Source organism: Saimiri boliviensis, chromosome X, assembly GCF_048565385.1.
Source record: "Saimiri boliviensis isolate mSaiBol1 chromosome X, mSaiBol1.pri, whole genome shotgun sequence".
Lineage (NCBI taxonomy): Eukaryota > Metazoa > Chordata > Mammalia > Primates > Cebidae > Saimiri > Saimiri boliviensis.
In genome coordinates this window covers 88,232,991-88,376,454 of record NC_133470.1, presented here as the reverse complement: position 1 = coordinate 88,376,454, position 143,464 = coordinate 88,232,991, and the positions used below count along the sequence as shown (strand labels likewise).

Genomic DNA, 143,464 nt, shown 5'->3' with positions numbered 1-143,464 from the left:
GGGCTTGCTCTGATCATCACCCAACAGACCATCATAGGAGAGGCCCAAGGAGGTGACAAGGACATAGGAGTGGCCAGTGGTGTCCACTTCCTTCATGTCAACACCAAAGACCAGCTGCATGGACTTGAAGATCCCGGGAAAGTAGTCCTTATAATTTTTGATGACACTCTCTAGCATTTCTGCCTTTGTGATTGTCTCCTTGACTCAATACTTGTGGAGCAGGAAATGAACCAACTCAGCCACCTTCCCATCAAGTGCTTCTCTGAACAAGGTCTTCAGGTCTGTTGGGTCTAGTGAGGTGCTTGGAGCCTCCTCTTCTTGGCTGCTGGAGCCCTCATTGGATTGGCTGCATAGAGTGTTGTCAATGGTAGTGGAGGAGATGGAGGTTCCCTGAGGACTCTGGGGAGAACCAAGTGACCCAGCAGTAGGCAGCCCCTCCAGAGTGCCCATTGTCAGAGGAGAGGAGAAGGAGGAAGCTTCCTGCCCCTTAGCTAAGGGAGCCTGCACACCCACAAGGCCCAAAACCTCATCTCCTTGGGCCTCAAGGCCTTCTTCAGGCTTGCAGTGCTGATTCCTCTGCTCAGGAGACATGATGACTCTGGTCAGAACAGCAGGTGGGAGTGTGGGCAGGAACTGGGTGATGGAGACCTACAGACCTGGGGAGAGAGGGAGCCAGTGAGGGAACCTCAGCTGAGTACCAAACCTTAGAGGCTCTAACAAAGGCTGACTTAATGGATCTTTTCATTGGTGCTCCCCTGGGGCCTCCTGGGGCACCTGTCCTCCTAGCTGGCCTGTTTGCCAAGAATTGGAGGAAGTGAGAATGTTACAGTGGGTAGTTAGGTATACACATGCACACACACACATACACACACATTAGGAGTGTTGGGTGACCATCAGGTAATGGTCAGGAGGTTAACTATTTCTGTAAAGTAATAGTTGTTCACAGCTGGTGCCAGGGAAAGGCAGGCTCCTAATAGAAAACACCTGAAATGGATCAGCAACTTCCTAATAAGATCTCAGGACTGGGGAAAAGTAACAAAAGATCTCTGAAGTAGTCTGATATGGTTTGGCTGTGTCCCCACCCAAATGTCATCTTGAATTTCCATGTGTTGTGGGAGGGACCCAGTGGGAGGTAATTGAATCATGGGGGCAGGTCTTTCTCATGCTGTTCTGGTTTTCTCAAGTTCCCCACTTGGCTCTCTTCTAAGCTGTAGTTTTCTTATTTCCTTTTCTTCCTTTCCTTACTGTTCTAAAGCTTTTTAGTAAACTTTCACTCCTGCTCTGAAATTTACCTCGGTCTCTCCTTCTGCCTTATGTGCCTCAGTCAAATTCTTGCTTCTGAGCCAAGAACTGAAATTGCTACAGACCCTTATGGATACACCACCAGTAACTTAAGGTAACTCGAGTACCTGCCACTGCTAACAAGAGGGCTCCTCAGAGTGCAGCTTGTCGGCAGAGGTCGAGGTTCCAGCACTAACAGTAGGGCAGGTGGGGTTAGCACATTGGAGTCCTCTCTGTTCTGGGGCCAGTGGAGCTCTTTGTATACATTCAAAGTAAACACCTCACCTTGACTGCTGGCAATACCTGGGCCTCCTCTGCTCTATGACCTCAGGACACTGCCTCAGACCAAGGCTCCAAACTCTCTGAGACCTGGGAAGCAGAAGTGAGGGGCCACCACACAGAGAATTCTGCATGGGATTCCCAAAGTTGACAGAAGGAGCAGGTTTCAGGGGTGCCTTCACTGAGTGTCCTCCTGGCATTCAGATTTGTTCCCGACAGGGCCCAGCCCTTTCCCTCCTGCTCAACTGTGAATGAGTCTTATACACCAAGGCCACTATCTTCCTGGGACCCCCAAGGAAAAAGTGGGGAACACGTCCCTTCCCCACAGGCCTGCCTGGGACCTCACAGGACTGAGAGCAGGGGCAGATTTTTTAGGTCAGGGATAACAGGTCTATTGAGTCCTCTCTCAGGGCTCTGGGCCTGCTCTCTTTGCTTGCCTGAGGCTCCACTCCTCAGATTATAGCCCTCTCATCGCTGACACCCTAAAGACACAGCAAAGATGTGCCACACACAGCCACCACTCTCAGGACCTCCCAGGGTCGAAGTCCTGTGAGTCCTCTCTCTTCTTCTTCCCCTTGATCCTGTTAGGGCTGGGCCTCACCCCTCTGTGGACCTGAATCTATATCCCTCAAATTCCCAAGGCCAGTTGAGGAGGTGCCTAAGTCTCAGACAGAAGCGTGGTAGGCCTCCTGTCCTGGGGTGCAGGATCCCCTCAGGCCTGCCTTGTCCCCCAGGAGGGCCTGGACCCTCCCTCTGCTCCCCTGAGGCCATGCTCATGATACCAAGCCCCTTCCCTATATCAGCCCTGGATGTGAACATCAGGATCCATGTGCCTGGTCACCATGCCTGGAACTTTCCAGAGCTGAGAGCAGAGATGGAGCCTTGCTCTGAGGGATCTCAGCCCTCCGTCAGGGTCCAGACCTTGATGCCTGGTCTTGCATTGGCCCTGCCCTCTCCTAACCACCCCTCCCCTGGTCACACCAAGCTCTGTCTCCAGAGTCTCCTGTGGCTTAAGTGCCAGTGGAGCTGGGAGCGGCGCATTTTGAGAAGTCCACCCCCGGGAGGTCCAGGGCTGGCAGCAGGGGTGGCACTGGCTTATTTTGGGTCCTCTATCTGGGCTGGGGGCCTCCTTAGTCCTCCCTCAGCATCTCATCTTGACTCCTCACAGAGCCAGGGCCCATTTCACTACACCAATCTCAAGCTGCCACTCAAAGTGAGGCCCTCACTAGTCTCTGACCCCCGAGGTCAGTGGTGTGACATTTGGCCCCCAATCCTAGGGCTTCCCTGGGTTGACAGCAGTGGCAGAACTGGATTCTGCCAAGTGTAGGAGTAGGAATGTGTTTGCAGCCCTCAAGCTTTCCTTAGGGTCCTGACATTGATTCCTTGCAGACCCTGGACCCCATCCACTGCCGATTGTGTCTGCTCCCTTCACACCAAGTCTCTGACTCCCAGTCCCCTGAGGTGGCAGTTGGGGGAGGTGTGTGGTCGGGGCAACCACTTGACAGGATCTTCCAGGGCTGACAGAAGGGGCTGAGCTGGATCCTCTGGCTCCTCTATGCAGGGAGAATGGACCCTCAGTCCTCACTCAAGAGGATCCTCCTCCTGACTTTTCACTCTTTGATGAGGCCATGGGCGGAAGACAATCTGTTTCTGCCACTTCTGAGCAAAGGGGCAGAGAATGGCTGCGGATCTCAGGCTAGATGTAGTGATTGTAGTGATCTCTGGGAGAAGACGCACACCTTCCCAGGGAAGCTCATCCACAGACAGAGGTTGAATTGCAAACATTTTGTCCTAAAATATTTATTTTTACATTGAATAGGCTGAGCAGCAGCTGGAAATCTAGAGAGTTCTGCCATTGGAGTTACCTAATATTTTTATCAACATCATAATTATCAACATCAGTGCAGTGATTTTTATTTTTAAACTTTCATTCAGCATCAGAAATCATACTTAACCTCATTATGCTCATTTCATTCTAATTCTCAGCACTCTATTTTTAATCAATTCTTTATGTTCAATTAAAGTGAATGTTTTTAAAAAGCCAATCTTCACCTATTAATGTGGTTTTAAGTGGTTATTAGCGCACACTGTGGTTATTACTGCTTAAATCAAACCAGGCTACTGGCTCCTGTGGTCTCAGGGGCTACCTGACATTTTCGCAGTGGAATAGGGGCAAAAGTTTAAACCTTTCCTCCTACACATCCTGTCGTCTTCCTTCTGTGCCAGCTGTGGACCTTCCCTAACTTTCCTGCCACTCTGGCCACTTTGATTAAAAGTACCAGTTAAACCTAGTCTTCATTCTCCCACAGGGCTTTGTCATGTTTTCCTGTTTAGGTTTGTTGTTTATACTGTTTGTTTGTTATTTTATTCTTCCTTCTATGGTTTTCCAGGGTTCATTTTGAGAGTGGAGAACAGAAGTCCAAGCCTGACATTCATCTTGGCAGCTAAATTTAAAGCATTATATTTGTAAATATTAAATAAAGGAGAATTGACATCTTTCATTAGTTTGTTCCCTGTTAGGGGACATGGAATATTGCTCTGTTTATATGGAAAGTTTTTGACCTGAATCTATAAGTACTTGTATAGTTGTTTCCATAAAGATCTTCTGTGGCTTGTCTGTCTTATTGGATAATTTCTGGATTTTGTTGCCATTGTAAATGGGGTATTTCTATTACTTGTTCTGAATAGTTATTTCTTTGGGTTGCAAGGATTTTGATTTTACTGTAGTAACCTTCTGTATACTATTTTTCTGAAGTCTGTTATTTGACTATTTCATGTGAACATTTATTTGAATTTTCTGGATAATCAATTGTCATACCGTATATTAACTCTTTCTGTTCATATTCATACTTATTTCTTCTGATATCCATATCTCTTACCTTATGTTGCAGTGTAATTTCCAAAGATAGAGGTTATAGTATATGTCCACGACAAGAATTCTTCTAACATTTCATATTTAAGTATGTTGTCCATTTATCTCAGGAAAAGAAAATTCCCTGCTAACCTTATTTTGCTAAAAGTTTTGACCATTAACTTGCATAGAATTTCCTCCAGAAGCTTTTCTGTGCCTACTAAAGTGATCAATTTTTTCATCTTAATTCAATAATGTAGGAAATTACAACTGAAAATAGTTTTATATTAAATCATATGTTTCTTCCTAGGACACAGTCTGTTAATTCACTTCTATGTTGAATATACTACTAATTTAATTAATATATTTGCATCTTATGAATGAGTGTGGCTTAAGTGTTTTCATGGTGCTGTCCTCCTCTGGTATTTGAATGATGAATGGTTAGCCTGGGAAAATGATTTGAATAATTGCCCAACTTTTTGTGTGCTTTGGAAGAGTTTACTTAAGGTGGCTTTGAGTTATTCCTGATAATAATGTAGAATTGGCCTCCTAAGCTGCCTTGTCTACATTCGAGGATGGCTTGAGCTTAGAATGGTTTCACTTTTTATTGTTTGATTAAAGATTTGAATTTCTTTTTGTATCAATTTGTTCATACACTTATTTTCCTAAAATATTATCCATTTCACTTAGGATTTCAAATTAAATACCATATTTATTTCAAAAATCTTTTCATTACAAAAATTTTCAAACACACCTAACAGTAGAGTAAATATAATTAATCTAATGTGCCAGACATTCAGTAGCAATAATCTTCAATTCATGGTCAATCTGGTTCTAACTATACCCCAGCCTACTCCGCCTAGCTGAAATAATGTGGAGCAAATCCAAGACACCATGTGATTTCATCTCCAAATACGTCAGAGTGCATTTCTAAACATAAGTCTTCTCTTTTTTAAAAAAAAAAATTTAATTAATTTATTTTACTTTAGGTGCATACTATATCTGGCATTTCTCCCCGTTATCCCTCCCCACTCTCCCTTCCCTCGCCACCTCCATTGTCTCTCCCCTACCCCCCAACTGTCCCCGTGTGTGATGCTCCTCTCCCTGAGTCTAAAACACAAAGCCAACATTATTATATTTCCTAAATATTTAAGCAACTCCTTAGTATAATGAAATAGTCACTTATTTGTTACATGTATCTGGTGGCCATATACTCCTGCTAAAGTGCAGTTTCTTTGAATCAGTTTGCAAATATGATCTATATATTTTGCTTATGTTCTTAATAGTCACCATAAGTAATTTATAGATTCCACCACCTTATCTTTTTTTGAAACTCACTTGTTGAAACTAAAGACCTGCCTTCTGTTCTGTCCAGTTTCCCATACGCTGGATTTTGCTGAGTACAATGGTTCTCTTCCTGAATTACCTATTTGGTTTTCCATGTTGTCTCCTTTTCCATGAAAACCTCTTAAAATTTTAAAAATAGTTATTTTAAATTATCTGCCTCATAATCCCAATGTCTGAGTCATATTAGAGTCCAATCTGTTGATTGCCTTGTCTCTTCTGACTATGTATTTTCTTACTCTTTTGTGTGTGCGCCTTGCAATCCTTTTGTTAAGAGTGGACATGTTGTATGAGGTCATAGGAACAGAGGCAATTAGATCTCTGCTGTGAGAATTTATGTTAATTTGGTTAGGAGTTGGGCTTTATTTCTTCTAGCTATAGATGCCAGCGGTGTCAAATTCTTCTAGTGTCCTTGTTTTTGTCTTCCCTTTCATTAATTGTGGCAAATATATAATGTTAACATAAGGGGATGGTAACAGGGAAAACTGGGTGTGGGGTGTATAAGAATTCTCTGTACTATCTCTGCAATAATTCCATAACCTAAACATTTTCTAAAATAAAATTAATCATTAATAAAGAATGACTCATTTGACCCCATTGGAAGGAACAAGAATAACCAGTCCTTACTTCAAGAATCAGCTCTGCAAGAGAGAGAATAAAACATGTGTCCTGCTTTTTATGTACTAACAGTATTTCAGGGTGATACAAAAGCTGTAGTTTATGAGAAAAGGTTCTTCCTTACTGGAGAATTCCAGCTGAGGAAAATGCAATATATGATGCAAAAAAGACAACAATCATTTGCAATCCCCAGCAATGCAACTGATGCAATCTGTGCTAATCAATGGATGAAGCTTTGGTGAAAGGTTGATGCACACTCTGCAATGGAGGAACAAGACTGTCTCCACCTGACCCCACTGATCAGAGCCAATATGATCAAGGGTTGAAAAGTTGGAAGTTGTATGCCTCCTTCTGGAGTACAGTAGGAAGCACGAAGAGCCTCCTATGTGTACCTTTTCTCCCCAACAACAACAACAACAACAACAAAAAGTCGAACCTGCTTCTGGCCTCCCACGGAGGTGAACTTTGAATGATAGGAAATCCAGTCCTGGATTATGATGTTTAGTCCCACGTTGAAGACACTGGGTCTACTCCGGAATGAGCACTAGGTGTCACCAGAGAGCCTTCTGCTTTGTTCTGCACGCTGTCTTTACACAAGCACCATTGTCCTGCACACTGCAGCAGTGTCACAGCCAACAGCCTTGCCCATTCCATGCCAATGGTGCCTTCCATACCCTTTATCCCAAGAGAAAGGTTTCTGGACACCTAGACCTGCGTTCTGTACCCAATCCCCAGGTGTCTTAGTCAACTTTCACGCTGCTCATAAAGACATACTGGAACCTGGGCAATTTACAAAAGAAAGAGGTTTAATTGGACATAGTTCCAGGTGGCTGGGGGAGCCTCACAGTCATGGTGAAAGGCAATGAGGAGCAAATCACGTCTTACATGGATGACAGCAGGCAAAGAGAGAATCAGGAAGACACAAAAGTGGAAACCATCAGATCTCATGAGACTTATTCACTACCATAAGAACAGTATGGAAAAAACTGCTCCCATGATTCAATTATCTCCCACCAGTCCCTCCCATAACACCTGGGCATTATGGGAGTACAATTCAAGATGAGATTTGGATGGAGACACAGAGGCAAATCATATCACCAGGTCAAGGCAGTAACCTGGAATAGAAAACTGGATCCAATAAGCCAGTTCATGGTACAGTGCAGCTGACCTGCCTCTGAAGCAGCTCATGGCTCAGAGAATCAGGTAATACCATTTACCTGGCTTACCAGACCAGTCTCTCTAGACCCTGCCTTCTACTCTCTGTTCCAAAGCCCTGAGCTACTGCATGTCTTTGTTCTGTTCTAGACACTTGCTCTTATAATACTGTTGGCACTCCTTCCCACACATTCCCGGTTCTCTCTCCAAAATCTTTTCTGTGAGGCCTTCTATGAATACCCCTGTAAAAACTGCAATCCCTTCTTCCACCTCATTGCCAACACTCCTTATTTAGCTCTCTAGATTCAATTTGTTTCCATAGTGCTTGTTTCCGTAAAACATATTTCATCTTTAACTTTGTTCCGCAGTTCATTGTGTGCCCGCCCCTCCCCTCCCACTAGAATATGAGCTCCATAGAAGCAGGGAATTTATTCAGTGCTGTATCCTCAGAGCTTAGAGCAGTGCCTGGCAACCAGTATATTCTCAGTACTCCATTGCGGGATGGGTGAAGAACTACACCTCCATGGTCCTGGTATTCTCAGCCTCTCTGTATTGAAGCCTCCTGGCATTTTCAATGCTCCCAATCACCCAACAATCAAAGTTTAAATGCATCACAACATCCTCTTATTGTTGAGTCATGGAACTGAGTTCTAGGGACTCCAGAGACATGCTGTTCCAGTGCTTGGTCTATGCTTCTGGCATCCTGGGGAAGTCAGCATGGTGGGACTACAAACACCAGTGGCTATCTGAACACTCTTTCTTGCCAGTGGGCAGCTGTGCCCCTTGTTCCAATTCCCTGCTCCTCTTTCTGGTCATTTGGGTCTGCAAGCAGCCAATGTCAGGTCTCACCTGTCCCCGGGTTTCAGCTGGGCCTCAAAGGGATTTATGTAACATCCAGTTCAAGTAGTGCATTCCCATTGATTCCTGGAGAAGCTCTAGAGGGAAGTTCCCTATTCACTAACGACTTTGCTGATACTTCCCTGGGGAAAGTAGGAACGGTGACCAACATGGTTTGCAAGGTTGCATTCATCTGGAAAATGCTCCATAATTATTTCTCCCCAATGCCAGAAGACAGGTGCCATCCCTGCCTTTGTACACACTGCTACTTGTTGCTCAAAGTTACCTGAAGAATCATTATCCATTTTCCAAGATGTAACCTAACGTTATTTCATTTACTCACTCATTCAATATTTATCCAGCTCCTCATAGGCTCCAGGCACTAACCTAAGTGCTGGAGATACTGTATTTACTAGAAAAAGGGCTTTCTAATTCCGTGGTGTTCTTCCTAATAACACATAATCATGCATCCCCTTCTAATCATGAGAAGACATTAGACCCACTCGAACTGAGGGACGTTCTACAAAAATCATACTGGTATTCCTAGAGTCCTCCAAGATAGATTTGATGTGAAGAGGGGGAAGAAGGAATAGCATGTTGGGGCCCTAGGCCCTTGCAGACATGTTCTGGAGGTGCACACTGGGGTTTGGGAGCACAGTAGGAGGGGCTATGGAGCGTACAAGATCCCTCTAGGGAGAGGTTAGGGGGGCAGTGCAGGAGTTTGGGGGTGTGCAAGAATGACATGACCCACATGGGAAGAGCACACTACTCACCCTCCTTCTGAGATCAAACAGTCTCTTCCCCTTCCTTTAGCCATGTGGCAGGGACTGGTCAGGTTGAGGAGAGGAGTGACAGAGATGGGGAACTGGCGCCAGATCCTTAGGGGGTGCCAGGCAAGAAGCTGGTGCCGAGGAAGCTATGTGAGGCAGATTCCACAGAAGGAGATTCGAGAGCTTTGGGCTCCATTCTCAGATTCTGAGAACGCATCCAGAGACTTAAGGAACACACATTTGCTTCCCTCTATGTGAGACGCCAGATTCTGTACCTTGAAGGCCCTGGGCAGGGGTGGAGGCCTTCAAAAGAAGCAACACCCCACAGAAAGCTAACTCCAGAAATTCCTGGGTTTCCGTTGCACCCTTTGGGCCTCTGATGATCAGGGCCAATACCCCTGCAAGCATGGCAACTCCTTTTTATATTTGCTGGTCCTATAGCATGAGAAGCTTAAAGTGCCCAAACGGGAGCCATAGCTTAAAGTTTAATGGAAAGAGTCTCACTAAATGGTTTTTTCCTGGTGGAAGTAATCTTACTTTGGGAACCAATATATCTAGCCAGCACTGTCCAATATGGTAACCAGCAGCCACCTGTGACCATTGAGTATACAAATTTGATTAGTGTGACTGAGGACCTGAACTTAAAATTTAATTTTAGATAACTTAAATTTATGTGCAAATAGCTAAATATGGCTAGAGACACCTTATTGGAAAGCAGAGGTCTAGAACTACAGAACCCAAACTATGTGGCAGAAAGCACAGATTCCCATATAGGTCACTGGGAGCGACAGTAAGTGAGGTCACTCCACATTTTGGTATCTCGATCATGTATTCTACCTATTGGTGGAAGAGAATGATAATAGATTTTAGAGTGTATACAGGACAGAAGAGAATAACACTCCATCCTCATAGGCTGTCATCTCCAAATTTGCACCTTATTTGCACTGTGAAAAGCCATTCCATTGTTCCAGAAGACCAGTGGCTTTTGGGTGGTGCAGGATGAGATAATCACTTTAGATCCCATGGTCATGTGCCCACTGAGCACCTCCTTTGCTATCTGTGGTCCTTTGGTCCCACCTGATCATATGAAATATCCTGGCTCGGTGTATCCAACATTCTTTAAGACCTCTGTGCCAGACAAAGAAATGTGAGCAGGCTGTGTTCGAATTCCAGTAAAGATGAATCTCTGTTCCTCCCAGAATGGAAGTTGCTGGATGCAATCAACAAGCTGCAAGTGACTGATAAGTCTCCTTAAGGAATGGTGCCATACTGGGAATTCAGCACTGACCCCTGTTGCTGGCGGTTTAAACATTTGGCAAAAATAGATGGTTATGGCTGGGTGGATGGGGACCCATGCTGTTGAACACACACATAGCATCCACTTCTTCCACCATGGCTGTTCCACACATAAGGCCATTGTGTAGCATTAATGTGGCCAGGGACTGAGGCTGGCTAATATCAACTAGTTAGGTCATTTTGTCTTAAGTAAGCCTTTAGTGTCTCTTTCATGGGTGCATGCTGACTTGAGCCCTAAGATGTGATACAAATATCTTCACATATAGTGTTTCTTCTCAAAGGTCCATCAGTAAACTTCTTCCCCAATCCTGCTTATTGCAATCTGTCACTATTTCTCATTCTAAGTCCCTGAGCAGCTGTCCAATACCTTTTTGACTGTCTCTAAGTCTATTCTTAGTTTTGGGTCACTTCTTTTTTTGGATATGAAGTGGATCATTAGATGCATGATTCGAAGCTCTGCCAACTGGGGATTTCTGCTCATCATTGTATATCTTGACCACACTTGACTGAGATAGTATTGCAACAGAAGTTCATTATCAGTTTGCACTCTAAATCCAGCCAAACCATCTGCTATGTAAGCTCAGCATTTCTACTCCTCCAGCAGCTGGCCGCAAGAGAATTTCCTGGTCCATTAATCTATAGAAATAGATGATGACCTGAAGGAGAGACACGGACACAACATTGGCAGATGGCACTGGGGTTTAGGTCACCTATTTGTAATGTATGGCCATGCTGGTATCAGATCCCGGTGATACTACTTCTGTCTTATCACGGATTACTTTTGGAATCATCTGACTTTGTGGGTCTGACTGAACCTAGCTCGTGATGATCAACGGTTACATGCCATGTGCCTGAGGTTGTAGCGATCTGGTCTAGTAAAGACAAAAAATATCTTCAGGCTCTTGCCATTGAGCTTGCAGTAGTCCAGAGTTGCAGTAGTCTCAATGACCTATCAGGTTTTTGTAGGAGCCAGACTGCCATCTTAAATTAAGGTATGATGGGGATCACAACCCCTGCATTTTTTAGGTATTAAGGATCTAATTAATATTTTCCATCCCTCGAGATGCAATATTGTTTTTTACTTACTATCACGGCCAAGGTGCAGGAAGTGCACTTGGCCTTCTCTACGCTGCTAGCTCTTCCATTAACAGCCATGGACCCAATCAGAGTTTGTGCCCATTATCAAGTAAGCCTACTTCAGTCTTACCTTTGGAAACTGGAGAAATGGGCACTCTGGGTCAGACCCAGGCAAGAATTCCATTTACTCCTGGCCCACATTTGCTTCCACACTAACCGAGGGCAGTCATGAAGCTTCAGGTCTTAGGTGTCAGTGTCAGTGCAGATTCTGTGTCCAGCAGTCCTTGAAATGTTTGAGTGTTTTCCAACTTCCCCGTATTCAGTTACTAAGGTGGATAGACATAGGTTCCTTTGGGAACTGGGTTTGGAAAACCATTATTGTATCAACTTGCAATAGTATTGTAGGGGGTTTCCTCACTAGGACTCTACCATTATAGTATCTTCAGTTAATAAATTCTGTGTCCGAGAATTGGCTCAGGTCTGGAAATTGGGGAATGGATTGAGATTTTACTGGAGCAGTTTACCCCAGCCTCCTGCTCATTCAGCCTTGATTTCCTGTGCCTAATTAAGTTAAGCAACATGCTTGTTGTCTGTTCATCTACCTTGGCCCTAAAAGCACTGTGTTCTGTTAACAGAGTCTACTCCTCTCTGCAGATCAGATTCCGTGGCTGCCACTCAACTTTCCTGCTTATTACAATCATTGTTGACTGTCTTGCTTTTGAATTTAAGTGCCACTTCCAGAGTCAAAGGGGCAGGTAGCCCAAAGCTTCCAGTCTGGAGTGGGACTGCAAGAAATAGAGACTCTGTAGACAGCATCTGCATATCACCAATTCCAGAATTCACTGGTGACAGGTGATGCTGTGGGCCCTGACCTCCCATGGCTTCCCAGGGTCTGGACTAGGTGAGAAAGTATAAATTTCACCACAGTACAATTCATGAACACACATGTGGCAGCTCCAGAAAAAAAAGAAAGAAAGAAAGAAAAAAAAACACCACCACCACCAACACCAACAACAACAACATGTAACTGAATCATGTGAACAACATGCAGGAGTGAGTACAGTCAGTGAAGTCTGAATTGCTCATGCTAACACAACTTAGAAGGAAAAGGTGCAATTGATTTTAAAATTGTGCATAGACATGATCCTGTATGTAGAAAATTCTAACAAACCCACCAAAAAGCATTAGAACTATTAAATGAGTTTAGCAAGTTCACAGGATATAAGATTAATATAAAATATAACATATATATGTTTATATACTAACAATGAATAATCTCAAAGTGAAATTAAGAAAATAATTGCATTAGGAATAAAATACTTAGGAAGAAACCTAACAAAATTAGCGCACAGCTTATACCCTGGAAACTAAACAACATTCCTGAGAAGAGTATAAGGAAATCTAAATGAGAGAGGTGCACTGTGTTCATGAGTCAGGAGAAGCAATATTGTTACGACGTCAGTTCTTTCCAAATTGGTCTGTGGATTCTACACGATACCTACAAAAATTCCAGCAGACTTTTTGTCAAACTTGAAAAGCTAGTTCTAAAATGTATATTAAACTGCAAAGACCCAGAATCGCCGCAAGCATTTTGGGAAAATGTTGAAAAACATGTACTTGCTGATTCAAGATATAGTAATCATGACTGTATGGTTTTGGTATAAGAGTAGACATACATATCAGTGTAACAGAATTAATAGTCCATAAATAAGCCCACATCTCTTTGTGATCAATTGACTTTTAACAAAGGTGCTAACACATTAATTCCATGCAGAAAGGGTAGTCTTTTCAACAAATAGTACTGGAAAAATTGAATATCCACCCGCAAAAATATGAATTTGCACCTCAGACCTTATAAAAAATTAACTCATAGGAGAAAATCTTCATTACCTTAACTTAGGAAAAGTTTTATTAACAAAACCAGAGCTCAGTTTTTGAAATAAATAAATTTTACTTCATCAACATTTAAAACTTTTTTTACTCAAAACGTCACGACTAAGAAAATGGGCCAGGTTTGGCGGCTCACATCTATAATCCCAGCAGTTGAGAGGCTAATCTGCCTCACATCACTTGAGTCCCGGCATTTGAGACCAACCTGAGCAACATGGCGCAACCTCCTTTGTACTAAAAATAGAAAGATTAACCTAGTGTTGTGACACACTTGTAGTCCCAGCTCCCTGTGGGGCAGAGGTGGGAGGACCAATTGAGCCTGGGAGGTTGAGGCTGCAGTGAACCATGTCTGCACCACTGCACTCCAGCCTGAGCATCAGAGTAAGACTCTATCTGAAAAAGAAAGAAAAAATAAAAATGAGAAGCCACAGGCTGTTAATAATATTTCAAAATCATATTTCTGGTAACTTGTTCCCAGAATGTACAAAACTCAAAAGAAAGAAAGAAAGAAAAAAAAAAAAGCAAGAAGTCACAGACTGTGAGTAATATTTGAAAATCATGTTTCTGGTAACTTGTTCCCAGAATGTGCAACAAAACTCTTAAAATTCAATAGTAAAAGCAACCAAATATCTTTAAAATTTACATATAAAACTACCATATAACAAGCAATTGCACTATCTAAGTTGTCCACACTGAGCCTCCAACAGTTCATCAATTACAATTCAAGTTTTCTACCCCATTACTGGCTCCAAAGGTGGTTTCTGTTTCTGGGTTTCTGCTCCAGTTAGCTGTGATTCTCTGTATCCACCTGTCTGTCTCTCCAATCTTGTGGAGCAGTGGTTTGCCCTGTGACCTTAGTTCTCTGATGAATCTGAGAAAAGTTATTGATTTCTAGTTTGCTCAGTTTATTTTCTTGTTGTGAGGACGATGGTGATGACTTCTAAGTTCCTTATATGCCAGACCAGAAACCAGGAATCTCCAATAAAATATTTTTTTTGGTTTAATTTTGAAAGGTTATATTAAGCCTCTGCCTGGTATAGACTCCCTGGTCCTCCACAAGCTCAGGCCAACTCAGGACCCCAGTGTAGCCAGCCTTGGAGGGCCTCCCCACCCAGAGGCATGAGGTACGTGCCTGGAGCCAGCAGCTTTACAAAAGAGCTCTGGGCAGCAGGTGGGTGGGGTAATATAAACTGTGGCTCAGCATCTACAGCTGGAAGCTAACAAATGGATTCATTCATCTGAGCTGTTATCACAGAATGGACTTGTGTACCTTGCAGCTGCCATAAAAAAACCATCATCCTTCCAATAGTAACTTGTCCACAAACCACATTTCCTTTTTGCCTCTGAAGCTGCATGAACTAGTAGACTAGATTTTTGTCTGGATTCTGTCTCTACTTAGTGAGCAAGCCTTTTCCTTTAGTTGAAATTCCTTTATTCATAATTACCAAAAACTGGAAGCAACCAAGAGGTCCTCAATAGGTGAACGAATTAACAAACAGTGGTACTTTGAGACAATGAAATATTATCAATAAAAATAAGTGAGGTCAGGTATGATGAGTCACACCTGGAATCCCAGCACTTTGGGATACAGAGTTGGAAGGATCATTTGTGGCCAGGATTTCAAGACCAGCCTGAGCAATGTACTGAGACCCTGTCTGCACAAAAAATTAAGAAAATAGGTGAGTGTAGTGTTGCGTGCTTGTAGTCACAGCTACTCAGGAAGCTGAGGCAAGAGGATTTTGTGAGCCCAGGAGTTCGAGGTTACTGTGAGCTATGATGGTACCACTGCACTCCAACCTGGGTGACAGAGCAAGCCACTGTCTGTAAATAACAACAATAAAACAAACAACCAAACAACAACAAAAAACCATGGATGAACCTAGTGAAAAAGCCAGTCTGAAAGGGCTAAATACTGTGTGATACCAACTGCATGACATTCTAGAAAAGGCAAACTGGAGAGACAATGACAAAGATCAGTGGTTACCAGAGTTTTGGAGGCAACAAGGGAGGGATAAATACGTGAAGCACAACTATTCATTGGGTGGTCAAACTGTAATGGTGGATACCCAATATTATGCATTTGTCAAAACCTAAAGAACCTTGCAACGCAAAGAGTGAACTTTCATGTAAACTATGGACTTTAGTTAAAAACAATGTATCAATACTGATATTAGCTCATTAATTGTGACAAATATAGCACACTAGCAGAGGATAATAATAGAGAAAACTTTGTACAGGGGACAAAGAGAGTATATGGGAACTCTACTATCTGCTCAATTTTCTGCCAATCCAAAATTTTTCTAATAATAAAGCCTATTAATAAAAAAAAAAAAAACTAGAACCAAATATACAACTACCATACAACTCAGCAATCACACTTCTGGGTATTTATTTCAACTGTATGAACTAACAACTTATATTCACACAAAATCCTGTACAAGAACGTTCACTACAGATTTATTAACAAGCAAGCACTGGAAACAGCCCAGATGTCCCTCAATAGACTAATGGTTTAAAAGACAACTGCTGGCCGAGCATGATTGCTCACACATGTAATCCTAGCACTTTGGGAGGCCGAGGCAGGTGGATGACCTGAGGTCAGGAGTTCGAGAACAGTCTGGTCAATATGACGAAACCTCATCTCTACTAAAATACAAAAATTAGCCAGATGTGGTGGCAGGTATGCCTCCAATCCCAGCTACTTTGGAGGCTGAGGCAGGAAAATCGGTTGAGCCTTGGGGGCAGGGGTGGTGGAGGTTTCAATGAGCCAAGATCAAGCCACTTCACTCCAGCCTGGGTGAAAGAGCAAAACCCCATCTCAAAAAGAAACAAAATCAAACAAAACAAAACAAAACGAAACAAAACTGTGGTTCATCCATATCCCTTGGAACACTACTCAGCAATGAGAAGAAATAGACTTTTCTTATACACCATAAGCTGGATGAATTGCCAGATAATTATGCCAAATTTTTAAAAAGCCAATACCAAAAGCTGACATAATTGTATGATTCCATTCAAATAGCATTCTTGAAATGATAAAATTATAAAAATAGAGAACATATGAGTGGTGTTTCTAGGGGTTGAGGAGGAGGTGGTGTAGGAGGAAAGTGGTTGTGGATATAAAAGGGCAACATGAGGGAGCCTTGTGGTGACTGTTCTGTGTCTTGACTATATCATGTTAACATCCTAGTTGTGATACTGTAGTATAGTTTTGCAAGATGTTATCATTAGAGGAAGGTAACTAACAGGTACACAGGATCTACCTGTATTATTTCTTACACCTGCATGTGAGTCTACAATTATCTAAAAATAAAAATAGAATTTAAATCATATTGTGCAATTGGTTTAGGGGAAGTGGATGAAGGAGGGGTAGGAACAGGGTCTTTATGAGAAGGGGTATAGGCTGGGGTGGGGGCTTGTGTCAGACCAGGATACAGTAGTAGTCTTGACAGGGAGAAGTCGAGGGGAAGACGAGGAGGACCTTGGGTGGGTCACTCGCCTTGATAGGGCTTTCAGACTTTGGTTGAGAGGGGCCTTCCTCTTCCTTGCCTCTTTGATGTTGGCAGATGTTTGTTCCACAACTGGTCTGGAGGCTCAGGGTTTCCTGGACATCTTCACCTTCTCCTTGTCTCTTAATGGTCTACTCCAGGCCACTTGGCCTCCCAATATAGACCCTTCCCAGGACAATGCCAAACCACATCTCTGAGCTTTGATTGGTCAGAAAGCCACTACCCAGCCAATGTTGGCTCTGGAAGGCTTAGATATACAAAACACCAACCTGACACCTCTGTGGAGATGGTGGGGGAGGGGTTGCAGTGAGGAGGCCAAGATGCCCTGGTTGGAGAAAGGTAGCATTTCATTAGCAACACTATAGAGCCATCCAAACTAACCTGCCACCCTCTTCATCTCCCCACATTAAATTCTGCTGGGTCACATAGCAGTGAGAGGATGTCCCATCCAAGCCTCCCACCATGGCCACCTCATTCAGTGGCTTACTCCATTCTCTCCTACCCTTCACAGTTATCTAATTTTTGCACATATTTCCAAAAATCCCTCTGAGGTAATACGGCCACACTTAGGTGTATGCAGGATGTGAATCATCCCACTTCCCTCCTAAAAATTTATCCTATGTAACTTGAAGACCACTCACTTCTTGGTTACTATCAGGGAAAATTTCCATCCCAGTTTCTTTTCCTAGTGTCCACAGAGGCCCCTTCAGTTTTCTGTTTTCCAATCTGAAATCGCTGCCTTTAGGCTGTCAGATTTTCACGCTGTTAATAGCCTTGTTCTACTGAGTATCTTATCAGTCTTGTTTCAACTGTGGGCATCGTGTTCATCTCAGTCTGTGTAGTACCAGACTTGGGTTTTAACAGGAGAGATGAGGGAGATATTCATTTGCCAGGAGTCGTGCTGGTGTTTGCATGCAGGAAACTACAACCTAAGATGTTTGAGTTCACAGAGGTGGGGTGGTCGTTCAACATTATACTTGTTGCTCAGTGCGACGGACAAAGAAAAAGACACGTGCACAGGTAAGTTCACTGCGGCACTCTTTACAATAGCAAAGACTTGCAGTCAACTCAAATGCCCATCAATGATAGACTGGATAAAGAAAATATGACACATACACACCTTGGAATACTATGCAGCCATAAAAAAGAATGAGTTAATGTCTTTTGCAGGGACATGGAGGCAGCTGAAAACCATCATTCTCAGCAAACTGACACAAGAACAGAAAACCAAACACCACATGTTCTCACTCATAAGTGGATGCTGAACAATGAGAACACATGGACACAGGGAGGGGAACATCACACACCGGGGCCTGTTGGGGGCTGGGGGAGCTAGGGGAGGGATAGCAGGGGGTGCGGAATTGGGCAGGGATAATATTGGGAGAAATACCTAATGTAGATGATTAGGGGATGGATGCAGCAAACCACCATGGCATGGGTATACCTATGTAACAGGTCTGCACTATCTGCACATGTGCCCCAGAACTTAAAGTCTAATGATAAAAAAAGAAGAAAAAAAAGAAAAGAAAAAGACCTCCAGATTGGAAAGGGAAAAGTAAAGCTGTCTTTAGTCTATGCAGAAACTTGCACAAATCTAAAATAAAAATGCTTCTAGAACTAATAATTGAATATAGCATGGTCACAAGATAAAATATCAATACACAAAAATTAATTCTATTTTATATACTAACAATGAAAAAAATGGAAATTGACATTAAAACAGTATTATTTAAAAGTAGCACTAGGCCAGGTGTAAAGGCTCACACCTGCAATCCCAGCACGTTGGGACCACAAGGCAGGTGGATCACTTGAAGTCAGAAGTTCGAGACCAGCCTGGCCAACATGGTGAAGCCCCATCTCTATGAAAAACATAAAAATTAGCAGTGTGTGGTAGTAGGCAACTGTAATCCCAGCTACATGGGAGGCTGAGACAGGAGGATCACTTGAACCCAGGAGACAGAGGTTGCAGTGAGCCAAGACCGCACCATTGCGCCCCAGCCTGGGCAATAAGAGCGAAACTCCATAAAATAAAATAAAATAAAAGTAGCACTAGAAAACATAAAATACTTAGAGGTAACTATGACAAAATATGTGGAAGATCTGTACACCAAAAATTACAAAAATATTGCAGTGATAAATTAATGAAGGATAAATGCCAAAATAAAGTTTATTTAGGTGTTTATCTCCTAAATAAGTGGAGATAGGTACCTTATTCATGAGTTGGAAGACTTAATATTGTTAAGATGTACATTCTTTGCATATTCATATATAGATTAAATAAAATCCATATCAAAAACCAGGAAGACTTTTTAAAAAATGGAAATTAATAGACTGGTGTTCACATTCATGTATAAGTACAAAGAGCATAGACTAGCCAAACTAACTTTTTAAAAGACAACGACACATGTATACCCATGTAACAAACCTGCATGTTCTGCACATGTATCCCAGCCCTTAAAATATAATAATAAAAAAGGACAATAAATGTTGCGGGGGTTACATTACTTAATTTCAAGGCTTATTATAAGGTCACAAGAATCAATCAGAAGAGTATAATATTGTCATAACAATAGAAATGCGTCACTGGAACTACAGAGTCTAGAAGTATACTCACACATATATGTATTTATAGAGAATTCATTATTAATTTGAATAGACACTTCTTAAAGGAAGAAGCAAACAAGCATGTAACAGGTGCTCAGCTTGTTTGATCATCACAGAAATGCAAATCAAAGCTACGATGAGATATCATCTCACCCCAGTTACAATGGCTTATATCTAAAAGACGGCAACAACAAATGCTTGCAAAGATGTAGAGAAGAGAGAACTCCCCATACACTGTTATTGTAAATGTAAATTAGTTTAACCACTGTGAAGAACAGTTTAAAAGTTCCTCCAAAAACTAAAAATAGAGCTACATGTGATCCAGGAATCCCACTGCTGAATATGTACCCAAAAGAAAGGAAATCAGTATATCGAAGATAAATCTGTATTCCCATGTTTGTTGTAGTGCTATTCAAAAAAGCCAAGATTCGGAAGCAACCTAATTGTCTGTCAACAGATGAATGGTTAAAGAAAATGTGGTACATATACACAACGGAGTGCTACTCAGCCATCAAAAAGAATGAGATCCTATCGTTTGCAGCAACGTGGATGGAACTGGAGATCATTTTGTTAAGTGAAATAAGCCAGACACTGAAAGGCAAACATTGCATGTTCTCACTTATATGTGGGATCTAAAAGTACAAAGAATTGAACTAGTGGACGTAAAGAGTAGAAAAATGATTCCCAGAGGCTGGGAAGGGTAGGGTCATGGCTGAGAGGGAGGTGGGAATGGTTGATGGGTCTTCAGGAAGGATACAAAAATAGTAGGAAAGCATTAATAAGCTCTACTGTTTTATAGCACAAGAGGGTGGCTGTAGTCAATAGTGTTCAGTTATTTTAAAATAACTAAAAGAACATCATGGGATTGCTTGTAACACAAAGAGTAAATACTTGAGGGGATGGATACCCCATTTCCCATAATGTGATTATTGTCAATTGCATGCCTATATCAAAATATCTCATGTACCCCATAAATATGTACATCTAGTATATACACACAAAAGTGCAAATTTTTTAAATGACACATAAAATGCTTTAAAAGTCTATCCCCAAAATTGATTTTGCTTGTCAAATATTAATTGGACCCATTTTAGCCTAAAAAAAAAAACCTTGATGAAAGAAAAAACATAGGAAGACTCACACTTTCTGACTTCAAAACTGAAGACAAAGTAACTGAAGTCAAAACAGTTTAGCAGTGGTACAAGGATAGAAGTACAGATCAATGAAATAGAATGGAGAGTCCAGAAATAAACTCATGTGTCTGAGGACAACCAATTTTAATAAGGGTGCCAAGAGAACTCAATGGGGGAAAGAATAATCTTTTCCACAAATGGTGCTGGAGCAGCTGGATAAGCACATACAAAAGAATGAAGTGTGACCTTACCTCACACTATATACAAAAATTAACTCAAAATGAATCAACGACCTAAACATAAGAACTATTACTATAAAATTTGTAGAAAACAACATAGGGGTGTATTTTCATGACCCTGGATTTGGCAGACAATTCCTATATATGACACCAAAAAGCATTAACAGGAAAAAAATTGGTAAATTGGACTTCACCAAAATTTTGAACTTTTGGGCTTCAAAGGACACCATCAAGACAGTGAAATGGCAACCCAACTGATGATTATGATTCCCAGATTTCCCAAAACTACTCCTGTACATTGTCCTGTACTCCCTCTTCCTCTGGCTTCTTTCCCTGGGGTTCCTGCTTCCCTGTCCTCACTGGGCTGAACTCTGAACTCAGAGCTCTGAGTGCCAGTCTGCTGGGTCTCCGTGGACTTGGTTTCCCAAGTGGTCTCACTCACAGACTCAGACAATTGATCTCCCCTGGATCCACCCAATGCCCCTCACGGGCTGAGCGTGTCTTGTCTGCTCTCCTTCCCTGACTCCTGTCAGTCTGACTGAATCTTTCCTCCTCAAAAGAAAAACATATGTTGACATTTCAAAAGTATAAATCATGCCCAGGGGAATAGTCTTACTTAGAACACTGCCCCATAAATCCAGCTTCATATGGGTAAGAAATTAACTTGGTATTCTAATTAACCTGATTAGAAAATGCAGAGACACTAATTAAAGTAACATTGAGAAAATATTTTTCACTCATACTTTTGATCAAAATTTTAAAATTAGTATATTAAAATGTACATGAGAGTATAAAATATTCATATACATTAATCTGTCAGACCATGTATTGCTACAGATTTTGGATTGAAATGTCTGCAGTATTTATAAAACTGTAAACTGTTTCCACCCTTTCCACTTTAACCCAATGTTCACATTGTTATGTATTTCTTAGTAAACAATATACACATTTGCACAATAATTCATGTTCAAAGATGTTGGTTTTAGTTTTATTGATCATAACAACTAGTAGAGAACAATTTTTGTATCTATCAGGTACAGAATGGTTTAATTAATTATGGTATATTAATGCTTTAAGATTCTAGAGAGTGGTTACAAAATCAAGAGAGATATATGTGTACCGTCATGGTCAGATTCTGTATCCATTTTATTAAGTGGTAAAGCCAAGTAGCATATCAATACATACATCATTATCAAAATGACCAATATACTAGTATTTTCATAGGACATCTATATATAAAAAGCCTAAACTCAGCTTTAAAATAATACATATAAGAATAATAATTATGGTGAATTCTGTGGTGGGGTTTAAATTGTGGAAGGACTTTGAAAAGGGAAAAATTATAATATATCTGTATATTTAGATTATTTGAAACAAAAATACATATACACACTGCTATTTTTGTAATAAAACTCTTTAAATAAGAAAAACAGGAAAAATAGTAGCTGTGTATTAGTAAAAATAACTGCTAGCTGATGCAACAGACCAACCCGAAAATGTGAATGGCTTGACACAACAAAAGTTTATTTTATGTGCCCATAAGTTCTGATGTGTTTTGGCAGGGGCTCTCCACTCTCACGTGATGGAGGGATCCAGGTTCCTTCCACCCTGTGATTCCATTATCTCAAAATGAAGCTGTCACCTTTACTATTAGATGGAGGAAGAAAACGTGAAAATGGCACACTGGTTCTCAAATGCCTGATGTGACAAACAATACTTCTGTTTATGTTTCAGTGATAACAAGTGGTTACATGACCCTTCCTAAATGTAACTGTGCTGTACTGTTCCCATGTGTCCAGGAAGGAGACAAAGACAAAATATGAGTAGTATGCTCTCCCGCATAAACTGTTATGTAGGAGGTGCTCAAGAAAAAAGCAACTATGATAATTTGATATTACACCACCCTTCTCATTGCTAGGAGGAGTTTCTGAGGCCACATTTGCCTTGAAGTTCTCTAATTTTTTTGAGTGCCTGCTACGTGATTGATGCTTTCAAATGTAGGCTCACAACTGTCCAAGAACCTTGAAAGTCTCAGCAGGAAGGCTCTTCAGGGAATCTTCCCTTTATAATACCCTTTAAACCCTTAGTAGGCTTAGAATTTTTCGTCCATTTGATTCCTGGTCAAAATCTTAACCTGTGGATTTCTGCTACATTCCACATGCCTAAACACCTGTCAGGTGGCTTTAGACACAATGAAAGCCCATATTTTCCTGTGAAGTACTAGACAAGACAAAGTATAATTTTGATTAATTATTCTGTTAAAATTTGACCTAGTACTCTCACAAAGGAACCATTTTACACCTCCTGGGAGACTCTGGGGTTATAGGAGTTCAACCTCAGTAGATGTGGACTCCACAGCGATTTCCATGGTCTTTCCTCATCTCCACCTTTGGCTTTTGACCACCAAGGTAAGCTCATTCACCCTTGTATGTGTTCAGTGACCAACTTCAAGTAAAACATTCCTTAAATTCCTATTACAAATAACAAGTGGTTTAAAAAGAGTCCCTCTCTAAGTTTATATCACAAGAATAGTAGATCATGTGCTCAATCACATTTCACTCGCCATCTATTTAGAAAAGTTTGAGTATGTTTAGACAAACAATTGGGATGACAGGATGTATAAATAGGAGGGCAGTTGATTTCACTCTACTTTTACAGCAAACATTAGGGAGGCCAGATTCAATTGAAAGAGAGGGAACATGAACATAGGGAAGGCCACTATAATACAGGGCAGTGTTAGAGCTGGGCAGAAATTCCTGCATCTGTGTAGTCAGCTCTCAGGAACCCCAGGGCTCAGGCAGGAGGACCCTAGGTTGATAAAGCCCACAGACTATTCCCAGATTGCGTTTCATTCTCATTGTCTCCTTCCTTTTGTAGGCCTGCCTTGAGTACCATGTCCACAGGGTCCTTCTTTTGGTCACTTGAGAGACATTATGCAGTACTGAGAAGACAAATAAATTAAGGGAAAGAGGTGTACTTCAGGCTGTGAAGAGTGAGAATAGCATGGGCTCTCGATGAACTCAGACCAAACTAGTGATTTATCAGCCATATGATCTTGGGCAAGTTACCAGGCTCCATGAGACTCAGTTTCTTCATCCGGAAAACGGGTTTGATGGACCATTATCTGTAGGACTGTTGTAATGCAGAAAATGTATTAAAATGCCTGGGATGATGCCTGGTATCTATTGGATATTTAATGATTGACAGCTATTTCCAGTATTACCTTGACCCCAGGTGCTACCACTTTCTCCTCTGGAATATTTTGTATTGTCTAGGACATCTCAGAGAATCTGCTATTCAATAGGAAACTGCATTTGCTTGGTGCATATGTACGTGTGATATAATTTCATAGAACAACAGATAAATATAGATGAGAAGGTGAGAATTAATGACTTTTTCCCTTTATTTCTCTGTTCCATAACACCAGTTCATTTTTATTGCTAAGTTCTTACATTCTCCAAGAAAATGCCTGTTCCAATGTGGTGGTATCTAATTCCAAATCACAGCAAGATGGATAATTTCCCAAAATATTTTACAAAATGGCAAACTCTTACACTTGAAATGGATAAGTAAACCTACATGTGTGATCAGTGTCATCCATACACTTAGAGGTTGAAACTAATTAAGTATTTTGTTACAGGAACAATATTTGAAAATTAACAAAAGGAAACAGAAATCTGCAAGTCACCCAATGGAAGAGAAACCTAAAGACAGTATACAATGTATTCCCCTACATCCACTGTGCCCTCCACTACTGAGAACATTGACTTCTTTCATCAAACACAGAGGGAAGAATGGGCCTGATTTCACACAGGGCAGGGAAGCTGCTGGATGTGGCCCTGAAGCATGCATTGGCTCAGTTCCCTGCCCACTGGCCCTGGTTGCATCTCTTGCTCAGACTCCCTCTCCCTCCACTCTCAAAGCCTCTTCATAAAGGGATGGGTAAGAAGTTGGATCCCTCCCATTGGCATTGGCTATATACTCAAGAACTTTCATCTTGCTGGTCTCAACGTGGGCCCTTGGACCCCACAGGAACTCATAGCATGTGGGATTGCTGCCGGGCACCTGCCGGTACACCAGGTACTTTTCCTCCACCCAATCTTGGGTGAGGAGCTTCTTGGGCTCCCCAAATAGGAAGTGCTCCCTCCCAGCATACACCCCCATAATGCTCAGCACTTCCCACATAACTTTTTCAGAGGCACAGTTACCCTCCATGAAGATTATGCCCAGGACTATTATCAGGAGGCCAGACTTGGGCATGCTGTGCTTATCACCCAGTATACCATCATAGGAGAGGCCGAGAGAGGTGATAAGGACGTAGGAGTGGCTAATGGGGTCCACTTCCTTCACGTCAATGCCAAAGAGCAGCTTCGTGCATTCAGAGGCTTCCCTAAATATCTCAGGAAAGTATTCCTCGTAATTTTTGATGACACTCTCCAGCATTTCTGCTTTCGTGATCAGCTTCTTGACTCGATATTTGTGGAGCAGTAAATGAACCAAATCAATTATCTTCTCATGTAGTGTATCTTGGAGGAAGGACTCAGGGTCTGCCAGGTCAGGCGAGGTACTTGGCCCCTCCTCTTCTTGGCTGCAGCAACCCTCATCAGATAGGACCCAAGAGATGGAGTCCATGGCAGTGGGGGAGGAGGAAGCTCCCTGAGGACTCTGGGAAGGACTCGGTGACTCAGCCGCAGGCACCTCCTCTAGAGTACCTGCATTAACAGTACAGGACAAGGAGGCTGTCTCCTGCTGCTCAACTGAGAGAGCCTGCGCACCCACCAGGCCGGGGGCTTCTTCTTGGGCCTGAAGACCTTCCTCAGGCTTACAGTGGTGACTCCTTTGCCCAAGAGGCATGGTGACTCTGGTCAGGTCAGCAGGCAGCACTGTGGGAAGGATCTGGGTGATGGGGAACCACAGGCCTGGGGAGAGAGGGAGCGTGAGAGCAGACTCAGCTGAAATATGAACCATGGAGAGTCTGACAAACACCTACTTACAGGTCTTCTCCTCCAGTGATCCTCTCCGGCCTTCTGGGGCTCCTGTCCTACTGCTTGTCCTGTTCTCTAAGAATCTGAAAAAGAAGGTGAGAAGGCTGCTCAAGATGCAGCTGGACATCAGAGCAGAATGCTCCAGGACTGAGGGTAGGGCAGGCGAGGCTCCAAGTTGGGGGTCCCTTTCTGTACTTAGGCAGGTTGGGCCCTTTGTATGTTGAGGATGATCATCTCCTCTTGACTGCTGGCACTGCCTGGGTTTCCTCTGCTCTGAGACCTGAAGACACTGCCTCAGACAAAAGCCTCACTGCTCAGTTTTTGGAGCTTCTAGAAGAGGAGCCATGGAGCTCTCAGGCTGCAAACTGCAAGAACCATCCTGGCACCCCAGCACTATCAGAAAGGTGGGCAAGACTCTGTGAGTTTCTCATTGTTTTGGAGTGGATGGTCCCCTATGAGCTTAGGGCCCTTACCTTTCTCCTGCCAGGGTCTGAAACATACACTTCTGTTGACCTGAGACACTCTCAGATCAATAGCTCACTTTCCTGATATGAAAGAGGACATGTGGAGATCCACATCTGGCAACATACATCCAGGACTACCCAGGAAGGACAGCAAGAGGTGGTGATATTCAGCTGGGTCCATGTGTCCTGGGGTAAGACCTGCTTGTTCCCCATCTTGATGCCCATCTGGGGCTGGGACCCACCCTCCGTTGACCTGGGCCACATCCTGAAACCAAAGCTCTATCTCCACCACACGTTGGAAGAGGAAATCAGGGAAATGGAAACACCCATGGTTCCCTGTGACTTCCCATGGCTGACAGAAGGGGCAGGGTAGGGCTGGGTCACATGTGTTTGGTATGTGGGGTCCCCTTGGCCCCCACTTGATTCTGAGTATGGCCTGGGACCCTCCCACTGCTGACCTAAGTGCAGCCCTCTCAGACCAAAGCCTTCCCCTCCCTGAGACCAATGATCCCAGTGTAAGAGAGGGGCCTCAACAGATAGTCCCGCACATGATCTCTGGAGAGACAGCAGGGGCAGAGCAGACTTCGGTGTGACTCTCCTCTGTGTTCTGGCCAGGGGAAACCCTCAAGGTTTCTCACCTGACTCTTGGCAGATCCAGGGACCACTTTATTTGTGGACTTGATGGGGCTCCTTTTGTTGGCTCGAAGGCGTCCTCTGAGAACACAGTCCTCACCTGCCTGAGATTCCAAAACAGAAATGATGGACCCCACATCCCATCACCCGGTGTGCGGTTGTCCAGGGCTGATGGCAGAGGCTGGCCCCTTCGGTTCTGGGGTAGGGATTCCTCCAAAGTCCTCCTGTGGGTTTTTCATCTTTACTCCTGCCAGGGCCTGTCCTTCCTCTACTCCAAACCCCTTAGATGAGCAGACGTATTCCTTTACACCAAGATCTATTCTCTCTGAAGGTCCCCCAACTTCCTGCTTGTGGTATAAGTGAGCTTCCCATCTAGGGCCACCCATAATCAGGTCCCTTTAGTGCCAAGACAGGGGACAGTGAGAGTCTGTGGGGTCCCTTCATTATGGGATGGGGAGTATCGCCAATCCTCAGGAAGGAGGCACACCTTGAGTCCTAAAGGTCCTGGGACCTCTCCCTCTGCTGACAAGTTGTGGCTCCATCTGCTGACCTGTCATCATCCCCTTGAAACCAGATGCTCACTTCCATGAAACCCGCCACCCGCAACCACATGGCAGAAATGAGAGCATGGCACAGGCCTCCCCTTCCTGGGGCTTCCCAGGGATGAAAACAGAGGAAGGAGGGATTTGTGAGGTCTCTTTTTCTTTGGCATGTGAGAGGGTAACTTCTTGCCTTCAGTCTTCACCCATTTTCCTCTCCTTGACTACCGGCAGATCCTGGACTCCACCCTGTGCTGACCAGGTGTGGACCCCTCTGCTGACCTGAGGACCTGCCTCAGATCAAGGGCCCCACCTCTCTGAGACGTGGAAGACAGAAAGTGAAGGGGCGCTACATGGATATCCCTGCATGGCATTCCAAAGGCTGACAGATGGAGCAGATTTCATGGGTGCTTCCTCTCTCTGGGTGTCCTCCAGGTATTCAGATTTACTCCTGACAAGGTCTATCCCTTTCACTCCTGCTGATTTGTGGATGGGTTTTGCAGTCCAAGGCCACTGTCTCTTGGAGAACCCCAACTAGGAAGTGGGGAGGTGCCCCTCTTTCCTAGAGTCCTGCCTGGGGCCTCCCAGGACTGATGGCAGGGGCAGATTTTCTGCCTCAGCAATAATTGGTCGACTGAGTCCTCCCTCAGGGCTCTGGGACTCCTCCCTGGGCTGACCTTAGGGTTCACTCTTCAGACCACAACCCTCTCCTCTCTGACACTCCGAAACCACAGTGAGGATGCACCGCATATGGCCACTGTGCCTGGGATCTCCAAGGGTCAAGGTCCCCACTGACCTGGAGTCCAAGGTCTCCTGAATCCTCCTTCTTCTTCCTCCCCTTGATCCTGGCAGGGCTGAACCCAAGACCCTCTCTGTGGACCTGGGTCTCCCTCTCTCATATTCCCAAGGCCGAATGGGGAGGCGCCTCAGTCTGAGATGGGAGCAGGTGGGCCCCCATCCTGGGCTGCTGGGTCCCCTCAGGCCTCCCACAGACCCCTTATCTCCCAGCAGGGACTGGACCCTGGCTGTGCTCCCCGCAGGTCATGCTCGTGATATCAAGCCCCTTCCCTCGGTCAGCCCAGGATGCACAAATCAGGATCCGTGTGCCTGGTGGACATGCCAGGAACTTCCCAGGGCTGACAGCAGAGATGGAACCTTGCTCTGTGGGGTCTCAGACCTCCCTGATGATTCTGACCTTGATGCCTGGCAGAACCTGGGCCCTGCCCTCTCCTAACCGGCCCTGCCCTGGTCACACCAAGCTTTGACCCCAGAGTTCCCTGAGGCTTAAGCAGCCAGGCTCTGGGGAGCGGAAATGGGCCAAGACCCAGCTTGAGAAGTCCGCCCCCGTGGGGTGATCCAGGGCTGACAGCAGATGCGGTGCTGGATTATTTGGGGTCTTCTGTCTGGGGAGGGGGCGTCCTCAGTCCTCCCTCAGCGTCTCATCTTGCCTCCTCACAGAGCCTGGGCCCGGTGCCCTCAGCGGATATCAAGCCGCCGCTCAGAACCAGGCTCTCACGTCTCTGTAAGCCCTAATGCGCAAGGCGGAGCACCAAGCCGGAGCTTCCTTGCGTTGACAGAAGGGACAAAGAAGGACTCTATCGGGATGGGGTGGAGCCTCTCCATAATTTCTCAGAGTCCTGATGTTGCCGTCTGGAAAGGCCTGGGGCCCCACCCTTTATGGAACTGCCTCTGCCCAAGTCACACCATAGACCCAACTCAGAGTCTCATTGGGCATTGAGGGGGGGATTGTCTCAGCCTGATAATTTGGTCCCCTGTTGGTTCAGGGCTGGCTCCAGGACCAGCACTGGATTATTTGGGGCCCTCTATCTGGGTAGGGGGTGTCCTCAGTTCTCCCTCAGCTCTCACCTTGCCTCCTGGGCCCGCTGCCCTCTGCTGCCCTCAAGACGCCCCTCACAGAGAGACGCCCTCACTTCTCTCAGATTCCAGAGGCGGAAGCCAGTGGAGGTCACATCCGGCCCGCAAGCCTGGAGCTTCCCTGGATTGACAGCGGGGGCGGAACCTGCTTCTGCCCCCGTGGCCGTGAGGGCGAAACTAGCGGCGAGGGGTGCAGATGCTCTCGGGGTCACAGGGGTGCCTCAATCCTCCCTCAGGTTTCTGACCTTGATTCCTTGCAGAACTTGGAGCTCCGTCCTCTTCCTAGGGTGTTTGCTCTCCTCAGACCAAGTCTCTGAGTCTCCTGAGGTGGCAGTGAAAGGAGGGGTGTGGTCGGGGTGCCAACGTTGCCAGGGTCTTCCAGGACTGACAGGAGGGGCTGAGCTGTATTCTATGATCCCTCTATGTGGGGCGGGTGGACCCTCAGTCATTCCTCAGGAGGCTCCTCCCCCCGGGCTCCTGGCTCTTTTATGAAGTGATGGGTGGGATATGCTCTGCTGCCCTCACGGTGAACCATTTGCCCAGCGGCACCTCTTGCAGAGAATGGCTGCGGATCCCAGGCCAGGTGCTTCCTGGGGTGCTTCAGCACCCGTGATTGTAGGACCTCTGGGAGAAGGCGCACACCTGCCCATGGGGCTCCTCCTCAACCAGAGTTAGACGCTGGCCCTGTTGGTTCTTGGGTGGGGATTCCAAAGTCGTCCTATGGGTTATTCATCTTTACTCCTGCCGGGGCCTGCCCTTCCTCGACTCCTAATCCCTGAGATGAACAGACATCTCCCCTTTACACCAACACCTCATCTTCTAGGGGTTCCCCAACTTCCTACCTGTGGTATAAGTGAGCTTGCCACTTATGGCCACCTGTGATCAGGTCCCCACAGACTCAAGAACAGGTGACAGCAAAACTCTGTTTGCTAGATCATTTTTTTTTTCTTGCAGGACTATTGTAATGTAAGATATGTATTAAATCACCTGGCACAGGGTCTGGCATATATTGAATATTTAATAAATGGCAGTTTTAAAATATTATTTTTAGACCGTATCCTACTATAATCTCCTTTGGGAATCACTTCTGTTGTTATCTAAAATATCGCAGACGACATGCAGCTCAATACAACTTATAATACCAAATTAGTAAAAATTGAAGCTTTGTGAATCAAAGTCAATAAAATTTCCCTCCCAGATGGTCTATTATTTAATTTGGTTGTATGAGTCTTCCCCATCTGGATGCAGCTCAAAGATCTTGAAATCTGAGTGAAAGATCAATTCATTCTCTCCCTCCCAGCTGCTTTTCCATCCAAACCAATTATTTTCATTCATTTTACTCCTATCCCAAATCTAGCCCTTGATTATCCGAGTTATCCATTTCAGATCACGGCCTCACCTCCCTGAAACCCCACTCCCACCCCACTGCAGAAGTGGGAGCATGTCACATCAAGCATCTTGCCAGGGTCCTCCTAGGGCTGACAATAGGCAACAGCCAGAATCCTGGAAGGTCCTTCTTTTCCGAACGTTGTGTTTCTTCTAATTTCATTCTTACAGGTTCTACTCACTTCCAGAGTTACTCTTGCCAGCACTTTTTCTCTTGATATTCATTATAGAGGTTGTTTCATATGTTTGTAATATAGTTATTCTGTTTTGTCATATTATCCATTCTTGGGATCTTCAGACCTCCTAAAATTTTTTTTTATATTTCCATACATTAGGGGTCACAGTTGTTCTGAGGGTTTTGGCAAATGCATAGTGTTACATTCACCATTACTGTATCATACAGGATAGCTTCACCACCCTAATAAATCCCCTGTGCTTACCCTATTCAACCCTTCCCCCTCACCCACCCAACTCCTGGAAGCAACTGATCATTTTACTGTCTCTATAGTTTTGCCTTTTCCAGAATATCAAATGAATTGTATCATCATGTAGTATCTAACCCTTTCAGACTGGTTTCTTTAACTTAGGGATGGGCATTTAATATTCATCCATGTCTTTGTATGGCTTGTGATATGATTTGGCTGTGTCCCCATCTAAATGTCAACTCGAATTGTGTCTCCCAGAATTCCCATGTTTTGTGGGACGGACCCAGGGGGAGGTAATTGAATTGTGGGGGTGTTCTTTCCCATGCTACTTTCGTGATAGTGAATAAGTCTCACGAGATCTAATGGGTTTATCAGGGGTCTTCACTTCAGCTTCTTCCTCATTTTTCCTCTTGCCACTGCCGTGTACCAAGTGCCTTTCACCTCCTGCCGTAATTCTGAGCCTTCCCAGCCATGTGGAGCTGAAAGTCCAATTAAACATTTTTTTCTCCCCAGGCTCAGGTATGTCTTTATCAGTGGCATGAAAACAGACTAATATGACTTGATAGCTCATTTCTTTTTGTTGATTAATAGTGTTCTGTTAAATGGTTGTACCACAGTTTGTTTATCCATTCACCTCCTGAAGAACAACTTACCTGCTTCCAGTTATTGACAATCATTAAATAAGCTATGATACAAATTTATACACAAGATTTTGGATAGACATAAAATTTCAAATTACTTGGGTTAATACCTAGGGGGTGTGTTCTCTGAATCATATGGTAATACTATGTTCAGCTTTGTAAGAAACTCACAAACTGTCTTCCAAGGTGACTGCACTGTTTGCATTCACCAGCATTGAGTGATTCTAGTTGCTCAGCATCCTTGCCAGCCATTGGTACTGTCTGCTTTTTAAAAATTTTAGGCACTCTAAATATGAAATTAATGTAGCAATTCCAGCTTTCTTTTGTCAGTGTTAGAATACCTTTTCAACCTCCTTACATTTAACTTATGTGAGTCCTTATAATTAAAAATGAGGTTCTTTTAGAAAACGTGTTCTTGAGTATTATTTTTTATTAATTCTGACAATCTGTCCTTTATTGGTGTATTTACACCATTCAAACTTAAAGTGATAATATAATCACATTAATATCTATCATGTATGTAACTGTTTCATATGTATTTAATTTTTCTTTATTCCTCTTCTTTTTCCATCTTCTTTCATTTTATAGAGCATTCAGTACATGTAAAATATACCTCTTTTTAAAAAAAGTGTCTTTCTCTTGGAGTTTACAACATATATTTTGATAACATGCCATAAAATAACACTATACTGTTTCCTAGATAGTATAGACACGTTATAAAAGAGTATACTCAATTCCTTCATTGCATTGCTTGTAACATTAGTATCACTTATTTCATTTTTCCATATACACTAATTGCCTGATACAATGGTATTACTATTAATGTAAATAAATAGTTACATTTTAGGTCAGTTAAGAATAAGAAAGCGCCGGGCATGGTGGTTCACGCCTGTAATCCCAGCACTTTGGGAGGCTGAGGCGGGTGGATCACGAGGTCAAGAGATAGAGACCATCCTGGTCAACATGGTGAAACCCCGTCTCTACTAAAAATAAAAAAAATTAGCTGGGCATGGTGGCGTGTGCCTGTAATCCCAGCTACTCGGGAGGCTGAGGCAGGAGAATTGCCTGAACCCAGGAGGCAGAGGTTGTAGGGAACCGAGATAGTGCCATTGCACTCCAGCCTGGGTAACAAGAGCAAAACTCCGTCTCAAAAAAAAAAAAAAAAAAAAAGTATACGAAAGCATTTTATTTTACTTTTATTTATTCCTTCTCTGGTATTCTTTCTTTGGGTAGACATACATTCACTACCTATATAAGATTCCTGTAATTATGAGAAAAAAATAGAAAATGAGTAAGAACAAAAAACAAACAAACAAACAAAACTGATGACCATTAGATGCAGAGAATCATTTGAAAATTTCAATACATCTCATTTTTTAAAATTCTCAGCAAGTTAGAAATATATGTGAGCATTGTCAATTCATTAAAGGAAATCTACAAAAAGAACCCAGAGCTAAGAATAGGCTTAATGATGAAATATTGAATGCTTTCCATCTAAGGTCAGGATCAAGGCAAAAATAACGGAGTTCATACATCTCCTCATCTTTTTCTATTAGAGGTTCAAATTATTGCAATACACCAAGAGAAAGAAATGAAAAACATGATTTAAAAGGAAGAAATAAAATGGTCTTTACTGCAAACAGCATGCTGGTCAATGTGGAAAATCTTAAGGATTCTACAAAGAAAAAAGCAAAACTGCAATTAATAAGTGACTATACCATGGTTGTGTGATACACGTTTAATATACAGAAATTAATTGCGTATCTCTCTACACTAGCAAAAAACACATGAAAATGACCAAAAAAAAAAAAAAGCAAGCACTTCATGAATAGCAAAACATAAAGTACTTTGGAATACATTTAATGAAAAATGTGTAAGACCTGTACACTGAAAACTACAAAATATGACAGAAAAATTAGAAAATACCTAAATAAATGAAGAGATAATCCATGCTAATAGATGAGAAAAATCTAAATTGTTATTTCATTCTATTGCTTATAATTCAGTGCTATCATTATTTATATTGTTGCTCAAATTTTCCAGCTTTTGTGAGCCCTTTCAGCCTTTGGAAGTTCTTGTGCTCTTTTTATGTACCTCATCATTTCTTAAGTACTCTGGCATCACAAAATGCTAAGCTCACCTTGTATTTTATCTGCCCCAGTCCTAGAACTAAACAAATACCTAAATTTGGACTTCCTCAAGATTAAAATCAAATCAAATGAAGACAGGCCACAGACTGGGAGAAAATATTTGCAAAGCACACATCAGAACATTGACTTGCACCCAGAACATACAGAGAACTCTTAAAAACTCAAAAATGCAAAAAGAAACACCTAATTTAAAACTTGGCAAAAGACTTGACAATTTGCAAAGGGGATATGTGCATGGTGAGAAAACACAGGAAAAGATGTGCAACATCATTACCGGTTGGGGAAGGCAAACTACAACCGGGATGAGAGCCCAAAACACATGGCTTCTGAATGGTGAAACTCAACAGCACCGACAAAGCCACGTGCCTGGGAGGATGCAGAGGAACTGGGACACTCCAACGTTGCCGGCGGGAAGGGAGAACGGTAGAGGCACTGTGGAAAACGGTTTGGCAGTTTCTGATGCGTTAAAAGTGCACTTGCCATGGGAGCCGGCTGCCCCATTCCTAGGTACTTACCCTAGAGAAGTGAAAGGGCACAGCCAGGTAGAAACCCACACTCTAGTGTTTGCAGTGGCCTTGTTTGTGATAGCCAAGGGCTGGAAACTACCCTCAGCAGACGGTCGTATAAGCGAACTGTAGGCATGCATAGAGTGGAATACCACTCAGCAACAAGAGGGTCCACCTGCGGATGCAGGGAACAATTTGGATGAATCTCAGAGATATTATGTTGATGACGGGAAGCCAGTCTCAATGGGCTACTTGCCTTGCGATGCCATCTACATAAAGCTCCAGCAGAGAAAAAAGGACAGTGACGGAGAACAGATCAGTGGTTGCCAGGGCTAAGGGTAGGACGGTGTGACCGTGAAGGGACAGCACGAGAGAGTTTTACAGGGTGACGGACGTCTTCTGCATCCTGCCTGTGGCTGTGCGAATCTACACTTGCGTAAAGACTCAGGGATCACCACACCAAAGGAAGACAGTCACTTCTCCTACTGTATGTTAGATAATTAATAAAAGAAAAAGGGAGAAGGGAGAAGTGTCGTCCCAGGGGACCGGACAGGAGGGCGAAGACATGTCACAGGGGAGCCTGGCCAAGTGACGCTCCCAGAACTCATCTTCTGGGCCTGCGTGTGGATGACACAAGGTCTACCGCCTGGTACGATAGCAACATATTCAGAATGTGCCCTTGCCGTGGAGGCGGGGACCCGGCAGCGTTACGTGTCCAGCGTCAACCTGCCAAGTTCACTAACTTGGTAGGGTTGAGAGTACGGGTCCTTAGGAGCCCAGGCAGTGACACTTTCTGAGGAGCCCGTTCCCATTGGTGTTGCCGAAGTACCCCCAGCAGGTTGTGGGAAAGTTGCAGGTGAAGAGAGTCTGTTGGGGTGAGATCTTGTGTGTGTGCGCAGGGCGACAGCTGTGTCCCGTTCCCTGGAAAGCTGTGATGCCAGCGGTGCCTGGGGGAGCCTGAGTGAGTGTGGGAGGGCAAGCCTCTGGAAGAGCAGAGGCTGTGGAGCCAGATGCCGGACTGTCTGTCACTCAAAGGAAGAGGGACTGATGTCACCCACTGAGCGTTTGTGTCCCCTGGTGGCAGCAAGCCCTACAGTGGGCCCACACCATGCCTTTTCTGTCCCATGCGGTCCTGGCAGCAGGCCTGGGAGGTGGAACTGCCCTTACTCAGCTTGCAGGTGGGACGGTCTTAACTGGAGAGGTGTCAAAGATGCCTTCCATCAGAGGCCGGGGCGGATGTGCTAAAGAGACGACTTCTCTCGCCCTCCCCGCAGGTTGTGTGTGTCCCGCTGTGGATTCTCATGTCCTTTCTGTGCCTGGTGGTCCTCTACTACATCGTGTGGTCCGTCTTGTTCTTGCGCTCTATGGATGTGATTGCCGAGCAGCGCAGGACACACATAACCATGGCCCTGAGCTGGATGACCATCGTGGTGCCTCTGCTCACGTTTGAGGTAAGCATTCCGCGGGAAGCCTCTGGCCCCTGGAGCTCGCGCTTCCCCTGACAGAGTCCTGCACCCCTAGAAAGGCAGCCTCTGTCCCTCGAACTCACAGTGAGCCGACTGCAGGAGAAGGGAGAGAACAGGGCCATCTCTGGGAGGGAGCTTTAGTGAAAGGAGAACATCCTTCCTTTCTCTTGGGGAGAGCGCGTGGGGCTGGCAGGGAGAAGAGGGCACCTTTTTAGCCATGCTGCCTCTGTAAGGCTCCAGTTGCCACTTTTGGAAAAGGAGAGGTGGATGTCGGATTTGTGTGTTGGAGTCGTGTGGAGAATTCTAGAATGGGAGCTGTTGACTCCTTAGAACAAACGCCGGGAGGAGTTTGCCATAAAACTGCTGGTATTGGGAGCTTTTCAAGTGGATGCGCTTTTGCGGAGCTCTGAAGAGGGACGTAAAAGCTCATTTAGAGCATTCCCCAAGGATGGGTGGTTTTCTGCCTTTTCCTGTGGTGCTGACATTCCCTCTTCTGACAGCTCACTGCGGTGGGGCCCTGCGAGGCGGGTCAGGGGAGGGGAGCTGCCTAATGAGGTCTGGCGTCCTCCTCTGTCGGTTCTTGGTGCTGGCGTCCACAGGGCCTTGACTGCGTCTCTTTCTTTAGATTCTGCTGGTTCACAAACTGGATGGCCACAACGCCTTCTCCTGCATCCCGATTTTTGTCCCCCTTTGGCTCTCGTTGATCACGCTGATGGCAACCACATTTGGACAGAAGGGAGGAAACCACTGTATGTACTCAGCGTTTCAGAAAGTCCTTGGGGTGTGTCTGGGGTGGGACTGCGGGTAGGTGGGAGATAGCGGTCTCTAGGAAGGGACGAGTCCCCCAGGGTCCCGATTTAGAAGCTTGTGTGGGAAGCGAGGGCTGAGGAAGTTCTGGGACCTTCTGAGGGCAGGGCATGCCGTCACCCTGGTGTTCTACTGGCCTGCACTGGGACTTTTCTCGCAGTGCACGCTGCCAATAGGTAGGACCGGACAAGGCAGGCAACCTCTCAGAGAGCCTATTTCCTCCTCTGCAAACTAGGGATCAAGATAGATTCTTCCCAGGCCCGTGAGGGTTTGATGGGAAATCCACGTCTCCCACCCGAACCCTGGGATTCACCCAAGCTCCGCGTTGGCCCCTCTGCCTCCCCAGTGTCCTTGCTGCCATCACCCGAGTCTTGTCTCTCGTGCCTTGCTAGCTCTCTCTTCCCCGCCACCTGCTTGCTCAGGCAGAAACTTCCAAAATGATCTCTGCAGAGGGTGCCTTCCTGGTGAGGCTGTGAGCTCCATGGCATGGAAGCCCAGAGCACTGGCCCTGCAAAAGCCAGTGGGGTTGGAGGCAGGGCCTCACTGCAGCCCAGCAGCCCAGGCTATGCTTGCTGCTTGTGCCTCTGCCCTCCCGGGAGCAGGGAGGGCCTGCACTGAGCTGACACTCCAGTGGTGTACAGAGAGGAAGAGTGGGACTGGGCAAGTGGCTTTAAGGTGGCTCCATGAGTTCGGGCCCCCTCCTGGCCAGGATCCACGCATGAATGCCACCCTGGCAGATTCTAGAGGGTGACGGAAACCCATTGCTTGGATGGCACTGTCATCCATGAGTTTTTCCTGGGTGGACAAGAATAGTGGAAGACACCATGGCCTACGCACCAGAGGTGTTTCGAGACTCACTGGAGCAGTGGTTCTCAAACTTGGGCACCCAGCAGGATCCCAAAACGGTCAGGAAAAGGGGACCTCTGGAGCCCACCCTAGCCCGACTCACAGTTTCCAGAGAGAGGTCTGGGCTGAGGCCCAAGAATGGCATCCCTAACAAGGCCCCAGGGACGCTGTCCCTGCTGGTCGGGGAGAAACACGGCGCTAAGGTTTGTTCTTCTCCTTCATTTTGGGTACTCAAGCCCTCTTCGGGCTTCGTGACTCAGGCGCCTGGATAAAGTGTGTGACGACGTCGTAGGAGTAAAACTTCTTGTTATGGAAAGAAAGTTAACGGGAAGGTCAGTTGAGCCTAGTGTGTGAAATAAAACATTCTTATTTTTCAGGGTGGTTTGGTATTCGCAAAGATTTCTGTCAGTTTCTGCTTGAAATCTTCCCATTTCTACGAGAATACGGAAACATTTCGTACGATCTCCACCACGAAGATAATGAAGAAACCGAAGAGACCCCAGTTCCGGAGCCTCCTAAAATCGCTCCCATGTTTCGAAAGAAGGCCAGGGTGGTCATTACCCAGAGCCCTGGGAAGTACGTGCTCCCACCTCCCAAATTAAATATCGAAATGCCAGATTAGATGCCACTTCCGGGGACTGAGACGTGCTCTCTCCACGCTTCCTCTGCCCCCTCGGTCACCCCACAAAGCAGAACCAGAACTGGAGCCGGGTCTCCAGGTACGTCCATCTCATGCCTTGTTTGCATCCAGCGCCTGTCAGCCACTCACCATGACGGGATGCGGAAGTGGCAGGTGACAGGGGCGTGTGCCAGCAGATGTGGACGCCGGGAAGAGTGTGAGAACAGACGCGGGATTTCCATCCGTCTGGGAGGGGCTCCAGGTGCTCCTCTTCCCTGTGGCACCCACTGGGGAATGGCTGCTCACCAGGCCCTCAGAAGGAACGTCTGTTTACACGGTGCTGAAATCCCGATGAAAAGCATTGTTTAGAAATGCCTTTCTCCACAGGGCTGACCTCCTCCCACAGCTCACTCAGCACTCCCCGGTCGGTCGGGGCTGGCGTAGTCAGTAGGAACTGGAACCATGTCTCTGACGCACCACGTGTTTAGACACAGCACAGTCCTTTCTTCTGTTCCAACTGTGGAAGTAGTTTCTCTTTGGGCATGCTGACAGCAGTTTTTCATAGCCTCACCGATGAGCCCTTTCTACAGGAGTGACTCCATGCCTGTATGCAGAGTATTTATACAAATATGTTAGCATCGTGATATGCGGTGTTAACCCCTAGTTCTGTACAGCGTATTCTGTCAAAGTATTTTTTTACAAGCTTGTGCTGCAGGCAGACGCCTTCTGCTGCAAAAGTGGACGCCCGTGGCACACCCGTCCCGCCCCGACGGGGTGCCACACCCCCACAGGACATTGCCACTTCTGCCCTGGAACTCATGCAGGTACGCAGTAGCTGCTACTGCCAGAACAGCAACGCCAAGCTGGAAATGCTCCATGCTTCTTCTGACGATCTCAGAGTAGTGGCTAGCCGAAAACTCAAGCGCTACTTGAAGCCGGAGCACCGGAGAATGTTGCCGAGGGCAGAAACGGCCACGCTGGTCACGTCTGTGCGTGGGGAAGTCTCAAGCTTCGCTCCTGCCAGCAAGAAGAAGGCTTTGCGGTAGGCATGGCGGTTTCACGTGTGCGTGCAGTTTCTTTGAGCGCTGCAGGCTCCTCCATGCGTCAGAGGCTGCAAGTTTATCGTCCTCCTGCCTGAAAACAAATAGGTTCTTCGCTGAGAAGAGGCTAAAAAAGAGCATTGATCTTCTCACCCAGGAGAAGAGTGTGGCGTTTCAGTGCAGGCGACTGCTCACCGGCCTACATGGGGCTGAATTCAAGTCCGCTGCGAACACGACTCCGCCCCTGGCACTGGCCTCCAGCAAGCCTGTTCTCTTTGGGGTACGGGGGAACAGGATGGTCTAGCCCTTCCAGCTCAGTGTGTAAAAAATGTAGCTAAAGCCAGTATTTTTGCTCTCTTAAGCTGTCCAATAAACCGGCTCCTCGTTTTACACGTGCACGATCTGTATCTTATTTACTGGATGGCCCAGTTAACTGGGATGGTTCTCTCAGCCAGTCTCAGAGGAAGCAAATCTCTATCTGGCACAGGCAGCTGAGCAAGGCTGGCGACTGCAGGGGCACAGCCTTTAAAATGAGTCGTCCTTCAGTGCGCAGCTCTCAGGGGAATATGGGGTGGAGGGAGGAAGGAGGGGACGCCACGGAGATGCCACTGTTGGCTGGGCTATGCAGTGCCACAATTGTTACCACTTAGGAGGCTTTCTGGAGTGTTCCTCGGGTGCTAAGAGACAGTCTGCAGCAGATACTGTCCTTATACTGCTCCCGGTCCTCATTTGCTGCCCAGTCATGTCAACAGCCGAGGACTGCTCACGCTGCAACGAAAGGCTCTGCGATTTCTGACTCTAGGCTTCTGCCTGAACTGAAACTCAAGTGGAGTTCAGCTCATGACTTGCGGCGGCTGACAAGGAAATCCACCGGTTGCTGTGGCCGGAAGGGTTTTCAGTCCTGTAGGCAGCCAGAGGCCACAGGTGGATTCTGCTTTAGGCTCATGAGATTTCGGACTTGCTAGTCAAGAAAATGCCTATTGAAGTGACAACAGCAGCTATGACCCAACTGCCGGGTGCCTTGCTAGCTCTTATACGTCCCACAGGATCCTCACAGCCCCGGGAAGCAGGTGCTACTACTCTTATCCCCGGGAGGAAACGGAGGCTGAGCGAGGTAAAGTGATGACGTGCCCAAGTCACACAGCTCGGCAGCGGCCAGGCCGAGACACCAGCATCGGCAGTCTGCTTGCAGAACCCTCACTGTCATCCCCTGAGCCAGAGTGTCTTGGGCCCTGGGGATGTCTCAAGTGTGGAAGCATCACCAGTTGGTGACAGTCTCTGGAACATCACTGAGCTCTGTGCCCACAATCGAGTGAAGGGAGTCTGTGGAGGGGTGGCCCTGTGTGTGGACAGTGCGTTACACGGACACTGCTTCAGATGGACGCCTCTCCCGTGACCTCCTAGCATCACATTCCAAAGGAACCACTGTTGCGGAGGTGGACCGCTGGGCACAAACCCATGTGCGTTTCTCTGGAGACACTCACTGGCCAAGGAAAATGACACGCGCTTGAAGGCCAACAGCCACATGCCCTGCCACGATGTGACTGCAAAGACCCAGGGTGCAGAAGCGTGTCCCTGCTTGGTGGGGGTACATGTGCAGGCCAAGGAAAAGCAGGAGGAAGTCCGCCTCCGACTGCCCTCCGGACTGCGCGGCAGCAGTGAGTGGTGGGACAGTCAGCTAAGCCATTTGCCTAAGTGGCCATTGGCCATCTGCGTCCTGGGGACCGACAGTGTGGGTGTGTTCAGAGGACCTTTATGGAGCACACTGCTGCCTCTGCCTAGGACAGGGTGGAAAGGGTGGCGTGGCTACAGCCTGGCCCATGGGCACCGTCCTACCCTTGGTTCTGTGCTTCAACGTGTCAGTCATGTGCTGGGGTCTGTGGTCCCATGACTCACATGGTGAGCTCTGACCTTCCTGAGTCAGGGCTTTGCTGTGGTTCTGCCTGGCCCCAGGAGCTCTAGGACAAGGGGACCGCTCCAGGTCTGCACCTAAGGTGTGGCAGGGCCCCTCGACACTCCTGTGCGCTGGTGTCCTCTTTCCCATTGAGATGACTGTGAGGACCAGAATCTGCACATGCAGACGGGCAGCTACTTGTCTGCCTTGGCCCTTTATTAGATAACTTGCCGGGCGTGTGCTGATGTCACCCCCAGGCAGCCTGAGCCCCTTTGTGATGTCCTGGGGCTGGCTGCCTGACTCCCAAGGGGTGCCGCTGGCCACACTGCACTAGCATGTTTGCCAGATGGAGGACAAGCCTTCATTGAGTATGGCTCGCTCTGAAGAAAGGAATCCGAGAGGACAGGGACACTGCTCGGAAAGGGTGCCTTTTCCTCCCCGATCGGACTCAGAGATCTACCATCACCCAGCAGATCCTTCCGGTGCCTGGGACTACCCGGTGTCCCCCGGGAGCCCTGACTTGAGGATGCTGATGGAAGAAATGGCTTTCCAGTCTCTGGCCGAGGAGGCTTCCCTGAGAAGGCCACGCCCCGGCAGTGACGTCTCGCCCCAGGGAGAAGATAATCTCCTCTCCCTCCCCTTTCCGCAGAAACTGTGGAGACTGGTCAACAGCAATCAGTTTTCTTCCATCTGGTGGGATGACGGTGGGACTTGTCTAGGGATCAATCAAAAACTCTTTCAAAAGGAGATTCTCGAAAGGGACGTCCCTGACAAAGTTTTTGCCACGGACTCGCTAAGGAGCTTCCTTCGACAGCTGAACTTGTATGGCTTCCGAAAACGGCGTCAACGCACTTTCAGGACCCTCACCGACATTTTCCCCGCACAGCGGCCAGTCTCCATCTTGAACAAGGTAATGAACGACAAGCCTCTGGAGGGGCTGAGTCAGTGGGCTCCGGGGCCTGTGTGGGTGGAAGTCCCAGGACTGCCTCCTGGGAAGTGGGCGACCTCAAGCGGGGTGTGTGGGGCCATCAGTGTGGTCCTGTGTCCCCCGCCGGGTGGAGGTGACATGAACCAAGGGTGAATGTGGGCAGAGGGCTGAGGATGGTGCCAGCCCCTCTCTTGTGGATAAAATATCACAGGTGCTAAGTAGAGCCATATCTGCATGTCCCCCTACCCGGGGCCAGTCGTGTCATCTGGTGGTTGCCGTACTCCCCTGACTCCATAGCACTTTACCCTGTGAAGTGAGCAGGCGGCGGGGAGTCTGGTATTTGTACCACTATCCCCCTGGCTGGTGTCTGGAGAAGTGCCCAAGCTGAAGCGCTGAAGGGTGCCCGTTGCAGAGGGTGCACAGGCTCCTGCTGCCCTTGGTAGGTGGACCCCTGGTGTGGAAGAGTCAGTGCCCGGGTACTCCAGCCCAGCTGGGGTGCATTCTGTTGCCAGCTGACATTGCGTGCGAGAGGCCCAGAATCTTCTTCCCTCCCGGTCTGCAGCTTCGAAGACCCTTTCCGCTGGCCATGGACACCCTAATTTGCCATTTTGAGGCTTCTTCCAAGACGGAAATGCCCGTCACAAATCGGTAAACCTTGACGGCGTGAACACGAGTCCCCAGCTGCCTTTGGGGACTGGGACGTTTTCCAGAAGGGCCTCCTGGGCCAGTAGAGTTCTCTTGCACAGGGCCGTAGATGCTTGGTGGTTGCCGTCCATCCTTGTGACTTGCAGTTTCCTTTTCTTTATTTAAACTTTGACTCGCAGTTACAGTTCTACTGCCATCCCTACTTTCAAAGAGACTCCCCTCACCTCCTCCTGAGGATGAAGAGAAGAGTGGGCGTCAAGTCTGCACCAAGACAGGGGGAGGAGGGCCAGCCAGGAGCTGCGGAATCCCGTCTGGCACCAGCAGGCACCGAGCAACAAGATCACACATCTCCGAGTGAGGATGAGCAGGTCACACCGCAGCACCAGGACCCGGCCGGTCCCAGCAGCCAAATCAGAAGTGGCTCTGCTCCACCAGCAACTGCTGTGATGGCACCCCATCCCGCCGTGGCAGGTGACAACGCTCCGCTGGCCCAGCCGGCCGGCGAGTGGTCAGAGGGCAGCCGGGCTGACGTGGCTCCGGTGGCAGCTGTCCCTGGGCCTGCGGCGCTGCCCTTCCTCTGTTTCCCCGGATCTCCTACCCAGATGAATTCCGACGGGCCGGTGGCGGCCCTTCCCCCAGCGTCCCCCGGGACCCTTGCCTCGGAGACCACGGGACACCCTGCGCCTGGCATGCCGCCCTTTTGCCATCTCTGGGTGCCGTTGCCCCTAGTGGCTGCTGTGGCTGCACAGTCTGCTGCCTTCATGGCCATGTTCCCCCATCCCCCAGCTCTGCCCCACCATTGCCCTGACTGCCACCACATGTCACAGCGCATGCCAGCTAGCCATGTGCTCCAGGCGTACCCAGACGACGCAGACCACCACACATAGAGGCGAGCATTTGGGCAGAACATGTGCTGGTCAATAAACGTGTCAGAAAATGGGTAATTTTCTGACTGCACAAAAAAGCCTTCACGGTCTCCATCCTTTTTCTTGCTTTACCCCGCTCCGACATCTTTTGCTTGCATGGTAGAGACTTCGGTGTGATACCCCTTCCTGGGAAAATGCCCCAGAGATATGCAGCAGGTGCTGGGTTTTAGGAAGCCCCTCAGACGCCCTGCCTCCACTCATTAAACTACCTGGAGCCGCCCGCTGAGTGTCACTGTGGTGCTGGCTTTGCCTGCTGAGGGTTCACAATGACACTGTGTCGCTGGCAGTTCCTTGTCATAGCAGTGCCTCTTTGTGACAGGGCCTTCACCTACATGCAGATGAGAAGAGATCATGTCTGGCTTTGTCACTGGGTTAAACAGTGCCCTTGTTAGTTGTGGAGGTGACAGATACTACCAAGGAGTCCTATGGGTTTGCACTTTAGAGGCTGCTCATTAGTGTCTCGTTGACAGGATTTACGTTTGGCTTTTATATCTGTACTGGATCCGGCGGTTTTTTTTTCACTTCCTTTCTTGATATCCCCACCACGCCCCCACCTTTTCGTTCCTTCTCTTTCTCTTTTTCTCTTTGTCTCTTTCCCTACCTCCTCCCTCCCTCCCTTCCATCCTTGTCTTTCTTTCTTTTGGAGCCCCAAATTTAAAGTACGTCATGTTTTAACTTAGGAAGCAGCCTTTTCTGATCACTTGAGGTGTTTAACTTAGAACACACATCGTCATTGACAAGCCTCTTTGACTGAATGGTCAGAGAAAATAGGTTCAAGTTCTTACCGTAGACACAACTGGGCACAGACGTCAAAAGATCTCCGAAATCAGGGCGTGCAGAGAGCCCCAACACCCACACGCCTGAACCCAGAGGTATCCCTGTCCGTGACTTTTAATTGGACAGTAGGCGGCAGAGTCCTGCGAGAAGTGGGAGGAGGCTATAAGGGAATGCAGACACGGGAATGGATTAATCCAGAGTCCAGGCATGGTCCGCAGGTGGATCTCCCTGTCTTGGCCTGCTCACTTACAAATGGGTGCTCATTTACAAACGGGTGTGAATCACATTTCATCACTTGTGAGCTCCTTAGCTTCCAAGCAGCACAGTTTTCTCATGTGTTTCTTGGACTTTATACACATGCCTCCAGAGTTTGAATCGTGCAAAGATGCTGCTACTTAAAAACCTCTCCTATAAACTTACGCCCCTGCGATCCTGGCTTCCTTGTAAATCTACAGAGAGATGCAGATTTGCAAAATGTGGTATCGACCTATTTGCTTTAGAAGAAAAGCCTGGAGATATTGTTGGTTGTCATGACTAGGGATGGTGCTCCTGGCATCAAATAGGTAGAAAGAATCCAAGGATGCCGCTAACCCTGCTGCTATGCCCAGACCAAACCCCCACACGCCTCCCCCCACCACCATGCAAAGAATGGACCAGCCGCAAAGGTCAACACTGCCATCCATGGGAGAGAGACCCTGCCTGTGCAAGAACATAACCTGCATCCCTCCTCTCTCAGCTTTGCTCCCCGGTCTCCCACGAGGTCTCAATTTCCAAGGCAGGGCTGAGAGAAAACAATTCCTTCTCTTCCCTCCCAAATAGAAACAGCACTCTAGAAGTTCAGGTAAATTCGATGACGAAACAAGGTAAACCTGACGGTTCAGGTAATCATGATGATAGAATCAGGGCCACTGATAGGAACTTTGCCCCAGAGAGGCAATTGGCTCTTGAAGATACCTGATTACAGTATCTGAACGTTTGGAAGACTCAACAGCTCTCACCAAGCAGTGAAATTGCAGGTGGCAAAGAATCCTTGCAGTTACTTTGTTCTTGGCTACATTTCTTGTATTTAAATCCTAAGTTTCTCCCTTTAAGTTCTCCGTTCTCTGGGTAAATTTTTAAAACCCAGTTAACAGTAAAGCGGTGCCAAGCATTTGCACCAAACCTGGCTCAGCGTGGGGTCGTGACTGACCCTCCTGGCTACTTCAGTGAGTGAGCTCTCCTTCCTTGGAAGAAAACAAAGCTGAGCTTGCTGTGAACCGTCGTGGGGATAGGAATCAAAGATCTGCCAACTGCCAGGCTGGCCTGGTCGTGGCTCATAGCCTGGGTCTTTTCCAGACACCCCATTCCCCAAAATACAACCAGGTTCTTTGGCATGAGGACAAGGTGCAGAGCCTGGGCCCAGGCTCCCAGCATTCAGCCGGCGGGAAAACCTCCAAAACTGGGCTTGGGAGGAAAGGAAGGTCCCGTACTGCCAGTGAGACACCCCACCATACAGACCAGGCCCTGGAATCAGGAGCAGCGAGCCATGCCCCCTGGGGCCCTGGAAATGCCCTCACCCATGAGTCCCTTCCCTGCGGGAACCATCCCGGCCTGAGCTGCTCTCGGGGACGCAACTTCTCCGCCACCTCTGTCCTCCGTGTTGGTGCTGGGATTCGGCAAAGGGAGCTGGGGGCCGGGCATTGCAGGGAGAAGCTCTCACAGGTGGAGCTGGAACCTGGGTGAGTCACACTGAGTCACGTTCCTAGCCTCACAGGAGCCTCTAAGGGCAGGCACAGGGCAGCCATGGACCCACCTCCTACCTCCGCTCCTCCAGGTGAACAGCCAGAACAAACGGGGACTTGGAACCGAACCAGCCACATGTTCTTTAATCCCCATGAGAAAACCTCATGGATTTTGCACAAAAGATGCCCTTCAGGACACTCGGGAAGAAATCACTGGGGGCAGTGGGGGAACTCTCTCCTTTTCCTAACTGTAGTTTGACCCAGAGATCAACCAGAGTGTTCAAGGCAGTGTCCACTGTGTGCATGTTGACTCTTGCAAACCTAAAAGCCCCACACACCCACGACCACCTTTCTAACCATTAGAGACTCCACCTTCTTGCTTTACTGAGTGTAAGGCGCAGAAGTGAGGCATCAGCTCACCAGGGTGACAAGAAGGTGAAGTGCTTAACCGGAGGACAAAGGCAGCAGACTAAGCAGGAGTGCTGACTTCCGGATAAATGTGAGAAGGTGGCTGATGTGGCTTGTTGGGTTTGTAGGGCACTCAGGCTTGTGGGGCAGTCGGGCTTTGGGGACACTCAGTTGTGTGGGGCAGTTGGGCTTCAGGAGCGCGAGGGCTTCTGGGGTAGTCGGGCTTAAGGGGCACTTGGGCTTGGGGGGCACTTAACGCTTGGGTGGCAGTCAGGGACCTGTGGGGCAGTCAGTCTTGTGGGGACATGGGGTTTCTGGAGCACTGGGGCTGGTGGGGAAGTCAGTCTTCTGGGGCGCTTGGTCTTGTGGGGCAGTGGGGCTTATGAGGCCGTCAGGCTTGTGGGACATTGGGGCTCTGGAGGACTCGGGCTTAGTGGGGAAGCTGGCTTCCAGAGCACACGTGCTTTTGGGGCATTGGGCTTCTGGGGCACTCTGGCTTCTAGAGCGTTAGATTTTGTGGGGGAGTGGGGCTTCTGGAGGACTAGGGCTTGCGGGGCAGTCAGGCTTGTGGGGCACTCGGGCTTGTGGGACAGTGGGGCTTGGGGGGGAAGTTGAGGTTCTGGAGCACTACGGCTTGAGGTACAGACAGGCTTGCGGGGATGTCGGGCTTTGGGGACAGTCAGGCTTTGGGGGCATTCGGGCTTCTGGAGCACTAGGGCTTGTGGGGTCATCAGGATTGTGGGGAACTCAGGCGTGTGGGGCACTGGGGTTTGTTGGTCACTTGGCCTTGGGGGACAGTCGGGATTTTGGTGCAGCTGTCCTTCTGCGGCACTGGGGTTTGTGGGGTTGCTGGGTTCGTGGGGCAGTCAGGCTTTGGGGGCACTCAGGCTTTTAGGCCATTTGGGCTTCTGGTCTGGGGCACTTGGGCTTGTGGGGAAGTCAGGCTTCTGAAGTAGTAGGGATTGTGGGGCATTCGGCCTTTTGGGGCAATTGGGCTTGTGAGAAAATCGGGTTCGTGGGGTAGTCAAGCTTGGGGAGCACTCGAGCTTTTTGGGCAGTTGGGATTGCGGAGCACTAGGGCCGGTGGGGCATTCAGGCTGGTGCGGCACTCGGGCTTGCAGGGCAGTCTGGCTTGTGGAGAACATGGGCTTGTGGGGCAGGCGAGCTTCTGGACCGCTAGGGATTTGGGGGCACTATGACTTGTGGGGCAGTCATGCTTCTGGTAGGATTTATGAGGTAGTCGGGCTTGGAGGGAAGTCAGACTTGTGGGGCAACTATTGCTATTGTGCTATCTTAAAACCCACGGGAAGGGCAGAATGAAAGCTTAATTCTGTGCTTTGGAGTGCCAGTACTCAGAGTAAGGAGTGCTTGCCCTAGTACTTCTAATGGGATCCAAGAGTCATTTTTTAAAAATGAAAAGCCTTCTAGATTTTAAAAATGTTAGATTTACGGAATTAGTACAGATGTAATACAGAGAATTTCCATACACTTCACACCCAGTTTTCCCATTATTAGCATTTTACATTACCGTGCACATTTGTCCCCAGTAATGAGTCAATATTGATGCAATGTTATTAGCTAATGGACATACTTTTTTCAGTTGTCCTTAGTTATACCGAAATTTTCTTTTCCTGTTTCAAGATCCCACCCAGGATACTTCATTACCTTTGGTAGTCACGTCTCCTTAGTCTTGTCTTTGTTGTGACAATTCCTGAGACTTTTCTTATTTTTGATGATCTTAACATTTTGAAGAGTATCCGTCAGCTATTTTGCATAAAGCCCATGTCCCGGGACTTGCCTTTTCTTTTTCTCATGATCGGAATGGCAATATGAGCTTTCAGAGGAAGATTTCATAGGTAAAATGCCATCCTCGTTACATCACATGAAAGGAACATACTAAATACATGACTTCTCATGGTTGATATTAGCTTTGATATACTTGCTCTGGATAGCTACAGTAATCAAGTAGGCACAGTATTTGCAAATGAATAGACACACATCAATGAAACAAAACAGACCCCAGAAAAAGACCCACACAAGTATAGTCTACTGACTTTTGACAACGGTGCAAATGCAATTCTATGGAGAAATGGTAGTCTTTTCATCAGATGGCACCTGAACAAATGCATGTCCGTATGCAAAGAAATGAAACTAGGAAAGGCCTTACAGCTTTCACAAAGAATTGACTCAAAGTAGAAGTTGACTCCAATTTAAAATGCAAAATTAGGAAACTTGTGAAAGAAAACTTAGGGGGAATATCCACATGACCTTGATTTTGGTGATGCGTTTTTGGATACAACATCACAAGCATGGACCGCGAAAGACAAATGAAAAGGTACACTGCCTACAAATGAATAGAACGAATGCTCTGTGAAAGAAACTGTTATATAAAAAAAGAGAGAGGCCACAGACTTTGACAAAATAGTCCCAAAACATATATCTGATAGAGCACTTGTGTCCAAAATCTACAAAGAATGCTTGAAACTGAACAATAGAAAACAATCTTATGAAAACTAAATTAATAAATGGGCAAAATCTCTGAACAGACGTATTACCAGAAAACACATAAAGATGAAAAATAAGCATACGATTGTCAACATTATTCTCCGTTGGATAATTGTGAACGAAATAACGAGATTCAAATGCAGTAGAATGTCTAAAACCTAACCAAGTGACAACTGCTGGCGACAAGGAGGAGCAACAGGCACTCTCATTCATTGCTGCTGGGAATGTAAAGTAGCACAGCCACTTTCAAAGACGGATTGTCAGTTGTTTTCTGCACAGCTGATCACTGTGTTGCCACTCCTAGGTATACATACAACTAATCTGAAAACATGTCCACACAGATGTCTTGCATATGAATATGTACGACAGCTTATTGCATAATTTCCCAAAACTGGAAACAACCAAGATATTCTTCAGTAAGTGAATGGATAAACAAACTGTGGCCTTAAAACAATAGAACACTAGTCATTAATTTAAAAATGACCCATTAAGCCACACAAAAAAAATCAGTGAATTCAATGCTTTGCCTTAAGTAAAGCCAGTCTGAAAAGGTGATCCAATTTATTTGACATTCCAGAAAAGGCAAAACCCCAGAGATAGTAGAAATATCTGTTGCTGCCAGAGTTCCAGGGTAGGGAGAAGGAATGACTTGGATAAGCAGACGGGATTTACTGGACTGTTGAAACTATTCTGTGGGTTACTATAACGGTGGATTACGTTATATCGTGGTGGATTACATATTGTCAAAATGGCGAATTACATTATGCATTTCTCAAAGAGCATGGAACCTTAAACCACAAAGAGTGAATTTCAATGTATGCAAATTTTAAGACCAGGAGATCAGGAAATGCCAAGGTGGCATATAGAATATGTACAAACAATAGAACTGTGTTACCAATGTATGAAAGATGGACGAGTGTCAGTGGATGTGGTGCTGGCCTAAGTAATGCTGGAAGCGGGTGTCTAAGACTGAAGTCGAAAGAAACCGTGCTTTAGCACTATCATCTACATGATAGAGCTGCTTCCCACAGGGATGGTGGTTAGCGATTCTACACACCACACACACACACACACACACACACACACACACACACAGTGGAACACTACACGCACACAGACACACACACACAGACACACACACACACACACACACACACACACACACACACACACACCACGGACCTACTAATTATATGGATGGGGGATGCTGGGAGCTAGCTTTCTCAGTGCTGAAGTGGATGCTTATGGATAAACCAAGGAAGAATACGAGACTCTTCCTTGTGGTAATGGAGTCGTGTTGGAAACATCAGTGAGAACTCGTGTTCAGTTTCATATACATACAGATGGTTGTACAAATAAACACAGATATGTATGCATATACACATAGGTTAATATACACATATACATTTCCTTACTCTGACATCTGAGACAGCTGGATGTAAAAAGTCCACAGGATCGATGAGCATGCCTGGAACCCACATCTAGGATTCTAATATACTTTTCCAATAAAAAAGAAGTAGAAAACCACGGAAAGTGAACTCTTCTATAACTGGAACAGGAACTCTACATATGAGCCTGCAGCATTTTGTCACAGCAGAGCTAAAAACATACATAATGATGAACCTATGTGAAAGGGACCCCAGAGCCAACGGAAACAGCTCCCAATGGACAGAGACGGAACAATCTGAGCAACAAAATAAAGTGGTATTGGGTTATAGCCCAAAACATGTGATAACGAACTATGAGTTCATCTGAAATAAATTCATGGGTGAATAAATGCATAAAGTGGGGAAAATAAACAAATCTCCCATAGAGAAGAATCCCCAGTCATTCATGTCAATACTACCCCTTCCCAAGAAGGTGGAACATACTTCACTCCTCCCTAATGGGCTGCCCCTGGTGACTTTCTTACAGAAAGTACAGTATGAAAAGGGGGAATGTAATCACCTTACAGAGGGCCAACCTGACAAGCGCTACCTCAGCCAGGTGATCAAAGTCAGCATTATCAGTGATAAGTCGTGGTGACAGAATATTGTGTGGTGAGAATAGCAATTCACCTCTCTAGTCTCCTGCCCCAAAACCATTACCTTAGTCTATACATGAGTAAAACCACAGACAAATCCCAAATGAGGGCAGTGCCACAAATTGCCTCATGAATACTTCCCAAAACCATCAAAGCAATCAACAACAATAAAAGTCTGAGAAATTCTCAAAACCAAGAGGATTCTAAGGAGACAAGATGACGAAAATAACGTGTTATCCTAGATGGGATCCAGGAATCGTCAAAGGATGTTGCAGAAGAATATTGACTTGTTAGCTGTGAGGAGTATATCCTATCAACGTATGACGTTAATCATAGTAGAAACTGGTTATGATGTAAAGGAAGACTCTCCTGTTTTTATAATGTTCTGTAAACTAAGAAAAGGCTAAAATTAGAAGTTTACTTAAGAATGATACTGTTAAAATAATGGGATAAAAATATATAGATGGAGAGAAGATATGAGTAATCTGATGTCTGATAAAGAACTCATATGCTGAGTGAATACCGACCTTTTGACATTCAACCGTTTGAAAACAAAGAATCCAATTAAAAACGGAAATGATTTGAAGACATTCACCAAGGAAGATGCACAGAAACACAAATACATTGACCAATGAAGATACACATATGAAAAGATGATCGATTCCTCCATCCTTATAAAACCAGCATGGCCCACTGAACAATAAGAGCTTTACAGATTGCTTCAATCATCTCTTACCCTCCCCCTGATCTTCTTGCCTGGCAGGGCTATATGAGAGAGAGATGAAAAATACTGCCGTACAGCATCATGAGAACAGAAAGACTCATCATGTTTAGGAAGCAGTCAGGAAGAAATCCTGCATTTCTAAGAGATTCCAAAATGGGTTTACCCCTTTTCATCCTGCGCATTTATGCAGTGAGGAGTGTAGAACAACAATTTAAAAACAGATGGGTGTGTACAGTAAATGACACAGACCGCAGAGCACTGAGCACAGCGGCTTGACTATGAGTTGTCCAGGTCACTGGTGTTTTGAACAAAGAATTGAACAAAATGTACAAAGAAGCAGAGTAATGAAATGCAGGAACAAAGCAGTGACACAGGAATTTATTAAAATGAGAAAGCGCTGCGCAGAGTGTGAGTGGGACCGAGCAAGTGGCTCAGGGGCTCAGTTACAAAGTTTTCTTTTCTCAAACCCCCACTTGAGGTTCTTATCGGCTACCCTCTATCTGGATGAAGGATTTTGTCTGTGGCTAAAGGCTGAGGTGAACTGGCACCCCATGCAGATGGAGGGATGGTCCCTGCTTGGCCCATGGCCAATCCTAGGCACCCTCCCTTTCCACCTGAGATGTGGTGGAAGGGGGATGGGTGTAGGGAGAGTAGCCTCTGATCCTTTGTTACTCAGCCTGGAGATATGGGGTTGCCTTTTGGTTTAGCTTTAGGAAGTTTGTGTTAATTGGCCTTAGGTTTCCTGCCCCCAGACCCAGGTGTTTTCCTTTTGATTCAGCTTTGGGAAGTCAGAGTGAATTGACCTTAGATTTCCTGCCCCCAGACCTTGGTGTTTTCTCTCTTAGGAAGTTAGCACAGATTGGCCTACCAAGTTCCCTGTCTCCAGACCCTATTCTCCTGTCTCAGTAGGAGCTCACAATAATTGTCCTGTCAGCACTGTTCTAGTGTAGAGCAATGTCCAAGGATACTAAACCCCACTGAGCTCCCGGTGACACAGAAATTTCTTCATCCAACATGTGTGTGTTGAGGGCCACATCTGCACTGTGGTCTCAGCCATCCTCACAGGCCTCTTAGTCCAGAGCGGACACAGCCCATCAACATGCCCAACCTCACAGGAGCTCTGGACCCACCCAACCAATGGTGGAGAGCTGTGGTGGGCCAGTCCCTAGGAATAACTCTTGCCAGCTGGCCTCATGGGGTGACCTGGCCCCTGTCAAGCTGAGTGGCTTCTGGGTTGAAAAGGGTGTTCCCATGGGAGAGGCAGCACAAGCACCCACACCAGCAAGGAAGTTCACAGTGTGCTCAGAAAACAGCACCAGAGGGAACCAGAGGTTGAGAGTTGTCTTACCCAGGACCCAGCATTAAGCAAATGCTCAGTGAAGGAGGGTTAGGCATGGCGGATGCCTAAGTGTGCAAGAAAGAGGGCCCAGGGGCTAATGAGGCTGGGAAAGGAAGGCCTTGGAGGAGTGAGGGGTTGGTGCTTACACAACTGACAAGTTCTGAGCCACAGTTTAGAAAGACTCCTCTGGGGCCCAGGAACTAACTACACCCATCTGAAATTTGACAAACCTGACAAAAACAAGCAACGGGGAAAGGAATCCCTGTTTAATAAATGGTGTTGGGAAAACTGGCTAGCCATATGCAAAAAGCAGAAACTGGACCACTTCCTTATACCTTATACAAAAATTAACCCTAGATGGACTAAAGATTTAAACATAAGACCTAACACCATAAAAACCCTAGAAGAAAACCTAGGCAATACCATTCAGGACACAGGCATAGGCAAGGACTTCATGACTAAAACACCAAAAGCAATGCCAACAAAAGCCAAAATAGACAAATGGGATCTAATTAAACTTAAGAGCTTCTGCACAGCAAAAGAAATTATCATTAGAGTGAACCAGCAACCAACAGAATGGGCAAAACATTTTGCAATCTACCCATCTGACGAAGGGCTTATATCCAGAATCTCCAAAACTTAAACAAATTTAAAAGAAAAAATACAACCCCATCAAAAACTAGGTGAAGGATATGAACAGACACTTTTCAAAAGAATACATTTATGCAGCCAACAAACATATGAAAAAAAGGGTCATCATTGATGGTCGTTAGAAAAATGCAAATCAAAACCACATTGAGATACCGTATCACGCCAGTTAGAATGGCAATCATTTAAAAATCTGGAGACAGCAGATGCTGGAGAGGATATGGAGAAATAGGAACACTTTTACACTGTTGGTGGGGGTGTAAATTAGTTCAACCATTGTGGAAGACAGTGTGGCGGTTCCTCAAGGATCTAGAAATAGAAATGCCATCTGACCCAGCAATCCCATTACTGGGTCTATACCCAAAGGATTATAAATCGTTCTATTATAAAGACACATGCACATGTATGTTCACTGTGGCACTGTTTACAATAGCAAAGACCTGGAACCAACCCCAATGCCCATCAGTGATAGACTGGATAAAGAAATGTGGCACATATACACCATGGAATACTATGCAGCCATAAAAAAAGGATGAGCATATGTCCTTTGCAGGGACATGGATGAAGCTAGAAAACCATCATTCTCAGCAAACTGACAGAAGAACAGGAAACCAAACACTACATGTTCTCACTCATAAGTGGGTGTTGAACAATGAGAACACGTGGACACAGGGAGGGGAACATCACACACCAAGGCCTGTTGGGGGGTGGGGGAGCTAGAGGAGGGACAGCAGGGGGTGGGGGGATTGGGGAGGGATAACATTAGGAGAAATACCTAATGTAGATGACAGGGGGATGGATACAGCAAACCACCATGGCACGTGTATAGCTTTGTGACAATGATGCATGATGTGCACATGTACCCCAGAACTTAAAAGTTAAAATAAAAAAAAAAAAAAAAAAAAAAAAAAAAGAAGAAGAAGAAGAAGGAGAAGAAAGACTCCTCTGGGGTAGGATGAACCAACTGCAGGGACACATCCTAGAGCCTGGGAGAGATCAGCAAGGAAGAAGCTCCTGAAAGGCCAAGGGTAGGATGAGGAAGGGCCTGGGGGATCATGTGACAGGCAAGGCCTACATAGTGAGTCTTGCCCTGCGGCTGGCCTCATGCCTCGGGGCCCCACTGTCAAGAGCTCAGCACTGTTCTCGATCACTGCACAGCTACAGAGAAGCTGCAGCAAGTCAGCACTGAGACTGCCTTCCACAGGGCCACTGGTCCTCATACCCTAGTCAGCTGTGCTCTGCTTGGGTCGTCTGACCATGATTATTTCATTCATAAAGCAGCAATGCAGGGGCCACCTCAGGGGCCTTTGCAGCAAGGAAGAGAAGACCAACCATCTTCCTCAAAGGGGCTTGCAGGAGGCAGGTGACTCATAAAGACTGTCTGAATGATTGCTGAAGGTTGCAAAGCTGAACTTTGGGGACTGAGCAGGCTCAGCCAGAGGCCAGCTTTCCCATGACTCTTCTTGACTAGATTTAAGTCAGTACCCTAAATATTCCCTCCAGGGGATAAGAGTAGCTTGATGTCTTAGACTTGTAATCCCAGTGGACATTCTGTGACTTAAAACCAAGGAGAATGGTGGGTAATGGTCCTACAGAAGCCACATGACATAGTGTGACTAAATCAAATCAATACCAGCTCCTGGCTGAATGCTACCGTGTAGTTTCCCTACTGATTTTCTTCATGATTGTTCCCCTCCCACATGATGGCCAAAGGCCCTTACAAAAGTAATCAGCAGGGTTCATGAGGTCACAAAAGCCACAACTAAGTGTCATTTGCAGTGTTACGAACTCCCCTATGAAAAAGCACTTTGGTATGTAAGTGAAAGATGCCAGCTGTGTAACTGAATACTCAAGGATCCTCCTTTAGAGATGTCACCAATATTTTAATATTTAGCCTCAGAGTATGTGAACCTAGAGGTTACATCGAGTCCTTGAACAAAACCTTTGTAACGCTGTTTAAAAAGCATGATGACTATGATCCAAACCTGCATGCAGGCATGTGGGGCACTATGAAAAATTAGAAAGCCCTCAGATTAAAAGGCACCTTGGGAGAGCCTCCTCCAACCCTCTTCGCACCCAGGGCTGACCCCGAGTGGGCAAAGGGTGCTACCCAATGGGACAAGGGCCCAGGGTCCTTTCAGCCTGGGGCCTTTCCACTGTATCACTCTGTCTCCCTATACAGAGTGAACATTAACAACAAAGTTGTCTTTAATGGCTAGAGAAGGTGAATCAACCAAAAGACTGTTGTATCCTCTCATCTGGGGTTGAAGATGACTTTCATTTAGGTTTTCTCCTTCCTCCTGCCCGCCCCAACACACACTCCCATTCTCATCTATTTTCAAATACACAATGATGGCACTTTTGTGCTGGATTACTTTAACCAGGTCTAACTAAACAAGTAGAAACTTTTCTTAGGATCGTCTGTGTACAGCAGGCCTCAGAAATGAGCATGTCTTGGGCAATGAAAACAGTATTTATGAGCAAAAGTAGAAACTAAAGGTAATCTCCTGTTGTGATCTGCAAGAGAGAGAGATGCAGGGGCAAGCAGAGCTCCACAGGAGACTCCAAAGCATAGCTGAGGATGTGGCCATCCAACCGCAAATGGTGCTTTGGGTAACACCATGGTAGAGGAAGGAGAGGAGTGCTCCCACCATACTTAAGCACAGCACCCCTCCGGGGACAACTCCATCAAGTGGAATAAGAAACACTTTATCTGGGCCCACTGGCGCAGATCCAACCAATCATTAGGAGTACCTGGAAGAGACCAAGCAGGAAGGAGATGGGGGGGATTGTAAAAGGGGGATGCTACTAACACAGACCAGGCCCAACAGCCTGGTAGGGACCACCATCTCCTAGAAGGCAGTCACCCGTGAGGGGCCCGTCTGACTCAGGCAGTCTTGGTGAAACCCAAGCTAGGGCTAAATAGGGGCTGGCTCTTGAGCAAATCAGAGGCTAGCAAAAGGCCTCCCCCGTCTTCAGGGGTGGGAATGGCCATAGAGTCATGGTTCCTCAGCTCATCTGGGGCCTGGCCCTATGACACAATGTGCCTGTCAGAAGACGGGAGACTCTCTGGTCACTTAAACCACTTTTAGGAAAGGGAGAAGCTGAAAGCTACGCTACCTGTCTCCTCCCCCAGCATCTGGCCAGGGCCCCCTCTCCAGATTGGCTGAGAGCCACCTTTGTGACATCATGTGAAAAATAAAGCAGATGATGAGTTAAGCAGCTGGTTGCCCTGATACCAAGACTCAAAAATTTTGTGGACAGTATTTATTGGGCACCCTCACTCCGACTGAAGGCATTTCGGACTTGCTAAGACTGTGTTAACGGTCTTGGGTACAAAATGCCCCAGATTCTGGTGTAGCTCCATGGCGAGTCAGAATACTAAACAGCAATACCAAGCCAAGCTGGCCCCATCTGTTAGTGGAGAACCAACAAGTGGGGGCCCATCTAGTTCACCACCTGATCGAAATCTGGATTCCCGGGAGGTTTTGGACAGGCAAGAGGACCAAGCCGTGAGCCAAGACTCAGGTTCCCAAGGTAACCCACCACCAGCAGACCAACAACAATGCACAGACAGCATGGAACACAACTACCACCGTTTTAGGCTTTCGTTCCCAAGAAAGATCTGGATGATGGCGGAGGAAGGCACATTCCAATCTGTCAAATGGAATGACAGTAGAGATGCTGTGATAATCAAGAAGGATCTCTTCCAGAGGGAGATTCTTCAAAGAAAAGGAGCCGAGAAGATCTTCAAAACAGATAGCTTGAAGAGTTTCACTTGCCAACTAAACCTGTACAGTTTTTCTACAATATGCCCAACCACCTCTCCAAGAGACAAGAATTTGATGGTAAAGTAGAAAGCATTTCTGTAATCCCTTTCCTTTGTTTCTCAAACATCTTCATAGGACACCAACACAAATAATATACTGTAAAAGAGTTAAGTATCAAAGACAACTTTTTTATATGTGAGGTATTTGTTTATTGAAAGATGCAAACTATACAATTTTAAAAGTATGAATTTTGACATTAAACTACAATTCCCTTAAAGATAATATAAAGGAACATATTATCCAGACCTGCATATTACCTCTAAGGGGGTTGCAGTTCAATATCAAAATTCATACTATTTGTATATCACCACCTTGACCTATGAATTGTTTATCTCCAGTCAGGTCATGCTGTAGGGCATACCACACTTGCTGCCACTTAAAGCATTCTTTTCTCCATTGCAAAACGAGATCATAATTTTGGGAAGCAGGAAAGGAATAATTGATCTCAGAACAACTAACGTACTTCCTTTTGTTTCCGATCTACCACTCCAATTTTCAGAGAGACAAGCCCTGGCTTCTGCTGAATATTCGAAGTAAAGGTAACCGCACCCATGCCACTCAGCAAGCGACCAATGTCCCAGCTCCAAAGAGGGCGAAGCTGGTCGTTCACAGCGACGCCAGAAATACGGCCATGGAAATGTCCCATGGGGGAACTGCAAATGTTCAGGGACCCAGCGGCACCCAGACCTTCGAATATCCTAATATACGGTCCAGGAATTCTGTCACTCAGCATACTCCGGGACATGGGCCCCCTCAGGAACCAAATGACCCATATTGGGAGGGCACTTCTGGAAACATCATATTTGGATCTTCGGCTACTGCCGGGATGGAAAGCACAAGGGAAGTGCCTAGTAGCCCGGTTTAACAAGATAATAGTAGTACAAGGTCTTTGTACAATGCCCATTACTCCACTCTGTTGGTTTTTATATTGGTGTGTGTTATCCTTATGATGACATTTATTATTATCATTCTCATGAAGACCTCTTGCTCTAAATAAAGAAAAACAAAATTCCATGAAAATAAATTATTTAAATGAGAACTGTTGTCTGTGTTCTTTCTAACCTTCTATACTATACGCATCTCATTGGCACAAGCCAGAAGAGGCTGAAAATCCTGTCCAAGACAGGCATTGGTCCCCACTGTCCTCATTCATTTGGAGAAGCAGCATTTTCACACACCCAGCAAAGGATGCTGCTAGGAAGCATCGAGGCCAAGCCCAAGAAGACCTGGTCGCCTGAGATTTGCCTGCTGGTCAGGAGAAAGAATAGCCTCACTCCTGATCCTGGCAGTATCTTTAAACAGGAGATTCTTCCCCATGGGTCCCTCCCAGTGTTGCCAGGAAGTGTCTCATCAGCAGGTCAGCATCCCTAGCCTAGCCTACCGGGGCCCCCTGAGTCAGGTCACCCCATTTGGCCAAGGGATTTATGACCACTGTAACATCCTGGCTCAGAAGAGAAGGGCCACTGCTAGGATATGAAGTAGCTGTGTGATGCAGATGACACACGTGCTTCAGGAACTGACAGACACTTTCATAAGAGAGTGAGAGTAACCTGAAAGGACAGACAGCTGCTCTTGTCTGACGTCCTCTCCATCCTGGATGAGTCAGTCCATTAATGGCTGCTCACTACCAGGCAAACATTCAGTGCCAGGTCCGACTTTCTGTAATGTCGCTTGGATGCCAGATTTGATGAGTTCTGACCAGAATAAAGACAGGGGAAAACATAGAATGGAGCCTCATAACCAGTCATCTACAACACATTTATTTGTATAATCCAGAAATTAGCAGGACCAAAACTGTAGCCATGCCGAGACATTTACTGGCAGCTTTTCCTTCTACCCAAAGGACAAAGTACTTGAGACACTGCCTGTGTGCCTAAAGAGGCATCACACAAGGAAAGCCCCGCCCCCTACTTCCTTCATCTGAGCAAAGAAACCTATTTCCATGCACAGTGCTTAGTGGCTGGGACTCTCCAAAGCAGGGGAAATTCAGATTTAACCTAATGTATGTAGGTCTGCGTCATGATGGTGAACTGAAAGCACCTAAACGATTTAGCTGGTTTCAACTGATGGTGAATTGAAATCATGATTTAGCTGGTTTCCCTGCAACATTCCTCTCAGGAGCCCACACCTGTCACACCTCATGCCCCAAAGGGATCAGGTGCTCTGGGATGTCTACCTGGAATACCTCCTTGCCTCCTTTGCTAGGCATGGGCTCCAGTAACCACCTGGGGTTTGAAATCACAGTCAGGTACTTCTGCTTCAGGCTGGTCAGTACAGCTTGATTTTCTAGTTCCACAACCTCATCAGGAGTTAGGTCCTCGGGGCACTGCAAAGTTTCCCCAATGTCAACGAGTCCTGTACACAAAGAGAGATACACATGAATGCTTTTCACTTCCATAGCCCAAGGCCTGCCTGTGTGACAACACAGTTACTCAAAGTCACAATCAATAGAAAGTAAGATGGCATCAGCAAAATGACAAGAAGGGGGTCAAGTCTTTCTTCCACAGCTTTGATAACGAAACAAAGTCAGTGCAGCGAATGCTGGGAAAGGCAGTGGGGAGGGCTCCAGAAAGGCAGAGGAGAGGGTCTTGTCCTCAGTGAAGCCACACAAGTAAGAGGCGGGTCCAAGCCAGACTGCTGAGGGCAGCGGTTGCAGATTGGAAGGGCACCGGCCACCGCCTGGGAACCTACGGGTGATGCCTACGCAGGTCACCAGGGGACAGGTGCTGATGTCAGAACTCAATCACTCAGAGGTTAGGGGACTCGCCCAGGGTGCCGTGAGTGGTGGGGCTGGGGCAGGCTCGTGAAGCCAGGCAGACAGCCTAACTCTAGAGGCCACCTGACCCATTCGGCAGGCTGGGCTGCTTCTCTTGGTCTCTGGCAGACATGTGCAACCCGCGCACGCACACACACACACACCCCCACCACACGCGCCATGTGCACAGGGACCTGACCCGGCTTCTCACTGCGATCAGAAACAGGAACTGGGGCCCAGAGTGGAGAAACAATTTAGCAGAGCATGCGGAAGCTAGGCCTGCCAACCCCCAGCCCAGGGCCCTCGCCGCCCATTTGGAGGTTTGTCGTCAAAGGAAACTGTGGTGTACAAGCCAATCAGTTCAGACGACAACAGAAGGCCCCACACTCCCAAGCAAGATCTTGGGTGGCAGCTCCAGGAGTTGCCTGCGCATTTGGCACATCGTCACTTACCCGCTATCACTCCTCGACCGAACTTTTCCCCTTCTCGGAGCAATGCCTGAATCTGAGCAGGCGTCATCCCGAGCCTCTCCACCAGCAGCTCCCGCCAGGCATCACCTTCCCAGTCCCTGTGAGCAACGTGGATGGCGATGGTACAGTTCCTATAGCTGCTCAGCAGGGGACGCCAGCGCGTCTCCACAGTCTTGACTCCATTCAAGACAAAGCCAGCATAAGGCTGCCGGAAGGAGAGGCAGCCAAACTTCATCTTCGCAAGCTCCGGGGGCCTCCTGTGTGTGGCCTGCCGAAGCACAGAAGCGCGTCACACGCCAGCCCGCCAAGCTCACTGGCAGTGGTCCTGACCTTTCCCCCCGTGTCTCCCAGGTCCCTTAAATCCCACTGACCTTGATGGTCCACTGCTTCCGTGTGTCACTACGCAGTCACTGATGTCCAGCGCCACGGCAGGCCCAAGAAAAGGGGTTGGGACTCGGCTGACTCAGGTCCATCTCATGGAGTCTTTGGGGAGGTCTGGAGTAGGGTGGGGGCAGCTAGAGGAAGGCACAGGCCAGACAGCGTGTGGTCAGTGCTATGACAGAGGTCACCAAGCCCTAGGGAACACAGAGGACAGAGGACCCCCTCGGCCTAGACAGAGTGGAGAGGCGGGGCTGGTGTTAGCCCTCTTCCAGCACAGAGGGGCAGTCCCAGGCTCTGCTTCTCTTCTGTTCCCCCTGCTGTGCCCCGCCAGTACTCTCAGTGCCCTGGCCTTGCTGCCACCAAGGCACTGACCTTCCTGGCTTCTACTGCAGGGCCGCTGAGCCCACGTCGTTGATATCCAATCTCAGCTCTGCTCTCAGGATGCACCATGACCTCAGGCGGTCCTCAGTCAGACATCTCCTCCCTACCCCGCTGGGTGCCACCTTCCTCAAGCCCTTTCCCCCACCACTGCATTCCATGTCAGCAGACACCCCTGTCCCTGATGTGAGCTGAAAAAAGAATGAAAATCAGAACAACTGCCACCCCCCAAAACACATGCCTTCCACATGCCAGCCTCTGGGATGGCATGATCCTCAGATCATCAAATGGAATCCCCAAGTAACCCAGCAGGGTCAGTGCTACTGCGAGGCCCAGTCTATGGCTGAGGAGAATGAGGCGCCAGCCCACCGTCACACGTGCTCTGACTTCTCACGCCTCTTGCCTGGGTCCCTGCCTCCTGCGTGTGTACCTTGGGAGAGGGTCCCCTCCTCCTGCATGGAGTACAGCCCTGTGCTTCAGAAGGAGCCATGGGCTCGAAGCCAGAACATCAGCCCAGTCAGAGTCTCTCGGGATGTCGCAGAGGCTTCCCGCCCCAGCCATGTCCTCTCCTCTCCCCGTTATTCACCACCCTGCAGCCACACAGGCCTTCCATCCACTGAGGGAACATGCCAAGCTTGTGTCTACCTCAGGGCTTTTGTCTGTTGTGATGGGTTGCATTGCGTTCTCTTAAAATGGGTATGTCCTAAACCTCAGCACCTCAGAATGTGGCCTTATACATAAGGACAGAGTCATTACTGAGGTGATCAAGCAGAACTGAAGTCATTAGGGTTGACCCACATGCAACGTGGCTGGCGTCCTTATGAAAAGAGGGACGTTAGACAGTGATGCACACAGGGAGAACATCATGAGAAAACAAAGGCAGAGATAAGGGAGATGCTTCTACAAGCCAGGGAGTGCCGCTCAGCCAACCGAAGCTAAGAGAGACGGACAGACCAGATTGTCTTTCACAGCCCACAGAACAAACGAACCCGGCCAACACCTGGATTTAAGACTTCCATCCTCCAGAACTGTGAGACAACGAATGTCTGTAGTTTAAGCCAGCCCCTTTATGGTCCTTTGCTTCAGCCATCTTGGCAAACTGCTGTTCCCAATACATCTCCACAGGATAGGGCATGACTCTTCCATTTAACGGCACATCAAGCCCATTCTTTCCATCTGCCCATCTTCATCTACCTTGTTTTTCACTGCCTGTGTGATATCCCATCGTTGGTCGCCCCACAATTTGCCTGACCATTCCTCCACTGATGGAGAGTTACAAGCTGCTTCCCACTTTTGCCACTAGAAATGACACTTCCACTAACACTCGCCGTGTGAAGACCTGCTGAAGAGAATGCCTCGGCCGCCTGGGCACGCCCATCTAAGATGCTGATATCTGCCAGCAAATGGCCTTCCACAAAGACTCACCCGTGTACACTCCACCAACCCATCCACGGTGCCATTTCCTCACACACACGTGGCTCTGAGCATCATTATTCTGCTGACGGGTGACAAACTATCACCAGGTTCCTTGGTTCTGGATTACTTCCGACGGAGGTTGAATGTCCCCCACAGGGCCTGGCCAGAGCCATCGGGATATGTGGCTACAGTGAATGTTTGCCTCTTTTCCACAGCTCAGTTTCTCAGCCAACCCTTTTCTCGTCATCACCACAGAATCACAACAAACGTGAACTGGGTGTGTGTGGAATCCCTAGTAAGAACTCACGTAACTGGAAAGGCAAGAAGGGGGTTGCGTCCCCTCCTACCTGGTGCTGCAGAGAGTACCTGCTTTGCGGCCTGAGGAGGAAGCACTCTTCCACGTAGCTTCTTTACCTGCACAACGAGGAAGACAAGGAGGAAAGGTCATTACATGCAAAACAGCAAGGCTGGTTAATGGCCCTAGGAAGGTCATCTCCTTAGCAGGCATTGGAAACCAAGAAGAGCTGGGAGTGCCGGTCTTATGAGTAACACACCTGTGCACCTCACTCAGTTCGGTTCTGCTCATCACAGCAATGGGACCCTCGGCACCTGTCTGGGTCAAGGGCCACAGGGTGCACCGGCCCGCAGGGCAGAACATCATTTCAGGAAGTTGAGTCGCATTCCAACAACTGAGCATGCTCCATCCGAGGGGAGAAAAATGCCACTGCCCCTCCCATTGTCACTGGGCGAGGGTTTGGGGGGCCTACATCTCATTCCCCTCAGCTTAATTCTGGGTAGGTCACGCTGAGCACGATGCCACAGGCCACAGAGCTGTGCACTGCCTGGCCTCAGGTCCAGGCGAGCTCACAGCAGAGGGTCCAAGCTGGAGGCAGGGAAGACCGGGCCGAGATGGGGTCGGTATGTGTGGAGCAGCACAGGGCTTTAACTTTTTTGACACAGAGTTTCGCTCTTGTCGCCAGGCTGGAGTGCAATGGTGCGATCTCGGCTCACCGAAATCTCCGCCTCCCGGTTCAAGCGATTCTCCTGCCTCAGCCTCTGGGGAGTAGCTGGGATTCCAGGCATGCGCCGCCACGCCCGGCTAAAACTGTTGTATTTTTAGCAGAGACGGGGGTTTCTCCAAGTCGGTCAAGCTGGTCTAGAACTCCGGACCATCTGCCCACCTCGGCCTCCCAAAGTGCTGGGATTACAGGCGTGAGCCACCGCGCCCGGCCCGAACACACAGGATTTCTACTCGCAGACGCATGCCGCGAGTAGACACGCTTAGCAGGAGCGGCGCTGAGACCCTGGCGAGAGCACGGGACAGGAATGGGTGCCTTGGGCGCGCCCCATACGGGTTCCCAGACTCACATCCAGGGAAACCCCAGCCCTCAGGTGGTGTCCGCAAGACGGCCCAGCACACAGCCTTCCGTACCTTTCAGCCGCGGCCGGTGTTACGGCCTCCGGACCCTGAGAGTCGTCGCGCCCAGGGCCGACTCTGGCTTTTTGCAACAGAAAAACAGTCCTCCGCCTCCCCGCGACCCAGCGAGGCCACCGGAGCCAGGATGATGGGCTCGCAAGCGAGGAGACGTGGGCCGCGGTGAGAACAAAGAGCTCCCGGCTCCTGTCTGGGATGCAAGGTCGCTCGCTGCCACTGACTCCGGGAAACCAGGGGTTAGTGACAGGTGCTTAACAGTCCGCAACTCTTCCGCTTTCACGCAGCTCCCGTCATCCCTTTCACGAAGAACGTACGGGGGCGCGTAACACGCACGTACGTACACCACGCACGTACGTACATCACGCGCGTACGCAAGAGGCACGTACTCAGCCTTGCATATAGACAGCCAAGTCTTTAGAAGAGTGGTCTTCGTGAGGTCACGTAGTGGCGTCATCACGCACTTACGCACACACTGGCCGCCAGGAGACGCTATTCAGTTTACGGGTCCTGCCGTGCGCCAGCCCACCAGGCCAGCAGGGGAGCTGGAGACCAGCAGCCTGGACAAACAACCGGAAGGAGGGAAAGGAACCGGAGGGAGGAAAAAGAAGAGGGGCGGGACAAGACCACCAGGCAGGAGTTTTAAGCTCAGAGCTGAAAGACCAGCAGGGAGGATCTGGGAGAAACCACTCGGGAGGGTCGGGGGGTAGGGGCTGAGAGGAGGAGGGCAGAGCTGGGGAGGGGAAGGGCGGGACTGAGATAATCGCTGGGGCGGGGTTGAGTGGGGCGGAAATTAGACGGGGTTGGGGGGGCTGGACGAAACCATTGTGGGTGGGGCCGTGGGAGATCTGAGCGAGGCTGCAGGAGGTGCTCGCGGACTCCTGAGAACCAGCGCGAGGAGGGAGGGGGCCGGTGAGAGGAGGGGGGCCGGTGAGAGGAGGAGGGTGGGGCTGAAAGAAACCGCTGGGGAGGGGCTGGGGCGGGCCTTTGGAAGCAGAGGCGGGAGAAGCAGGGCGGGGCTTGGGGTGGGGAGGGGCGGGGCTCAGAGAAACCGCTGGGGAGGGGTTGGGGGTGGGGTTTTCGCAGCACCCACAGGAGAAGCGAGGCGGGGCTTGGGTAGGGGCGTGGCTCGGGGGGGCGGGGCTGAGAAACTGCTGGGGAGGGGACTGGGGGCGGAGCCTTGGAAGGAGCCCCCGGAGAGGCAGGGCGGAGCTGGGGATGGGGCGGGGCGAGAGTAACCCTGGGGGTGGGGCATTGGACGCAGCCGCAGAGGCAGGGCGGTGCTTTGGGAGGGGAGGGGCTGAGAGAAACCGCTGGGTAGGGGGCTGAGGGCGGGGCTTTGGAAACCCACAGAGAAGCAGTGTGGGGCTGGGGGGAGAGGCGGGAATCCGGGCGGTGCTGAGAAATGGCTGGGGAGGGAATGGGGGCGGGGCTTTGGAAGTAGCCGCGGGAGGAGCAGGGTGGGGCTAGGGGAGAGGTGGGGCGGGGCTGCGAGAAACCGCTGGGGAGGGGGCTGGGGGCGGGGTCTCGCAAGCGGCCGCGGGAGGAGTAGGGCGGGGCTGTGGGGGAGAGACATCTCTGGGGCGGGGCTGGAGCGGGGCTTTTGAAGCAGCCTTGAGAGGGACGGGGCGGAGCCGAGAGAGACCCCCTGGGGAGGTCCGGGGGGCGGGGCTTTGGAATCCGTGGCGGGAGAAGCAGGTCGAAGCTGTGGAAGAGCTGAGCGAGAAGCAGCTGCGGGAGCACCCCGCGGATTCCTGAGAACCAGCCTGGGGTGCGAGGACTGGGGAGGTGCAGGGGGGTGTCATGAGAAAGCGCTGCAGGAGGGCCTGGTGCATAGCTCAGCTGCCCGGTGGAGCTGAGGGAAAGCCTGGAGGTTCCAGAGGAGGAGCAGGGCGGGGCTGTGCAAAGCGCTGTGGGAGATGGGGCGGGGCTGCGGGAATGAGCTGGGAAAGGAGGAGCCAAGCTAGAGCAAGGCTGGGGTGTGAGCAGGGTTGGGGAGGAGCTAGTGCAGAGCTGGAGGAAAGCTGAAAGATGCTGGGGTGGGCAGAGGGGTAGGAGAACCAGGAAGGGGCCAGAGGAGTTGGAGCTGGGCGTGGAGATGCATGGGGAGTAGGATGGGGCTGTGGGAAAAAGCTGGGAGAAAGAAGCTGAGGGTGGAGCTGCAGCGGGAACTGTGTCAGAGATTCTGGAGGAGCCACCTGCAGGAGGAGGACGTAGCTGTGGGCAGAACTGGTTAGTGCTGGGAGGAGGAGGAGTTGGGGGCGAAGCTGCGGGAGAAGGAGCTAGGAGTTGGAACAGCTGGGGTGGAGCTGCGGGAGAAGCAGCCTGGGCGGAGTTGCAGGAGGAAGAGCTGATGGTGGAGATGCTGGTGGAGCACAGCAGAACTGGGGTGAAGCTGTGGGAGAAGGCAGGCTGTGCCGCTTGAGGAGCAGGATGGAGCTGGAGGATGGAGCTGGAGGACGGAGCTGAGGCACTTCTGTGCTGCACCCTTAGGCAAGAGTCTAAACTTGCCCCCAGCGACCTAACTGCACCCTCAGAGTCTCCCTCCATAGGGCATGGAAGCAGCAAGAAGGGCGGGAACACTTGTCTGGGGTCCCCGCAGTGGTAGGCTGAGTCTTGCAGGGCTGAGCCCCCCAGGCCAGCTTTCCTGTGTCCTAGCAACTCTGTCAGTGCTTGCCAATGGGGTCTGGAGGGATTGTCTTTTTAACGCCTCTTGCGGGTGTTGAGAAACATCCCCACTCTTAATGTCCTGCCGCTCCTCCGACCTAAGTCGCCCAACACTCAGCCCAACTTCCCTGGCGAACTTGCTTCTCAAACTGTCTTTTCCATCTCAGTCAGGGCTCAGGTTCCGCAGCGCCGGCATGCTGTGCTCCTTTGTCCCTCCGCTTACCCAGTCCCCCACGTGGACTTCATAACCAAGTTCCAGGTCCGTGCCTCTGAAGTGCCCGATGAGACCAAACTGCTCCTCTTCCTGCATCCCCGCTGCTACTTCCTGAGTTCAGGCCTCATGGTCTGGAGCCTGCACTATTCCATGAGCCTCCTGACCAACCTGGAGGCCGCTGTCTTTCCTCCCTTGGGTCTGTCCTCCACACTCTTTCAGTTTAGTTTCTAAGTCACAAATCTGTCCCTAGCAATCCTCTACTGAAACCCCTGCCAGGCCTTCTCAGGTTGAAGTCCTAACAGCTCAGGGAGTCGGCCCAGCTCTCTCCACCCTTAAGCCGAACACTCCCTGGCTTCACGCTGTGCAGTTTAGTCACAGGTCGCCATCAGCCTGCTGCCCCAGGTCTCCCTGCTTTGCAGCGGCGGTTCCCATGGCCTTGTCCTGGTGCAATCCTGGCCTCCTTCAAGGCACGACTTCAATGTCACCGTCACGGTCCCACCGCAGTGTTAGGGACTTTTGTCTCCAGTTCTAATAGCATTTTTAACCTCCTCCCTCCCCACCCCACATTAGGCTCTTGGAACCCAGGGTGGTAATTGCGCTGTAAGAGTCTGTGGGTGCCGCATGTTCTCTGAGTTCCTTGAAGGCAAGGATGGTGTTTTACTTATTGCTGAAACTGGGTGCCCAGGACACAGCATCTGCTTAGTGAGTGTTGAATCAGCAAAGGGCTGCTTTCTCGTCTTTTCTAGTGAGATGCACCTACTTCTCCTTGGAGAAACTTGAGGAAGCAGGAATGCTGGAGGTGAGGAGGAGAGGGTCCCCCTTTATGGGATGTAAGCCTCAGGGCGGCAAGGGACCTTCAGATCACCAGTTCCAATTCCCATCCGTGCTAGCATCCCCTCCTGGGCTCCTTCCCCCCCAGAATGGTTGCTGGCTTCTACCAGACACCCCGGAACCTGCTGGGAGTGGTTTCACACCATGAGTGAGGATCCCCGGGATGGTGGGTTGCCGCTCTTCCTCCCGTGGCCTCTTGTTTGAAGAACTAGAACTCACCTAATGAGCTGGATACTCACATGTGGCTGCTAGCAGGGAAGCCCGTGGTGGCTACATAAGGGCTCCGTTTTCCAACTCTCCCAGCTGCTCCACTCTCCTGGGTGTGCTGGGCAGTGGGGTTAGTGCGCACATTAGTGCACATTCTCCCTGGGTAGTAGCAAACAGCAGAGGTATGGTCTGTGGTCAGATGAGGAGAAGTCAAAGGAAAGCAGCTGCAGCGGTGAGTGGGCCTAGGAAGAATGGCATCACCAGGTCAGGTAGGGATGAGGGTGGTGTTCGGCTACCCCTGAGAAAGGGACCAGATGGCACCTGAGTCTTGATTTTCATTCTCAAGAGCAAGTCGGCACCAAACCCGAAAATGCTCTGATTTCTGACCTCACTCCTCCCATTTACGATGTCCTGGCAGGAACAAGACTTTCTCTTCCCTCTCTGTTCGTCTCTCAGCAGGTCAGGCCAGCCTTCACCTCCCCAGACCCGTCCTGCTCCTGCCTTCCCCTGTGGGGCCCTCGGAGGGGTCCTCCGGAGCCCCAGGCAGGCAACTGCGGGCATGGGGGGCCTTCTCGGGTTCCTTGCTGTGCTCCCATGAAACCGCTGTGCCTGGCTGCACCCCACTAGCACACACTCAGCTGACCTCATCTCCTGGGGCCAGGAGTGTTTCTCCTCCTCAAGGTCTGCTTTCTTCTTCAGGCCTTGCTTGCATCCCCATCGTGCCACACATCGTGTCTCTTCTAGGAAGTCCTTGTGTTTTCCAAAGATCTTGCTTTGCAGCTGATGGCACCCCATGCCAGCCCCCCACCCTAGGCTACTGCCGCCTTCCTGAAACCACAGCCCCCTCTCAGAGTCTTTCTCCCCTCTCATCCCTGGGAGCCCCCTGCAGAGCTCCCTGTCCATCTCGCTGGCCTTCTGAGCCTTGCCTCTGCCTTTCTTACTCCGCTCCTTGCCTCACCCCGCCCCGCCTCTCCTCTCCACCGTTGTGGCAGGCTAGCCTCCCTGGCTACAGCTGTCCCTTGGGAATGTGCTGTCCCCTTCCCTCTCTGTGCTCAGCATCCCTGGCTGTTCAGTCCATCTCTTCCATCCATGGGCTTCCCTAGGGAAGCATTATTTTTTTCTCAGCATGATTTCTATGCGACTTTTCCCATTTTCTGAGCCTGTCACCCCGTTCCTCTTCCCTTGCCTCCCTGCTGACACTTTCCAGAGGGCAGCCACCCTCTCCTCACTGTGCTGCTTTGACTCTGAGGCCCAGGAGGAAGTCACCCTCCTCCCAAGAGGGTTCGTGTGTGATCCTGCCTAGGGTTACGGGGCACGGCCAGTCCGGGACCACTTTGACCCTAATTCCTGGTTTCCCTTCAGATGCTTCTTGGTCAGCCTGCTTTCCTCATCTAGGAAATGGCTTTTACCCATTTTTCTATTGAGTGACTTGCCTCGTTGGTATGGAGCTGTAGGAGCTCTTTCTGAATGCTGCTGTAGGGCTGTGGAGGCCCCACAGGGTCGTGGGGTGTCCCTTATGCTGTGTTGACGTGCAGGATCAGAGAAGTAAAGAGACAGGGCATTGAAGAACTGGCGAAGAGCATCTGGACTCGGGGGGCCATGCCACCTGTGAGCAGAGATCAGCGACAGCCCCCAAATGCCCAAGAGCATCTGTATTTATTAGGTAGAAGCAGGGGGCAGGGTCGTGCGTGAGGTCATCATCTATAGGCTTAGTAATAGGGCATACATAATCACGTGAGTCACAAGCAAGGGGGGCCACCCCATTATGTCACCTGGGCAGAGAGGTGGGCCGTGCGCAGCAGGGGGCCGTGCCGTGCATAGTAGTAGAGGGTCGTGTGCAGAAAAGGGGTCCACCCGCATTAGGTCACCGAGGCAAGGAGGTGGGCTGTGTGCAACAGGTGTCATGCACCACACTTCTTATCTGGGGGCTGGAGACTTCAAAGGATTTCGAATAGAAGGATGCTGTAAGCTTAATGCAATGGGAACTGACAGACTTGTGCTCTTCTCTTAAGATATTTATGGAAGGCTGATTTGAGCTAGCACAGAAGTAAGAAAAGACTGACAGGGTATACAGCTGCCGTGACTGGTCACACCAGAGGGGTTCTACTCCCTCGGTTACTTCCAGGATCTCAGGCCTGAGGCCTACTTTCCACAGGAACTGGATGCAAGGTACTACAACTCCTTTTTCAGGAGGAGAGGCTCTTGCTCCAAGCCTGCCATACGGCATACGCCCTTTCAGGCAGGGATGCCACCGCCTGGATCTTTGGTTCTTGTCCTGGTCTGGCTGTTTTCCCATGTACTGCTTCTGTTCTGTGACTGCTCTAGGCATTCCTCCTCCAATAAACTGCTATGTGGTTATATAGAAGGATTATATACATCAGCACTAAATGTGTCAGTACAGCTCCGACTACAATATCTATGTGATTATGTAGAAAGATTACATAGAACTAAGTATGCCAGATATAAGTATTAAGTGTGATTATATAAACTAGATATATGTAAGCAGCAAGTTATACTTCAAGCACTAATTCTTCTCTGCCTCCTTTTTTCCTCCTCCGTCTCTCTTCCTCTTCCTTCATATATTTTGTGAACTAATATATGATTATATATGAAGGATTATATAAAGGAAACAGCTGAGCAATAGCACTATAAACTAAGATATTCTTCAGGCACTAGTTGTGCCTGGGGTCTGAACAGTTCTCCTTCCTCGGTGCCCATGGGGAGTGTGACCCACATTCTGCTTCTCGCCTCATGTTGGTTTTTGTATTGCAGAGACCTCGTCGGCTCAGAGGCTTGTTCCTCTGCCTCTTTGCAGGGCTATTTTGGACTCAGTATTCACCTAAGCCTTCCAAATTGTAAGTAACCCCAGAGGTCATGGAGTGTCCCGTGGCCCCTCCGTCTGGAGGCTGTGACCCCTCCCCAAGGAGGAGGCCCTCACATGCATCCAGCACCCCGCCCATTAGATCAGAGAGGGCTCCCTTCTTTGCCTTCTTGCACCCATCTGTCCACCTTTTAGTTTTCCTTTTCTCCCCTGGACTCACACAGGGTCGCAGGAACATGGTGTATAGCAGGAGGAGAGAGGTAAAGTGGAGGATTAGGAGCTGGAGGGGGAAAAGAGGAGGAGGAGGGGGAAGAGACGGAGCCAGTTAGAGGAGGGGAGGAGGAGGAGGAGAGGAGGAGATGAGACCGAGGAGAAGAGGTGAAGGAAGAGAGGAGCATGCAGACAAGAGGAGAGGAGGAGATGGAAAAGAGGAGGAGGAGCAGCGAAGGAGGAAGAAGAGGAAGAGGACTAGAAGAACAAGTGAGGAGGAGCGGGGAGTAGGGGGAGAAGGAGGAGAGGGGAAGGAAAAGGCGAAGGAGGGGCAGATCTGGAGGAGAGGAGGCGGGGGAGAGGAGGAGATGAGAAGGAGGAGGAGAAAATGAGAGGAGAGGGATGGGGGAGGAGGAAGAGAGAAGAACAGAAGGAGGAGAGGAGGAGGAGGTGGAGGTAGGAGGATGGAGAGGAAGGGAGAAGGAGGGGAATACCAGGATGAGGGAGGAAAGGAGGAGAGGTGTAGGAGGAAGAGGAGCAGAGGAGAGGAGGACGGGAGGAAGAGGAAGAGAGATGGAGGAGGAAAAACGGAGGCAGAGAAAAGGAGAAAGAGAAGAGGAGGAGGTGGCAGAAAGGAGGACCAGGAGAGGAGGAAGAGAGGAGAATGAGAAGCAGAGGAGAGGAGAGGAGGAGGACGAGGAGTGGATAAGAGGGGCAGAGGAAAAGGAGGAGGAGGGGAGGAGGTGGGGAGGAGTGGAGAAGAGAGGAGGGGAACAGAGTTGGAGGAGGTAGAAGAGAGAGGGAGAGGAGAAGGAGGAAAGGAGGAGAGAAGGAAATGAGGAGAAAAGTAGGAGGGAGAAGAGAGAAGAGGAGAGGATGAGGAGGAGGGGAGGAGAAGGAGAGCCCGAGGCGGGGAGGAGGAGGAGGAAGAAAGGAAGACAGGAGGTGGAGAGGAGGAAGAGAGAATTAGGAGGGGAGGAAGACGGGAGGAGAGGAGGTGAGGAGGAGGAAGAGGAGGAGGCTACAGCAGCCTTATCAGGCTCCAGTTCTTGGTGCACCCTGTTCTGCGAGACACTCTCCTGTGGTCCGCGCTGGCCTGCAGGGGATCCCCATGCTGAACCTCTGAGAGATGCTGGCACCCTCTCTCCAGCACATTCCCGATGCCCTTGCTGAAGCATGTGTCCTCAGGGCCTTCTCCTGAAACATGATCCTCCGGGGTGTCTTCTGGCCTCACCTCTTCTGTCCAGGTCCAGCAAGCTCACGTTGCTCAGCCTTTGAATCCCTTTCTTCACCATCTGCAGTGACAATCCGGGCCTTTCACCGTCACTCAGGCATGGACCATCGCTGTTGCCCATCCCATGCCATCAACAGGTTTGTCCCATCCCTTCGGCTCCCTGCCGGGGCATTGGGTTGTGTTTAGCAGCAGAGTGTCTCCAAGTCCCTGACCTAGTCTTCATTTTCAGCCCCCACGGGTTGAGCTGCATCCGGGTCCTATCCCGCAGGGACACCCCCGGCCGCTGCAGGTGCGTGCTGATCCTGCAGCTCCTCAGGGGTGTCATCCCTTTCCCCCTTACCAGGCCCGGCACATCCTGCCCGCGCGGCACTGTGCTGCAGCTTCCCTCTGGTCACGGCGTCCCTGTGGTCATGGCAACTTCCCTCTGGTCTGGCCGTCGGCTCACCAATTCCTCCAGCTTCCATGGGACTCTCCGGGTGTTAGCACTGCAAGTTCCTCAGCAGACTGGGATGGTCGGTCACCTACCTGGCAGCCAGTGATAAGGTGAGGGCCACCCCTGGGAGGGAGGACACCTGTGGGGAACATTCTTGTGTGATTTATTTCTCCTTCCGGGTAGGGTGCCTGCACTGGCTCTTGCTGGGCTGATGCTGCAGACTCAGAAGTTTCAAGGGCATCTGGGGAGATTAGATATTCAGAGATCTTCTCCTAGATGTCCCTGTTCCATGTATCAGGGACGCAGCTTTCCCCAACAGGGCCTGCGTCGTTGGCATGACAGACCTGCCTTGGTTGAGTGTTCAGTTGTCTTTGGAGTTCAGCCACCTTAGCAAGTCCTGAGTTTGTTCTTCAGATTTTGCTGCTCGCCCATTGCCTGGATCGGGGGCTACTTTGTAAACCACCAGGAAGACTCCAGTGCTTCTGATTAATTTTTAGACGTTTGTTAACTGCCCTTGGCCTCTCATTAACCCCGTGTGGGTCATCAAGGCAACGTAGTCACTACCATCCACTCCCTGAGTTTCCATTTCCAGACGTCCGCCCTGCCTGGGTCTCCTCACCTGCCAGGAACTTCCTCTTCACAAGCTGCCCATCCCATCAAAAGTTCTCTAACACCAAAGATCTAGCAACTAGGCTGCCATTTTGTGCCTGGAGCCACCTGCGTGCCACCTGTGCCCAAAGATGGGAACCTCGTTGCCTGCTGGGCAGTTGCAGGGTGGTCCTGTACCAAGACTCCATCTTATGACTTGCTGTCTTGGACCACTCTGGAATCCACTGTCTCAGATTGGGTCCCCCAGGAAGCAGACCGTGTGAGGGAGTTGGCAGGGCCAGAGGTTTACCAGGGCTAACTTGCACTCAGGAAAGGGACAGGGAGGAAGCAGGGCTGGAGAGCAGGTTGGACCAGACGTGACAGTCTCAAGCAGCCCAACAGGGAGGTGTGGAGCAAGGGTTGCCCATTAGAGGGGCCTGCATTGGGCATGGGTGGTGGTGTCCACATGGTACCTGGCACACAGCAGGCCGTGCAATCCATCTTAACTGACTGGATGAATTAATGCCAAGGCAAGGCGCCCTGGAGAGCGGGTATGTGCTGAGCAGCACAGGGAAGGGCCCAGCATCTGTCTTTGCACAGCCAGAACTGTGCTGTGCCCTGCAACAGGCCACCCGAGAGCTGCTTTGAGCTTGTGTGTGCATTAGACGACTCTCAGGGGCACGAAGGTTTGCTGGCAGGGCGCCTCGTGACCTGTTGGTATTGTGTGAGCACAGCCTGGCAGGAGAGGGCAGATTTCGGCACAAAGTATCATGTCAAAAAGCAGATCGAAGCCCAGCCCCCTCCTGGAAGAGGCTCCTTGAGGGTAGGTGCACACTCATGCCTTTGTTACTTGTAAGGGGGCATCTGACAGGCAGAAGGAATTAGGTGAATGGGAAGAGGGAGGGACTGCTCACTCCGGGCAAGGGTCTGGGGGAGGCTTCTCAGAGGAGGGGGTGTTTGAGCGGGGTCTTGAAGGTCGAAAGGGTTTTGTTAGGTGGAAAATGGGGGAGGGACAGCCTGTAAGAGTTAGGTACATTCAGGGAGCCCAGAGGTTTGTGGCTGGACCAGACCCATTTGTAGACTGAAGTCGTGGGAGAAGAGGCTGGGAAACTAGGTTGGGTCCAACTCCTAAAGGCCCACGGAAGGAGTGTGGGCTGCACACTGGGTGCAGCAGGTGAGTGTCCTCACTTGCGTTGCACTGTCAGCATTTTAAAAAGGCAAACCGTGGTTCTCTTACAGAGAAGAATTCATTGATTCGCTCATGAGGCCAGTAAGTCATCTGGGATAGAGGTGGGTGGGGAAATGATAGGAGTGCAAGTTGTCATCTGCAATCACAGCAAAACTGCCCTTGTTTTCTTACCTCTCATTTAGATATTTCAGTGCTTGCTCATGTCCCCTGCTCCCTCCTCATTCCTCCCTTCCCAGCTATACTACTTTTGGAGAGATTTTGTCTTTGTAAAATGACCGTTAGTCTTACAAATTAATCCCAAAGTAGTACCATCAGTTTTCCTCTAAAATACCAACAAGACCCCTGCTTGAAACTGCTTGTACAGTAGGGACAGAGAAGAGTCTGAGAATCGACGTATTCTGAGCACTCCTACTGTGTGCTCAGAGAGAGTTCAACACAGCTCCCCTGCTGGTGTCTCCTCTGTAGTAAAGCAAAGGTAACATTCCTGCAAGGCTTTGAAGCTTACAGCTGCTGGCCCTTGGGTTTTGTGTTGTGTTCAGGGTCAGCAAGAGTGCCTCTCCCTCCCTTTTCTCATCCCAGTGTGACACTGAATTATTCACAGGCTCCTGGAACCACATTATCATTCTCTTGACTCGAGAGATGAGGATGCTGAGATTCAGAGAAGGGAAGTGATTTGCCTCAGCTTGTACTGTAAGTGTTCAAGGCAGGACTCAACCAGTCTTTCTAACCCTTGCTGTGGTGATTTGATCTCTCTACCCACAAGATGGTGGTGGAATGGTGGAATATGGTACCTAGAAGGCCCTTTGTAGCTCAAGACACATTTGATGCTGTGACTGTTTGGGGATTCAGTGCTGACCAGTTTAAGAGGTTGTATCTCTTAGCTGTCTCTGGCTACTGGTTTGCCCAATTTAATTCCGTGCCTGCCCAGCAAAACTTCTCTGTGTCTGTGATTCAAGAAGCCTGACATTTCTGAACTAGTCCCCCTGTCCACCTAATATCAACAGAATCTCCTGGTACATCCTTCTGGGTCAGCCATGGAAAACCCAGCTCTGTTGTTTTGGTCCTTGGGTTGTGCCCCAGCTTAGGAAGGTGACTCTTCATGGTGCCTCTCCCATGCTAGGTCATATGCAGGTCACAGATTCCCTGGTAAATTTTGCACTATGTTTATCTGGAATTTGTCTTAATTTCCTTGTCCTTGTTTCTGATTGTGTACTCTCTTCCCTTCTGTCTCATTATCTGGGCTCCAAGTCTTTTCTCAGTGTTTGGTTTCTCTTCTGTAGGTCTCTAGACCCTATGCAAGTACACAGTGAAGTGAATGAAGTTTAATATAAAGCTTCAGTGTCTCTTGCTTGCACAGCCCTGGGAGCCCTAGCATTTTACAGTTGTATGGTTTGGAAAATCTACAGAAGATATTTTAACCACAGTTGGTTCAGGGAACCTTTCTTTCCGCTATTCTGTCTCCATCCCTCTTGCCTGTGTGTTGGGTAGCAATGCAATGACAATGCTCATATTGGGAATTCAACTAAGGGGACATTAAGTTGGGATTTATTTAGTTTAGGATATATTTTTGAGATATCTTTTAGGGATCCACAAGCAATTCCATGTATTTCCTAGTTATTGCCAGCTGCCCTGTATTGGAATAGCCTTCAGGAATGCTTCTGCTTACTGTGCTGATGCATCCTGTGTTAGGACAAAAGGGGTGAGGCTGGAGGGTACGTTGTACTGTCACTGTGACTTGCAGCACTTGGCATCAGGGGTATGTTGGCAGTAGAGGAAAATCAAGATTCACAATGTACAGCACCAGAAGGTAGTCTGTGGAAAAATCTTCCAGTCATCAATCAGATGTGTAAAATTGTAAGTTGAAGGATTCCATTTTCATTGAAAAGCAAAAGTGCTCTCTTGTCAGAAATATACCCAGCACCCACTTTATGTAATTGTAAATACAAGATACATTGATTTGCACATGTGTATGGGGGTTTTGTGAAATGGCATTTTTCAGAATTCCTGTGATTGTAGGACACAGACCTGTAGAAGGACTAGAAACATTGAATAGTAGGCAGAAGAGTTCATGTAACAGTCCTGTGTTGTGTGTAATCCCCTAGCCGGGCACTGAGGAAGGAGAGCTAAGCAGATCCCCGGCACAATTAGTGCCTGAAGAATATCTTAGTTTTTTTTTTTTTTTTAATTGCATTTTATGTTTTGGGGTACATGTGAAGAACATGCAAGATTGTTGCATAGGTACACACATGGCAGTGTGATTTGCTGCCTTCCTCCCCTTCACCTATATCTGACATTTCTCCCCATGCTGTCTCTCCCCACCTCCCCACCCCCCATTCCTCCCCCATTTCCCCCCAACAGACCCCAGTGTGTAGCGCTCCCCTCCCTGTGTCCACGTGTTCTCATTGTTCAACACCCGCCTATGAGTGAGAATATGCAGTGTTTGATTTTCTGCTCTTGTGTCAGTTTGCTGAGAATGATGGTTTCCAGGTTCATCCATGTCCCTACAAAGGACATGAACTATAGCATTATTACTCAGTTATTTCCTTTATATATTTCTTTATATATAATCATGTATTAGTTTATAGTCAGAATAATTAGTGCCTGAAGAATATCTTACTACTCAGTTATTTCCATATATATACACCTATATATAATTATATCTTAGTTCATAGTCACAGGAATGCCTAGAGCAGACACGGTACAGAGCATGAATAACAGGATAAAAGCAGCTATACATATATAAGCATATGTTGCTTATAGTCAGAGGAATGTCTAGAGCAGACATGGTGCAGAGCATAATTTAAGGAAAAATAGTTATACCAGGACAAGAATCTGGCCCAGGAGGCAGCGTTCAGTATTGTAAAGATACCCACTGTATGGCAGGCTTGGAGCAAGAGCCTCTGCTCCTGAAAAAGGAGTCGTAGTACCTTGCATCCAGTTCTTGTGAAAGGCCACCCTCAGACCAGCAATCCCGTGAGCATCCAAGGGCTTAAAACCACTCTGGTATAATTGCGCTTTGGTGACTGTATAACTTGTCAGCTCTCTAGCTACTGTGCTGATTCAGATCATCCTCCTATAGAAATCATTGGAAGCTGCCAGCAGGTGGCTGTGGAACTTGTCAGCTCTGTTGCTGCTCAAAGCATCCTCCTATAGAATTCCTTAGAAGTAGCCTGCCCCTAGATGAAGATATTGCACACTGCACCTTCTTCACTGTGCACGGCCCACCGCCTTGCCTCAGTGACCTAATGGGGGTGGACCCCTTGCTGCACACTGCCCACCTCCTAGCCTAGGTGACCTAATGGGGGTGGACCCCTTGCTTATCACTCATGTGAATGTCTTGATCCTACCACTGTCCTTAAAGATGACCTCACTCACTACCCGTCCTCCCGACTTATACCCAATATACGCAGACACTTCTGGATGTTCAGGGCCTCACCTGTCTCCGCTTGTAAGTGGCGTGGCCTTCCAAGCCCAGCTGTCTTTTCCAGTCCTTCTGTGTCCTGTCTCTTTACTTTTCGGATCCAGTGCCTCAGCACAGTGATAGGGGACACCCCAGGACCCTATAGGGCTGTGGCTCTACACTGTCTGCTACCCTTAGCCCTGCTTGGAAGTTACACTCCCTGCTGGCATCTGGAAACTCCACTTTCAGAATTTCCCTAGTCAACAGTTAACTGATAAGATGGCTCACTGTGCCTTGACTGTTGATACAAACAACGTGGTTTATACTAAACACCTGCTTTCCTTCCGGGAGTCTGGAATTTTGGTGCATGCTAGGCAGAGGATGTCTGTGTGACCAAACCCCAGTGTAAACTGTGGGCAATGAGTCTGGGTTTCTCTGGCCAGAAACATCACACGTGTCACAGCATTATTATTGCCGGGAGAAGCATGTGCTCTGTGTGGCCCCTCATGAGGGAGAGAGCATGAGGAAGTCTGTGTATGGGTTCCTCCAAACTTTGTCTGTGTCTTTTCCCGCTGTGGTCTGGCTGTGTCCTAACCACACAGCTGTAATAAATCTTAGTTATGATTATATGCTGAATCCTGTGAATTTCCAACTAAAACAAACAAGAAAAGTAGGAATACCATACTACAGAAGTACATCAGGCAGTTAAGGAGTAAAGATAAGTAGTTATTTATGTTTTTTTTTTGTTTTGTTTTTTGTTTTTTTCTAAATTTTGAGATGTTTCCAACATTTGTCAACTTTTTCAAATGTATCTTCTTTTTTTTCCTCATTTTAAATATTTGATTTTGTTCCCAATTTTATACTGGTAATTTTGCATTCTTGTACTTAAAGAAGGCCCCAAATGTTACAAGCTTCAAGCCCCACAAAACCTGGATCTGTCTCTGTCTTGGACTCAAGACTTGCTGCCTCGTGTCGGTTTTGCTATTGTCACCTCATATTACACAGGTGGGGAAATTAAAACCAAGAGTGGGGAAGCTAAGCTTACTTGACAAAACCGGGACAGGATCCAGTTCTTCCAACTCCCAATTTAATGAATGCTCTTTCCCACTATTCAGTAAAGATTTTTGAAAACTTGTCTGTAAATATCAGTCATGGTATATTGTCCACTGGGTGGCACTCAAGAGACTGAAGTTAGAGTTGCTTCTCTTTCAGTAGATAGATAATCTTGAACTAGTCCTTTTCCCTCCTGGGACAGATTTTCATTTGTAAAATAAAGGGGCTGGATTAAATGCTCTTTAGAGACCTTTCTCTCTCAGATATTCCCCAAGTTTTTAATTCTAGAAATGCTGGAATTGTATATTTGTGATTGAGACCAGTAATCTTCTTGTTCTTGAGTCTTCTTCATCTCTAAAATGGAAATAAAATACATACCTCTTATGGTTGTTGTGAAGCCCCTGGCGCTGTTCATGGTAGAGCAGGTGATCAAAAGTTGCTTCTGGCTGGGCGCAGTGGCTCACCCCTGTAATCCCAGCACTTTGGGAGGCCGAGGTGGGTGGATCACGAAGTCAAGAGATCGAGACCATCCTGGTCAACATGGTGAAACCTCGTCTCTACTAAAAATACAAAAAATTATCTCGGCATGGTGGCACGTACCTCTAATCCCAGCTACTCAGGAGGCTGAGGCAGGAGAATTGCCTGAACTCAGGAGACGGAGGTTGCGGTGAGCCGAGATCACGCCATTGCACTCCAGCCTGGGCAACAAGAGCGAAACTCCTTCTCAAAAAAAAAAAAAAAAAAAAAAAAAAAAAAAAAAAAAAAGTTGCTTCCATCCTTCTATCTAATTGGGAGCAAAAGCTTTCATGTGTAATTCTCACTCCTCTCCCTTGGAATCAAACAATCTTATCAGCAAACCTAAAATATGTTTTTCAATCAGTTTAGAAGTTTATTTTGCCAAGGTTAAGGACATGCCCATGACACTGCCTAAGGAGGTCCTGGTGACATGCCCAAAGTGGTCAGGCCACTTGGCTTTTAGGGAGATAAAAGACATCAATTGATACATGTGAGATGTACATTGGTTTGGTCTAGAAAGTGGGACAAATGGAAGTTGGGGGACTTCCAGGTCATAGGCAAATTCAAAAATTTTCTGGCTGGTATTAATAATTAGTTGAGTTATTATCTAAAGACCTGGAATTATTAGAAGGGAATATCTGGTTTATGATAAGGAGTTGTGGAGACCAAAGTTTTATCATGCAGATGAAGCCTCCAGGTCGCAGGCTTCAGAGAGAATAGACTGTAAATGTTTCTCATTAAAGAATCTGTTCTATCAGTCTTAAGGTCTGTATTCATGTTAATGGTAATGAGGTGTGTCAGACACCCCCTTCCCCATCATGTCCTGAACTACTTTTTCAGGTTAACTTTGGCCAAGAGAAGGGGTCCATTAATATGATTGGGTGCTTAGAATTTTATTTTTGGTTTACATTCTTCCCTTCTGGCCAAGATTTGCCAGAGGCAACATCAATGGCCAAACTTTTATTTTGTCCCATAGCATTGTTGAAGTGGTATGACTGCCTGTCCCAGGTCCATCCTGTCACTTAGTAGGACCACTATGGCCAAGAGACTTAACAGCCAAAAGACTTATAACTAGTTTAAATGTTCTCGACCAGACAGGAATGAATGTGGACAGTCATTCATTACCCCCTAAAAATTTTAAGTAATCTAAAAGCCAACAAGCAAAAAGCCAAAGGTGAGGTTACAAAACTGGCTTATCTATCTATAACTTCTATGTGTTGAGCTACTGTAATCTTGGTTTTAGTTATAGACTTATAGCAATTGACTATATAAGCAAACCTAAATTTTAAAAAGAAAAGAAAATGTGTGTTGTCATGTGAGCAATACTTTGTTCTTATTGCCATATAGTATTCCATTTTGTCACTATACCATGATTTATTAATGCATTCCACTGTTTGTACATGTTGGAATTGTTCCCAGGTTTTTGCTAATACAAACAAAGCTGCTATGAACGTGCTTGGATTTACTTTCTTTGGTGAATATATGTTACTGTTATGTATATGTCTAGAGGTAAAATTGATGATTTATGGGATATGCATATGTTTAATTTTAGAAGATACTGAAAAACAGATTTCTAAGGCAGTTGTACCAATTTACATTACCACCAGGAATGTGTGAGCTCCATTTGCTCTCTATCCTTGACAGCACGTGTTGTCACTTAGGTGGGTATGCAGGGGTTTTTTTTTTTTTTTTTGGCATATTTACTTATTTTTTTACATAGTGCAAACTGATGTGGTATACCATTTTATGGCTTTTGCCTAATGCCATCACTACAGTTAAGTTACCAAACAATTCCATCACCTCAAAAATTGCTTTGTACCACCTCTTGCTATTCAATCCCTTCTCCATTCTCAGCCTTGGCAGCCACTGATCTAACTCTCTTTCCATAGTATTCCAGATTATCAAAGAAACAGAATGATATGGTTGTAACCTTTTGGATCTGGCTTCTTTCATTTAGCAAAATGCTTTTGGATTTAACTATGTTGTTGAGTTATCGGTAGTTTGTTCCTTTGTGTGTGTGTGTGTGTGTGTGTGTGTGTGTGTGTGTGTGTGTCTGAGAGAGAGAGAGAGAGAGAGAGAGAGAGAGAGAGTCTTGCTCTCTTGCCCAGGCTGGAGTGCAGTGGTGAGATCTCAGCCCACAGCAACCTGTGCCTCCCATGTTCAAGGGATTCTCATGCCTCAACCTCCCAAGTAGCTAGGACTTCAGGCAGGCACCACCGCACCCAGCTAATTTTATTTTTGTATTCTTAGTAAAGACGAAGTTTTGCCATGTTGACCAGGCCAGTTTCGAACTCCTGGCCTCAAGTGATCCACATGCCTCTAACTCCCAACGTGCTGGGATTATAGGCATGAGCCGCTGCACCCAGCCCAGGATTTCATTGCTTTTTATTGCTGGGTGGTATTTTATTGTATAGCTATACCACATTTTGTTTATCAGTCCTATAGTTGAGGGTTATTTGGTGTGCTTTCATTTTTTCTCTATTATGGATAAATTGCAAGGGGAGAAATGCCAGATATAGGTGATGGGGAGGAAGGCAGCAAATCACACTGCCATGTGTGTACCTATGCAACAATCTTGCATGTTCTTCACATGTACCCCAACACCTAAAATGCAATAAAAAAATTGTTATAAACATTTGTATACAGGGTTTGTGTGAACATAGTTTTATTTATTTTTTTTTTGAGTAAATATTCAGGAGTGGGATTGCTGGGTTACTTGGTAAATTGCTGGTTTGTAGTTCTTTTTAAGATCTTGTCAAACTTTTTGCAGAGTGGCTGTACCATTTTGCATTCCCACTAGCAAGGCTTGAGAGTTCTAGTTGCTCCACATTCTTGCCAGCACTTAGTACTGCTAGTTTTTTTTGTGTATGTTTTTGTTTTGTTTTGCCACTCTAAGGTGTGTAGTGGTATCTCTTTCTGATTATAATATGCGTGTCTCTAATGATTATTTTTATTTTTTATTTTTTTTTGAGGTGGAGTTTCGCTCTTGTTACCCAGGCTGGAGTGCAATAGTGCGATCTCGGCTCACCGCAACCTCTGCCTCCTGGGTTCAGGCAATTCTCCTGCCTCAGCCTCCTGAGTAGCTGGGATTACAGGCACGAGCCACCATGCCCAGCTAATTTTTTGTATTTTTAGTAGAGACAGGGTTTCACCATGTTGACCAGGATGGTCTCGATCTCTCGACCTCGTGATCCACCCGACTTGGCCTCCCAAAGTGCTGGGATTATAGGCTTGAGCCACTGCGCCCGGCTCTAATGATTATTAATGTTGAACATCTTTTTACGTGCTTATTTGCCATCCATCTCACTTCTGTGGTGAATTTTCTCTTTATATACTCGTCCAATCAAAATATTGGGTTGAGTGGCTGTCACTACAGGTGTGCATGTTTTCTTATGGTTAATTGTAAAAGCTATATTTGGAAATAATTATAGATTTAGAGGAAGTTGCAAAGAAATGTATATGCTTCACTCAGCCTTCCCCAATGTTAACATCTTGCCTAACTTTGGTACAATATTAATATCAGAAAATTGAAATTGGTACAATCCACAGAGCTTATTCAGATTTTGCCAGGTATACATATACGTGTGTGTGTGTGTGTTTTTGTGCAAGCTTGTCACATGTATAGTTTTGTGTAGCTTCCACGACAATGTGTAGAACTGTACCATCACCACAATGCTCCCCTCATATTACCACTCCACAGCTTCACCCACTTCCTACTCCACATCCCTTACCCTTGTCAACAACTATTTAGTTTATCGTCTGTATAATTTCATTATTTCAAGGATGTTATATACATGGAAGCATACCATATAGTATGTTTCATTTTCATATTTGCTTTTTATCCACTTGTCATAATTCCTGGAAGTTCTTTCAAGTTGTTGCATGTATCAATAGTTCATCCCTTTTTATTGCTGGATAGTGATACTGTGGATGTACTATAATTTAAGCGTTGTCAATTTTGGTAGTTTCCAGATTGAGCTATTCCAAATAAAGTTTCTGTGAACATTCATGTACAAGTGTCTGCACTAACATAAGTTTTCATTTCTCTGGGGTGAATGCCCAAGAGTGCCATTGCTGGGTCATTTGGTAAATCCATTTTTAATGTTTATAGAAACTGCCACATCGTCTTCCAGAGTGGCTGTGTAATTTTATATTTTGACCAGCAATGTCAGTGATCCATTTGCTCCAATCTTCATTAGCATTTATTGTTGTCACTGTGTTTTATTTTAGCCACTTTGATAGGTTTGTAGCAATCTCTCATTGCGGTTTTAATTTGCATTTTCTTGAGGGCTGATGATATTGAACATATTTTCATGCACTTATTTGGCATTCGTGTATCCTTTTCAGTTAAATGTCTTTTGCCTCTTTTCTAACTGGATTTTTTTAGGTTGAGTTTTGAGAGTTCTTCATATATTCCAGATATTAGTCTGTTGTGGGATATATAATTTGCAGAATTTTTTCTCACTCTGTAATTTGTCTTTTTTCATCTCCTTGAAAGAGTTTTTCACAGAGGAAAGTTTTTAAATTTTATGACGTATAATTTTCAATTTTTACTTTTACGAGTCATGTTTTTGATGCTAAATGTAAGAACTCTTCACCTAATCTTAGGTCTGAAATTTTTCTGTTGTGTTTTTTCTGAAAAATTTTGCGTATTTACATTTCACAGTATGTTCCGTTTTGAGTTAAAGTTTGAGGTTTAAGTCAAGGTTCATTTTTCTTTTTCTTCCCCCCGCCCGCCATGTATGTCCAGTTGCTTCAACACCATTTGTTGAAAAAGCTCTGCCTTGTCCATGTGCCTCTGTCAAAAATCACTTGGGCATCTTTGTGTGGGTCTATTTCTGTCTCTGATATTTTTCTTTTCAAGAGTCAGGGTCTCACTCTATGCCCAGGCTGGAGTGCAGTGGTGCAATCATAGCTCACTCCTGGGCTTAAGTGGTTCTCCTACCTCAGCCTTCTCAGTAGCTAGGACTACAGGTGTGCGCCGCCATATGGAGCTTTATTATTATTATTATTATTATTTGTAGAAATGGTCTCACTGTGTTACACAGGCTAGTCTCAAACTCCTGGCCTCAAGTGATCCTCCCACCTTGGCCTCCCAAAGTATGTGTTTGCTATTTTGTTCTATTGTTCTATGTATTTATACCTTCTTTAATAGCATACTCTGTGGATCATTATTACTGTTGAATTTTGAGAATTCTTTTTTTTTACTCTGTATACAAGTCCTTCAGATTTATGATTTGCAAATACTCTTTTCTAGTCTGTGGTTAGTCCTTTATTCTCTTAAGAGTGTTATTTACAAATATCTTTTATTAATTTCCAATATGGCCTGAGAACATACTTTTTTTTTTTTTTTTTTTTTTTGGAGACACAGTCTAGCTCTGTCACCCAGGCTGGAGTGCGGTGATGGGGTCTTAGTTCACTGCAACCTCTGTCTCCCAAGTTCAAGCGATTCTCATGCCTTAGCCTCCTAAGTAGCTGGAATCACAGGTGCTCACCAGCACGCCTGTCTAATTTTTATATCTTTAATGGAGACAGGGTTTCTCCATGTTGGCCAGGCTGATCTGGAACTCCTGGCCTCAAGCAATCTGCCTGGCTCAGCCTCCCAAAGTGCTGGGATTACAGACATGAGACACCATGGCTGGTTCCTGAGAATACACTTTTAATGATTTCAGTTCTTTTAAATTTGTTGAGTTTTTTTATGGCCCACCGTATGGTTGATCTTTATGAATATTCCATGTGCTGCTGAAAAACATGCATTGAATGTAGTTTTAAAAATGCATATCAGTTAAGTCAAGGTGAGTAATAGTGCTGTTTAAGTAATTTGTACCATTACCATTTTTCTGCCTACATTTTCTTTCAATTACTAAGAGAGAAGTGTTAAAAATTTCCCATTGTGATTGTGTATTTGTCATTTTATCTTTTCAGTAGTGTCACACTTTGTCTAATAATTTTTAAGCTCTGTTACATGCACACACATTTACAATTTTTATATCTTATTGGAGAATTGACCCCTTTGTTGTTGTATAATATCTCAGTTTCTGACAATATTCTTTGTTCTGAAGTTTACGTTGTCTGATACTACTATAGCTACTTCTGCATAATATTTTACTAATAGTAATATTTTAGATCAGTTCATTTATTTCATTTTAGCACTCTTGATTTGTTTGTGAAGATTTGTGTTTCCATCTAATATATTCCTTTGGCATAAAAAACCTCTTGACGGTATCTTGTAGTATAGGAATACTAACTAGGATTTCCATCATTACTTTTGTCTTCCTGAGAAAGTCCTTATTTTTCTCCCCCATTTTAAAAATCAGCCTGATGCTGATAAAATTTACATACCATAAATTTATTCTTTTAAGTATACAATTTACAATTCAGTAATTTTTCATGAATTTACAGCCATGTAACCACTAACACAATCCACTCTTAAAACATTGCCATTGCCTCTAAAGATTTTTCATGCCTACTTGTAGTCAATCACCTTCCTATCCCCAACACTGGCAACCACTAATTTACTTTTTTTATTGTAGACTTCCTGTCTTTGGAATTTCCTGTAAATAGAATCATACAATATCTAGTCTTTTATATCTGGCTTCTTTCACTTAGCATAATGTTTTTGAGGCTCATCCATGTTGTAGCATATATCAGTATTTTGTTCTTTTGTTTTGCAGACTAGTATTCCGTTATATGGATGCATCATGTTTTGTTCATCTGTTTAATAGTTGAACATTTGGATTGTTTTCACTTTTTGGCTATTGTGAATAATGCAGTCATGAACATACTTACAAGTCTTTGTGTTGACATATGTTTTCATTTTATTTCTTGGCTAGGTGTTGAATTGCTGGTTCACATGGTAAATTTACATTTAACATTTAAAAGAATTAATGGCCAAACTGTTTTCCAGAGTGACTCCACCAGTTTACATTCACACCAGCAATGTCACCTTTTTCTTTATTTTTAAAACATTTTATTATTATTTCAATAGTTTTTTGGGGAATAGGTGGTATTTGGTTATATGGATAAGTTCCTTAGCGGTGATTTTTGAGATTTTTGGTGTACCCATCATCTGAGCAGTGTACACTGTATCCAATATGTAGTCTTTTATCCCTTACCCTTTCCCACCCTTATCCCCAATCCCGAGTCTATTATGTCATTCTTACGCCTTTATGTCCCAACTTATTAGTGAGAACATATAATGTTTGGATTTTCATTCCTGAGTTACTTCACTTAGAATGATGGTCTCCAACTCCATACAGGTTGCCACAAATGTCATTATTTCATTTATTTTGATGGCCAAATCATATTCCATTATTCCTTGGTATACGTGGTGTGTGTGTATGTGTGTGTGTATATGTATATATAATGCATATGATATATATGAGATATCTGTGATATATGTATCATATATATTATATATCTCATATATATATATATTATATGTATGATACATATATCACAGTTTCTTTATTTACTCAGTAGTTGATGGGCATTTAGGCTGGTTCCATATTTTTGCAATTGCAAATTGTAGTACTATGAACATGCATGTACAAGTGTCTTTTTCATATAATGACTTCTTTACCTCTGGATAGATACCCAGTAGTGGGATTGCTGGATCAAATGGTAGATCTACTTTTAGTGCTTTAAGGAGTCTCCACACTGCTTTCTGTAGTGGTTATACTAGTTTACATTCCCACCAGTGGTGTGAAAGTATTTCCTTTTCACCACATCCACACCAACATCTATTATTTTTTAATTTTTAAATTATGGCCATTCCTGCAGGAATGTGTGTTTGGCTCTGCCTGGCTTATGATCTGGGAAACTTGCAGCCTCCTGTTGGCATGTCTAGTTAGCTCTGAGAAGTGGCTTGGTTTAATCTAGGCCTCCTTCTCTAAACACACAGAAATTCCTAGGGAAAACTAAGTGTCATTTTTATCACTCCAAGGTTTCTTAGGGGTCTTTTAAAAGATAAGTTCCTCTTCTGAAAGCTGAAAGTCACCCATGATTCTGGGTAAGAGCAGCAGTAGGTTAACCTAAGCAGTTGCTAAATAGGCTCACTCCTGTAATCCCAGCTCTTTGGGAGGCCAAGGCAGGTAGATCACTTGAGGTCGGGAGTTCGAGGCCAGCTTGGCCAACATGGTGAAACCCCATCTCTACTAAAAATATAAAAATTAGCCAGACGTGGTGGCAGGTGCCTGTAATCCCAGCTACTTGGGAGGTTGAGGCAGGAGAATCACTCGAACTTGGGAGGTGGAGGTTATAGTCAGCTGAGATCAAGCCACTGCACCCCAGCCTGGGAGACAGAGTGAGACTCCATCTCAAAAAAAAAAAAAAAAAAAAAAAAAAGCACAACGGACTGTTTAATACTTTTACATTAGCTAAGAACTAATTTATACTAACTTCCTTTTTATATACAAAAAATAGTCATAGGATCTTAAAAAGTTGTGTAATTATGTTATTTGAGATTTTACAGTATATGTAGCTTTTGTATCACATTTGTTATTTTCACTTGAGGATGCCTTAACATTAGGCCTACAGGAAATTAGCATAATACCTTTGTTCTCCGCAAAAGGCTACACAAGTGATCTCCAGAGGTGTTTTTCTGACTCTCAAATCTCTAATTCTTGGATTGCCTTATACAGAGGGGTTTGGGTTTCCAAAACAAAGTACCATAAAGTAGATGACTTGAAAACAACAGAAATTTATTTCTCATAGTTCTGGAGGCTGGAAGTCTTAGATCAGGGTGCTAATATGGTTAAGTTCTGGTGAGGACCCTCTTTGAGGTTGCAGATGGTCATCTTCTTGCAGTGTTTTCACACGGAAGAAAGAGAGTGAACTAGCTCTCTGGCTTCTTTTTATAAGGGTACTTACCTCATTTATGATGTTTCTACCTTCATGACCTAATCACATTCTGAAGGATGCATCTCCTAACACCATCACTTTGGGGGTCAGGATTTCAACATAACTTTTGCGGGGGCACATTCAGTCCATAACAGATTTTTTCCTGTTATTATTTTAAAATGACTTGGACTCTTTCCCAGTCCATTTGGGTTAGGATTCTTATCCAGCCTGGAGGCAGAGCAGAAGCCTGTATGGCCTATCACATTCCTTTTGGTCTGGGACTGTGGTAACTTGCAGAACTCTTATTTATAATTATTGTCGAATGCTGGGATTCTTCACAGAGTGCTGCTTGGAGAAATTTAGCCTCTTAGAGACAGTTGCAATAAAAGAATTCTATCAAAAAGTATTCACTGAATTGTGATCACAAACAAAATAACTTTGTGGGGACAAAATGTACTCCAACAAGGGAGGCTTACGTTTGTTTTTCAGCCTCTCCTCCCAGTGCTGCACTTCTAATCTCTCTGCAGAAAGAAACATTTCAACAGAGAACCCAGTGGAAATTATGACATATTATCTTCTCAGAGTCCTGAACTCCCATCCCTACCTCAGAAGAGACTCCTCTGTTCACAGAAGCTAAAGCCAGTTCCTTCCCAATGGCAACTATGTTTGGATTTTGGATCTACACTTTCTCAAGCACTGTGATCTTCAAATGTAAGTTTAGTAACATAAATATCTTTTTGCAGCCTGAAAGAATTTTATGTATCTGTGTTATAAGGTAATGTTACAGTATCTTGTATTTTGCTGGTAACATTTAGAATGTTAATCTCTTAAGGAGATTTTAGAGTTACAGTTAAATTGCTATATCTGGGTTATATGGGACTCCCTTATTCTGGAAAAAGCAAAGTTCTTTCTATAAGCATGTGTTCTCATACAGACCGGGAGACCTGGGAAAGAGTAGGCGCATCATTAGTTTTCATTTTGTAGGTGGGAACAACAAAGCATGGAGAGACAAACGTATTTGCCAAAATAGTTACTCTCAACTCCTTGTTTTGGGCATTCTAGAGTGTTTCATAGGATTTTAAAGTACCTCACAAAATTGTTCTAAATTTCTCGAAGCCAAATTCATTTTAATTAACTTTGATGTTTTTTGAAAAGTTACAACATTCTTGGGGTTAGGCTAGGTAGATTTTACAAAAGCAATACAAGCAATTGTTTTGCTTAGAACCAGTGAAATGTCAAAACTCCAAAAATGTTTGGGAAGCAATGGATTAGTCAGTAGCATAACAAGGAATAAAACAACCCAGATCAGGTGCAGAGAGGTATAAACTCTTGACTCATCCTCTATGGATCTATATTTGTAAAGGCAGAGTCTTGTGTGACAGCATGTCTAAGGATATGTCTCTTCTGGACAGGGTTTTTACAGTACTTGAGAATGATCCTAACAACCTTTTGGGGTGACTCAATTTTTTTCCCTGCTAGAGAAGTAAAAAAAAAAATATTGATACAGATGAACAGTGAGAAATTTAGTTTGGCTGAAGCACAGTATAATAATGATAGAATTATGAGCCTGTGCTAAGATCTGTGGGTTTGGCCAAATTAGGACAAGTGAAAACAGAAAGATCAGTTCAGAAACTTGCAACAGTTTCCATAAAAGATGTTATGGCGGTTGTCCAACTTTATTGTGAACTCTTTTATTGCACCAGCGTTTAAAAGCAGATAAGCTGTTACCTCTTGAATCCACAGGCTGTCTAGTTATACTGGTTAAAATCTCTTCCAGCTCAAGTTTTTAAAAAAAATCGTTTGCCTTGACTTCCAAAGGCACTTGTTAGGAATGGACTTCTCAAGCTGTGTAAAGTACTTTTGGGAGAATCAAGTCTATGTTGTTCCATGAAGCTCTTAAGTCCAGAGTAACTATCTTTAGTTGATCTTACCAAAAGCAAGAGCATCATTTCAAACAGACCAAGTGTGAGAAATTTAACCCACATGTCCTTTCAGACCTGGTATGTGTGAGCTTGAGCAATGATTCCATTTTGATGTTATTGAAAATGGAGGGATTTCCCTGCATTAAGTTTCACAGCCACTATCTGACTTATATTTGAAGGGGGAGGATAAGGGCTGTGTTCTTTTGATCTGAATTTTTCTGTTCTTAAAAGTTTTTTTCTAAGAACACTAGTCAGTACCTGGAGACACTCTGTAATATTTAAAGAATTAATTTGCTTTAATGAAAAAAGTTGTTTCTTTAAACATTTAAATAATTACTTTTTCTTTAGTGAAAAATTAGTTTGCTTTAATGAAAAAAAGTTTTTTTCATAACTGTCATTACATGAACCTTTAGCAAAGGAAGTTTTTCCCATTATATACTTCTTATGATCAACAAATTCTATCATCTCCCCACTAAATAAGAGAAAGTACTCACAGATGATAGAATGATTTTAACATTATGGAACCACAACAGTATCCACAGGAACCTTGAGTAAGTACCATGAACCCTGACCCTCAGGGTTAATTTGTAAGCCCTTGGTAGTGAGATGGAACGTCTTCCTTCAGTTTGAAACAAAGGAAACCTATGACATCACAGGTAAATTTGTATATTGATGCTATATTGACTTTGTAGCTGCCATACCTTTATACAGACACTTCATCTTGTCCCCACTGTTTCCACTTATTGTGATGGTTTGTTTATCTTTATTTAAAAGATCTGTTTGAAACAGGTTTAATTTCTTCCTTGACCTGCTTTTATCACTGCCATGAAACTACCATATCCATGCCACTAGGTGGCATTCTCATCCATGAGACTACTGCACTCCTGCGTACTTCAAGAAGTAGCTAAGCCATGGGCTGGGTTGTGCTTTTCCTGAGAGGATGAAAGGCTTCATGGATACATGTTAGTATCCATGTTCCTCTATTCCCACGTCATACACCAAGATGATATTTCATACCCAACTACCTTTCCAAGTCTTGTAAATGTTCCAAGTCTTGTAAATGTTCATTCCAAGCTTTTATTATTTTGAGATATATTCCATCAATACCTAGTTTATTGAGACTATGCAAGACACTGGGGTAGTCATAGAGGCAAGCTTTGAGCTAAACTGCAGGCCCTGCCCTCCAGGAGCTCCCAGTCTCATGGCAGGGTGCAGACAGCCAGAATAGAGGGCCATGGCATGGAAGAGAAGTTTTCTGACTGGGAGCTCTGAAGGTTTAGGGGTCCATAAGCCTGATTTATGGGATTGTTGGCATAGGATCAGGGGCTCCCTGGCATAAAGTGAATACAGACACTAGCATCCCTGTATTATTTCACTGAGAGTGTACCAGTGTTCAGCCTCTAAGACCAGGGGAGGAACCCAATGGCCATGAATGTTCCCTCCCATCCCAGGGACTAACTGGGCTCCTCCCACAGTCTCAGACATGGGATGAAGTATACTCACACTGCCCCAACAACAGCGAGTGGAAATATTTACAGGTCTCTCATTTGGTTTTAATTTTTTTAATTGCATTTTAGGTTTTGGGGTACATGTAAAGAACATGCAGGATTGTTGCACAGTACACACATGGCAGTGTGATTTGCTGCCTTCCCCCCCATCACCTATATCTGGCATTTCTCCCCATGCTATCTCTCCCCAACTCCCCGCCCCCTGCTTTCCCTCCCCTATTTTCCCCCGACAGACCCCCGTGTGTGATGCTCCCCTCCCTGTGTCCATGTGTTTTCATTGTTCAACACCCACCTATGCGTGAGAACATGTGGTGTTTGATTTTCTGTTCTTGTGTCAGTTTGCTGAGAATGATGGTTTCCAGGTTCATCCATGTCCCTACAAATGACACAAACTTATCATTTTTGATGGCTGCATAATATTCTATGGCATATATGTGCCACATTTTCCCTGTCCAGTCTATCATCGATGGGCATTTGGGTTGGTTCCAGGTCTTTGCTATTGTAAACAGTGCTGCAATGAACATTTGTGTGCATGTGTCCTTATAGTAGAATGATTTATAATCCTTTAGATATATACCCAGTAATGGGATTGCTGGATCAAATGGAATTTCTATTTCTAGGTCCCTGAGGAATCACCACCCTGTCTTCCACAATGGTTGAACTAATTTACACTCCCACCAACAGTGTAAAAGTGTTCCTATTTCTCCACATCCTCTCCATGATCTGTTGTCTCTAGATTTTTTTAATGATCGCCATTCAAACTGGCGTGAGATGATATCTCAATGTAGTTTTGATTTGCATTTCTCTAATGACTAGTGATGATGAGCATTTTTTCATATGTTTGTTGGCCTCATGTATGTCTTCTTTTGTAAAGTGTCTGTTCATATCCTTCACCCACTTTTGAATGGGCTTGTTTGTTTTTTTAATTGTATTATCTGTTTTAGTTCTTTGTAGCTTCTGGATATTAGCCCTTTGTTAGATGGGTAGATTGCAAAAATTTTTTTTCCCATTCTGTTGGTTGCTGATTCACTCTAATGACTGTTTCTTTTGCTGTGGAGAAGCTGTGGAGTTTGATTAGGTCCCATTTGTCTATTTTGGCTTTTGTTGCCAATGCTTTTGTTGTTCTGGTCATGAAGTCCTCGCCTGTGCCTGTGTCCTGAATGGTTTTGCCTAGATTTTCTTCTAGGGTTTTTATGGTGTTAGGTCTTATGTTTAAGTCCTTAATCCATCTGGAGTTAATTTTAGTGTAAGGTGTCAGGAAGGGATCCAGTTTCTGCTTTCTGCGCATGGCTAGCCAGATTTCCCAACACCATTTATTAAAGAGAAAATCCTTTTCCCATTGCTTGTTTTTGTCAGGTTTGTCAAAGATCAGATGGCTGTAGATGTGTGATGTTGCCTCCAAGGCCTCCATTCTGTTCCATTGATCTATATCTCTGTTTTGGTACCAGTACCATGCTGTTTTGATTACTGTAGCCTTGTAGTATAGTTTGAAGTCTGGTAGTGTGATGCCTCCAGCTTTGTTCTTTTTTGCTTAGAATTGACTAGGCTATGCAGGCTCTCTTTTGGTTCTATATGAAGTTTAAGGTTTTTTTTTTCAGTTCTGTGAAGGTCATTGGTAGCTTGATGGGGATAACATTGAATCTTTAAATTGCTTTGGGCAGTATGGCCGTTTTCATGATATTGATTCTTCCTAATCATGAGCATGGATTGTTTCTCCATCTGTTTGTGTCCTCTCTTATTTTGTTGAGCAGTGGTTTGTAGTTCTCCTTGAAGAGGTCCTTTACGTTCCTGTTACTTGTATCCCTGGGTATTTTATTCTTTTTGTAGCAATTGTGAATGGCACTTCGTTCTTGATTTGGCTCTCTTTAAGTCGTTATTGGTGTACAGGAATGCTTGTGATTTTTGCACATTGATTTTGTATCCTGAGACTTTGCTGAAGTTGCTTATCAGTTTCAGGAGATTTGGGCCTGAGACAATGGGGTCTGCAAATAGAGACAATTTGACTTCTTCCTTTCCTATTTAAATACCCTTTATTTCTTTTTCTTGCCTGATTACTCTGGCTAGAACTTCCAATACTATATTGAATAGGAGTGGTGAGAGAGGCCATCCTTGTCTAGTACCAGATTTCAAAGGGAATGCTTCCAGTTTTTGCCATTCAGTATGATATTGCCTGTTGGTTTGTTTTTATTAAATAAAAAGCTTTTATTATTTTAAGATATGTTCCATCAATACCTAGTTTATTGAGGGTTTTTAGCATAAAGGGCTGTTGAATTTTGTCAAAGGCCTTCTCTGCATCAATTGAGATAATCATGTGGTTTTTGTCTTTGGTTCTTGGTGAATAGACTTGCATATGTTGAACCAGCCTTGCATCCCCGGGATGAACCCTACTTGATCATGGTGGATAAACTTTTTGATGTGCTGTTGCAATGTTTGCCAGTATTTTATTGAAGATTTTTGCATCTATGTTCATCATGGATGTTGGCCTGAAGTTCTCTTTTCTTGCTGAGTCTCTGCCAGGTTTTGGTGTCAGGATGATGTTGGTCTCATAAAATGATCTGGGAAGGATTCCCTCTTTTTGGATTGTTTGGAATAGTTTCAGAAGGAATGGTATCAGCTCCTCTTTGTATGTCTGGTAGAATTTGGCTGTGAACCCATCTGGACCTGGGCTTTTTTTGGGTGGTAGGCTCTTAATTGCTTCCTCAACTTCTGCCCTTGTTATTGGTCTATTAAGGGTTTCGACTTCTTCCTGGTTTAGGCTTGGGAGGATGCAAGTATCTAGGAATTTATCCATTTCTTCCATGTTTACTAGTTTATGTGCATAGAGTTGTTTGTAATAATCTCTGATGATGCTTTGTATTTCTGTGGAATCTGTGGTGATATCCTCTTTATTGTTTTTTGTTGCATCTATTCGATTATCCTCTCTTTGCTTTTTTATTGATCTGGCTAGTGCTCTGTCTATTTTGTTGATCTTTTTGAAAAACCAGCTCCTGGATTTATTGATTTTTTGAAGGGTTTTTTTTTTTTTTTTTTTTTTTTTTTTGTCTCTATCTCCTTCAGTTCTGCTCTGATCTTAGTTATTTCTTGTCTTCTGCTAGGTTTTGAGTTCTTTTTATCTTGCTCCTCTAGCTCTTTCAATTTTGATGATAGGGTATCAATTTTTGATCTCTCCTTGCTTCTCATGTGGGCACTTATTGCTATATATTTTCCTCTAGAGACTGCTTTAAATGTGTCCCAGAGATTCTGGTATGTTGTGTCTTCGTTCTTGTTGGTTTCGAAGAACATATTTATTTCTGCCTTCATTTCATTGTTTATCCAGTCAACATTCAAGAGCAAGTTGTTCAGTTTCCATGAAGCTGTGCGATTCTGAGTTAGTTTTTGAATTCTGAGTTCTAACTTGATTGCTCTGTGGTCTGAGAGACTGTTTGTTATGATTTCTGTTCATTTGCATTTGCTGAGGAGTGATTTACTTCCAATTATGTGGTCAGTTTTAGAGTAGGTGTGATGTGGTACTGAGAAGAATGTATATTCTGTGGATTTGGGGTGGAGAGTTCTGTGAATGTCTATTAGGTTTGCTTGTTCCAGGTCTGAGTTCAAGTCCTGGATATCCTTGTTAATTTTCTGTCTTGTTGATCTGTCTAATATTGAAAATGGGGTGTTAAAGTTTCCCAGTATTACTGTGTGGGAGTCTAAGTCCCTTTGTAAGTCATTAAGAACTTGCCTTATGTATTTGGGCACTCCTGTATTGGGTGCATAGATTTTTAGGATCATTAGCTCTTCTTGTTGCATTGATCCTTTTACCATTATGTAATGTCCTTCTTTGTCTCTTTTGACCTTTGTTGGTTTAAAGTCTATTTTATCAGAGACAAGAATTGCAACTCTTGCTTTTTTTTTGCTCTCCATTTGCTTGGTAAATCTTCTTCCAGCCTTTTATTTTGAGCCTTTGTGTATCCTTGCATGTGAGATGGATTTCTTGGATACAGCACATTGATGGGTTTTGGCTTTTTATCCAATTTGCCAGTCTGTGTGTTTTGATTGCGGTATTTAGCCCATTTACATTTAGTGTTAATATTGTTATATGTAAATTTCATTCTGCCATTTTGATGCTAGCTGGCTGTTTTGCCCATTAGTTGATGCAGTATCTTCATTGTATTGATGCTCTTTATCATTTGGTATTTTTTTGGAGTGGCTGGTGCTTGTTGTTCCTTTCTATGTTTAGTGCTTCTTTCAGGAGCTCTTGTAAAGCAGGCCTGGTGGTGATGAAATCTCTGAGTACTTGCTTGTTCATAAAGGATTTTATTTCTCTTTTGCTTATGAAGCTTAGTTTGGCTGGATATGAAATTCTGGGTTGAAAGTTATTTTCTTTAAGGATGTTGAATGTTGGCCCCCACTCTCTTCTGGCTTGTAGGGTTTCTGCTGAGAGATCTACTGTGAGTCTGATGGGCTTCCCTTTGTGCATAACCCGACCTTTCTTTCTGGCTGTCCTTAGCATTTTCTCCTTCATTTCAACCCTGGTGAATCTTATGATTATGTGCCTTGGGGTTGCTCTTCTTGAGGAATATCTTTGTGATGTTTTCTGTATTTCCTGGACTTGAATGGTGGCCTGACTTGCTAGGTTTGGGAATTTTTCCTGGATAATATCCTGAAGAGTATTTTCCAGCTTGGATTCATTCTTCCTGTCACATTCAGGTACACCTATCAAATGTAGATTAGCTCTTTTCACATAGTCCCATATTTCTTGGAGTCTTTGTTCATTCCTTTTTACCCTTTTTTCTCTAATCTTGCCTTCTCATTTTATTTCATTGAGTTGGTCTTCTACCTCTGATATCCTTTCTTCTGCTTGGTCAGTTTGGCTGTTCACACTTGTGTATGCTTCGCGAAGTTCTCGTGTTGTGTTTTTCAGCTCCATCAATTCACTTATATTCCTCTATAAGCTGTTTATTCTCATTAGCATTTTGTCAAATCTTTTTTCAAGGTTCTTAGTTTCTTTGCATTGGGTTAGAACATGTTTGTTTAGCTCAGAGAAGTTTCTTATTATCCACCTTCTGAAGCCTGTTTCTGTCTATTCATCACACTTATTCTCCATCTAGCCTTGTTCCCTTGCTGGTGAGGAGTTGTGATCCCTTGTAGGAGGAGAGGCGTTTTGGTTTTGGGTGTTTTCATCCTTTTTGCCCTGGTTTCTTCCCATCTTTGTGGATTTATTCACCTGTCGTCTTTGTAATTGTTGACTTTCAGATTGGGTCTCTGAGTGGACATCCAGTTTGTTGATAATGAAGTTATTTCTGTTTCTTAATTTTCCTTCTAACAGTCATGCCCCTCTGCTGTAGGACTGCTGAGGTCCACTCCAGGCCCTGCTTGCCTGGGAATCACCTAGAGTGGCTGCAGAACAGTAAGGGTTGCTGCCAGTTTTTTCTTCTGCTATCTTTGTTCCAGAAGGATACCCGCCAGATGTCAGTCTGAGCTCTCCTTTATGAGGTGACTCTTTGGATATATGAGGGTCAGAGAACTGCTTGAGGAGACAGTCTGTCCTTTATTGGAGTGCAAGTGCTGAGCTGTGAGCTCCGTTGTTCATTCAGAGCTGCTGGGCAGATATGTTTAAGTCTGCTGCAGCAGAACTCATAAACGCCTTTTTTAAAAATTATTTTATTTTTTATTTTTTTCCCAGGTGCTCTGTCCTGGGGAGTTAGGGCTTTATTTATAAGTTCTGTTGTGCTGCTGCCTTTTTTCAGGGCTGCCCTGCCCAGCGAGGAGGCAGCCTAGTCACAGTCTGCCTGCAGAGGCTTTGTTGATCTGCTGTGGGCTCCGCCCAGCTGCTTTGTGAACTTCCCTGCAATCCTGTTTACACGGGTATAGTTAGAACTACCTCGGCAATGGTGGCCCACTTCTGTAATGGCGGACTCTCTCCATAATGGCAGGCTGCCTCAATAGTGGCGGGCTGCCTTGGCAATTGTGGGCTGCCTCAGCAATAGGGGACTCCGTCCGTAGTGGTGGACTGCCTAGGTATGGCAGACGCCCCTCCCCCACAAAGCTGGACCATCCCAGGTTCTGCGGGTTCTGCTGTACTTGCTATGAAACTCTCAATCCAGAGCATTTCAAATTGCTGTTTCGTTGTGGGGGTGGGACCAGCCGAGCCTGATCACCTGGCTCCTTGCCTCAGATCCCCCCTTTATTTTTTTCAGTTGAATGGGCGACTCTGTCTCCCAGATGTTCCAGTCACCTGTTGAAAATGTGCCGGGATTTGTGATTTCCTGTGCCATGACCCACTGCGCTGGCTGAAACAGCCATGCTGAGATTTGTGGCACTTTTTTGCCTGGGAGTCTCCTGGCCTGGCTTCCTGTTTCAGTCCCCTTTTTCATCAGTTGAATGGGCAGCTCTGTCTCCCAAGAGCTCCAATTGTCAGCTAAAACGGCACCCGGACCCATGTATTTTGTGTGGAGACCCGCCACACTGGCCGAAACAGCCACACTGGTGACCCGTGGAGCTCCTCCGCCTGGGAATCTCCTGGTCTGTGAGCAATAAAAATCCGTCTGGAAATGTGGCATCTACTCACCCTCTGTGCTTTCTCTGGGAGCTGCAATCCTGAGCTGCTCTGAATTGGCCATCTTGGATCCGTCCTGGTTTTAATTTTTGTCTTTTTATTTTATTTTTCAAAAATAAAAAAAAAAATAGAAAATCACACTCACAAAATTAACCATTACCCACATCTCTACCAACAAGAATTAACCATTCTTAACCTCATAATATGTTGGCTTCCAGATTTATGTTTATGCTTTAAAAAATTACACAGATAATGTATTAGTGCATTGTCCCTTTTGTCATTTGTTTTAATCCATGTTCTTCCCATTTATACAGGATCAATTCTTGCAATCACTTATAGGGTACTATAAATGCCTAGTATAATGGCAGCAGAGAGAATTATTATGGTTTTATACCTTTTCTCACTCCTTGCTCCTCAAATGCAAATTTAATTTTTTTCTAAAGTTTAAAATCTATTGTAGAAAATTTGTGAAATGCAGAAAGGTGAAAATAAATAAATTGCCAGTGGTTCTTTGGCTTGGGGAGAGCTGTAGTTGATGTTCATTTTGGTATATTTCCCTTCAGTATTTTTTTTATATAGTTTTATTTTTAAAAATTATACTTACTAATTGTATATGTTTTTTAAATTAAAAATTAAAAAAATTTAAAATATGTAAAATAAAAGAAAAAAATTAGCCGTATTTTGTATTTACAATTTTATAATCTGCCTTTTTGCTTAATTTTCTTTGTTATTATATGTTCTTCTACATCATGAATTTTAATAGTTGCCCAGTATTCCATTGTATAGCCATAATTATTTCATAATTTGTGATTGTTATTGCTAGACATTTAGTTGTTGTTTTTTTTTTATTTTTTTTGCTGCTATAATGTGTGTTCCCTACATAAATCTTGTGAATGCCTGGTTTTAAAGATAAATTTCTAGAAGCAAAACTTTAATTAAGAGTATATACATTAAAATACACTCTGATTGTATTTTTCTTTACCAAAGAAATACGTTTATTAAAACATGTACAAAATCACAGATATACAAAAAAGACAGTATATAAGTTACTTGTATTCTTCCCACTCAGAGATAGCCAGTATTAGCATTTTATTATAATTACCCAGCTTTCTTTTCTCTGAATTCTACATGCTCTTTCATAAGCTTTTTATTGAGTGTATTCAGAGTAACTAAGTTTATTGTTCTCTTTTACCTTTACTGGTTACATGGCATTTCATTGAATGAAAATACCAGAATTTATTTGATCGGTCTTCTAATGCTGAACATTTCAGTTACTTTCTGTTTTTCTCTACAATAAACAATGCAGAGGTAAGTACTGTGTGGCTATATCTTTGCAAGTCCTTGATTGTTCCCTGTGAAGAAATTTCTAGATGTGCAACTGTTGGTTTCACCTGTATGTTATTTTTTAAGGCTATTGATGGGTATTGCTAAATGTTCCTATAACAATTCTTATCTGACAGGCAGAATATTGATATATCCTTTTTTTCCCCAAGTTCTTGATATTACTGAGTATTTTGCCAATTTGACTACAAATAATTGATTATATTTTAAAATTAACATTTATTTAATTACTAGTAAAACTGAACTTTTTTTTCTTTTTTGCCCAATTTTATGCTTTGGTATAGGTTTTTCCTTATTTATTAACAGATTTTAAAAATAAATTTAAGATATTAATTTCTTGTCATTTGTTTAGGTTTTCTCCTTCAACTGATTGTTATGATGAATTACATGTCTAGACTTCCTAATAGTAAATTGCACCCCCGGAATAATCCCTCCTTGCTTATAATGTCTTGCTACGTTTGGCTTGCCAGCATTTCATTTGGGATTTTTACTTCTATATTTCTAAGTGACATTAGTCTTCAGTTTTCTTTCTTTGTGTATTTGTGTATATGTTCATCAGGCTTTGTGATCAGGATAACTTTAGTTTTATAAAATGAATGGGCTTATTCCTTCTTTTACTCCATAATGAGAACCACTTTTAGAGCATGGAAACTACCTGTTTCTTGTAAGTTAAAAAAGAGCTTGCTTAGAAAGCTGTCTAGGCACTATAATAAGCATTGGTGGAAAATTTGTAACAGCCTATTTTTCCCCATGTTTTCTACTTCTTTGTGATTCCAGTTAGCTAATTTTCCTAGAAAATTGTCCATTTTATTGAGATTTTCAAATTCATTACCATTTTTACAGTTTTGAGATACGCATACAAGTCACCCACTTAAAATTATTTTTAGTATATTCATAGAGCTCTAGATCATCACCACAACCACCACAATAAATTGTGCAACATTTTCAAAACCCCAGAAAGAAACCCCATACCCATTAGCAATCACCCTCCATTTCTCCTTAATTCCTCCCACTAGCCCTGGCTAACTGCTCATCTACTTTCTGTCTCTATAGAATTCCCCTATTCTGGACCTTTCATATCAATGGGATCACATACTATATGGTCTTTTATGGCTGCCTTCTTTCACTTACCGTAATGTTTTCAGGGTTCATCCATACTGTAGCATGTAGCAACACTTTATTCTCTCTCTCTTTTAAGTTTTTGGTTTTAATTAACAGACTATTTTTTAGAACAGTTTTAAGTTTACAAAAAATTGAGCGGATAGTACAGAGAGTTCCCATATACTCCCCTCCTCTCCACTCCTGACCATAGTTTTGCCCACAGACATCTTGCATTGGCATGGTACATTTGTTATAATCGATGAACTGATATTGACACATTAACTAAAGTTCATACATTTGGGTTCACTGTGTTATATAGTTGTGTGGATTTTGACAAATGTATAATGTCATGTATCTACCATTACGGTATCATACAAAGTAGTTTTGATGAAAGGGTAAAACAGAGGGGACTTTGAGGTTAGTCTTTCCCTCATCCCTGTGAACCCCTAGCAACCACTGATCTTTTGATTTGCCTTTTCCAGAATGTTGTATAATTGGAATCATACAGCATGTAATCTCTTCAGACAGGCTTCTGTCACTAAGTAATATGCATGTAAGCTTCTTCCCTGTCTTTCTTTGGCTTAAAGGCTCATTTCTTTCATGGCTAAATAATATTCTATTGTATGGATTTACTACAGTTTATTTGTCCATTGACCTTTTAAAAAATGTCTTAGTTACTTCCAATTTGGGGCACTTATGGATAAAGCTGCTGCAATCATTTGTGTGCAGGTTTTTGTGGGCACATAAGTTTTCACCTGATTTAGGTAAATAGCAGTGAGCATGATGCTGAGTTGTATAGTAAGACTATGTTTATCTTTATAAGAAACTGCCAAACTATCTTCCAAAGTGGCTGTATCATTTTGTATTCCAACCAGCAGTGAATAAGAGTTCCTGTTGCTCTACATCCTCTCCATCATTTGGTGTTGTAAGTTGTTTGCATTTTCACCATTCTAATAGGTATGCAGTAGTATTTCATGGTTGTTTTAATTTGCAGTTCCCTGATGACATATGATGTTGAGCATCTTTTTACATGCTTATTTAACATCTGTACATCTTCTTTTACACAATGTCTGTTTAAACATTTTTCCCATTTTTAAATTGATTATTTTCTTTTTGTATATGATAGATACAAACCCTTTATCAGATATGTGTTTTGAAAATATTTCTCACACTCTGGATTCTGTTTTCATTCTCTTGACAGTGCCTTTCACAGAGCATAAGGTTTTGGGTATAATTTTAATAAAGCCCAAATTCCTTTTTATGGCTGATATTTCATCATATGGATGTACCACATTTTGTTTATTCATTTATCACTTGATGGACACTTGAGTCATTTTGGCTATTGTAAATAATGTTATGAATATTTGGTAGCAAGTTTTTTATGGGAATATATGTTTTCCTTTCTCTTGAGTAGATATCCAGCAGTGGAATTGGTGAGTCATATTATAACTCAATGTTTAACTCTGAGAAACTGAACAACTTTTCAAAAGTGGCTGCACAATTTTACATTGCCATGCCTCCTGCATTGCTAGTGGCATTTTTACATTGTCGCTAGCAGTATAGAAGGGTTCCATTTTCTCCATATCCTCACCAATGCTTATTATCATCGGTGTTTTTTTATTATAGTCATAGTGAGTGTGAGCTGGTGTCTCATTATGATTGATTTGTATTTTCCAAATGACTCATGACATTGAACATATTTTCATGTGCTTATTAGCCATTTGTATATCTACTTTGCCTCTTTACTTTTAATATTCTTTTCCATGGGAATTTCATGGATTTCACTAATACCTTTGTGCAGATGATTTCCAGTATTTACTTCCAACTCTGACCTTTCTCCTAAGATTGTCACAGTTTCCCATGTGTTTCCTAGCCATTAATGTCCTAATTGCAGAATCAGTGTATCACAACTGAAATTCATCATCTTTCCTCTTAATCAATTTATCCTTCCTCTGTGTTCCCTATTTCTGTTAATTGTATGACTGTTCTAATCATCTAGACTTTCAATTTGGCATTATATTTGCATGTAAGAGAAATTAGATAGGAAAGAGTCAATTTGTTGCCAAGTTATACATTACTTCAATAATATTTTGCGTGTTTTTTCTTTATTTTGTATTCTCACCTTCTTGATCTCTATCCTCTGCTGACTTTTTGATCCCTTACTCTTCTGGTTCTCCTATCTTTGATCATTTTTTTTTCAGGTTATTCTTATATGCCCCTTAAAATACCTACGTTTTTATTGATGATCTTCTTTTTTTTTTGAGACAGGGTCTCGCTCTGTCACCCAGGCTGGAGTGCAGTCTGCACAATCTTAGCTCACTGCAACCTCTGCCTCCTGGGCTCAAGTGATTCTCCCACCTCAGCCTCCTGAGTAGCCAGTTCCATAGGCACACACCACCATGCCCAGCTAAAGGATTTCACTGTGTTGCCCAGGCTTGTCTTGAACTCCTGAATTTCTTAGCTCAAACAGTCCACTTGTCTCAGCCTTCCAAAGTGTACAATTACAGGCATGAGCCACCACCAACTGTCCACACTCTTTTACAAATCAATGTATACCTTCTTCCTTGGCTATTTGTATGTAATCTCAAGATATAAGCTATCACTTACACACATATAATTCCCAAATAAATATTTCTAGACTTGGAATATTTTGAAAACTTTAGACACATATATCAAACTATCTTCAGGACAGATGTCCAACTGGATAGATGGACATCTATAGCATAGATGTGCAGTTGGATAGATGTCCAAACTTAACTCTCTCCACCCTAGCTGCCCCCAAACTTGTTCCTCCCCTCATATTTCTAGTCAATGGCAAGACCATCCATCTGGGGTTCTCAGGACATACATCTGACCATCATTCCTCCTTTCTCCCTTCCCGCTAAAGCCAAATATTCACCAAGTCAGTACTATTCTAAAACTCTCTTTAATTCTCTGTCATTATCCCCATGCTGCTTCTTTGTCCAAACTTTTATCATCTCTCATTTAGACTATTTCAGTGATCTTCAACCTTGCCTTTCTGTCTAGTCTCTTACCACGCCCCACTAACCCCCTTTATGAAATCTACTGACACAAAGTGAATTTCTAATTTAGTCATGCCGTTTCACTGCAAAGAACAAATCAAAACAAGAACAAGTATGATATTTACAGTCTCCCTGGTGGCTACTTACTTTTCTAAAGGATATAGGTTAAGCTCCTTAGCCTGTCGTATTGAACTGCTTCCTGCCTACTACTTCAGCTTTGTCTCTTGTCACTCCAGAAACATTCTTCTATGTATTTTAATGTGTTCCCTCTGCTCAGATGATTCTTCCTGCCTTATTTACCTTAGTGAACCACCATTTGAGATTTCTTGGAGGTAGACAGGATCACATGGCTGGAATCCAGACGGGATGTTAGATAAGAACCTGCTTCAGGTTCTTATGAATGTGGATTTACATACTTTCTGGGAGCTCTGTATGTAAAGGAGTTGCTTCCAGCCCTTCTTTTCTTGGCTCTTGGCATAACTTCTGATAGCTCTCCTGCTTTAGTAGTCACTTTTGGAGCAATGAGAGAGCAGATTCCTTTAGTGGCCTAGGTATGATGTCACATGGTGTTATTGATAGATCCCTGCAGAGCTTGGGATTCTTAGAATCAACCTTCAGATTAGAACTTACCCCAAGAAGATGAGCAATTCTATAGCAGAGGGTGAGAGCCTCAAACAGGCCCAGGAACCTCTAGTCCAAGGACTTTGGGAAGTTTATGGTCCCATCTAGGCCTACAGAATACAAGCAGTCAGGGATAGCAGTGTAGTTTGGTAAAGAACAGTGCAGGGCTCTAGGCTATATGCTCAAATTCCTTAGGGCAAACAAATCAGTTTGGTTTCCCTCAGCTTTGTGGGACTAAACTTTAAAACTGTCCCTGGGAGTGACCTCCCCAGGATAATCTCAGGGCTCAGTACTCACCTGAGTTGACAGGCTCTAAGAAGACCTGGATGAGCCTTTGGAAGTCAGCTTTTTAGCTCAGTTTAGCCTGTTCCACCAGGATCCACACCCTTTACTGTGGAAATCTGAGTACAACTTAGGGCTGGTGTCAGTGAGGAGAAGGATTGGAGCTCAGTGACCTTTCCTCAGTAGTGCTTACCTATGAAGCCTCTGTCCTTGGGAAATTGGCACTGTCTCTGCCAAAGTGGCTTTTTACTGTTTTATGCTTTCCCAGAGTGCACTTCCGGTCTTGTTTAGGCCAGTGCAGTTCCTGTTGAGTTAAGTGGCTGTGAAAAAAGCCACTTAACTCAACAGGAATTTTTCTGAAAAGGAATTTGAAGGAAAGATACTTTATTCCAGTGAACAGTTTGCAAACTCAAGAGACACAGCCTTTCATATAAAAGGAAGGTATGTTTCAGGGAACAAAGGGAGTGTTTGGATTTTATAGCAAAAATTTCTGCCTGAGTTCCTAATCAGGTTTATTTCCACAAATAAAGGATTGAAACGGGCTTAGTTCTAGTTGGTTGATGCAGCTAAGTTCTGATTGGTAAATACAGCTAAGCCCTAATTGGTTGGTACAGGTGAGCTCTGAAAGTATCAATGTTAAAGAGAGGTAGGAGTTTTTGGGAAATTCGGAGTATGTGTGTGACCTCTAGTAAGCAAATGGCTGCCTGGCCATATTTTAAATTTAGGCCTAGTTAGCCACTTAGAATCCATCTTGAAGGATTGACTCGTTTAGGTTCATATTTGTTCACATGGCTTTCTTCCTCTGATGACTTGGTGAGCCTAATGGAGACTAGAGCTTAGTTGACTTTGGCTTTGTGGAATGAAATTATTTCTGGCTGAGACACTAAGCAGAAGCAAAAATTGCAGAAATACCTTTATAATGCTATGTGACAGTTTTCAAAAACCCTCACATACATTATTCGATTTATTAAATCTTCACACAAACTAGTGCTTGTCCCTTAGTAATCATATGTTTGGTGTATGAATGAACATGGAGGTTTTTGTTTTGTTTTGTTTTTTAGAGGGACAGGGCCTCTACTCTTGCCCATGTAGGAGTGCAGTAGTGCGATCATAACCCACTGCAGCCTTGAACTTTTGGGCTCAAGTGATCCTACTGCTTAAGCCTCCCAAATAGCTAGGACTAAGGGGATGCACCATCACTAATTCGTAGCTGTTTTGTTTTGTTTTGTTTTTGTTTTTGTTTCTTGCAGAGATAGGGTTTCCCTAGCATGTCTTGAACTCCTGGCCTCAAGCAGTCATCCTGCCTCAGCCTCTCAAAGTGCTGGGATTACAGGCATGAGCCACCATACTGGGCTGAACATAGGGATTTATTGTGCCTATTTTACGGTTTGGTGAACTGAGGTCTAAGCAGTTGAATTGAGTTTCTTAAAATTCAACTCTATAGTTAGCCAAGTGTAGAGCCTACACTTGAAATTATATCTGTTTTAGGTGAACATTTACTAAGCACCTATTAAGTGACAGGTACTTATCAGTGATGAATAAACATGTTCCTTTGTTTTGAAAGCTTATAGGCTTGTCAGACATATGAGCAAATAATTTCAATGCAATAAGCTAAGTGTCATGATAGAGAACTTTTTGTGATGCTATGGAGTCATACAGGAGGGGCACCTAATCCAGTCTGATAATGTTGTAAAAGACTTCCTGAAGAAGTGACACCTCAGTTAAGTTTTGAAGGTTCAGTGGAGATTGGCCAACGGTAGAGATAACATTCTAGGCTGAGAAGAGATCAGCCCCAGTGGGGGCACAGAAGTGCATACCAGTATGGTATGTTTTTAGGATTGCTGGAGTATTTCTTGCCAAGGGGAAAATGGCAGAAATGATGACTTAGAGAGATAGGCAAGATTCAGATCATTGAGGACATAGACTTTGCCTTATACACCATTAGTTCCAACACATTGCTGAATTATTAACATCATCTGGGGAACATAAGCATTTTCCTAATTAGCTAGGTTTGAGAGTCACATCTGGAGGCAATAGGAAGTCACTGGAATATTGGTAGCAGAGGAGTGACATAGACTTCCATGTTGGATCACTCTGATGACAATCTATAAGAAGGCAGGTTGATTTGAAAGAGATGCTACTAGATGCTGAGAGACCATTTTGAAGGTCACCAAATTCATCTAAGTGAGATGTGGTGGACTGAATAGGGCAATAGCAGTGAGGACAGAGAGGGAGAGGCAAATGCAAAATGGTGAAACTCTTAGGATGTGGTGGAGAGGGTTGGAAAGGGAGAGAAAGGTGTCTAAGGTAATTCTCCAGGTTTCTGGCATGGCTGTCTGAGTAGATGGTGGTATTTTTGACCAAGTTCAGGAATGAACAGTAGAGATAGAATATTTAAAAAATGGTTAAATTTAGCTTGGAACCTACTGAATTTGAGGTGCTGTGGGACTTCCAGAGAGGAAGTAGCTATTTTGTTCTGGAACCCAGGATGTGTCTAGGTTGGAAATACAGGTCCAGGCCCCCTCTGTCTAGGTGGTTTAAACCCAAGTGAACACCAAGACATCTCTCAGAGAGAATGTATAGAGAGTGTGTGTTCAATAATTCTACCCCCTTTCGACTTCAGGGGCTATTCACCTGGGGAAGCAGAAGCAGCTTGTTTCTCTCTCTCTGTTTTTAATGTTTGAGGCAACAAGGGATACTGAAAATGCCATAAAAGGTGGAGTTAGAGAACCTGAGTTCAAGCCCTGCTTTGGCACGTCACCACTCTGCCATCCTGAGTAGTTCCTGAGCCTCTCTTAGCCTCCAGGTCTTCATCTATGAAACAAGGGTAGTAGGAATAACTGCATCACAGGATTATTAAGATAGTCCAATGAGAATGTGTATGTGGAAAGCGCTATGTAAAGAATGATAGAAACATTGTTTACCCCTGCCCCTAGAAACTTGAACCAATATGTAGGAATTACAGGGAGACATAATACTTTGACTATTGGATGATGGGAAGAGCTTTGGGAGATGGGAAACTCTGAGGCCCTGGATGTCCTTAAGCAGAAGCCAGGTTTCTGGGCATATGCTGAGGGTTTTGTTGCCAGGGACTGGGTTGTCCTGCATGACCTCTGAGTTACCTTTCATGGCTCAGATAGACTTTGAGTTACTAGAACACTTCTTTACCTGTTTTCTGAAATTTTCTACAAATTAGATTTTTTAAATTGTAAAAGCAATACAAGCGCATGATCTTTCCCTTTGACTTTCTTTTTTTTTCTTCTTCTTCTTCTTTACTTGTCCCTTTGACTTTCTTAAAGTACTGGCGGGCATTTTAGATCCTAGGTGAAGACTTGGTTTATATACCCTGAATAATGGGGCAAACTGCCTCAGGTCTTACTACATGAGGCATTTATAGACAGACATTTTCTAAATGTCCTCTAATGAGATCTCCTTAAAAGAAAATTTTTTCTTATTTTCAAGCAGAAATGATATTATAAAAAGCTAACAAAATATTGCCAAGTGAAGGCCTTGATCAAGTATGCTCCAATGAGTAGGTAAAGGTCATTTGAAATCAGCACACTAACTGTTTATATGCAAATCAGTGTTAGAGAGATTGGAAAGAGTTGTTCTCTGAACTGGGTTAAACATCCCTTAGGAGCTCATGTTTATACTCTTAATTTACTCAGAAACCTGTTGTTGTTCTTGTTTTAATAGATAGAAGAAAGGTAAAATATGCCAGCCATGATTGAATTATTACAAGTTTAGAAATGGCATGAATGGGATTATACTTTTCTGTGTTTATTTTAGTGCAAATCAGTAATGTAACACACATTTGCTAAACGAGTTCTAATTTTCTTGGTAAGTAAGTTTCCCTACAGAAAGCTTATTTCTCTAAGTGAAAGATCTCCACTCATGCCATTTTTAATGAGAAATTATCTTTATGATTCTTGAGGTGACTTCCTGGTTCTTTGAAAAACATCACAAATGCAATAACCTCAAATAATAGTAATTTTATACCTAGAAAATATTCTATTAGGAATAAGTTGCTATAAACTATATAGAGGTGAACAATCTTGAAAAGTCAATAATTTAAGAAAGTACATTCAGTCTTAATTATGGTAGAATCAAATTTTATCTTCCTGATGCTTCCACGGGCCTGTCAAGATCTTTGCAAAGCCCCTGGTCAGCTTTTGATTATTACTATAGCTATGACAAAGGGTAGTTTATAGAACCTTCTAGTTGATTTTTTTAAAAAGTAAAGATGTTTAAATACTCCTGCTTTCCCTACCTCACTCCACACTTCTGGTTCTCATCTATAAGAGCTAGTGGACCAAGGGAAGGTGTACTCCAGCTGTGGTGTCCTGGACTTTGAATCCTGGGATGAGGGGGCAGGGTGGGGTAAAAGATTCAAGAACAGGAACTATGGAGGGAGGAAAGCTGGGAGGGAGGAAGAAAGAGTGAGAATCTATAAATGAACCAAGGGAGAAGCCAAAGAATCTTGGTCTTGAGCCAGATCATAGGCAATTGGGTCAGGGTTAGAGGTAACAGATAGAAGGAACAAGTCTAAGCCAGCCAAACCATGCTTGAGCCATGGTGTCCGACCTTGTGAGGGGCCCTGCAGTATCTTTCTTAATGCAGCTTTGTTGAACTTTGGTTCTGACCCCAGGTGGAGGCTGAGCATCTCAGTAAACAGGCTGTTCCTTAAAAGCCTGTGTCTGTTCACTTACAACCCTGTAGATCTTTCTTTGTACCAATAAATTACCCTATACAGCTCACTGCCCAGACATTTTATAGCAGTCTCACTTTTGGTGGGGTGATACAGAGGTGTGCTGGGAAGAGCTCTCCATGGAAGTTGGTGGGAGACAGGGCAAGAGGCTTGAGTTTTAATTAGTGTGCTGCCACAAATTGGCCATGAAACCTTAGGCAAGTCATCTAAATGTTTCGTGCCTCAGTTTCCTTATATATACAGTGAGCATCGAGGCACAGATGTATAGTACATTAGTTGTGAGTTCTAAAGCATGGAAAATAATTCTGTGGTCTTTGGCATTTGGCTTTTTTGGCTTGAGAAAAATAAATACACCCTAAACTCTATATTTGAGTTCAAACTATGAAAACCCTGAGAGTCAAAATTAAACTATAAATAGTCATATCCTTTCCCCAGCTTGTTTGTTAGAGCCAGGAGTGTTGAAGACAGTCAGCTTTTTAGCTTTTCTGGAAATGGCAGGAAGCAAATTGAATAGTGTTGAACAGTTGTGCTCCTTGACCTCTGAGATGCAATATCTTACATACCAGTACTAAACCAGAGGTTCACTGTGTTCCAGGGACGCTGATAGGGCTGATAGACCCCCTAGTGACGCACATACCACCAGCAAGCTGGATGACCTTCCTCCTTTGCCAAAATCACACATGGCTTATTTGCTGAGGGCTGCAGTAAAATTAAGTGCTTCTTCTGAACTGGCCACCCTGTTGGTCCTGCCAGTGTGTGACAAAGATGCAAGGGCTACCAGTGGACTTTAAAATGTTAATTTAAAAGATAGCCCTTAATTATTAAAAATAACCCTAATTATATCTTACTATAGGCAGACCACACATTTCTGAATAGTTTAACAAATGAGAAAATAAGTGAAGAGCTGATAAGTGTTGGTGGATTCATTTGCATGCTTTCCCACACACAAATGGTAATACTGCAACACCACAGTCTTTAGCCAAATTATAAGTACAACAAATTAACACAATTTGTTAATTTCCTTTTTAATTACACTGTAAACAGGAGTATTTCTGTATTTTGGCTTTTTTGAAATAGAGACTTCATCTTAAAAGCAGAGACTTTAATGTAGCTAAATCTATATCTATAACAAATAAAGCTTGTTTTCATTTTCCTTACCCAGCTGGCTAAGATTTATACATTAATTATTCAACCAATGCATCTTAAACATCCTAGTTAAAATACATACTGTTGCCCAGAAATTGTTGAACCTCCAGCATACTTTTGTTTGCCTGTAAGGAATAAATACTTAGAACTGTAAATGGGTAAACTTAATTTTTCCATGTGGTGAGGTCAACAGAACTCATGGTGAACATATAAAGAATAGGGGACTAATTATTATTCCGATTCAGGTAAGTGATTTCTTAGGCATTTTAGCTGTCATGCTGCGGAATAATTGTAAACTCACCAGGAAGGAATTGCAAAACACAACCTACTTATCCTTTCCCCAATGGCTATATAGAATTTTTTTCAGTCCTGCAGTTTTTGCCAACTCTAATCATTAAAAGGAATGTCATTTTAAGTATTGCTTCCTCAATAACAGTGTTTCACAGAAAATCTACAGAATGGTGACTTTGAGCAGAGTGTGGCTTCAATATGCTAGTGTGATTTAGGTAATCAGAACTACTAGTAATGGAATGCAGATCTCTGTAGCAATTTTATTTAAACTTTTGCTTAAGTTAATATTACATCCGACTAATGTAACCATCTGTATCCGGCCCCATCAGTGACAACGTGAAACTGTTAAATACATAGTCATACAATGCACTTTCATAGTCATTAAGTGCATTGGCTTTGGTATAATTTTATGATCATGCCTTATTGTAGTACTTCATTACTATCATTTTCTGTTTTTTTTTTTTGAGACGGAGTCTCACTCTGTAGCCCAGGCTGGAGTGAAGTGGCCCAATCTTGGCTCACTGCAACCTCTGTCTCCTGGGTCCCGGTTCAAGCGATTCTCCTGCCTCAGCCTCCTGAGTAGCTGGGATTCCAGGCACGCACCACTATGCCCAGCAGCTAATTTTTGTATTTTTAGTAGAAATAGGATTTCACTATGTTGGCCAGGCTGGTTTTGAACTCCTAAACTCCTGATTCACCCACCTTGGCCTCCCAAAGTGCTGGGATTACAGGCATGAACCACCATGCCTAGCCACTATCATTTAAATATCAGTAACAGCAGCAGTAAGTACTCTAGGCATAGCACAGAGATCAAGGTAGTGGGTCCTTCAGCCTTGTGACTAAATTCTTCCTGCCTCTAGGTCTTCACGTAGTCTGTTCTCTTGTCCAGGAATGCCCTTCAAATCTTGGTTTAAAAACCTTTTCAGATAAGTCTCTCTTTTTCCCCCTAGTATTCTTGATCACTGTACCCATTTGTCTTCTCCATAGTATTTATCACAATTTAAAAGTATACTTGTATTTAAAAAAAAAAAAAAAAAAACAACTTGTCTCCCTCACTAGAATATAAACTATACAAGGACAGAGACCATGCCTATATTTTTACTTATTATTTTTAAAAAATTTTATTTTTATTATTTATTTTTTGAGACAGAGTTTCACTCTTGTTGCCCAGGCTGGAGTGCAGTGGTATGATCTCGGCTCACTGCAACCTCCGTCTCTCAGGTTCAAGCTATTCTCCTGCCTCAGCCTCCCGAGTATCTAGGATTACAGGCATGTGCCACCACACCTGGCTCATTTTTGTTTTTTTAGTAGAGATGGGGTTTCTCCATGTTGGTCAGGCTGGTCTCGAACTCCCAACCTCAGGTGATTCACCTGCCTCGGCCTCCCAAAGTGCTGGGATTACAGGTGTGAGCCAATGTGCCTGGCCTAAAAAAATTTTTATCTTTTAATTGTAAATTGGCAAATTGTAGTTACATATATTTATGAGGTGCAAAGCGATGTTATGGTTTATGAAGACAATGTGGAATGATTAAATCAAGCTAATTAACACATCTACCACCTCAAATATTAACCCATGTGTCCTCTTGCCTAGCAAAGTAAGTAGGGACTGTAAATATTTTTTTGGGAGGGACTTAAAGTACTTTAATGAATAAATGAGGCAATGTGGTATAATTATAAGGAGGCAGGGGCCCTATATGCTGAGGACCTCCAAGTTAATCATGTGGTTACATTTGACCTGCCTAGGCCTGTGTGACTTTATACCAATATAACCAAAGGCTTGCTGAACATTTCTACTTGATGACCCCAGACATCTCACAATCAACATTCCAACCTATAATCTGTCTTTTTGCCTCTTAAATCTCTTTTTCCTCCTCAGTCATAACTTGGATAGTGGCACCATCATGTATGCCATCTTCCCCTCCCTCCTCTGGAACGTCAATCAGTGCACAGCCCTGTCAGTTTGTTCTCCTGAATGTCTCTCGCATCTGTCCTTTTCTTTCTTCCTCTATTGAGGTAGCCTTGGTTCAGGTCCTCATTATCTTATCTCTATCTAGACTACTGCACATGCTGCTTCCTCCTCGTTGCTTCTCTGATCTTATTTCCTAAAGACCACCTCCCTCCTTCCAAACAGGCAAATGCTCTTCTCTCTCTCTCTGGATCCAGAAATCAGTAAGGGCTGCCAATGTACAGAAGTAGCTGGAACCTTACTAAGAGTATTCAAAGATTGCAGAGACATAGGATTTCTTCAAGATTAATTTACTTTTTGTTTTTCTGCTGTGAATCCAATGGAATAAGTTATTAAAATGCTTCAAGCTTCTAAATGAAAGCATGGAACCATGCCAGCAGGAACAACATAAAGGTTTCCTTTCTTTATTTTCCTCTAGCATCTATCTGTGATGGATGAGATTACCATGAATTGTCACTTAAATATGGAATTCTGAAATATCATAGAATCCCAGAGCATCAGAGCTGGGAAAACCAGTCTCGGCTCACCGCAGCCTCTGCCTCCTGGGTTCTGGATCCTATGTGTGAGGCTGAGAGAAAGGAGGGGCTTTATTTAACATCACAGAGTGAGTTAGCTGCAGAATTAGGACTCAGACTCAGTTCTCTCTATTATTCAAGTGATCATGAGGCTTTATTTAGATGCATTATTAAAACATTTGGCAGCTCTGTGACCCACCCCACAAGATAACCATGGCATGACTTCCTTCATCTGATCATTTTTTTGTTTCTCTTAAGAGTGCTAATCAATGTGATTAGAAAGAAAGGAACACATTAGCTGGTTTGCTCCCCAAGTTGAATATTCCAATTAAACAATATTTTTGTGATTTTGTGTTTATTTTTATTTTTACCTTTCTCTTTACAATAATAAAAGACAGGAAAAATCCAGCACATAATAAAGTGACATATGTTTCAGTGGTTATTTTCAAATGGGACATCTTGAAACACCAGGGCTTTCTTGGAGCTGCCTTGGGGTCTCTTATATGTATCACTCATTGAGGTCAGAAGTGAATAGGGCCCTGGGCTGGCATGTGTTTGTATCTGTTTTATATGGACTTATATTACCATTGGATTTAAATACATGATTCTATGTTGTAAAAGTTTAAAAAATGACTGCGCCTCAGGAATATATTAGCTGGTTTGCTCCCCAGGTTGAATATTCGAATTAAACAATGTTTTTGTGGTTTTGTGTTTATCTTTATTTTAACCTTTCTCTTTACAATAATAAAAGACAGGAAAGAATCCAGGCTTGCTCATGTGGGTTTGGTCATTTGAATACAGATTTTCTGTGACTAGTTAGTGGACCAGTGCCTAAGGCTGAGGTTTTATGGATTCTTGGCTATGTATGTGTTAGTGGGTCAGGTCCACATAAAGGATCCCACCCTCCTCCTCAGGCCAGGGAGTATGAGCGATTGCTTGGTAGGAGGTCTGATGCTGACTACTGACGAACAAGGTGGAATGTGTGATTTCTAAGGGCCAGACATTGTAGTGAAGTATTAAAACACCATGTAAATGTCCATGGAAGGGGGAAGTTGTATTGAACATTGATGACGTGTCATTGTGAAGAATCTCAGGAGGTAGTGTTCCAGTTTCTGGCATGGGAGATATTGGTGGGAGGGATATATAGGCTTTGATGCAGGGACAAATGGGACAAGTGGTTTCTCCCAGTTGACTGTTTTTCTTTGTTGCCCAGAGACAGCATACTTTTGATACTTATCCTTGGCATGATGAAAGGTAAGGCCACTCCTAACTTTGGCCTGGGACAAGGGCGCAAAATACAGGCTCACTGCAAACTCCCAATTCTCTTCAACCTTTTGGCTCTGTCCCTTACCCTACGAGGACTTCCACACATTATATTGGAGGAGCCTTGCTTCTCAAAAGTGTAGACCCCAGTCCACAGCATCAGCATTACCTGAGAGCTTGTTAGAACTGTAAATTCTCAGGTCCCACTCTAGGCCTGATGAACCAGAATCTGGATTTTAATAAGATACTAAGTAATTCAAGTGCACATGAAAGTTTGAGAAGCACTGCCATAACCCACATGTTCAAGCTGTTCAAGCTCCATCACCAATGAGTGGAGGGGCAACAGCTGCCCTCTGGCTACCCCTCAGTCACCCTTCTAGCCTAGGGTTTAGTCCATTCTTACGAAGACCGAACTAGGAAAGTGGATCATACAGGCTCCAAAGGCAGGCTTGAGGCACATGGGCAGAGAATTACAAGGTACTGGATATTCTGAGGATAGCCTTTAAGAGGGAAGCATAGACTTTGTGTTGGCAAGACCCCCCGCCCCCGCCGCTTGACCTTGTAAACCCTTGCCCTGTGAGGAGTGTGGCCACAGCATGGGAAGAGCAAAGCCCTGCCAACCATGAGGCCTAGGGCAGGATCTGGTTGTCCCAACCTAAGAGTGATACTATTGAAAGGTGTCCTAAATTTTCAAGGGGAGGGAGGTTGAGGGATTGGTTCATAGCACCTTGAGGTACTGGCTAGTAGCCAGGATCTTGGTGGCTGTTTGGAGTGTGGGAAAATTATGGTGGTGGGACCATTACTGCTTTAAGAGGGAATCAGTGTGAACTTTTATAAGCAAAGTCTTCAGTAGCTAGAGACACATTCATTGACTAATCTGTAGAAGGTGTACAGTGAAGGTGGCTCCTGTAGTGCCTAGTAACAATTTGGTTAGACTACTTGCTGGCCTCTATAGGAGACAGGTGGATGTAGCTGTGGAGAGCTTTGAACAACTTCCTTCATATCTAAGAAACAGGTCACTTTTCTTGAAGAATTGAAAGCAGTTCTTCGTGTGGTCAGGATGGCATGGCTGTCGGAGGGGCAAAATATGCCATTTTGTGTCCACCACCACCTGGTCGATGCCATGGTTGTGGGACGGAGTCTGAAGATCAACAGATTGCTGTCCCAACTCCTGCACCCCAGCTTCTTCATCTATAAAATGGGTCTAACAGTCTTTGTTCTACCTACCTTGCAGAGATGTTAGGTGGCTCTAGTAAGATAATGGACAGAAAAATGCTTTCAACCTGTCAAGTGGGACCATACATGAAGCAATGATGATCATTCTGCCATTTGCTGTCTTTCCTTTGCGAGTACGTCTTCACCTGCACTTGAGTTTTAGATTTAGGTTGTCCTCTCCTTAGCACTGCAGCTTTCAGGTCACAGCAACATACAAGGTTCTGTGCAAAGCCATTTCTGCCCCTCTTCCTGACACCTTCCAGCCTCTTCCATGCAGATACACTGCTGTGATTCATTTTTTTGAGTTCCACAGATTGGGGAGGGGGATTTTATATTGGCATATATTTCTGACAAGACAAATAATTGCCTCTGGAAAGAGGCTTCTTTTCTCTTCCCAAAATTCATATTTGCTGGTTTAAATTGATGTGACTATTTTTTGGCTAGAACTCTGCAGTATTTCACTGAGCAGTAATTATTTGAGTTTCTGAGAGAAGGGAACTAAATCTAAGAGAGTGAATCCATCTGGTACGTATGTTGAAGCTTTCTATGAAGCCACTGGCACTGAAATGTTAATGCTAGATTTTTATCTACTGGTATCATTTAGATATTGATACACTATGAGCTAGTACCCTGGGTCACTAAACCAAAGGCTGAATTATATTTCCTTACATGGCACTGGATTCCTGAACCAGTGGATTGATGACTCTTGGCAGAGTACGATGGTAAGACAGACTTTGCATTCCAGTCCTGACACCTGATTGTCAGACTCTGACTTTCCCAGCTGCAATCAGTAGACACTGAAGGACAGCAGCTGGCAAACTCAGTGTCTCCCAGTACCTGAAGCATTGGTAGGTAACTAAGCTTGACAGGATAGTAGAAGGCCCCCTACACATAGTAGGAAATTAATTTTAATTAATTCTAGATTAGTCTGATACCTTAAGTATTAAGTGCCCCTGAGAAGAAAAACTGGGTGGGGCCCATGGAGGCTCACTAATTTGCAGCTTTTCTTCTTACATTATGGTGTGGGTGAAACTAGGATGTGTTCCAGGACTGAACTAGTGGCTATCCTCGGTTGGGGCTCTGGCAGCCAGCCTAGCCATCACTAGGCTTTTCTCTAGGGTGTTGGACTCTGTTTCTCCACCTAGCTGCCAACTAACATTCGATTCAAATAAAACATCTTAGAAATATGGTGTTGCACTTTATGCAAGATGCAAGGTGGCAGCATCATATTTCCAAGATTAGTATTGCCACTGTGCAAGGTCTTTCCTAGCCAGATTGTTTAGCTTGCATTTATCATGAGTTTTTCATCTTTGTAACTTGGATAGCCAGTCAGCCCTCTTAGGGACAACTCTGGGGCTAAGTTCTAACTCTTCTTGATCTGTGCTCATTCTTCTTTTTCTGCTCTTCTTACATTGAAGTCTTGGAACTCCCAACTATTGTTATAAAAATTCCATTGCAAAGAATGGAAAATAGCCTATTTTATCTCATAGCCCAGTTACACATACATAGGGAGCTATGGACATCTCACTGTTCACTTTGAATTGAACTTGAAATTCCTGCCTCTCCTCTCCAGGTAGTATTAACCAAAGAAGCCACAAGGGGATTCAGTAGTCTCTTATGAAATAAAATGCCATCAGATACCAAACAGCTAACTGTCCAGATTTTTCAGTAAAAATTGGCTGCTTTCATTTTTTGATTTTTTTTCTTCTCTCTCCTGTGTAGTTCAGAATGAGAGACTCTTCAGGGCAAATTGTCATTGGGAAGAATTCGGAGATTCCATATGTCATAAGTACATGGCTGAGGAGAATCCAACAAAAGAATTACTGCCATTTTCCCAAAAAGCTATTAGGGAAGGTTATTGATTATTTTTCACATACCTTCCACCTTCATCACAGGGTATTGTGATAACTAAAAAGATACTTTCATGTATTTCTTAAAAATAGTTTTCTCCTTTTTTGTTTTCTTAATATCCACTACGCCCAGGTCACTTTACAGAGTTCCAAAGTGATGCGCCTTTCTTTATCCATAGGATTTGTCCTTGCCCTTCTGGTAAATGGACTTGAATTGCTACTGCTTCTGTCAGCTGGTGGCTATGTTTACTTCAAGGTCTTTGGGTTGGCCAGACAAGTCCAATTACATACCTCATTATTGACTGCTGTCAAACCCTGTCCCTCCCTCTCACACTTCTTTTTCTACCCTTACCTCCCTCTGCTTTCTATATGGGTTTGGAGGTGCCATTTCTTCCCTTCAGATTTTCAGGCTTTTGAATAAAACTAGTGCCTAAAGGTACATGTCATCAGACTTCTGAGTGACTTTTAAAGTAGAGTGGTATTTGGTATGTACGATAACCCATTCTCTATCATTTATAGATTATTAACATTATACCTAATTTTAAAATTCTTGATGACATCTATTAGGCTTAAGCCTTTAAACCAATTCATGAGGTACATGGGTATTATAGCATTAATGCCCTGTAGGTGAAGTGAATGTTGGTATTTGGTCTTTTAGTTGGTTCCTGGAAAGCTTCAGTGCAGCTTTCCCTCTTACCCCTTTCCTCTTTTGTGTTGATGGATTAAGGTATATTTCATTTCTTCTTATTCTGTGTTTATTTCAACATAAGCATCACAGACCCATTAGTTAAGAACAGTTGGCTTTATTATTCTGCCACATTTCTAATTTCTCAACACCCAGTTGAGAAACAGAATCCTATCTAGAGCAAAGTCATTCGTTCCAGGCTTGGAACACATGAAGGGGCCAGAACCATACGTTGTACTTTTGTTTCAGTGTTAGAAGCTTCCATGGCCTTTTCTTCTAGTCACACTAAAGTAGTATTTGCAGAGATGAAGTTTCTTTGGATCTTGTTTTTATTTTTGAAGATGGAATCTAAGATCATCTCAGTTTAGTTTTTTGCCTTTTTTGTTGTTGCTATCAAGCTCATATTTGGGGTATGTAGGCCTTTTGGCTATGTGAAGCATTGCAGGGAGTGGTATGTTTTAGTTGGCTCATTTGCTACTATAAGACATCAGCAAATGGTTTGTGGTACCTTTTAAACTTTACTTAGCACATATATTTCCTGTGGGCGAGGTGCTGAGCGGGATGCTGGGGATGCACAGATGAGAAAGGCACAGCCCCTGTTCTCAGGTTGTCTCACAGTCTAGTAGGAGGGAGAGACACATATACTACTGACTCTAATACCCTAACAATCTGGATAGAAAATTTCAGGTTAGGGCACTGGCATAAACACAGATCAAGGGCAGATGAATACATGGTTTGTTCAGGGAATCACTTATGCAGTAATATGGATGTTGGCAGAAAATGACTAGAGACAAGATGTCTCTAGTCAGGTCAGATTTTGAAGAGTTGAGGTTTTTAGCTTTTAGATGATTATGTTGGTATCCCTTGAACTCAAGATGTTGGGTCCAAGGTAATGATTCTGTCTACATTCTTAGAACGTTTTTGTAGCGTAGCAGGCAGGAGGTATAAGAAAAAGTTATTGAAGCTGAAATAATGATCCTCAGCCTTAGGAACGGTGTGTGTCAGAGGTTAGAGCACCCAGCATGGCTGGTGGCCAGAGCTTTGTACCAGTCTGAGATGTATGTGATGTATCTTTAGCTTAGGGAAGAGAGAGAAAACTTGATTTTTGAGGAAGGCATGGAAGGAGGGATAGAAGAGCTGGATAGTTTTGCTGCTCCCCAGCCAGAAATTTATAGTTTGATTTCATTATTGCCTTGAAATATTGTGATGTCCCAGAACACACAGCCATTCATATTTAAAAGTAAGCATGAACACCTGACATCTGATTCAGATATAAAGGATGGATTTAGCTTATTTGTGTTATTTTAATTCAAAGGCAGCAGCCATAATCAAATGCTTACTAGGCTTGTAACAGCAGCCAGAGGTCAGGCCATTTAGGAACACACTGGTCGTGATAGTCAGGAGCTGTTGGTTACAATGTACCATCATCCAGGCACATGTATCATTACCCTCTCGCCCATAGCCACGAGCACTACCCTTGTCCCCAACCAACCATCTTCCAAATGCACACCATGATTGTAAAAGGGAGCATGGTTGGATTGATGTGGTAGTCTACATGGAAACACACTTTTTGCCAGAGTTCCTCTTTCCTGATGTTTCACCTTCACCATTGGCTGCCATTCATGTTGCTTCATATCTATGTTGATTTGCTGTGAATGCATGGGTCTTTCGTAGATTCCTCTTCCTCTTTTGCTATTGGGGTGTGAAATGTATTGCTCCTTTAAAAAAGTACAGTATAAATCCTTCCAAACATTCAGTAGGGAAACTGTCTAAGAAAGAAAAATCTCTTGACAGAAGTGTCAGGGTCTACTTGGGCAGGTGTCCTATTGTGACAGAGTTGTCTTTTTGTTGCTTAGGCCTTTGAGAAATGTGTGTTTTCTTGGATTCAATGTATTTTTAAAAATAACACAATCTCCAAGTCCTTCTCATAAACTGGTTCTAAGTATCCCTAATTACTTAGATTAAAAACTGTCTTGATTTATCCATTTCTACTGTTTTTAACATTGATATTTTGGGAATGATGATTCTGGAGGATAAAGTTCCAGAAAATGTCTAAAATGTCTAGAGTTAGTGTTCAATGTAAAGGAACTTTTTTTTTTTTTTTTTTTTTTTGTAGAAAGTGATTTATTTAGAGAGAAACAAGAGAAGGAGAGAGAAAGAAGCAGCTAACTCTCACACAGAGTGAGAGAATCCAGAAAGATGGGATGCAGGAAAGGAAAGCGGCTTCCACACTGAGTGGAAGGGAATAGAGATGGAGTTTAGGAGGAGAAGACAGGCTTCCACGAGAGAGTGTAGAAGGGGACTCCAGAGGGGAAATCCAGGAGAAAGATGGCTTCCACGAGAGTGTTTGTGAAAGGGGGGAACCTGTCTTAAAAGTCAAGAGATAATTGAGTTCCTCTATTAAAAACAGCAAAGGTTAGACCCTGTTTTCTCCATTAGGAATCCTGAGCATTGGTGAGGAAATTCATACTAAGACCTTGCTGCTACCAATATCTTATACCTTATACTAGATCTCCAGTAAAATGCACATATATAAAAGGATTTAAAATTATTTTTGTCAATGCAATAATATGATTTTTTTTTAAAGGCTTATAATAACATCAGCAAAACCAATCAGGCCAGTACTGCTCCTTTCCAATCCTGTTCCTCTTGCTTTTGGCATTTACCTTCATATTTTATATAATGTGCTTAAGCTGCTATTACTTGATTCATTATTTTAGATATTTGTTTGCTTCTTGTGATGATAGGTGAGGGGCTGGCTGTCTCATAGTCCCTATCAGTTAGATTTGGCTGGTCTGTGCTGTATAACAAGACATTCCTCTAATGACCAATGATGATGAGCATTTTTTCATATGTTTGTTGGCCTCCTGTATGTCTTCTTTTGTAAACTATCTGTTCATATCCTTCGCCCATTTTTGAATGGGCTTGTTTGTTTTTTTCTTGTAGATCTGTTTTAGTTCTTTGTAAATTCTGGATATCAGCCCCTTGTCAGATGGGTAGACTGCAAAAATTTTTTCCCATTCTGTTGGTTGCCGATTCACTCTACTGACTGTTTCTTTTGCCGTGCAGAAGCTGTGGAGTTTGATTAGGTCCCATTTGTCTATTTTGGCTTTTGTTGCCATTGCTTTTGGCGTTTTGGTCATGAAGTCCTTGCCTACATGCAAATCAAAACCACATTGAGATACCATCTCACACCAGTTAGAATGGCGATCATTAAAAAATCTGGAAACAACAGATGCTGGAGAAGATGTGGAGAAATAGGAACACTTTTACACTGTTGGTAGGAATGTAAATTAATTCAACCATTGGGGAAGACAGTGTGGCGATTCCTCAATGACCTAAAAATAGAAATCCCATTTGACCCAGCAATCCCATTACTGGGTATATATCCAAAGGATTATAAATCATTCTACTATAAGGACACATGCACACGAATGTTCATTGCAGCACTGTTCACAATAGCAAAGACCTGGAACCAACCCAAATGCCCAACGATGATAGACTGGATAGGGAAAATGTGGTACATATACACCATGAAATATTACGCAGCCATCAAAAATGATGAGTTCATGTCCTTTGTAGGGACATGAATGAACCTGGAAACCATCATTCTCAGCAAACTGACACAAGAGCAGAAAATCAAACACTGCATGTTCTCACTCATAGGCGGGTGTTGATCAATGAGAACACATGGACACAGGGAGGGGAGCACTACACACTGGAGTCCGTTGGGGGGAAATGGGGGAGGGACGGGGGGTGGGGAGGTGGGAAGAGATAGCATGGGGAGAAATGACAGATACAGGTGAGGGGAAGGAAGGCAGCAAACCACACTGCCAAGTGTGTACCTATGCAACAATCTTGCATGTTCTTCACATGTACCCCCAAACCTAAAATGCAATTAAAAAAAAAACAAAAAACAAGACATTTCCTAGTTACCAGGGGCTTTACAGAACAGAAGTATATTTCTTGCTCATGCTACACATTCAACAGAAGTGGGCAGGGAGCCTCTGGCTCATGTTGGTCACTGAAGGACAAACATGGGTTAATTGAACCTGATCCCATGATCTCTGAAATGGACAAATAAAGAGGTAATTGTGTGCTGCCTCTCAAAGCTTCTGCCCAGGTATGATACAAATTAGTTTTACTCATATTTTATTGGTCAGAGCAAGCCACATGACTATACTTAATCTGAAAAGAGGACTGGAAGTACAACCCTACCATGTGCCTGGGAAGAGATGCTCTGGAATATTTGTGAATAGCCCTCATGATGACCACACAGCTCCTCCATTTTCCCTCCCCCATTACTCCAATATAAGTAAATCACATATTTTTTTCAAAATCAGTATTCGATGTTTGTTATTATAGCTTTGCAATTATGTCCAGTTCCAAGCCAAGCAATGCATTATGCTTTCATTTCCTTTTTTGAATAATATTTTATTTTCACCAATCAATAATTGTCTAATTTCTTATTTGTTTAGTTTTTTTATTCATTTCTTATTTTCTCCACCACATTCATCAGACTTTTCAAGTAGTCCTCAGTGTTGTTTTTTGAATATTGAAATATATCAGGTAACCAACCAGTTTTATTTTTTCCTGGAGTCTTCTAGCCTCCTGCTTCAGTCTTGGCTCTCCAGGCCTGCTCTACAAGAATCATCCTCCCTTTGCCAGTTTTCTGTAATAGAACCCTAGTTTTTTGGGTCCTCTGTCTCCTTTTTAAAAATTTGCTTATTTGTTTTCCTGGAGCACGTGCTTTAATAGCTTTCTAAGTAAAGGTGTATGGGGAATTATATTAGTCAGCTTTTTAGTAGGTTATGCCGTGGTTGTAAATTATTCAAAAAATCCCATTGGCTTGTACAAAATTTCTTTCTTACTCATATCCCATGTTTTTCATGGGTTAGCAGTAGTTCTAGCCAGGTCTTTTTCACTCTGGCACCCAGGTTGAGGGAGCAGCCCCTCTCTAGGAGAAGCAGTTCTCTTGGCAGGAGAAAAATAGCACTGATTGAATCAGTGTTGGCTCTCAAACCTTCTGCTCAGAAGGGGTAGACATCACTTCTGTTCACATGTCATTGGAAAATCAAGTCTTATGGCGAAGCTTGATGTCAATAAGCATGGAAAATAAAAATAATCCTTCCACAGGTAAAATTATATTTTTGCCATAGGAAATAAATAGCTATGTTGCATATAAAATTATAAATTGGTTTTTCACAGAATTTTGAAAGCATTACTCCATTGTCTCTTAGCTTTCAGTGTTGTTATTTAAAAGCCTGATGCCAGTCCTGTCCTGGTATAAGAGTCCTCTGTATGAGAGGTTTTTTTTTCCTTTGCTCTGAAGACTTTTAGGATTTTTTTTTTTAACCCTTACAATTCAGACATATTTGGACAGTGTGACTTGGTATAGATCTTTATGGACTTATTTTACTGATCCTTCCTTAGGAGCTTTAAATGTGGACATTTTTGTCCTTATTTTTCTTACATTATGACTTGGATAATTGATAATTTTCTCTTTTTTTCCCCCTAAAATTTCAATTAGTTGTATATTAGACCTCCCGTATTGTTCCTCTACTTTTCTTATCTTTTCCTCTCTTGGTCTTTATGTTCTTTTTTTTGGGAGATTTTCTTATGTTAATGTTTTTCTTTTTTGCTGTTTGATTATCATATTTCAGTGTCCTTAAATTCCTTTCTTTTCTTTTTCTTCCTTTTTGTAGTATCCTGTTTATGCTTATGGATAGAAATTTTTCTCTTATCTCTGAGGATATTAATTATAGTTTTAAGTTTTTTCTGTTCATGTATCATCTGTTTTCCCTGTTTGACTCCTCACATATTGAAGGAGTTCCTCAAATGTTTTGTGATCCTTGGCATTCTATTCACATTGAAGAGTGGAACTCTCTTGTTTCCTGGGGGCAAAGGGAGAGAATAAAATAGTTTCCTGGGTAGCTGCATGCCAGAAACTATATATGAGAGCCTGCTGCTCCATATACAGATTTTTAATTCTTGTTTTCCTGTGTCTTATCCCAATTTCTATGGTACTTGGTATTTCTAAACTCTTAAGCCTTCCCAGGATTCTTTGAGGGCTAATTGTTTCACTTTTCCTTAGCATGTGTTTCTGCAAGCCCTTATGGTCTAACTTGCTTTTCCTCTACTTTCCTAAACAAATATGTATTCTTCCCACCATTTCCTGTCTTTAAAACATTTATGGACAATTCTTGTCCACTAGTGTCTCCTTCCCTATTCTCTTAGTCTGTGTGGACTTACACCTCTTTCTCTCTGTCTCTTCTTTCTCTCTCTCTCTTTCACAGACACACACACACACACACACACACACACACACGTTGTTTTTATTTGTATTGTTTTAATTCCATTAATGGGACTTCGGGAAGGAAAGAGAGAATCATGTATCATCAATCTGCCTTGTTTAACCAGAAGTCAAGCTGTGGATGGATTTTTGTTTTTTTGAGATGGAGTCTTGCTCTGTCACCAGGTTAGAGTGCAGTGGCATGATCTCAGCTCACCGCAACCTCTGCCTCCCTGGTTCAAGCTATTCTCCTGCCTCAGCCTCTTGAGTAGCTGGAACCAGTGATGTGCGCCACCGCGCCCAGCTAATATTTGTGTTTTTAGTAGAGAGAGGTTTTGTTTTTTTTTTTTTTTTCTTGGTCCAGGATAGTCTTAATCTCCTGACTTCGTGATCTGCCTGCCTCAGCCTCCCAAAGTGCTGGGATTACAGGTGTGAGCCACCAAACCTGGCCAGGATTTTTTAAATGTAGTTTTCTTTACCTCATGCTAAACTGAGCATGGTCTTAAAATCTACCCCTGGTCTTTGAAATAAAAATAAAAACAGCATTATATATAGATGACATGGTTTCACCACCAAATTTTAAAGGTAAAACTTGAATGTTGATGGAAATTAAAATGTGTTGAGCACTTCCTGACACTAAGCATGGTAAATAAATAAATGAATGAATCAGTGAAAAGAAAGTCACTATAATGGATATTCTTGAGTTTCCCACTCCATCCACACTCTCTAACCTTCCTTACCCTGCTCTGGGTCCTTGGAGACTGACTTCTATAGGATGTATCAACCAGGCTCCCTTGTCCTTTGGTTTCCAGTTAGGTTTGACAATGGGAGGTATCAGTGCGGGAGGGAGAAAGGACCAGAGGGTAGAGGGGAAAGCCAGATCTTGGTATTTACTTCTCCAGCTTCTTCTCTGCTAGGTCACATCTGGCAGTGGCTGTGTTCCACTATTTGATGCCGTACCTTCTGTTGGGTCGTCCCTCTCTGACAGCCTCAGCTTTTATCAGGTTCTGGTAACCATTAATCTCCTTCCCACTTCAAGTCTAGAGATGGTAATGGTTTCTTCCTACTACTGATCCAGGACCACTGCACCATACCTTATAGGTTCCCTTAACCCTGCCCCTACCTTCATTTACACCTTTTGAATGTGCTCTGTTTCCTTCCAAGACTCTGCTTGATACAAATGTTATAGTAGCACTGTCTCATTATCATCCATGTATTTTTGAACAACATAGTGCACATCATGAGCCTCAGTTTCCATATCTGAAAAGTACTAAGTTGGCAATAGGTAGTCTGATGATCTCTCATCTAAGAACCCCTTCTTGTTCTGATATCTTTGGTACTATATGGTGCAACAGTGGTCAGTAGCCAGCTCTAGCTCTAGTTCTCTTGTGTTGACTCTGTGGACCATTGTGGATAATTCTGAGTGGTAGATAAAACAGTTTCTTCCTGTCTTTGGGAGGCAGTTTGCTGGAGCAAAAGGATTATAGGCTTTGGAGTCAGACCAGAGTTCAAATATGAGTGTACTACTTTCTTACTATATGACTTTGAATAGATTACTAAACCTCTCTAAGTCTTACATTCTTCATCTTAGGATTAGGGTATATGATGGACACTGCTAGTTACTTATCCTAGCCATTTTCTTCTCCCTTGCTAAAAGAATGCTATTTTCCATTACATATGTAGCTGAACATTTACTTGGATGTTTTGATACATGCAGTTTGCATATACATAACTAGTGTTTACTACCATCTGGTTCTCTCCTTCTGGAAGCATGAAAGACTAATTTGCAAGCCTCCTATAGTTAGGTAGGACCATGTGGTTAGGTCTGGCCAATAGCTGTGAGGGAAAATGACCTGTGACACTTTGGGGCTAAAGTAGAAAAAAGCAAATGTGTGATCTCTGTGTGCTCTCTTACTCCTGCTGAGGCAATGAGCAGCGATCTCTATGGTGGAACCTCCATCAATCAAAGGCCCCAAAGTGGCTATGTGGAAGAAAAACACTCATAAGCTTGCAGTCAACATGTAGCATGAGTGAGAAGTAAACCATTGTTGTTTTAAGCCATTGGGGTTTTGTAGTTGATTTGTCAGCCAATCCATAGCTTAAAAACATCCCTACAGATATATTACTTTATATTTCTTGTAGGGTTGTATGGATCAGACTTTCTAGATTTGATTCCTAGCTCTGTTATATATTAACTTGTGTGTCCTTAGTCAAGTTACTTAATTAACCTTTTTGTGCCTTGGTTTACTCATCTGTAGCCATGAGGTTAATAATACCTTTTTCCCCATGAAGTCATTGTGAATAGTGAAGAAATTAATATACAGGAAGCACTTAGAACAAGGCCTGGCAGGTAGCAAGTGCTATGTAGCATTTGCTATCAGAGATTATGTATTTTATACTGTCAAGTACAGTGTCTGGCTCTCACCAACAACTGAATGCTTTATTACCTTTATAGCTGTCCTAAGAGTTAGAATGATCCACATAAAGCCTTCACATATAGTGGCCACTTAACACAAGGTCACTATTATTTGATGACTGATTTTGCACTTAATTCTGAATATTTGCCCCTCTTTTTTTTTAGTTATCTTAGAATGATATAATTATTGCCAGTAGTTAAGTGCATGGATTTCCAAGAGTATTTCTGAATACACAGTTAAGATGTGGAAATGGCAGCAAAGCCTTAATGAAACAGGGAAGGCATTAATCAGAAGTGGTGTTGTCCGTAAGTTTGAAACCAAGGCAACCCGCAGAGAAGCTACACTTCTAAAAATGAACCTTGGGTCGGGTGCAGTGGCTCACGCCTGTAATCTCAGCACTTTGGAGGCCAAGGTGGGTAGATTACGAGGTTAGGAATTGAAGACCAGCCTGACCAACATGGTGAAACCCTGTCTCTACTAAAAATACAAAAACTAGCTGGGCGTGGTGATTCACGCCTGTAATCCCAGCTACTTAGGAGGCTGAGGCAGGAGAATTGCTTGAACCTGGGAGGCGGAGGTTGCAATGAGCTGAGATTGTGCCACTGCACTCCAGCCTAGGCGACAGAGCGAGACTATCTCAAAAAATATATAATAATAAAAAAGCCTTGGATAATGAGTATTTCATTGTATTTGCCATTTAGAGCCCTTAAACACTGTCCATGCTCTTCATTTTGCAGATAAGAAAACTTAAGCCTAGAGAAGGAAAAGGGATAGTCTAGGATAACACAGTTAACAGCATCAGCAAAACTAGAGCCCAAATACACTGCTTTTTGATCTGTGTCTACATTTTGCATCTGTAAAGCTATACAACATTGCCTTCTAGTACTTAAATAAGAAAGTCTTTGGCTTTTCATCTCAAAACTCTCAAAAGCTTAGTAGAAACTCAAAGAGATGTGGTTTGGGAGGAATCAGAGGAATTCAGGTGAGCAGTGTAAGGTAGAAAAAGCCAGGTTTGGTCTTGTAACATTTGTGCCATTTGAAAACTATTGCCAAACAACTGCAACCTTGGACTCAATGAGAAAATTAAAGTAAGTTTGCTTTTATGCTCTGTCCTTTGCACAGCTCATCATCCATTTTGTTGGTGCTGTTTTACTCATCTCTTTGAACACATCAAAAGTGGCTTGATTTTCTCTTTCCTTTACTGTCTATTCACTGGCTGCAAGAGTGTGCTGTCCATTCCAGATTTTGGATGGGCTGCCCAGAATCACCATAGACTTCGCTTCTTAGCCATCTAGAGGAAAGCAGAAATGAAAGAGCCCTGCCAGTGTGTTTCCTGTCTGTAAATTTCCTTGGACACAAACACAGGAGCAGAGTTTCTGTGGAGCAGCTGGTCTGCCTATTTTGGATTTTGCTGAGGCAGGTAGTTGAACTCTTTGAGGAAGTCTGGATTTTCTCTGTCTTGGGAAATTACTGATAACATCAGAGCCAGAAGGAGGTGAGTAAAATGGAAAAGAAAATTCATAAGAGTCGTGCCAAGATTCAGATTTCCAACCGCACCCAATTCTTCCCCAGTTCTCCTTCCAGCTGCTACTTGCTTCCCAGGAAGCAACAAACAATAGGCTACTGATTGAATTTTGGTCTGAACTGCATACAATCAAAGGTGAGGTAAGTAAAACATAGTTACATTTAGAATCAAAGTCTCCATGTTTCCGTCAGGAGGCACAGTCTGTATGGATACTTTAGAAAGTGGATCTGGTTCTGAAGCCAAACCTGAAAGCCCATTCATTTTGGTAATTATTTTCTTTTTTAAAGCAAGAATAATCTTTATTCCTTGGAAACTAATTTATAAAATTGTTATCAATAAGATGAAAAGATTCGTGGTAATTATTTTCTTGTTCATAGTTTCTTGCTGGGTTTTTTTTTTTTTTTTTTTTTTTTTGAGTTAATCACTTCCAGGAAAGTTCAAAGGTCTTATAGTAAAGAGATGGAAAAACATATTAATTGTAGCTGGACTGGGTCTAGATCCTGAGAGCTGGAAAATCCTGAGATCTGGGACAAAGGGACAGCCACTGAGCAACTGTATTTTATGGTAGGCAACAGAGCCTAAAGATTCAGTTATTTCTTTTTTACTCCATCCAGGACAATTTAAATGTCAACTCTGGTTAGTTTCCCAGAGTAGGTACCATGTTATTTTAAAAACTCTACTCATTGTATATGAAGTTATATCAACATATAACAGCTGCCACTTGGAAGTCATCTTCATCTTTCCCTGATATCCCTTTTTCCTCTTGTTCTCTCTAGTACTCATTCCTTCAGTGAATTTATGCTGCAAGTTGGCTACATGCCAGACAATGCTAGCACCATTGATATAAAGGTGTCTAAGAGTGTTCCACTTGCTTATTGCTGTGTGATAAACCACCCTCAAAACTTAGTTGCTTAATGTAAAAACTATTTTACTATAAGAAACATTTTACTATAGCTCACAGTTCAGAAATTCAGGCAGGGCTTATCTGGGTGATTCTTTTGATCAACACAGGCATTCAACTGGTGAATGGGCTGGTATGGTAAGCTCCTCTCTGCATCCCCCCTCTAGTTTCACTCACATATCTGTCTGGTGCTTTGGCAAGGATGGCAGGAAGAGTAGGCTCAGCTGGCCCTGTCAACCAGAGAACCTACACATGGACTCACCAGCATAGAGACCTCTGGGTGGTTGGACTTCTTATGTGTCAGCTCAGGGCTCCAAGGGCTAGTGTTTCAGCAATCCAAGTGGAAAATGCACAGCCTTTTATGACTCAGCCTCTGGAGTCCCAAACTGTCACTTCCACTGCATTCTCTTGGTCAAGCAAGTCACTGAGGACCAACCTAGATTCACGGGGAAGATAATTAGATTCTGCCTCTCAATGAAATAAATAGCAGAGACTTGATGGACACCCTTAACATGTCACAGACAGTCAGAGCTGCTTGATGATATTATATGCCAGTGGAACAAGAAGCAAACTGGTCAGCAAATTGTCCAGGGGCAGAGGCTACCTTGAAGAAGTGACTAGAAAGTCTATGGAGTAGTATAGTGAATACCTTTTGAGGGCTAAGTGGCTGAGAGTCTGAGGTTGTTCCTTTGTGCTCTCTTGGAGGATTACTGTGATGCTGCCCTCCTCCTGCTCAGCATTACATATACTGGAAAACAACCGACTTTGCTGGCAAACACAGATTCACAGGGCACAGTTCATAGCCTTGTCTCCACACACAGCTGCCACTACCATTCTGATTGGTTAAAATATAATTGTTTGACTGAATTCAGGGGTTGCTAAGTGATTAGTACTTATTTAGAGTAGTTCAGTCAGAACTGGCAATTAGCATTGTTGTTCCATCTGCTGAGACTGTTCCCCCTCTTCTTCCTCTTGCTAACTCTACTTATTCTTTTGAATTCAGTATGGGGAGCCCCTTCTTCCTGGAAAAAAAATTTTGACCACCCTCATCCCAATTTAATTTAGATGGCTTCCTCTGGACTCCCTTAGCACCACCCGAGAAATGTACTGCTAATTCAGCAGACATATTTGAAGTGGGAATGTCAGCTATCGACCAGGTTCTTGCTGAGACAGTTACAGATACTGGGGTGATTCAGACTGATACAGTCACTCCCTATACACATAAATCTCCCAGTCTGGTGGTGAAGGCAGCTATCAAATGAATCATTATAAATGTATTGAATGTTCCTAAAAATGCCTGGCTCAGAGTCACATGGGTAGTGATAGGGACTGTGCCATTTTCTCTGTTGTTGTCATGGTGCCTGGCATATAATACCATCTCAGTAAATGTTTTTTTATGTGCATGAATGAATTTTGATGATACATTTGTTGAACATGTGGATAAAGTTATATCAGTAGAATGTCATTTATCTTTTTATTAGAGCCCTCCTAAGATTTTACCACGCTGGGCCATGATGCTTTCCATTAAGAAACAGTGGATTGGGGTGGAGGGAGGGAGAGCATTAGGAAAAATAGCTTATGCATGCTGGGCTTAATGCCTAGGTGATGGGTTAATAGGTACAGCAAACCACTATAGCACACACACTTTTACCTATATAACAAACCTGTACATCCTACACATGTACCCTGGAACTTAAAATTAAAAAAAGAAACAGTGGGGACAGGGCCTACATCTGGATCCAGTCCATCCTTTTTGCTCCCAGCCAGGTTATGCTAGCCTCCTCTCATCCCTTCATCCCTTGATCAGTCTGATTTCTGGGGCCTGCAAGGTGGTGCCTCACATATCAAGGTTTGACCTTCTTCTCTGTTAACCTTTGACTTTAGCTCTCATGACCCTATTGATAGATCAACCTCAGTTTCCTGCTGCCCATTATATCCTATCCTTTGGAATAATTCGTGACAGTACTTGACTAGAGCTCTTTGGACCTAGACCTGTCCTGAGCAGACACACCTTGCCCTCTACCACGTTCTGGGGAACCTACCTGGCAGCTACCTTGATCCTTCCTGGTTTACTTGCCTTCCAATATTGGCCTTTCCCAAATATGATTTTCAGATCCCAATGTTGTTGTTTAGTTTTTTGTTTGTTTGTTTTGTTTTGTTTTTGTTGTTTGTTTGTTTGAGACAAGGTTTCACTCTGTTATCCAGGCTGGAGTACAATGGTGCCATCACAGCTCACTGCAGCCTCATCTCCTGGACTCAAGCAGTCCTCCCACCTCAGCCACCCAAGTAGTTGGAACTACAGGCATGTACTATCATGCCTGGCTAACTTTCTTATTTTTTTGTAAACACAGGATTTCAGTGTGTTGCCCAGGCTGGTCTCGAACTCCTGGGCTCAAGCAATCCTCCTGCCTCGGCCACTCAAAGTGCTAGGGTTACAGATATGAGCCACCATGCCCAGTGATCTCAAGTTTTTAGAATGACAACAAAAAAGCGTAGTCCTTTGAACTAGACGTAATTGATTTTGAAAGGATTCCTTCATTTGCTAGCTTTATCATGCTGAGCCTAATTTTCTCATCTGTGGAAATGGGAATAAAAATGACATTATAGGGTTGTTTCAAGTGTAGTACCTACCATGTAATTGCTGAGAAAGTGATAGTTTCTTCCCATATCTCATCTCAATGTATTGGCTTTTGTATTCAAAGAAGATATTATTGATTACTTTCTCTCCAGTACGTTATTTACCTTAGGGTACTTTTCCTAGATGGGGATAGTGGCTTGCTTCCAGGGCTGGCCTTGACCACACCATTGTCAGAGCTTCTGGACTCCAGTGACATGGCCACCTGGCACCCTCACCTGGAGAATCTGGGTCCCATGGCCTCTGGCCCAACGACTTCACTGTAACTGCAATTTTACCTTCTCCTTCCAACTGTGGCTCAGTGCCAGGATAGAAGGAAACTGCAAAGGAGTGTGGCAATATTTCAGAGGGGAGACTTTTAGCAGAAGTCATAGCTTTGCTGTCCTGGGCAGTGCTATGAAGGCACTTTCCCACACACTCCTCTGGATCCCACCTTCATCTTCCACCTTCACTCCTGTTTCTTTCATCTAAGAGGATACAGTAGTATATTTGGATGACATGTGACATGACAGTATCTCTTATTTTGACCTCCTGTAGCATTTAAGCATTTATTGTTGTAAATTGCTTTATTTTGTATAATTATGTTTTTCTGTCTGTGAATTTCATGTAAAATTAAAGTATGCTAGTCATAAATCATTCAAAATAACACTAAGCTCTTCGATGGCAAGGGTTATGAATGAATAGCCCAGGCCCTGAACACAACCTGAGAACTACTATATTAAAGCACAGGATGAAAAGAGAAGTTAATGAAGAAAACTGAGGAGAAGTGAGAGAAGCAGGAGGAAAAACAGCAAAATTGAATGTTAAAGAACCCTGATGAGGAGAGTTTAGGAGGGATGGGCAACAGGATGTAGGCTTCAGGATGTTTTGGAGGGTTTTGGGCACATTTCATTTACAGGGTCACAACGGTAGTGAAATTGGAATTCGCAATCCTGGGCCTTACCCACAGAGATCGTGTTTCAATATGTAGGACCTGGAACTCTGTAGTTTAACAAACATCACAGGTGATCGTGAAGCTGGTGGTCCCAAAAGAAACATGGGTCTCCTGTTAACAAAATAGTCCAGGGTTGTATTGGTAGTTCGACAGCCCTTTTATGTCTTATGATCAGCTGAAGTCCCCAAGTCACAAAGTCAGAATGACAGAAGGGCCCTTAGAGGGATGATCTACCAACGTAACTCAATAGGGGCACTGTATTAGTTCGTTCTCACACTGCTATAAAGACATACCTGAGGCTGTGTGATTTATAAAGAAATGTTTAATTTACTCACAGTTCTGCAGGCTGTACAGGCTTCTGCTTCTAGGGAGGCTGCATGAAACTTACAATCATGGCATAAGGCGAAGGGGAAGCAAGCACATTTTCACAGGGCCGGAAGGAGTTGGTGGAAGTGCTACATATTTTTTTTTTTTTAAATAATAAAACCTATTAAATTTTATTTTTCCTGTATTTGCCATAAGAGATATTGGTTCATGAAATAATCCTTTAAGATAAGCAAACACATTATAAAGATGCCCTAGGAGACTGAAGTAAGGCTATCTTGCAGGGTTCATATCTCAATTTAAACATTATGACAGAGCTCACAACCTTATAAAACCAGCTACTTAGTGATCACTTGTTTCATTTCCCTCCCCTCTACTTTTCTTTCTTTCTCTTTCTTTCTTTCTTTTCTCTCTCTCTCTCTCTCTCTCTTTTTTTTTTTTTTTTTGCTTGTTTTGGTGTTATTTCATCAGGGCTTATACTATTTACATACAATCACAATTATTTCAGTTGTTGAAGTTTATATTTAATTGAATTAAATGCTTACTGTCCTATTACTTTATCTAATCTTATTCTGAGTTCCTTGTTAGACTTCCCTCTTGGGTGGCTGGATTTTATTATCAAGTAGTATTTTTTAAAGAGGAGTTCATTAGGGCTATATTTCCTGAAATTTTAATTTGTTCATGTCTGAGAATATCTGCTGTTGCTTTTACACTTGAAAAACTTGTCTAGGTAAAGTATTTTGGAGTTACATTTAGGTTCCCTATGACTTTGCTCTATCTTCTAGTATGGAAAGCTTTTGGGAAGAGTCTGAGGCTAGGGTGAATTTCCCCCATTGTAGATAACTTGCTTTTTCTGCCTGAATACTTAATGATTTTTATTTATATTCCAGTTTCAATAACTTAACCAGAATATGTTTTTATGATGTTTGCATTGTATCAGTGTTCCCTAGTACATAGCGTTACCTTTTGATTAGAAGACTCAATTCTTCCTTCATGGAAATGTTCCTTATTCCAGGGATCCAATCATAGTATCATCTTTATCTGTCTTCCTTATCTTTCACCTAGTTGTTTAACGCCTTTTTCCTGTACATTTGCCTTCAATTAAAAAATATTTCCTCTATTAGATTGACTCTATTTTCCTATCTCTAATTTATGTAACACAGTTTATATTAAGAGCATTTTATTTCATTTTCCTATCTCCATCATCTCTCTTCTCATTCTCTAGTTTTATTATATTCTATTTTAACTTGTGTTTTATTTCCTTTTTGTTGTTGTAGCATGAAGCCCTTCCAGAAACAAAATGTTGTTTCTTTTTTTTTTTTTTATTGCATTTTAGGTTTTGGGGTACATGTGATGAACATGCAAGATTGTTGCATAGGTACACACTTGGCAGTGTGGTTTGCTGCCTTCCTTCCCCTCACCAGTATCTGTCATTTCTCCCCATGCTATCTCTTCCCACCTCCCCACCCCGCCGCCCCTCCCCCATTTCCCCCCAACGGACCCCAGTGTGTAGTGCTCCCCTCCCTGTGTCCATGTGTTCTCATTGTTCAACACCCACCTATGAGTGAGAATATACGGTGTTTGATTTTCTGCTCTTCTGTAAGTTTGCTGAGAAAGATGGTTTCCAGGTTCATCCATGTCTCTACAAAGGACATGAACTCATCGTTTTTGATGGCTGCGTAATATTCCATGGTGTATATGTACCACATTTTCCCTATCCAGTCTATCATCGTTGGGCATTTGGGTTGGTTCCAGGTCTTTGCTATTGTAAACAGTGCTGCAATGAACATTCGTGTGCACGTGTCCTTGTAGTAGAATGATTTATAATCCTTTGGATATATACCCAGTAATGGGATTGCTGGGTCAAATGGGATTTCTATTTTTAGGTCCTTGAGGGATTGCCACACTGTCTTCCACAATGGTGGAATTAATTTACATTCCCACCAACAGTGTAAAAGTGTTCCTATTTCTCCACATCCTCTCCAGCATCTGTTGTTTCCCGATTTTTTAATGATCACCATTCTAACTGGTGTCAGATGGTATCTCAATGTGGTTTTGATTTGCATTTCTCTGATGACCAGTGATGATGAGCATTTTTTCATATGTTTGTTGGCCTCCTGTATGTCTTCTTTTGTAAAGTGTCTGTTCATATCCTTTGCCCATTTTTGAATAGGCTTGTTTGTTTTTTTCTTGTAGATCTGCTTTAGTTATTTGTAAATTCTGGATATCAGCCCCTTGTCAGATGGGTAGGCTGCAAAAATTTTTTCCCATTCTGTTGGTTGCCGATTCACTCTACTGACTGTTTCTTTTGCCGTGCAGAAGCTGTGGAGTTTGATTAGGTCCCATTTGTCTATTTTGGCTTTTGTTGCCATTGCTTTTGGCGTTTTGGTCATGAAGTCCTTGCCTACACCTATGTCCTGAATGGTTTTGCCTAGATTTTCTTCTAAGGTTTTTATGGTATTAGGTCTGATGTTTAAGTCTTTAATCCATCTGGAGTTAATTTTGGTGTAAGGTGTCAGGAAGGGGTCCTGTTTCTGCTTTCTGCACATGGCTAGCCAGTTTTCCCAACACCATTTATTAAACAGGGAATCCTTTCCCCATTGCTTGTTTTTGTCAGGTTTGTCGAAGATCAGATGGTTGTGGGTAGGTTGTATTTCCTCTGAGGCCTCTGTTCTGTTCCATTGGTCTATATCTCTGTTTTGGTACCAGTACCATGCTGTTTTGATGACTGTAGCCTTGTAGTATAGTTTGAAGTCCGGTAGTGTGATGCTTCCTGCTTTGTTCTTTTTGCTTAGAATTGACTTGGCTATGCGGGCTCTCTTTTGGTTCCATATGAAGTTTAAGGTGTTTTTTTCCAGTTCTGTGAAGAAGGTCATTGGTAGCTTGATGGGAATAGCGTTGAATCTGTAAATTACTTTGGGCAGTATGGCCATTTTCACGATGTTGATTCTTCCTAACCATGAACATGGAATGTTTCTCCATCTGTTTGTATCCTCCCTTATTTCGTTGAGCAATGGCTTGTAGTTCTCCTTGAAGAGGTCCTTTACGTTCCTTGTTAGTTGTATTCCTAGGTACTTTATTCTCTTTGTAGCAATTGTGAATGGCAGTTCGTTCTTAATTTGGCTCTCTTGAAGTCTATTACTGGTGTATAGGAATGCTTGTGATTTTTGCACGTTGATTTTGTATCCTGAGACTTTGCTGAAGTTGTTTATCAGTTTCAGGAGATTTTGGGCTGAGATGATGGGGTCTTCCAGATATACAATAGGTTTTGAGTTTTTTTGATCTTGCTCCTCTAGCTCTTTCAATTTTGATGATAGGGTGTCAATATATTTTCCTCTAGAGACTGCTTTAAATGTGTCCCAGAGATTCTGGTATGTTGTGTCTTCGTTCTCATTAGTTTCAAAGAACATCTTTATTTCTGCCTTCATTTCATTGTTTATCCAGTCAACATTCAAGAGCAAGTTGTTCAGTTTCCATGAAGCTGTGCGGTTCTGTGTTAGTTTCTGCATTCTGAGTTCTAACTCGATTGCACTGTGGTCTGAGAGACTGTTTGTTATGATTTCTGTTCTTTTGCATTTGCTGAGGAGTGATTTATTGCCAATTATGTGGTCAATTTTAGAGTAGGTGTGATGTGGTGCTGAGAAGAATGTATATTCTGTGGATTTGGGGTGGAGAGTTCTGTAAATGTCTATTAGGTTTGCTTGTTCCAGGTCTGTATTCAGGTCCTGGATATCCTTGTTGATTTTCTGTCTGGATGATCTGTCTAATATTGACAATGGGGTGTTAAAGTCTCCCACTATTATTGTGTGGGAGTCTAAGTCTCTTTGTAAGTCATTAAGAACTTGCCTTATGTATCTGGGTGCTCCTGTATTGGGTGCGTATATATTTAGGATCGTTAGCTCTTCTTGTTGCAGTGATCCTTTTACCATTATGTAATGTCCTTCTTTGTCTCTTTTGATCTTTGTTGCTTTAAAGTCTATTTTATCAGAGATGAGAATTGCAACTCCTGCCTTTTTTTGCTCTCCATTTGCTTGGTAGATCTTCCTCCATCCCTTTATTTTGAGCCTTTGTGTATCCTTGCATGTAAGATGGGTTTCCTGGATACAGCACACTGATGGGTTTTGGCTGTTTATCCAATTTGCCAGTCTGTGTCTTTTGATTGGGGCATTTAGTCGATTGACATTTAGGGATAGTATTGTTATGTGTGAATTTGATACTGTCATTTTGATGCTACCTGGCTGATTTGTTGGTTAGTTGATGCAGATTCTTGATTGTGTTGATGCTCTTTTACCATTTGGTGTGTTTTTGGAGTGGCTGGTACTGGTTGTTCCTTTATATGTGTAGAGCCTCTTTCAGGAGTTCTTGTAGAGCAGGTTTGGTGGTGATGAAATCTCTGAGTGCCTGCTTGTTCACAAAGGATTTTATTTTTCCTTCACTTATGAAGCTTAGTTTGGCTGGATAGGAGATTCTGGGTTGAAAGTTCTTTTCTTTAAGGATGTTGAATATTGGCCCCCAATCTCTTCTGGCTTGTAGGGTTTCTGCTGAGAGATCTGCTGTGAGTCTAATGGGCTTCCCTTTGTGGGTAACCCGACCTTTCTTTCTGGCTGCCCTTAGCATTTTCTCTTTCATTTCAACCCTGGTGAATGTGACGATTATGTGCCTTGGGGTTGCTCTTCTTGAGGAATATCTTTGTGGTGTTCTCTGTATTTCCTGTATTTGAATATTGGTCTGCCTTGCTAGGTTGGGAAAGTTTTCCTGGATAATATCCTGAAGAGTATTTTCCAGCTTGGATTCATTCTCTTCATCACATTCAGGTACACCTATCAGATGTAGATTAGGTCTTTTCACATAGTCCCACATTTCTTGAAGATTTTGTTCATTTCTTTTTGTGCTTTTTTCTCTGTTCTTGCCTTCTCTTTTTATTTCATTGAGTTGATCTTTGACCTCTGATATCCTTTCTTCTGCTTGGTCAATTCGGCTGTTGAAGCTTGTGCATGCTTCACGACGTTCTCATGTTGCGTTTTTCAGCTCCATCAATTCACTTATACTCCTCTCTATGCTGTCCATTCTCGTCAGCGGTTCGTCCAATCTTTTTTCAAGGTTCCTATTTTCTTTGCGTTGGGTTAGAACATGTTCTTTTAGCTCATTATAGTTTCTTACTACCCACCTTCTGAAGTCTGATTCTGTCATTTCATCACCCTCCTTCTCCATCTGGTCTGGTTCCCTTGCTGGTGAGGAGTTGTGATCCCTCTTAGGAGGAGAGGTGTTCTGGTTTCGGGAGTTTTCATCCTTTTTGCGCTGGTTTCTTCCCATTTTTGTGGGTTTATCCACCTGTTGTCTGTCTCTGTCCCAGGGAGTTGGAGCTTTATGAGTTTCCGTTGCACTACTGCCTTTTTTGATTTTTCTTTCAGGTCTGACCCGCCCAGCTAGCAGCAGGCCTAGACACTGCCTGCCCGCAGGGGCTTTGCTGAGCTGCTGTGGGCTCCGCCCAGCTGCCCTGAGCTCTTCCCTGTAGTCCTTTTTATATGGGCGTAGTTAGAACTGTCTCGGCAATGGTGGCCCCGCCTCTGTTATGGGGGACTCTCTCTGTTGTGGCAGGTTGCCTCGGCAATGGCAGGTTACCTCGGCAACGGCAGCCTGCCTCCGCAGCGGTGGAGAGTCTCAGTAATGGCGGAAGCCCCTCCCCCACGGAGCCGGACCGTCCCGGTTCAGCTGTGCTTGGTTTGAAGGGCTCAACCCAGAAGGTTTCCAATTACTGTTTTTGTTTTCGTTGTTGTTGGGGGTGGAGGGGTGGGACCAACCGAGCCTGATCACCTGGCTCCCTGACTCAGAGTCTTTTCTTTTAAGTTGAAGGACCCCGCGTTCCGGTTGCTTGTTGAAAAGGCGCCGGAATCTCCCGTGCTGCGACTCATGGAGTCGGCTCGAACTGCGGTGCCGGCTCCTGGCGGATTTTTTTCCTAGGAATCTCCTGGCCTGACTCGCTATTTCAGATGAATGGGCAACTCTGCCGTCTCAGGGCTCTGATCGCCAGCTAAGAGGGCTCCCAGACCAGTGGCTTTTTTAGGGAGAACCGCAGCAACAGGGCGTGGTCACAGCAGCCGCGCGGGCGGAATCAGCCCCACGGGGGCCAAAACAGCCGCACCGGCTGGGACTGCGATGCTGGCGACCCCTCTGCCTGGGTATCTCCTGGTCTGTGGGCAATAAGAGTTCATCTGGAAATGCGGCGTCCACTCACCCTCTGCACTTTCACTGGGAGCTGAAGTCCTGAGCTGTTCTTAGGCGGCCATCTTCCCAGCATTCCCAAGTGCTACATATTTTTAAACAAACAGCGCTAGGAAGGTGGTGCTGACCCATTAGAAACTACTCTCATGATCCAATCACCTCCCACCAGGCCCTTCCTCTAACACTGGGGATTACAATTCGGCATGAGATTTGGGTGGGGACACAGCTATCAGGCACTATGAGAATTTAAGGTGGGACTGTGCTTCCTTGCAGGGGACAGATTGTCCTGTGCAACGCAAGGTGTCTAGTACACTTTGTTCCCAACTAGACTCCAGTAGCACCCCTCAGTCATTCTAATGACCAAAAAAAACCCCACCCCATATATTTCCTCATTCCTCCTAGGGGGCAGTACCATCCCCACTGAGAACTACTGCCAGTATAATCACTTCATTTTATGGGGGAGGGAAATGGGTCTCAGAGCAGGGGAGGGAATTCTTCAAAGTCTCTCAGTGAGCTCTTTTTGAAGTAATATACTCTCAAGTCTGTTATTCTTCATCCTGTATTTCTGTAACTAAGTTTGGGAACCTAAATGCAGGCTTGCCTCCCCAGTTGGATTGTCAGCTTTATTAGCAAGGACAGATACCATCATCTTACTAGGTCCCTGTTGTCTTTGACAGCGTCAAGTATAGTGCTGGCTACACAACAGGCACCTCCCAGATACTAAACTGAATTGAACCACAAAACTATGTGGAGCTCTTTAAAGATGACCAAGATTCAGAACCCAACTAGGCAGTAAGTCTTCTTTCAGGAGAGACTGAATTGTTTGTTTAGACTGCACTTTGAAGAGAAACATCAGCTCATTAGCATATTCTTAGTACATCAAGAACATTCATCTGGACCTTGAGCCCTGCTAGAGTGTACATTTCAGGAGGGCAGGGTATGTTGCCTTTCTTCATTATTTATCTTCAGCTCTTAGACTGGTGCCTGGTACATAGGGAGAAAGTCAGTAAATATTTATGTATGATGAAATGGCTCCACCTTACAGTAAAAAATTGTTTACTTTCTTCAGACAAGTATAAAATAAGCAAATATTTGTAAGGATTATTATATCCTTGGAGAAAAGCAAAAAGTAAATATGAGTTAGAAGAATATGAGTACCTTGTATTTGCAAAGAAGATTTCTAAAATTCAAAGGCTTTTCTCATCTATTAAGGAAAATGTAGACCAATGTGCCCTTTTTGAACCTACAGTGACAGATGCTGATGGCTCTACTAATGTCCTCAGAGAGAGGCTGCTGGTGCTATTGCTCTGTGCACCGTCCCTTCCTCTGACCTGTTCAGCACTGTTAAGAGTGATATGGAGAGACCACTGATAGCCCTGATAGCCTGTGAGTGGATTCACACATGGGCTCCTGGGCAGCCAAGTGAAGGTATTGGCTCACATAGTCACTGGCATCAGAAAGTAACAGTAAACCAAACCCAAGAGGATGAAATGTAACAGTTAGGAAAATGTGGGTTTCAAACCCCAGTGAACCAAGCAAGGGTGATCTGCTTTAATAGCAGCCTTCAGGGTTTCAATTGATGGAAAGACCAACAGTACCTAACAGGTTGATGTTGCTGCTCCAAAGGACTGATGTGACCTCAAACCACCTTGTTGAAGGTTAGTGCCTAGAGTACAAGAAGCAGTAGTCCATACCTGTGCACGCCTGTTCTGTTTACTTCTTACTTGTGTTCCTGTCATGCAAGGCACCTAGACAAACGAGAGCCCATTCAGAAAGTTACCAGGATGTGGATGACTTTGTAACCTGGTTGTATACAGAACAGTGGAAATAACTGGAGATAATTTAATAAGAGAGGAGTCTAGGGACTATTATAACAACTCACAAAGATTTGAATGGTTGACATGCAGGGCAAAGAACAGAGTGGTTGTGTAATCCCCTGAGAACAGAATCAGCACTAATGGATTGAAATGCCTGCAATTCAGATTATTGGCTCAAAACAATGTAAAACTTCCTACTTACTCTATGCTATCCAAGACTTCAATGGGCGAGTTCATTTGGTAGTCAGTTCCTTGTCACTGGAAGAGTTCAAGTAGTGAACTAACCACTTACCTGGCAGGGAAGCCATAGAGGGGATTTAAACATCTGATGAGATTGAACTTCATGACTTTTAAAGTCTCGTTCAAACCTGAACACAAGCCTTTTCAATTGGGTTTTGAATTTTCGAGGTGATAAGTGAATCTGATTCAATATATATGAATATTGTGTCTGTCACCACGATAATGTGGAGTTATCAATGGGGACATATGACCATCACTCTTTAAATGTCTATCATTGTATAGGTTTTAGAAAATTTCATCGGACTTGTTACAAGAACATATACTTAATGTGCACTAAGAAACCCAATTATCAAAGCAGTCCCTCTGCCAGGAAAACCCTGTTCTTCCTCACTCACCTTCTACCCAGCCAGGTTTTTTCATTTATATCAGTAGGTTTCTAGATCAGGTTTGCTCAGGATTAATTCACGGCAAGGTGAGAAGCAAATACAGGTACCTGTGATTTGGACAGCACTGCTCTCAGGGTCAAGGTTAAAGGCTTTACTTTGTTCTCTGGCCCGTCTTGTTTGCTTAGATCAGGGCAGTCTTGCTTGTTTTCTGACTATTGAGCATCTCGTGCTATTTCTTCAACATTTGCACTATTCACAGTTGCTAACTCGTCTCCTTTTGATAGGTTCTTTTTTTGTTAAGGTAATACCTACATGATAAAAATGCAAATAAAACAAGTATATTAAGTGAAACGTAAGCCCCACTGCTCCTAACTAATCCTGTGTTCCTTAGTTCTTTCCTCCAGAGGCAACTGCTATGACTACCTTCTTTCAGGTCTTTCCATAGTGAGTCTGTGCAAACATAAGCACTGTATAGATATTCGTATGGTCTTAAAGTCTTCCATCTGGCTCTGCCCACCAGTCTGTGTGATCTTTTGCTCATCCTCAGCTACTACAATAGCTCATTTATTTGGAGCCAACCCTCTCTGCTAACCTGTCTTGGCTTCTATTTTCTACTGTTCACCTGCTCTCATACTGCCACTCTGACTTGGTAAGACCTTAATCTGGGACAGGGAGAAGTAGAAATAATCATTTAGGACGAGTAAAGCATTTCTGGTTTCTATTTTCATTCCATATTTTCTAGCCCTATAAAATTAAATTATGCCTGTTCATCTGCTACTGACTCACTATATTCCACAGGCAAGCAATTTGCATTTTTCTTCACAGCAGCATCTTTCTCCTCAGGATGCTGTGGCAACTAATGTTTTAAGATTCTCAGAAAAAGTCATAATAATAAAACCTTTCCATCCTAAGCATCTAAAAATTGAATTGAGACCATAGAGAAATATTATTAAAGAAGCTAAACAGTTTACAAACTCAGCAATGCCACATTGAAGATTAAACCCTATAGATTGGGAATTCATTTAGGGCACATTTGCATTCTGTGTTTTTAGATGTGGCTACATGCACAAGTCACCTAACACATCACTACAGAATACAGTGTGTCAAAGTATTTAGAATACGGGAACATC

At 44.2% G+C, this 143,464-nt stretch overlaps 5 protein-coding genes across 11 annotated transcripts; 3 read left to right on the top strand and 2 right to left on the bottom strand.

The window, feature by feature from the left end:
* Positions 1-24,777: 24,777 nt before the first annotated feature.
* MAGEA11 (MAGE family member A11) lies at positions 24,778-35,299 on the bottom strand. Its single transcript, XM_039463910.2, is given in 7 exon segments — positions 24,778-25,802; positions 25,870-25,943; positions 26,149-26,157; positions 26,971-27,065; positions 28,301-28,394; positions 29,371-29,556; positions 35,199-35,299. Coding segments are annotated over 7 exon segments (1,584 nt in total).
* Positions 34,059-39,655, top strand: LOC141582754 (transmembrane protein 185A-like). The gene is made up of 3 exons (XM_074391660.1): positions 34,059-35,938; positions 36,579-36,702; positions 37,984-39,655. Exons 1-3 carry the CDS (start codon positions 35,789-35,791, stop codon positions 38,226-38,228), a joined length of 519 nt encoding a protein of 172 aa, XP_074247761.1. The 5' UTR covers positions 34,059-35,788; the 3' UTR covers positions 38,229-39,655.
* Positions 39,656-39,747: 92 nt separating this feature from the next.
* LOC141582752 (heat shock transcription factor, X-linked-like) lies at positions 39,748-47,103 on the top strand. Its single transcript, XM_074391658.1, has 2 exons — positions 39,748-42,069; positions 42,912-47,103. Exons 1-2 carry the CDS (start codon positions 41,506-41,508, stop codon positions 43,617-43,619), a joined length of 1,272 nt encoding a protein of 423 aa, XP_074247759.1. The 5' UTR covers positions 39,748-41,505; the 3' UTR covers positions 43,620-47,103.
* A 7,589-nt stretch (positions 47,104-54,692) lies between these two features.
* On the bottom strand, positions 54,693-64,797 carry LOC141582755 (protein EOLA1). 7 transcript variants are annotated; one of them, XM_074391661.1, is made up of 5 exons: positions 64,466-64,797; positions 63,381-63,447; positions 61,230-61,373; positions 60,841-61,126; positions 54,693-59,988 (listed from the first exon to the last, which is right to left on the bottom strand). In XM_074391661.1, the coding sequence occupies exons 4-5, from the start codon at positions 61,091-61,093 to the stop codon at positions 59,765-59,767; spliced, it is 477 nt and encodes a 158-aa protein (XP_074247762.1). In that variant the 5' UTR covers positions 61,094-61,126; positions 61,230-61,373; positions 63,381-63,447; positions 64,466-64,797; the 3' UTR covers positions 54,693-59,764. The 7 variants fall into 7 exon arrangements, with proteins under 7 accessions (XP_074247762.1, XP_074247763.1, XP_074247764.1 ...); XM_074391662.1 differs by having other exon boundaries at positions 63,400-63,447; XM_074391663.1 differs by lacking the exon at positions 64,466-64,797 and adding an exon at positions 63,588-64,459.
* A 1,445-nt stretch (positions 64,798-66,242) lies between these two features.
* Positions 66,243-88,223, top strand: LOC141582753 (uncharacterized). The gene is made up of 7 exons (XM_074391659.1): positions 66,243-66,697; positions 68,093-68,145; positions 71,157-71,239; positions 72,717-72,786; positions 72,993-73,192; positions 74,910-74,940; positions 75,461-88,223. Exons 1-7 carry the CDS (start codon positions 66,568-66,570, stop codon positions 75,488-75,490), a joined length of 597 nt encoding a protein of 198 aa, XP_074247760.1. The 5' UTR covers positions 66,243-66,567; the 3' UTR covers positions 75,491-88,223.
* The last annotated feature ends 55,241 nt before the right edge of the window (positions 88,224-143,464 follow it).

Excerpts from the sequence above, each read along its gene's own strand:
- LOC141582754 (XM_074391660.1), top strand. The coding sequence starts at position 35,789 with ATGTCCTTTCTGTGCCTGGTGGTCCTCTACTACATCGTGTGGTCCGTC. Across the intron at positions 35,939-36,578 it reads TGCCTCTGCTCACGTTTGAG|ATTCTGCTGGTTCACAAACT; the intron begins GTAAGCATTCCG and ends CTCTTTCTTTAG. Across the intron at positions 36,703-37,983 it reads ACAGAAGGGAGGAAACCACT|GGTGGTTTGGTATTCGCAAA; the intron begins GTATGTACTCAG and ends CTTATTTTTCAG.
- LOC141582752 (XM_074391658.1), top strand. The coding sequence starts at position 41,506 with ATGGAGGACAAGCCTTCATTGAGTATGGCTCGCTCTGAAGAAAGGAAT. Across the intron at positions 42,070-42,911 it reads CAGTCTCCATCTTGAACAAG|TTACAGTTCTACTGCCATCC; the intron begins GTAATGAACGAC and ends TTTGACTCGCAG.
- LOC141582755 (XM_074391661.1), bottom strand. The coding sequence starts at position 61,093 with ATGAAGTTTGGCTGCCTCTCCTTCCGGCAGCCTTATGCTGGCTTTGTC. Across the intron at positions 59,989-60,840 it reads CGGTCGAGGAGTGATAGCGG|GACTCGTTGACATTGGGGAA; the intron begins GTAAGTGACGAT and ends CTTTGTGTACAG.
- LOC141582753 (XM_074391659.1), top strand. The coding sequence starts at position 66,568 with ATGGGGAGTAGGATGGGGCTGTGGGAAAAAGCTGGGAGAAAGAAGCTG. Across the intron at positions 66,698-68,092 it reads CGTAGCTGTGGGCAGAACTG|TGAGATGCACCTACTTCTCC; the intron begins GTTAGTGCTGGG and ends CGTCTTTTCTAG. Across the intron at positions 74,941-75,460 it reads TTGATTCGCTCATGAGGCCA|GCTCCTGGAACCACATTATC; the intron begins GTAAGTCATCTG and ends AATTATTCACAG.